Here is a 141685-nt window from a genome sequence, read left to right on the forward strand (position 1 = left end):
TTTCATCTGCAAAGTTCTTTTCTGCTACGTAGTATAAATAACATACAGGTTCCAAGGATTAGGATGTGGAGCAGGGGTGGCATCATCTGGCCTACCACAGTCTGCCCTCTGACCGCCACAGATTCACATTTGTCCCACAGGCAAAATACATTCACACCATCCTAAGATACTCATGAGTTGTATCCCATCACAGGGAGCATCCCAAGCTGGACTGGGGAGCTAGAAGTTAGTCTGGGAATGTTTAGGGAATGATGGTAGGGTTTGAGGACAGAGATGGAGAAAAGATGACAAAAAAAGGAATCCTCCTCCCCCTGACCTCTGCCCCTCCTATGTCCACAGCCTCTCAACTCAGCTGTTTGCTCTCCAGGTACCCCTGGGATGGCGTGAGCACTCCCCCAGCGATGGACCCATCTGTGACGCTGTGGCAGTTTCTGCTGCAGCTGCTGAGAGAGCAAGGCAATGGCCACATCATCTCCTGGACTTCACGGGATGGTGGTGAATTCAAGCTGGTGGATGCAGAGGAGGTGGCCCGGCTGTGGGGGCTACGCAAGAACAAGACCAACATGAATTACGACAAGCTCAGCCGGGCCTTGCGGTACTACTATGACAAGGTACAGTCTCTCAGACCAGGGCTGGGACCCCCCCTAACATTTATATCAGAGATTTTATTTTGTTTTGATTGCCATAGCTATGACTTTGAAAACAATGTTAAAATTTATCAGTTTTTAACCCATCCATTGGTACCGTCAGGCCAGTATTGGGCCCCTAAGCACTATCTCACCTACTTTCTTGTCTTACTGCTTTGGCAAAAACCATCATTGCATTATTAATACTGACTCCTACTCCCACTCTGAGATCCCCAAAGTGATGCTGCCCTGCCATGCGCATTTCATTTTCGTGTCATATTCCTATAGCCAACATTTTGAAAACATGGTTAATAATGGTTGGTCCTCATTCTGTCCTCTGGAAGCCCTAGACCAGTGCTGGGCTTCCCTAGTTATTTCATAGTCTTCTCTTATTCCAGAATATTTCATATTCCTAGAATCAAAACCTCCCTGACAGTATTATACCAGCTTTTGCTTACTTTGTCCTCTGGGACCCCAACATTTTTAACCAATTATTTTCTTCTCTTATTCCTTAAGCTAAAACCTCTGCAACAACATGTTTAGTACCAGCTTCCACACCCTATCTTCTTAAATTCCCAGAGCAGCACTGGTCTACCCCAATATTTATATCAATTGTTTTCATTATCTTATTCCTACAGCTAAAATTTAAAATTTCCCCCATTCTGCCCTCTCAGACCCCCAGGCCACTGCTGGGTTTCCCCTCCCCCCAATATTTATACAAGTTATTTCATCTTCTTATTCCTCCTGCTGAAACTTCCAAACAATATTCATGAATATCCCTTTTTGTTCCTCTTTTGAGAAACACGGGCCCACCCTGTGACATATCTGACCAGCACTAAGACTTCCGCAGAATGCCCTAGTGCTCCCACACTCCTCTTGCCCGTGCCCCCCAGAACAGCCCTGGACCTATGCTGCATACCCTTCATAGTTTATGGCATTTATTCCATTTTCATATTTTATTCCTTGAGCTCAACCCTCCAGAACAATATTAGTAATGAGGCTCCCTCACTGTGCCCTCTGGGAACACTAGGTCATCTCTGAGACCCACCAGACCTGAAAAACCCCAAACATGCTCTGTGACCCACCCAAGCCAGCCTTGTTATAGGCCCTCTCCCAATATTTATACCAGTATTTTTCATATTCTTGTCTAATTGCTGTTAGTTACTTCATTTTCTTACTGCTTTAGCTTCAACCTCCATAGTGGTATTAATAATGAGGCCTCCTCGCCCTCTCCTCTGCAGTGACCTTGCCCTATTCCACTTCTGTGTCATTAGCTTCAAATAATCCTCTGTATTAATAATTCATGGCCCCATCCATCTATATTAATTTACTTTCTTCCAACATTTATATCAGTTACTTCATTTTCTTGTCTTACTGCATTTGCTAGTCTCCAAAACTGTGTCCTGACAGTCACCCACAAGGCCTGGCCTGTGAACCCCTGGTTCTTGGAGCCAAGAAGACTTGCTCCCACACCTACTACCTTCCCTTCACGGGCCCCATTGTGAAGAGGAGCCACAGTGTGGAGGGGGTGGGAAAATCAGATAGATAGACCTGGAGAGTGACAGAGGGAGGCTTGGAAAGGGGTGGATGGGAAGGGGCTTAAAGAAAGAATTGTTGTGGAGAGAAGAGAGAAAGGGGAGGAACTAGGGAGGGGTATAGATAAGGGGAATCTAGGGGGAGAGGAAAGAGGTAGAAACCAACGGGAGAGGAAATGGGCTGATAGGCTGAGAGGGGAACTTACAGAGGAGGGACAGGAAAGCCAGAGAGGGGCAAGTGGGAAGAGAGCCACTAGGAGAAGAGAAACACCACTCCACCCCGACATACACACACCCTGCCTCCAGCCTGCCCCTTTCCTCTCAGGCCCTCTGTTCCTCTCCTCCCTTTCTAGAACATCATCCGCAAGGTGAGCGGCCAGAAGTTCGTCTACAAGTTTGTGTCCTATCCTGAGGTCGCAGGGTGCTCCACTGAGGACTGCCCGCCCCAGCCAGAGGTGTCTGTTACCTCCGCCATGCCAAATGTGGCCCCTGCTGCTGTACATGCCACCCCAGGGGACACTGCCTCTGGAAAGCCAGGCACACCCAAGGGTGCAGGAATGGCAGGCCCGGGTGGTTTGGCACGCAGCAGCCGGAACGAGTACATGCGTTCGGGCCTCTATTCCACCTTCACCATCCAGTCTCTGCAGCCACAGCCACCCCCTCATCCTCGGCCTGCTGTGGTGCTCCCCAATGCAGCTCCTGCAGGAGCAGCAGCGCCCCCCTCGGGGAGCAGGAGCACCAGTCCAAGCCCCTTGGAGGCCTGCCTGGAGGCTGAGGAGGCCGGCTTGCCTCTGCAGGTAAGGACTGGAATATAGAAATCCAGTAAGAGGAGGCAGTAAAGAGGACGGATGTGTAATCCCCGAATGATGAGGGAGGCTGGTAGAAGAGACATAGTGCTCCTGTTAAAGGAGATAATGGTGGAAGGAAGAACACAGACATCCTCTTAGAAGGAGGGATGGGGCAGAGAGCTACACAAATCCTGAGACAGAAAGGGGAGAATACTGTGCTACAGTTAGTAGCTGCCGAACATGTAGGTGCCTGAAATATATTTGTTTAATGCACTAGTTCTCACACTCTAGCGCTCATCAGAATCACCTGTAGGGCTTGTTAAACCACAGATTGCCAGGCACACCCCCAGAGTTTCTGAATATGTGGGGCTGGGGAGGGGCCCAATAATTTGTATTTTTAACTTGTTACCAAATGAGGCAGATGTTGCTGGTTCAGAGGAAGGTAAATTTTTGAGAACCACTGTTTTAATGAATGAGGATGGTATCCCTCAGATTCCTACCTGCTTCAGGTTGTCTTACCCCAAGTCCCCTGTCCCATAGGAGGACTTGCCCCAGAGGAAGCCCTACTTCCTTGATGAAGTCCTATGTCCTGTTGGAGAACCTGCTCTGATGCCCCCAGTACCAAGTGCCACTTTCCCGGGGAAATCACTGGGTAGCCCACAGGAGAATCCTGTGGCCCCAACAATCCTTACCCTCTTTGTACCTGCTCCTCTCCCAGGTCATCCTGACTCCGCCCGAGGCTCCAAACCTGAAATCGGAAGAGCTGAATGTGGAGCCAGGTTTGGGCCGGGCTTTGCCCCCAGAAGTGAAAGTGGAAGGGCCCAAGGAAGAGTTGGAAGTTGCCAGGGAGAGAGGGTTTGTGCCGGAAACTACCAAGGCCGAGCCAGAAGTCCCTCCACAGGAGGGCGTGCCAGCCCGGCTGCCCGCGGTTGTTATGGACACCGCAGGGCAGGCGGGCGGCCACGTGGCTTCCAGCCCTGAGATCTCCCAGCCACAAAAGGGCCGGAAGCCCCGGGACCTAGAGCTTCCACTCAGCCCGAGCCTGCTAGGTGGGCCAGGACCCGAACGGACCCCAGGATCGGGAACTGGCTCCGGCCTCCAGGCGCCTGGGCCGGCGCTAACTCCGTCCCTACTTCCTACACATACATTGGTGAGTGCCTGCGGAGGTGTGGGATGGGTGGGTGCCAACCCCAATGGGACTGGCATGTGGCAGGTGACTAACAGGAATCAGAGGAGGGCGAATGTGGTTGTCCCTGAAGAGGGTGGAGCCTTCGAGTGTGATTGACTGGGCTGACGCTGGACTGGAGGGATGGGGTTTGATTAGTGAAGGGCAGGGCTGGGGACTTTTGTGGGTGGGACCAAGGGGCTTTCTGTGGGACTGTTTCTGGGTTGGGGTGTGGCTTAAGGAACCTGAGCAGGGCTTTTTGGTCTGGGAGTTGCATATGGGATTTCACGGGTGGGACATGAGTTAGAAGTTGACCCTGAGCTGTTTGGATGGTGACTTGAGAGGTTTGAGAGCAGCATTTGGATAGGGTCTTGTGGGTGGTCTTGACCAATGAGGTCTCTAACTGAGGGTGGGCTCTCGGGAATAGGGAGTGGGGGGTGTCTACGGAGTTTGAGAGATCGTAGGCATGGCCTCCGTAGTTACCATCTAGGTGTGTGCACTTTGGGGAGTGACCCTGGGAGTGTGAGTGGGAAATCTGTGGTGGGGCTAGGCCCAAGTCCCTTCCAGCATCCCACATCTACTCTCTACTCACTTGAGCTCCGACCACCCTCTCCCCACAGACCCCGGTGCTGCTGACACCCAGCTCGCTGCCTCCCAGCATTCACTTCTGGAGCACCCTGAGTCCCATTGCGCCCCGTAGCCCGGCCAAGCTCTCCTTCCAGGTAGGATCCTCTTTCCCCATTTTGGACAGGGTGACAGACCCAAGAATGGCCCCCATCTGTGACCTCTCGCTCTTTTTACCCCCAGTTTCCATCCAGTGGCAGCGCCCAGGTGCACATCCCTTCCATCAGCGTGGATGGCCTCTCGACCCCCGTGGTGCTCTCCCCAGGGCCCCAGAAGCCATGACTACTACCACCACCACCGCCACCACCACCACCTCCCCTTCTGGGGTCACTCCATCCATGCTCTCTCCAGCCAGCCATCTCAAGGAGAAACATAGTTCAACTGAAAGACTCATGCTCTGATTGTGGTGGGGTGGGGATCCTTGGGAAGAATTACTCCCAAGAGTAATTCTCATTATCTCCTCCACAGAAAACACACAGCTTCCACAACGTCTCTGTTTTCTGTCAGTCCCCCAGTGGCCGCCCTTACACGTCTCCTACATCAATGGTAGGGGCGGTTTATTTATTTATTTTTTGAAGGCCACTGGGAGGAGCCTGACCTAACCTTTTAGGGTGGTTAGGACATCTCCCCCACCTCCCCACTTTTTTCCCCAACACAAGACAATCGGGGTCTGGCTTGAGAACGACCTTTCTTTCTTTATTTCTCAGCCTGCCCTTGGGGAGATGAGGGAGCCCTGTCTCTATTTTCAGATGTGAGTAGAAGAGTTAGTTTGTTTTGTTTTATTATTCCTGGCCATACTCAGGGGTCCAGGAAGAATTTGTACCATTTAATGGGTTGGGAGTCTTGGCCAAGGAAGAATCACACCCTTGGAATAGAAATTTCCACCTCCCCAGCCTTTCTCTCAGACAGCTTATCCTTTTTCAACCAACTTTGGCCAGGGAGGAATGTCCCTTTTGTTCTTCTTCCCCCTGAAAAGCCATTCCTTTGTCTGCCAACCTCCCTGGGGTCCTGCCTGTTTCCTCCCAATGGAGGGTTTTTTTGGGGGGTGGTCCCCGTCTGGGGGGCCCCTCCAGCCAGTTCTCCAGGTCTCCCTGTCTCTCCCCCGCTGCCATTTTGATAGTATAATCTATTTTTAAATGGGGCTTTTCAATAGGGGAGAGGGAGTCATCTCTTCCTATATTTAGTGGGGTGGGTGGGAAGGAAGGGATTTGGGGGGGAATCTTCCTGCCGCCTCCCCCCTCCAAGTGTTTATTTTTGATACCAAACGTGTATTTTCAGTTCCCTCCCTCCCAGCCCCCCAATTTCCTGCGGGCGGGTACAAAGGACCCTTTCAATGTCCCTGGAGTTGGGAGGGAGGAATGGGGGACATAAAGCCTGTCCTGTCTCTATTCTAGGCAAGAGAGAGTGGGTTCAAAAGACTCCTGGGCTCACCTGTTAGTGCTGGCCCAGCCCAGGCCTCGGGACCTGGGGGTTGGTGATTTGGGGGACGGTGCTACACTCGTCTCCACTGTTTGTTTTACTTCCCCAAAATGGACCTTTTTTTTTTCTAAAGAGTCCCAGAGAATGGGGAATTGTTCCTGTAAATATATATTTTTCAAAGTGATGCTGGAGGCTGCTGGCACTTTTTCTCTGATGTTGTAAGGACTAGCTGAGTGTGACAAGCATGACTGTGGAGGGTGTGAGGCAGAGGTTGATCGTGAGAGAAATGGTGTGATGGCGTGTGTAAGAAACAGTAGTAGGGACTGCATATTGGTAACCATGTGTGTGTCAGAGATGTGGAAAGCTGTGATTGTGTGTGAGAGAGTACAGAAGTTGTGACCACAGACTTTTGATGGTGTGTCTATGTGGGAAATTGCGGCCGTGTTTCAGAAAATAACTGAGCCTGGACGAGTAGTCAAGGTACTGTACAAGAACCTGTGATGGTATGCACAAAATAATATCTATGAGAAGAGAGTAGGGACTGCAGCCCCATCAGTGTTTGATGGTGAGCAAGACAGACTGAGTGACCCAAACCGCATGTGAGAGACTACGTGGGCATGAAACTACAGTAGAGGTTGTCAGGGATTGTGGCAAAGATTGTATAGGTGACAAACCTCATTATAGGCGACTCAACGTTTGAGAAATAGACAATGTACAAAACTACTTGAGCCTGTAGTGTCAGCTAAAGCTGTAAGACTGTATGGGTGCGAACTTGATTGTACGAGAGAGAATGGCTATGAGACCAAACCAGCAACTGGGACCAAAGACACAAGAAGGTGCAACTGTGTGTACGAAAGCAGGCGTGAGAGACTGTAGCAAAGACTGAGAAACAAAACGAATGGCTGTGACTGGGAGAGTGTGACAGGCCGTGTGTGTGTGTGTGTGTGTATGTGTACACCTGAAACTAGTGGCAAATCGATTTACCGTTACTGCCACATTCTGTCCCACAGGTTCAGGAACTGTGAGGAAGTGGGAGAGAAAATGACAGTGAGCCGGACGGAGCCACTGACATGGTGTTCTCGAGAGACCGCGTCACTGAGCATGCGAGGGAAAGGGGCAAGGAACTATTGATAGACTTGCAGTAGTGGTAACTGGGAGTCAGCAACTGTGGGAGAGGAACTTGACAACTGAGTGATGTCAGAGCGTCAGGGGGTTTGTGAAAGAGTTCATAAGCAACCATAAATCCGGGGCCACGCAAAAGAGCTGAGCAAATGAGACACGGCAAGTGACCACGTGGCGGTGTGTGAGAAACTTGTAAAGCTGTGCACGTGTGTCCATGCTGAGCTTCCCATATGAAGAAAATGACGGTGTGCATGACCGAGACAGGGCCTGGGTGACTGTAGGTGACTTATCAAGGGCCTAATGGTGATTGTGAAATAGTGACCGAGTATATCAGAAGCTGACTGAGGGACAGTGATGACTCAGACAGTGGCTGAGAAACTGATTATACCATTGGTAAAACCCTTTGCAAGAGACTTTATGAAAGGCTGTAAATCAAGGACTGAGGGTGCTGGAAGCTGACTGAGAAGAAACGTGAGACTAGGTGACGACGGTGTCTGAGATGCTGTGTGATTGTGTATGCGTGTGAATGTCTTCGTGGGAGAGGCTGTAATCGGGGATCGTGGGTGTGTGAAAAAGTGGCTTGAGTGAGAAAAGGGTAGGAGAGGTGGTGATTTTTGTGCATGTGTGGGAAACTTCATGAGAGACTAGTTAGTGGTGACTATAAATCAGTGACTATTTGTGTATGTGAGAAAGTAACAGGCCAAATGAGTGGCTCAACATTTCATGAGATTGTGTGAGTGTGCATGCATATGTAAGGAACTGACTGGTGAGAGAAAATATTGGCAATATTGACTGAATGAGACAGGCTGTTAAACATGATTGTGTGTGTGAAACTGTTAGAAGGAGACTGTAGTAAGGCTGGAATCCATGACACAGAAAATGACTGTATGAGTGACAGAATGTCTGAGAGGCTGTGTGATTAAGAGAATATAGTAGAGGTTGTAAATCCAGGCTGGGTGCGGCGGCTCATGCTTGTAATCCCAGCACTTTGGGAGGCCGAGGTGGGAGGATCACTTGAGACCAGGAGCTTGAGACCAGCCTGGGCCACATGGTGAGACCCCATCTCTACTAAAACTTAGAAAAATTAGCATAAGTAGTATTGTGCACCTGTAATCCCAGCTACATGGGAGGCTGACGTGGGAGGACCACTTGAGGCTAGGAGTTTGAGTTTGAGACCAACCTGCAACATAGCAGGACCCTGCCGCTACTAAAACGAAAACGAAAAACAAAAATTACCCAGGTATAGTGGTGCACACCTGTAGTCCCAGCTACTGAGGACACAGGTGGGAGGATCGCTTGAGCCCAGGACTTTGAATTCAAGACCAACCTGGACAATGTGGCAAAACTCTGTCTCTCCAAATAATTTTAAAAATTAGCCAGGTGTGGCGTGTGCCTGTAGTCCCAGCTACTCGGGAGGCTGAGGTGGGAGGATGGCTTGAGCCCAGGAGGTTGAGGCTGCAGTCTGCGATGACGCCACTGCACTCCAGCCTGGGTAACAGAACCAGACCTTGTCTCAAAAAGAAAAGAAAAGAAAAAAACAGAACTGTGTAGATAGGTTTAAAAAAAAGAGAGAGAAAATAACAGACCAAATGAGACTGTATGAGAGGCCACAGGTCAAATGTTCCAGGCCCTGGAGAAAAACCCTCTCTGTTTTTCCTCTTCCTCCACAGGCCCCTCCTGCTCAGTTCCCTGGGCCGGCTTCTCCTACTTCTCAAAAACTTGAAATACTGGGGTTCCCCAGGGCAAAGCCCTGGGACTCCTTTCTCTCTTCTCATGCATCCCCTCTAGGTCATCTTATCCCGGTCTTCGCACTTGAAATACAACTTACCCTCCATGGGATGCCCACATTTTTACCTCCAAGTCAGACTGTCCTTCTGGCACTTACCAGAATCTCTAAAGTTTTATTTCATTGATTGATTCATTTAGCAGATGTTTATTGAGCATCTACTGTTTGCTGGTGCCTATCTAATGTCCTGCAGACCCAGCAGTTAACAAGCCAGACAAAAATCCCTGCCCTTGTGGAACTGATATTTAGGGAGTGAGAATAACAAGAAGCAGGCAAATACATAGTAGCAGGTAGGGATGTAATAATTAAATAAGACAAGACTCTCACTCCTTGTTTAAGAAATCTGCAGTCATTTTATTGCTAAACGTGTGGGAGAAGATAGAGTGCCGACAGTCCTCTTCCACAGGGAATCCTATGAGTATACAGTTTAAAAACAAAGGAAATATTGATAATATTATTACCAGGGCAACAGGTGGTTAAATAAAGCAGCCAGCCAGAATTTCAGATATCTTTTCTTTTTTTTCTTTTTTTTCTTTTTTTTTTTTTTTTTTTTTTTTGAGACAGAGTCCCACTCTGTCACCCAGGCTGGAGTGCTGTGGCACAATCTCAGCTCACTGCAGCCTCCGCCTCCCGAGTTCAAGTGATTCTCCTGCCTCAGTCTCCCAAGCAGCTGGGATTACAGGCTTCCGCCACCACACCTGGCTAATTTTTGTATTTTTAGTAGAGACGGGGTTTTACCATGTTGGCCAGGCTGGTCTCGAACTCCTGACATCAGGTGATCCACCTGCCTTGATCTCCCAAAGTGTTGGGATTACAGGCATGAGCCACCGCGCCCAGCCAATTTCAGCTTTCTTGGAGAGTTTGTTTTCACAGGATAACACAGCAATGATTGTCTTGAAGTCTTAGAATCTTAACAAGACTCCTTTGTTCAAAGCACATTTTCAAGGATAGGCTTATGTTATGAGAGAACAGAGTACATCTGTAATGGATACAGATATTAACGCATACCTTACTGCCCATAAAACAAGTGTTCCTGAAGAACTTCTGTTTTAACAGCTGACCAAATTATTACATTTGAATTTGCAGAATGGTATCTCTCCCTGCCTCCCTGAGAGCAGAGGAAATTAGGCATTGCCCTCCTATCTTTCTTACGCTTCTTTTTGTTAATTAAAAGCAAAATAAAATTTTAAAGCAAGCCCTGGAGTTTCATTAGGGTTTATAAAAAAAAAAAAAAAAAAAAAAAAAAAAGAAGGGCTGGTGTGATGGCTCATGCCTGTAATCCCAGCACTTTGGGAGGCTGAGGGTTGGGAGAAAATCTTGAAGCCAGGCATTTGAGACCAGCCTGGGCAACACAACGAGATCCCATCTATACAGAAAATAAAAACATTAGTTGTGTAGTGGTGTGTGCCTGTAGTCCCCGCTACTTGGGGACACTAAGGTAGGAAAATCAATTGAGCCCAGGAGTTTGAGGCTGCAGTGAGCCATGATCAGACCACTGTACTCCAGCCCAGGTGACAGCAAGACTCTGTCTCTTTAAAAAAAAAAAAAAAGTTCGAAAGCTACTGGGCTAGAGAGTGACAGGGATGCCAGACAAGGGTATGGGGAAGACCTCTGTGAGGAGGGGGAACATTTATTATCCATCTTCTCGGGGGCCAGGATTTTTGTCCTATTCTGTGCTCTAATGCTGAGAACCGTATCTGGCATCCAGTAGGTGCTCAATAAATGTTGAATAAATTTATCAAACACAGAGCACCTACTATATGCCAGGCACTGTTCTAAGGACTTTCCAAAAGCTTAACTCCTTACCGGGCACTGTGACTCACGCCTGTAATCCTAGCACTTTGGGAGGCTGAGGCAGGTGGATAACCTGAGGTCAGGAGTTCGAGACCAGCCTGGCCAACATGGTGAAACCCTGTCTCCACTAAAAATACAAAAATCAGTTGGACATGGTGGTGCACGCCTGTAATCTCAGCTATTTAGGAGGCTGAGGCAGGAGAATTGGTTGAAATTGGGAGGCAGAGGTTGCAGTGAGCCGAGATCATGACACTGCACACCAGCCTGGGCGACAGAGTGAGACTCCATCTTGAAAAAACAAACAAAAGCTTAACTCACAATCTCTGCGACACACCCTACCTATGTTGTAGGTGCTGTCTGTGAGCACATTTTACAGAGGGGAAACAGGCTCCAGAAGGGGGGTGTTATCTGCCCGAGGGTTCTCTGATGGAACATGGCCCCGCTTGTTCCCTCCTAATCACCCCAGACCCTGGTGTTGTCCCCAGTTGGGCCCATGGGGCAATGGATAGCCCCTATTCCTCTCCTGAATCCCTCCCCAGGCTCCTGCCACTTCCCTTTCTCACTTCCTTTGTGCTGACTACCCCCACCACAAGCTGACCACAGGGAACTTCTCAGGAAACGAGGGCCGAGGTTAAGGCTGGAGGTTAAGGCAGGGTGGAAGATGGAGCAATTGCCTCGATGCCTCCTCCACCCCCATGAGCAGGGACACACTGAGCATGGCACACTCACTTCACCCTGGTTCAACACCCCCACGAGGTTGACCCTGTTATTACATTAGAGATTATGCATTTTCCACATAGGGAAACTGAGGCTCAGGGATGTTAAGTGACTCACCCAAGGTCACACGGCTAGGAAGTTGCTGCACGCTCTGTGTCCTAGGAGCTTCAATTGAACACTGAGAGGTTGCTGGGAGGAGCATGAGGTGCTGGGGATACAGCAACAAGCAAAACAAGACCAAGAGTAAGACAGGAAATGGGGAGGGGAGAGTAGAAGAGGAGGCAGAGGGGACAGGGTGGGGTCAAAGCAGGATGCCCTCCCAGTTCCTCCTGCCTCTAGGTTCCTCTTTCCCTGCTGACTCCAGGAGCAGATCAACCCGGATAAAGCGTGATCTCCTCTCTGGTAGAGGTGCAGGGGGCAGTACTCAACATGATCACAGAGGGAGCGCAGGCCCCTTGCTTGCTGCTGCCGCCGCTGCTGCTGCTGCTCACCCTGCCAGCCACAGGTGAGGGGGTGAGGGCCCAGCTGGCCCCAGGGGTGTCCAGGTCCACCACATCCCTGACTGAGCCCCACCCACCCATCCCCTGGCCCTGTTACAGGCTCAGACCCCGTGGTCTGCTTCACCCAGTATGAAGAATCCTCCGGCAAGTGCAAGGGCCTCCTGGGGGGTGGTGTCAGCGTGGAAGACTGCTGTCTCAACACTGCCTATGCCTACCAGGAACGTAATGGCGGGCTCTGTCAGCCTTGCAGGTTAGGGGGCGTTTGGGGCGGGGGATGCGGGGAGGGAAGGACTGTCTGCGGGGGTCACCCAAAACTGGGTACTTTCTTTCTCTAGGACTTCCAAGGGTGGCCCTGAGGCCCTGATCGTGACCATACCTCAGGGTTTCTCAACCTTGTTACTATTGACATTTGGGGCTGGAAATTCTTGGTTGGGGGAGGGGATTGCTTACCTGCGTATTGTGGGATGTTTTGTAACATCCCTAGCCTTCCACTAGATGCCAGTAGCAATTCTCCCCACCAGCTGTGACAACCAAACATGTCAGCAGACATTGCCAAATGTCCCCTGGGGCTCAAAATCACCCCTGATTGAGAACCACTGATATCGCTCACACATACTGAGCACCTCCTGCACACTGGAAGCATTGCAGCGGGGGTGCAGCTTGGTATTTTCCTAATTTTGATGACAGCTCATGTTTATTGAGTGCTTACTGTATACCGACACACTGTGGGGGCAGGAGAGTTTGGGAAATTCTGAGGGCAGCTCTAGGCCCCTAATTATGATGACAGATCACATTCATTGAGCACTTCCTGTATACCAGCTGCATGGCAGGGTTGGGAGATGAGCTTGAGGATTTCTGAGGGTAGCTCTAGTCTCCTGATCATGATTTCCAGCTTGCATGGATTGAGCCCTTACTGTATGCCAGACCTGTTTTCTACTTGCTTACTATATATCCCAGATACACCATGGGAATGGGAGCTTGGGGATTTTTGAGGGCAGTTCTGGGCCCCAAGTCATGTCAACAGTTCACATCTATTTGGCATGAACAGCATACCTAGGGCTACGCAGTGGGTTGGGGATAGATCTAGGGTATTTCTGAGGAGGCCTCTGAGGCCATAGGGATGATGGCTCAGGTTTATTAAGCACTTTCTATTTATCTGCTACTGTGTAGTGTGGTGACCTGGTGGGTTTCTGACATCTGCCCTTGGTTCCTAGTCCTTACCTTTGCTTACTGCAGGCCTAGTGTTGGCCTTGCCAGCCTTCCAATGGTAACTCCAGATGCCTGATTTTGAAGGTAAATGACATTATCAAGCACTTACTGTATGTCCACTGCTTCCCATTCAGTATTCCAAAATCCCTAAAAGGTAGAGACTTATCGATCCATCGCACACACACTTGCCTAGCAACCCCTCGTGCCTGCCCACACTCTGGAGTCCCACATGCCATCCTTGTCAGCTCATGCCAGGATGGGATATGTGTGCTCTTCTCCACAGGTCCCCACAATGGTCCCTGTGGTCCACATGGGCCCCCTGTTCGGTGACATGCTCTGAGGGCTCCCAGCTGCGGTACCGGCGCTGTGTGGGCTGGAACGGGCAGTGCTCTGAGAAGGTGGCACTTGGGACCCTGGAGTGGCAGCTTCAGGCCTGTGAGGACAAGCAGTGCTGTCCTGGTGAGGAGGATGCGCAAGGCGGGCACTCCCTGTCACCCAGCACTGGTGGGAACGATCGGTACAGAGGTCCTCAGAGTGGGCCCATCCCGTGTTTGTAAGGACCTAAGGAGGAGAGTGGCAGGAGGTGAAGTCAGAGAGGTGAGGAGGGCCCGTTGCCTGGGGGCCATGGAGAGGACGTTGGCTTTTCGTCTCAGTGATTCAGACTGTGGGCAACGGAGGAACGTGATCTGACTGGGCTTGGGAGGAGAACAGACTGTGCACAGTGGGGGTGAGAGGGGAAGCAGAGGGACCCACATAAAGGCTTCTGCGGCAGGCCTAGTGAGCGGGGACGGTGGGCCCCGTGTGGTGGCAGAGGATATAAGGACAGGATTAGCTCATGTGGGGCACTCGAGGAAGCAAAGAGCCCTGAATGACACCCCACCTCCATCCCATTACCCTCTCTTCTCTCCCACAGAGATAGGCGGCTGGTCTGACTGGGGGCCCTGGGAGCCTTGCTCCGTCACCTGCTCCAAAGGGATGCGGACCCGCAGACGAGCCTGTGATCACCCTGCCCCCAAGTGTGGAGGCCACTGCCCGGGAGAGGCACAGGAATCAGAGGCCTGTGACACCCAGCAGGTCTGCCCCAGTGAGTGAGGGAAGCCACAGGATGCTGATGGGTGCACCCAGCGTGGGTCTGCAGGGTTACAGCAGGGAACTGCCAGGGTGAGAGGACTTTAGCACGCATGACCACACCCGCATCCCTCCACCTCCCACCCCACCACAGCACACGGGGCCTGGGCCGCCTGGGGTCCCTGGACCCCCTGCTCAGGATCCTGCCACGGTGGACCCCACGAACCTAAGGAGACACGAAGCCGCACGTGTTCCGCACCTGAGCCTTCCAAGAAGCCTCCTGGGAAGCCCTGCCCAGAGCTAGCCTATGAGCATCGGAAGTGCACCGGCCTGCCGCCTTGCCCAGGTACACCAGGATGAGGCCGCTGATGTGGTTGGCGGGGCTCTTGATTGAGGGCATAGATGCTCTGCCATTTCTAGAGTTCCTAGACCATGTGACCATGCAGCTCTTCATTTGGGGATAGTCTGCTTCAAGGGTCTAGGAGCTAAGTGGAAGGATTGAGGAGGCCTTTCTCCTCACTCCCTTTCCTCCTCCAACAGTGGCTGGGGGCTGGGGGCCTTGGGGCCCTGTGAGCCCCTGCCCTGTGACCTGTGGCCTGGGCCAGACCATAGAACGACGGACGTGCAATCGCCCTGTGCCCCAGCATGGAGGCCCCTCCTGTGCTGGTGATGCCACCCGGACCCACATCTGCAACACAGCCGTGCCCTGCCCTGGTCAGCATCTCAGAGTTCACAATTTGCATGCCTAAGCCCCCCATGCCCTTCTCTGCTGCCCAGTTCCTGCTGCTGAGGCCTTGCTCCTGTCTCTGATTCCTCCTTTCCTGGCCCTGATACCTTGTTTCCACCCCGATCCCCCATTCGCACATCTGATCACCTCTACTCCCTCCTACCGCCCTCATTTCTTCCTCTGAACCTCTTGCTGATTCCCTGCTTTGTTCCAATCTCCTCTTGCCCTGTCTCTGCAGTGGATGGAGAGTGGGACTTGTGGGGACAGTGGAGCACCTGTGTCCGCCGGAACATGAAGTCCATCAGCTGTGAAGAAATCCCGGGCCAGCAGTCACGCCGGAGGACCTGCAAGGGCCGCAAGTTTGACGGACATCGATGTACCGGGCAACAACAGGATATTCGGCACTGCTACAGCATCCAGCACTGCCCCTGTGAGTGTCCCCCAGACTGTGCTCTGAGGGTGGGGTGGCCCATGCAGGATAAGGGGTTTCCAACTCTCTGCTGTGCACCCCACGTCTCTGCAGCCTCCCTCTCACCTTCCCACCAAGACCTCCAGTTCTGACTCTGTGACCCCTACCCCTCATTGCAGTGACAGGATCATGGTCAGAGTGGAGTACCTGGGGGCTGTGCATGCCCCCCTGTGGACCTAATCCTACCCGTGCCCGCCAGCGCCTCTGCACACCCTTGCTCCCCAAGTACCCGTGAGTGAGAGGGCAAAGTATGCCTGGGAGGGGGTCATGATATTACAGGCGGGAGAGTCAGCTACCCCTGGAAACCAGGGCTTCCACTGCTGAATCTAAGGTATCTGCCTTGCCGAGTGCCACCTCCCAGCTGCAGGAAGTGGGGAGAAACGAAAGAAGATGAGAAAGAAGCTCTTGGGGGAGAATTCATAGCCTCTGTGCCCCTCAGTCACTCGTTCAGTCACTCATCCACTCTCCCATTCACTTAGTCCTTCATGTGTCATTGACTCCAACCTTTAGTTACTCATGCTTTTAGCTGCCGCCACTCAGGCCTCCATTCACTGCCTGGCTCCCACAGTCACTCATGCCTCCATCCACTTTGTCAGCATCTCACTGCCCTAAGGCACTCCAAGGCTTTTTCAGCAACAGTTGCAGATACACACAGCCCAGATCCTGTGGATCCTCCAAGGGACCCAGCTGAGCAGGCCCCTGACAGGAGGCATATGAGGAACAGCTGGTGCATGCAACAGGTGCTGCCACCTCAACCTAGGTCCAGGAAGCTGATTGGGCCTCCCAGGGAAGGTAGGGGTTGGGAAAGGCGTTCCTGGCATCAAGACTGTGAACAAAGACTTGGAGCTAGGTGATTAGCTGCCATAAGTGTTTCCAGGTGCCAGAAGGGCCCAGGTGTTAAATGTTCATCCATTTAACATCCAGGTGCCAGAGGGTTAAAACGGTCATCCCTTTTCTTCCTTCCACATACATCAAGCTACTAGATTAAGTGGACTATTCTCAGCTCGTGGAAGGGCTGCCATCTGGGAAGAGATCTCCCAGCTGGGGGGGTTAGAGTGGGGCCTGAAGATGAATTAGAGGTGTTGAATGGAGGCACAAAGGACTTGAGTGAGTGAGAGACTGAGCGGAGGAAGAAGCAATGGAGAAAACTGGGATGGGAGTGAATGGAGGGCTTGCCTAGTGGGAGAAACAACCCAGGTAAAGACCTTTCTGGACATGGACTGAGCTTGAATAAAGTGGAGGAGAAAGACAGAGAGAGATTGGCTTGGGGCAGGGATTTGGGCCCAATGATAAGGCCTTGAATGTCAGGACAAGACATTGGGTTTTTTCCTAGAGGCAGTGGAAAGAGATATAAAGGATATATATTTTGGAGGTAAGAGAAAGTAGCTCATGCCAACAAGTAACATTCACCAGCATTTATTGAGCACTTGCTGTGTGTAAGGCACTGCTCTGAGCACTTTACCTGAATTAACTCATTTATCCTCACTCGGCCCCGTGAGGTGAGTATTAATATTACTATTCCTACCATTCTCATTTGCAGATGAGGGAAACTGAGGCACAGGGAAGCTAAAGAAATTGCCCAATATCCCATAGCTAAAAAGTAATGTTGGGAGGCCAGGCACAGTGGCTCACGCCTGTAATCCCAGCGACACTTTGGGAGGCTGAGGCAAAAGCATCACTTGAGCCCAGGAGATTGAGGCTGCAGTGAGCTATGATTGTGCCACTGCACAGCCTGGGCAACAGAATGAGACCCTGTCTCAAAAAAAAGAAAACAGACAAAACAAACAAAAGGTAGCATTTGGCACATAGCAGGCGCTCAATACGATTTGAATGCATTCTTGCCTTCCCTGAGCTTCTCCCTTCCGTTCCTTCCCACCCCTAATGCCTCAGGCCCACCGTTTCCATGGTCGAAGGTCAGGGCGAGAAGAACGTGACCTTCTGGGGGAGACCGCTGCCACGGTGTGAGGAGCTACAGGGGCAGAAGCTGGTGGTGGAGGAGAAACGACCATGTCTACACGTGCCTGCTTGCAAAGACCCTGAGGAAGAGAAACTCTAACACCTCTCTCCTCCACTCTGAGCACCCTGACCTTCCAAACCTCAATAAACTAACCTCTTCGAGCTCGTCTACGATTCCTTAAAGGAGGAAAAACAACCCATCCCCTTCCCCAAAAGTAGGGTGATAGCATCCCACAGGGCAAAGGGCACAGCACGGGCCAAGACACAGCAGTCTGTTGCGGACAACAGTATCTTCCACTGTGGTCGCAGGTTGGCAGGAGTGAAAGCGAGTGTGCAGCCCCAGCCTCTCCCCGCCGCTGCCATAACCCCAGTGTCTGGGCCCTGCGCAGCCCCCCTTACTGCTCCAGGGCCGCCCGGCACGTTCCTCTGCAGAGCTCCGCGTTACGAGTTCCCTGATTGGCTACTTGTCTTGGCAGGCACTTCTTGATTGGCCGGCGTGCTTGTTCGTTGTCTCCCCGCCTCCTGGACCTCCCTAGATTCCCACCAGCTGGAGCCTCAGAGGAGCCTCTGCTGGCCGACTCCGACTCCGCGTCTGTGGAGGAGGAACGGCAGAGGCGTGGCCGAGGCTGGCACTCTGCCGCCCGAGCACCTGCACCCACCCACTCCCGACAGCCTAGCTCCAATGCCGCAATTACCAGCGACAAATAGCTCGGCGAGGCGGGGGGCGGGCGGAGGAAGTGCCTGTGTTGCGCTCTGAGCTGAGGCGGGGGCAAAGAAGTTAAGAGTCAGTGTCTGCCCACAGGAGCCCCCAGGACAAATCCAGACACTTTCCCCTGGTATTTGTTCATTCATTCAACACTTATTAGCGCCTACTGTATACTAAAGCTAAGTCTGAGCAGCTAGGGTGGAGGAGGGCTGGTAGAAAGAGGACATCTGAGCGAGGGAACGGACTCAGAAGGTATTCCTTTCGTGTGAACATCTATTCAACACTTAACGCCTACTGTATACTAACAATAGTGCTGGACATCACGGGGAATAGAGAAGAAGACGAATCAGAGCGTTACGTGTCTCCGCAGTAAAGGGAACAAAGCCAGACACCAGTGCTCTTAGCATTTGCTCATTCATTTACCACTTACTGAATGCCAGGCCCCTTGTGAAGAGACGCATCATAAGAATCATAATAATCATGGTAATAGCTGCTACTTAGAAAGTACTTACTGTGTGCTTAGTAGTGTCTTAAGGCTTTCCATAGCATGAACTTATTTCGTCCAGAGCAGACCCATGTGAGTCAGTATTATTATCCCCATTTTACAAAGGAAACACGCACAGAAAGGTAGTAGGCTGGACATTTTTGAAGCATCATGAATTGTGGTGAGGTCTTAAATATCAAGAGTGCTGTGGGTGGAGGGGACCCCTCTGTGTGGGGAGGTTTTGGGTGGGAGGTTTGTGACATGCACACTCAGAGTATATCGGTACACTTACTTGACTTCTCTGGGTCGTTTCCCCCTTATTCAAATGGACCAGTCAATGAGTTGAAGTGAAGTGGAAGCTGATGAGTACTTACTGGTCATCTTGGGAAGACTGAGCCAAAGTGAGGGGTTCTGGTTGCTACTACAGGGTACAAGAGAGGTATATGTTTACAATAAAGTGGGAATTCAGCTGTGTGTGTGTGAGAGAGAGAGAGATGCAGACCTTTGGGGCTGTGCAAGAATTAAGGATGTATTGATATGTGGCATGTGTGTAAGGTTACAACTGTGTGTATGCCATAACAATGCAGGAGTCATGCGTGTATGCACATACACATGAAGGTACCATGGATATCTATGTGTGAGTTACAAACATGGGTACAATACTGAATGTGAACATATGTCAGGGGTGTGTGTTTGAGAGTCATTGCTCACCAGTGTACAGCAAAATCATTCTTGGGGCCCCTTTTGTACGCCTATTCCTGCTGAAGAAGATGGAGACAGTTTGGGGGAGCCTTACCTTTGCCTTAGTGAATTGAGGCACTCCTGAGGTGAATCCTCATTCCTTTACAAAACAATCTACAAAAAATTAATTTCTGGAAATTGAGCCAACTGGAAAAAGGAAATGGTGCTAGGGCCACAAGTACTAGGAACCTAGGAATGGGGACCCTAGGAAGAGGCGCAGCCTGGAGATAGTTTCCTGAGGAACCTGAATTCAGACCTAAAGGAGCCAGAAGGATCTGTAGACCTGCAGCTGTTCCTGTCTCCAAAGAGGGCACCGCACCCTGCACAGCTTGTTTGCTTCCGTTACTGGGCAAAAAACCAGGGAGCACATACTTCAAGACATTGGAAAATATCTGATTTGCGGGGAGATCCCCATCTGGGGAACACTGGGATTTGGAATGCCAGAGAAGGAATCCTGAAGGGAGGAGGAAAGAGTGGCCAAATCAAAGGCGTAGAGGTGGGACTGAAGCTGGCTGGGTTGGAGGAGGGAGTAGCGGATGGTTTGGGAAATGTTTGACTTGGGTACTGTGGAAGCCTAGAGGAGGAGGGGATGGAATCTGAGACCTGGAAGTGAGGAGTTCCTGCAGACAGTGGCCAAAGGCAGCCCTCGAGAAAGGGAAGGAGAGGGCATTCCTGGCAGAAGTTACAGCACATGCAAAGGTACGGAGGTTGCCCCCTTCCTATCCCTCTCCTTAGAGGTGGGTTAGAGATGTACCCTTTTTACAGATGAGGAAACCAAATCTCAGAAAGATTAAGTCACTTTCCCAAGTGTATGGTGGAGACCCCACTTGAACCCAGGCACTGTGTCTCCAGACCCCACACTATTACTGCCTTGTTTAAACCAGCCAATGATTTAATGAATAAAGGATGAACAAATGAATAAGTGGATGATTCACCTGAAAATTCTGCAGGCAAAAGAGACTCCATATCTACTTACTTCTTGCCTATCTTCTGCCACCTCTCCTAGTCCACCATCACTGCTCACTATGGTCAAGGTCCTACCCAATCTGGCCCCTGCTACCACAACCCCCTTCAGCTTGTTCCAGCCACATTGGCACTGGATGTTTTCTCCTCCTGGCACATTCTTAAAAGAAAAAAATGTATTGATCATAAAGTGAACATGACCCTTTGGGAATTAATTGGAGTTCTTATATTCCTTCATCTATAAAATAGAAATTATATTATCCACCCCATTGGATTGTTGTGAGGGTTGGATGAAATGATGCATGTAAACAGCTTAGTTAACAGTTGGGTACAAACAGTGAACAAATGATTATGAATTAGTGATTTTATTGTAGTCAGAATCATAAAGATTTGACAGGTTCCCATATCCCACCTCTGCTTGGACTACCTCATTTGCTTATATGCAAACATTATTTGGTACCTACTGTGTGTGCACCATGGGATGGGCCTGCCTCTGTGGAAAGTTCTTGGGTGCAGGGGGAGACAGCCATGGGCACTGATGACATCAGGTGGTTATCATGGGTTTTGGCTGTGTCCAGAGCAAAGGGATGGTGGCGTATATACCAAGTGTGTTCTGGTGTGGGGGTGGACATGCACCAGGGCTGGGGCTGCAGAGAATGTCTGTGTTGCAGATCTAGGTTTCTCCATGATCATCGGTGGGAATGTGTTTTGTTTGCGAGCGTATTCTCATATGAGTTTCCCTGGGTCTCTGTGTGTCAGTGTGTTGCCTGTGTATGTGTGCGTATGGGTGTATGCATGCGTGTATGTAATATGCCCATATGTGTTACCCTGGACTTGTATGTCTGTATGTATACCTAGACTGGCGTGTGTTCTCTGTCTGTACATGCCCTTGTATGTTTCCTCACTTTTGTGTGTGTTTATATGTGTGTCATTTCTTGTGTGCCTCCAGGCCCCCCTTGCCACCTTGGGCAAGGGTGTGTACACCGCCCAAGTGTCCACCTCCGCTTGTCTGATGCTGTCTACGACGCCCCCGCTCTCTGCCTAGCTGAGCCTGTGTGGACGTGGGAGACTAATCTCCCCGCGGGCACTGCGTGTGACCTCACCCCCCTCTGTGAGGGGGTTATTTCTCTACTTTCGTGTCTCTGAGTGTGCTTCCATTGCCCCCCTCCCCCCAAAAAATGCCTTCTGAGTTGAATATCAACACTACAAACCGAGTATTTGCGGAGGGCCCTGTGTATGAGTGCGAGTGGGTGTTAGGACCAGGATGAGGCGGAGTGGGGGTGCCTACCTGATGACCGACCCCGACCCTCTGGACAAGCACCCAACCCCCATTCCCCAAATTGCGCATCCCCTATCAGAAAGGGGGAGGGGGAACAGGATGCGGCGAGGCGCGTGCGCATTGCCAGCTTCAGCACCGCGGACAGCGCCTTCGCCCCCGCCTGGCGGCGAGCGCCACCGCCGCCTCAGCACTAAAGGCGCGCTGACGTCACTCGCCGATCCCCCGCAAACTCCCCTTCCCGGCCACCTTGGTCGCGTCCGCGCCGCCGCCGGCCCAGCCGGACCGCACCACGCGAGGCGCGAGATAGGGGGGCACGGGCGCGACCATCCGCGCTGCGGCGCCGGCGACTCAGCGCTGCCTCAGTCTGCGGTGGGCAGCGGAGGAGTCGTGTCGTGCCTGAGAGCGCAGCTGTGCTCCTGGGCACCGCGCAGTCCGCCCCCGCGGCTCCTGGCCAGACCACCCCTAGGACCCCCTGCCCCAAGCCGCAGCCATGAACTACCTGCGGCGCCGCCTGTCGGACAGCAACTTTATGGCCAATCTGCCGAATGGGTACATGACAGACCTGCAGCGTCCGCAGCCACCCCCGCCGCCGCCCGGTGCCCACAGCCCCGGAGCCACGCCCGGTCCCGGGACCGCCACTGCTGAGAGGTCCTCCGGGGTCGCCCCCGCGGCCTCTCCGGCCGCGCCTAGCCCCGGGTCCTCGGGGGGCGGTGGCTTCTTCTCGTCGCTGTCCAACGCGGTCAAGCAGACCACGGCGGCAGCAGCTGCCACCTTCAGCGAGCAGGTGGGCGGCGGCTCTGGGGGCGCAGGCCGCGGGGGCGCCGCCTCCAGGGTGCTGCTGGTCATCGACGAGCCGCACACCGACTGGTAAGCCACTGCCGTGGACGTCTCCCGTGGGCCTGGGTCCCCCAGATCGTTCCTCTGCAAATGAGCAATTATCGAGCGCCGCTTGTGTGCCTGGCACCTGCCCTCTCACCTAAATCTTTTTCCTTCAAGTTATTAAGCTGGATGCTTCCTCTGTGCCCCGCCCTTGTCGCCCCTCCTTCGCCCCTTAAACCTTGATGGATCCAGGGAGCAATTATCGGGCGCCTGCTGTGTACCTGTTCCCTACTCCGCCTCCCCCAAAAGTCTTTGGCTTCAGTGTATCCTATGAGCCTTCAAAAACCGAACGTGTCCTGCCTACCCTTCCTAACCCTTGCCCCATAGGCCTTGTCCTCTAATGGATCTTGTGAGCACTTATCTAGTACCTGCAGTATGCCTCATCCAAGAGCCCTTCCCCAAGGCCTTTGATTTCAATGAACTTTGTGAGCATTTTTTGAGAGCCTGATACTGTCCTGTTGTCCTCAACCCTTGCCCTAAGGCCTTCTTTAATGGGTCTTGTGAGCATGTGTCCAGTCTATGCTATGTGTCCCACCCCAGCTCCGTCCTTAAAGCCCTTCTAAACTCTTTAGTAAACATTGAGTACCTGCTGTGTATCCCACCCCAGCTTTTCTCCAAAAGCTTTGCCTTTCATGGATCCTGTGAGTTTTGATTGGATGCCTTCTCTGTGCCCCAACTCCAAGCTCTCTCCCTGAGGACCTTTTCTCCAAAGGATCTAGGAAGCATTTGTTAAGTGCCTGACACGTGCCCCACCTCCAAACCCCTTCGCAAACAAATCATTTTCCTCCAGTGAGTTCCATGAGCGGTTTTGTGTGTGACTCATCTTCAGACTGTCTCCTCGAAGACCTTTCCCTACAGTGTGTCTAGAAAACATTTATTGAGTGCCTCTTGTATCCCCCGTTCTCCAGCTACTTCTTCAAAGACCTTTCCTTTGGTGGATCCATCTAGCATTTATCAACTGCCTGCAGTGTGAGCCTTCTCTAAAATTTCTTTCCTCCAGTGTATTCAGCAAGCATGCATTGAGTGGTGCCTGCTGTATACCCCACCCTCAAACCCTTTCTCCAATACCCTTTCCTCCGGTGGCTTCAGTCTGCATGTATTGAGCACTTTCTGCATGACACAACCTGAGACCCCTCCATAAAGGCCTGTGCCTCCAGTTAATACAGTGCTCAGATATCTTACACTTGCTGTGTGTACCATTCCAGTCACTCTTTCCAAAGACTTTTTCTTTTAATCACTCCTTGGAGTATTTATGGAGCACCTACTGTGTACCTGATTGTGTGCCTTCTTCACAAAAGCCTTTTCTCTTATGGATGAAGAACGAAGCTCCCATAGATCAACTTTCTGCACTCCTATTTCCCCTCCCCAGAGGGCTTTTCCTTCAAGGATGCAGTGAGCATTGATCAGGTGATTATATGTCCATCCCCAGCCCCACTCCCCAAAGGCCTTTTCTTCTAGTGGATCCAGTGAGTATTTATTCCTTGTCTGCCATGTGCTCCATTCTAATCATCCTCCCCCAAAGACCTTTTCCTTCAATGGCTCCCCTGAGCATTTATGGAGTGCCTTCTGTGTGTTCTGTATATTCACACCTCCTCCCCAGAATTGTTTTCTTAACAGTAGCTCCAGTGAGCACATATGCAGGACCTGTTGTTTTGGGGAGTACGTTCTTCTTCCTTACCCCTAGGAGAGCCTGCTCCAATCACAAGGCCTCTCCCAAGGTCCTTTCCTGTGATAAATCCAGAGTTGAGTTTATAATGATCACCCCTTTCCCACTCCCTTCAGTGCCCCTAGGATTCCCTCTACCAACTTTAATTCCATCCCCCCAAAGGGCTTTTAGTCTATTTAAATAACACTTATTTAAGTAAAAACTTTTACTTAATAGTTTTACTGTTTACTTAATTTACTACATTTACTAAATAAATTTAGTAAATTTACTAAGTTTACTGTTTACTTAATAGTTTTACTATTTAAGTAAACACTTACTGAGCACTTACCATGTAAGTCACTTTCAACTTCCTATTTCCAAGTCTCTAGAAATCTCTGCCCCTGCCTCAAGAGCTCTCTCTCCAGGGTTCTACTTCAGCCTAAATGTATTGAGTACCAGCTGTTTACTGGTCAGATTACCTCTCCCCCAGGAGCCTTTACCCAGTAGTAGCCTTTCTCTCTATTCAGAGCAATTTATTCATTCTACAGATATTTATTGAATCATTTCCATGAAAGTGTGGGAGGCATTTATTATTCACCATAATATACTAGGAATAACCCTTCTTCAGCTCCCCTTCCTTCTTTTTTTTCTAAATGCAGGCGTGCTTGAAATCCTCAATTGCCAGCTTGCCTTGCTATACCTTTTCCTCCACGCAACCCCACAATCTTTTAATGAGCATTTATCGTATACTACTAAGAACCTTGCATTAAATGCCTCTTATCCCCTTCTTGCAGTTCTAATTTCCCCTTCAACAATCTCCATCCTGCCTTTTACACAACACAATCCTGAAAGCTCTCAATGTGTGCTGTTTTCCATTTATTCTAGCTAGGCCTCTTCCTCCACTTAGTAGCCATCTCCCCAGCTGCCTTTTGCTTCCCGAATTAGTCCAGAAAACACTTATTAATCTCTTACTCTATTATTTTCAAACAGCCACATTATCATCCCTGCAGCAGGCTTCTCTGCTTTTTTCTCTATCAATCTGTAAAGCATTTATGGAGCACGTGCTGTAATTCCTTCACCAACGTCCACTCACCAACGTGTTATCTTCCTGGTTAAGTTTGCTCCATTGAAGTCAGCAAACATCAATGAGACCTCTGCTGGATGTAGGTAACCACCCTCCTTTAGACTTCCCGTCTCCACTCCAGCCCTCCACACAGGTCCTTTGCGGCTGCTTCCTTCTTTCCGTCAAGCATTTATTATCTATGGAATACTGACAAGTTCCTTCCCCTTTCCATAATCACAAATCCAATGTTTTCCATTTTTTCTTTGTCCAGAAAACATTTATTGAGCACCTGCTGAATTCAGTGAACGATCCATCCCTTCCCCTTCTGCATCTCAGAAGCCCCCCCTTTATCCCAGCATCCCTTCCAGTCTTTTCTTCCAGGCAATCTAACAAATATTTATTTAGTGTCTACTATATGTGGGGTGGGGTGGACAAAGGGAGAGAGCCTATGTATGTACGCCAGGCTCAGTATGGGGAACAGAGACTTGTTTCACCAACTTGCAGACACTCAGAACCACACAAGCTTCAGGGATTTCAGCCCCGAATAAAGGAGGAGTTGTACAAATGCTGTGATGGAATGTACACCCAAATACAGTCTGACGCCTTTCCCACCAAACTTCACCACCCTCATTCCTTCCTGGGTCTCAATTCCTCTGTGGTTTAAAGTTGAAAACTCTAAGTTGAGACTCATCTCCCCCATTTTGTGGATAATTTTGTCCTGTGTTTTTCTCCCTCTTTTTTTTTTTTTTTTTTTTGAAACGGAGTCTTGCTCTGTCACCCAGGCTGGAGTGTACTGGCGTGATCTCAGCTCACTGCAACCTCCGCCTCCCGAGTTCAAGCGAGCCTCCTGAGTAGCTGGGACTACAGGTGCGTGCCATCATGCCTGGCTAATTTTTGTATTTTTAGTAGAGATGGGGTTTCACCATGTTGGTCAGGCTGGTCTCGAACTCCTGACCTCGTGATCCACCTGCCTCGGCCTCCCAGAGTGCTGGGATTACAGGCGTGAGCCACCGGGCCCGGCTGTCCAGTGTTTCTCAAACTATGGGTCACGTATTGGCTTATGACCAACATTTCATTTTCTCCATGAAGTAGGATAAATAAAAATAGAGAATAACAGAGCATATTGCTCATAGTAAATGAAGTTGTTGTTTAGCAAAACATATAATGTTATTCCATTAAGATATACAATCTATAATGTATATTATATATGACACACAGTATATAATACGGCTTTACAGTACATAATACATCTACATGTATATGTTCTTCTTCATGAAATGAAATAAAATAGCGTAGAAAAATCAGAATACATTACCCATAGTAAAGATAATTATCTATTGAAACCTAAATTCCAATTATGCATATGTATTTATATACATTCTAAATACATATACACATAATATATAATATACAACATTTTATATGTTACATAATATATAAGACATTCTATATCCTCATATTTGCTGTACAACATATGTGTCTTATGTAATATATATTACATATATAGGATGGGTTATTATGCAAATACATATATAGTGGGTTATATAAGCTTTATTTCTTACTGTGGCTTCTTTTCTCAGATAGATTTCCCTGGAAGCAGACCCCGAGACTCTGAGATTTGCGTGCAGGAGATTTACTGGGGAGAGTGCTTGGGAATAACACCTGTGGGGGAGGTGGCGAGGGAAGCAGGATTGTGCAGAGGGAAAAGTTGAGCTGTGATGCAACCACAACAGAGGACTCAGCCAATCCTCTGGGGAGCTCTGGCACTGGAAGGACCCTTCAGAGTTGTCCCAGTTGAAGCGGGGTGGCCAGGCTTTGAATTCCTACGTCAGTCATTGGCTGTAGCCTGCCCCCTGGGAGGAGGCATAATCTTGGGTGAGGCAAATCCCTGTTGCAGAGGCCAGTGCCCAGTGAGGGACGCCTGTGAGCCATCAGCAGTAGATAATTCCAGAAGCTGGGGATAGATGCAAAGGCCTGGAGCAAGGAGGTAAGGATCTGAGGAGAGCATATAGTCCACACCTTGCACTGCTCTGATCCACTTCCTTCTTATAGTAAGTTCACCCCATTGGGGAATGGCATTTCCACAATTCTAATCGGTCTTGTTTTCTCAGGGACACTTGAAAGAGCACAGTAGTGAGATGAGCCATAGTCTCTGCTGCTGCACTTGATTTCAATGTCATAAATGATATTCATCCTCTCCTTCCTCTATTGCACATTCTAGATTCCCCCCCCCCCCCCCCCGCCACCCTCAGCTAGCACCTCTCTTGGTCTGGGTGGCTCCCATCCTGCAGAGATCCCTGAGCCTTTAGTCCCCATGCCCTTCTCAGGCTGTAGCTGCTGTACAAACAACCACATTGCCCATTTACTATCAAAGTTGAGCAAGGAGTACCAACAGATGCCCAAGCAGATCCCCTGGGTGCCAAACATACTCCTCCCTGCCTCCACTGCATACCAGCAGCTCTACCTCCTCCTGAGGAGCAAGGTCGGTCATGTCCCCTGCCAAGACAATAACTCCTCTTTATGTCCCTCGGCATGAGAAACCCGAAGTGCCCTGAGGGCAATCATAGCTTACAGTTTAATGGGATTCTTGCTGTGTCCCCTGGTAGCAGTGTTCCCCCTTGGAGAACCAGGACCTCTAACCTTGCAGAGCCCTGAGGGAACAGGAAGCACAATTTCAAAAGTGGATCACTGGGATTGCTGGTAAGCTGGGTCACTCCTTCCTGACCTCTGTGTCCCCACACCCGTGTATTCTACCTGTTAGGAAACACAGCACCTACAATGGCCATTGATTTAGGGTTGACACTGTTTTGGAGGATAGTGCCCATTCTTGCATAGTCTCACCTCCAACCTGGTGTCTTAGCTGTGGCTGCACCAAATTGGTCCATCATTTCGTCAGGCCAGCAGCTCCTGGGTGGCGTGGTGTGTAATACCATCAGTTAATTCCATGGTCATGGGTCCACTTTTGCACCTCCTTTGCTTTGCATTCCTTTACTTTGCTATAAAGTGTGTCCTTTGGTTTGATACAGTGTTATGCGGGGTCTCATGCTGGTGGATCAAATGTTATGTAAGCCCTTAGACAGTGAGCTGGCTGAGGTCCTGCAGTAAGAAAAGGCAAACTCAAATATGGAATATTGCAGTCAAAATCGATTACTGCTCTTTGCAGGATGGAAGGGGCCCAATGTAATCAGCTTGCCACAAAGTGGTTGGTTGGCCTTCTGGAGGGATGGTGGCATGTCAGGGATTCAGTATTAGTCTCTGTTGCTGGCAGGTTGGACATTCAGCAGTAACACTGCTGCCCCCACACATAGCTTCTTTCTCTGCTGCTATTGCCACTTATTCATGTGCCCATCTGCTAGCACTGAGGTGGCTGATTAGAGCCTGGCTGACATCATCGGGCTGACTCATGCTGTCTACCTGGTTGCCTAGTGTCACTTCCATGGCGCCATGGCAGATGCTGTCTGATGGCAGATGCTGTCTGGTGGGTGTTAACACACGATCCAAAGATCCTCACTCCTCTTTTTTTTTTTTTTTTTTTTTAGAGACGGAGTCTCACTCTGTCGCCCAGGCTGGTGCAGTGGCGCAATCTCGGCTCAGTGCAACCTCCACCTCCCGGGTTGAAGCGATTCCCCTACCTCAGCCTCCCGAGTAGCTGGGATTATAGGCGTGCGTCACCATGCCTGGCTAATTTTTGTATTTTTAGTAGAGATGGGATTTCACCATGTTGGCTAAGCTGGTCTTGAACTCCTGACCTCAGGTGATCTGCCCACCTCGGCCTCCCAAAGTGCTGGGATTACAGGCGTGAGCCACCACACCCAGTCTCACTCCTCACTTCTTACCCACTCCTAGGTGTCTGCCCACATTTCTGTATCCCAGACCTCTTTGTCTGGATCTTCCAATCTTTTTCTTTCCAGGCCCCTGACCAACCAGCCAAACCATTTACCACTGCCCATAAGTGGATATATGTATTCTAATCTTGAGGCACTTCTCTTTCTGCACAAAGGAGATGAGCAGGTGCACAGCCTGAAGCTCTGCGCACTGGGAGCTCTGCCACTGTCTTTCAAGCCCATTCCAGTTGGGTTACAGTGCAACCACTGCCCATTTTTGGCTTCCACCCACATACTAAGACAACCCATTTGTGAACCAAGCTTAGACCTTTCCCTCTTTCATCAGCTAGTTTTAAGGAGTCCCCTTAGTGAGACAGGCACTAGCACAACAGTTGTGGAAGACATGGGGATCAGGGTTATTTACCTGCTTATGCACCTTGCTTGGTCCTGCTTGGGCTCAATCCTGACTGCCGGGCCTACCTGACTTTATTATTTGGCAGGCCTAGCAGGACCCAGCTCATAATGGGAACTTCTGGATGCACAATCATTTGGTGCCTGGTCAAGCATTCTGTCTCTATCAGGGCCCAGCACCTCAATGGGATATCTTTCTCAAAAGGCGTAAAATTCTCTGCTGCAGATGGCATGGCTTTGCTCCAGAACCCCAAGGGCCTCCCACTCAGGCTTCCCATAAGCTCCTCACTGCATCTTTCCCCACTACTGACACCTCCAGCATCATAAGATCTGCCAGATCATCTGGCCTAAATGGCAGGACTGCTTGTACCACAGCCTGGACCTGCTGCAGAGCCCTTTTCTGCTCTGGCCCTCACACAAAGCTGGTAGCTTTACATGTTGTCTGGAATATGGGTCAGAGCAGCATTTGTGCGTGGGGGATATGCTGCCTCCAGAACGGGAAGAGGCCTGCTAGGTATTGTGCTTTCCTCTTCATGGTGGAAGGTGCATGATTCAATGCTTTGCCCTATTCTTTGGAGGGGCCGTCCTGATTTACTGACCTGGACCACTGGATTCCTAAAAATTTTACTAATGCAGCAGTCCCCTGAGTCTTTGTGGGGTTTATCCCCCACCCCCGGAGTGAATGTGTCTTACCAGGGCAATATGCTAACCCTCTCTTGTTCATCTCACACAATCAGTATGATGCAATCGATGTGGTGGTCCAGTGTGCTATTCCATGGGATGTCCAGATAGTCCAGGTTTCTTTGAACTATATTATGACACCAGGTGAGAGAGATAGCATAGCCCTATGAAAGACCATTTACGAATATTATCATCAGACTCGTGAGTGTGAACTGTTTCTGATCCTTTTTCCTAATCAGAATAGAAAAGAATTCATTTGCCAAGTCAGTGGCTACCTGCTGTACCTGAGGTCTTATTAATCTGCTCTGACAATGACAGCATGTCCAGTATGGCAGGTACAAGCAAGGGTACTACTTGATTGTGCTTGCAGTAGTCTGCAAGCATTCTCCAGGACCCATCTGACCTCTCCAGGGACCAGACCACTCAATTCGATGGAGATAAGATGAGACCAACACCCCTGCATCCTTTAGATCTTTCAATGTGGCATTGATTTCCATAATCACCCATAGGATGCATACAATATTGTTTGTGGTTTACTGTTTTGTTCAGGGCATGGGGGTGTGCACCTTTTTAGAAGCTTCTATCTGGACTTCCCTACTGAAATAGCTCTTACGCCACAGGCTGAGGAGCCCATGTAGGGGTTCTGACAACTACAAAGTATGCCATTGCAATTACACATTTGTGAACTGAGGAAGTGACCACTGGATGGGTCTCTGGACCCCCCAGACCCACTGTAAGCAGGACCTGGGCCAGGACTCATTTATCACCTTACCACTACTGTGCTTCTCAGCGTGACTGGTACCACCCTCACCAGCATATTTCTTATTGATTTCATAAGTTGAGTGTATCCTCCAGGCCTTAATCAGCTGGTGGGTTTTCCAGACTTCAGTAGTATATCTACTCCAACATGTCTGCTTCTTTGAACCCTTTAATCCTTCCCTGTGCAATCTGCCATGGAAGTTTTGCTTCACTTAGTGTGGGCCATTGTTTACTCCAGGTTTCCAAATACCAGTGTGTTAGTAACACTTCCTAGAGTCCTCGCCAGGGTTTTAAGTTCCATATCCTGGGAGAGCGCGCCAACTTCCTGTTCTACCTCCTTCGCCCATTGTCCTCAGGATCTAGTCTCATTCATACCTTCTCAGCCCCTGCCAATACATACTAGCCAGATTCTTTAGGTTCTTCTACAGATCATTTATCTCCTTCCTTTGCAAGCCTAGAACCTGTCCAGTCAGGTTTCACTAGGATTTCACCCTAATTTTTGGTGTGGTTAACAGGAGGAGAGGTGGGAGGTAAACTCTGAGGGGGCAGGCATTATCTTACAAAGCGCCTGCGTCATCTGAGGCCTCTGCATTATCTTTAAGCAGAAGGTCTATATTCTAACTCAGGGGAGTAGTCTACTTCAGCAGGCCCAGTGGATGCAGGTGAGTCTGTAAGTTCAAGGTGTTTAACTGCATCTGCCCAAATATCCCCATCTCAGAGTCCTACTCCTGTCCTATTAGGGACATGAGCATGGCCTAGGAGATGTGCTGGGCCTGAGAAGTCAACTTTCTCTGAAGCTCCGCCACCATGTAGAATTGAATTCTGAGCGTGGCCCTCCCTTCTGTCTGCCCTCTGACTGCAGGAGATGAGGGTTTCCTTAAATGGAGTCACGGAGGTCCTCTGGCTTTCACATTTTGCCTTGAATTCACCCTGAGCACGTCAGGTCTTTCTTCAGCTACTCAATGGCATTTAGGGAATAGTCACCAAAGTCTGGTTACCATTTCCCTGACATCACTCATGTTCCAGGAGTATTTCACCAGCCAGTACATTCCCTTCCACCAGAATCCCATTACAGCCCACCATCAGGAAAAGTCACTGCTGCTCCAAAACCCTGGGGGCCTGCACTGTATTCTCCCACCTGGGAGAAGAAATTCCACACAGCGTCTTTTCCTACTACTGACACCTCCAGTGTCATAGGATCTGCCAGATCATATGGCCTAAGTCACATCCTGCTTACACCACAGCCCGGACCTGCTGCAGAGCACTTTGCATTGCTACAGCATATCGGAGGCTATCTATGCCCCACCTCCCACTACTGACAGATCCTCACTGCCATCTGGCTGCTGGGTAACCCAGTGCCAGAACTGCATTAGACCACCCTTGTGGTTTGACTTCCATGGCCCACTGTCTTAGATTGGGTTCCCTGGAAAAAGACTTTGAGGTGGAGATTTGCATGCAGGAGGCTTACTGGAGTGTGCCATTGGGATCAACGCTTGTGAGGAGAGTTGGGTTGAGCAGAGGGAGAGGCTGGCTCAAGATGTAGTTGCCTCAGGGGACTCCACTGATCTTAGGGGGAGCCCTTGGGGCTGGGAGGGTCCTTCAGAGTCAGCCCAGGTTGAGGCAAGGAGGCTGGCCTTTCTTTCCCCTCATAGACCAGACCATGGGGATGCCCTCATGAAGTAGGTATAACATTGGCCAAGGCAGTTCACTGTGACAAGACAATTCCCAGTGGGGACACAGCCATGAGCTGTCAGCAGCTGCCATTCAAGGTGCATTGTCCCTGAAGAAGAGGCCTGAGCAGACCACCACAGTATCCAACTACACTTATGGTGGGAAAAGTTTTAGAAACAGTGATACACCCTCATCATTCCCACTCATCAGTTTATAGATGAAAAATGTGCAGGGCTGAGAGAGATTCTCTCCTAACACTTCTGAGGGGATAGTGTCAGCGATGGGGTGTGTGTGTGTGTGTGTGTGTCAGAGAGAGAGCGAGGAAAAAGAAGTAGCTGTACCTGGGGTCTCTTGCATATGTCACTCAAGTCACCAGGGTCCATTTGTGCTGTGTGTGTGTGTGTGTGTGTGTGTGTGTATGTGTGTCCAAGACCCTGATTGTATGCGTGTCAGTGACCAATAGCCCTGAAAGTCTCTCCCCCTCATCCCCCTTCCATGAGAAACCTGATTGGGGATGAGCTTCCATCCCTGGAGCAGGCTGTTGGCTAGAAATCCTGAGCCTGGGGGAGGAGGCCACCGGAAACCAAGCCCAGCTGGGGACAGGCCCGGGGAAAATGACATAGCAGTTCGTGATGTTCCTACTGCTGCTCCCACTCCCCCTCCCTCCTGTTGCTCCCTCTCCTCCTCAGCTGCATTCCTCCCTGCCCCCCATCATTGCCAGCTACACTGGCTTCTCCTAGAGCCACCCAGCCCGCACCACTCAATCCACTCCTCCTTGTCGGATGCAGCTGCCCACCCATGGCCATTGTGTTTCTCACAGCACACAACCACACATGGTGATTGTGCTCCTCCTTGTGAAAGGGCCAGAGAGTGGAGAGATGCTTCAGGCCACACAGCCAGACACCAGCACTGAGATATACACAGGGACTAAAAAATACACAAAAACAGGCAAGCTTCAGAGAAATGTAGTTCCTTCCTTTCTCTTTCTTTCTTTCTTTCTTTCTTTCTTTCTTTCTTTCTTTCTTTCTTTCTTTCTTTCTTTCTTTCTTTCTTTCCTTCTTTCTTTCCTTCCTTCCTTCCTTCTTTCCTTCCTTCCTCCCTCCCTCTCTCTCTCTTTCTCTCTCTTTCTCTCTTTCTCTCTTTCTTTCTTTCTTTCTTTTTTGCCTAGGTCTTGCTCTGTTGCCCAGGCTGGAGTGCAGTGATGCAATCACAGCACACTGTCGCCTCGACCTCCTGGGCTCAAGCCATTCTCCTGCCTCAGCCTCCCCAGTAGCTGGGACTATAGGCGTGCACCGCTATGCCTGGCTAGTTTTTGTTTTTCGTTTTTTGGGGTTTTTTTGAGATGGAGTCTTGTTCTTGTTGCCCAGGCTGGAGTGTAGTAGTGCCATTTTGGCTCACTGCAACTTCCGCCTCCCAGGTTCAAGTGACTCTCCTGCCTCAGCCTCCCAAGTAGCTGGGACTACAGGCATGCACCACTACACCCGGCTAATTTTGTATTTTTAGTAGAGAAGAGGTTTCACCATGTCGGCCAGGCTGGTCTCGAACTCCTGACCTCAGGTAATCCACCCGCCTCGGCCTATCAAAGTTCTGGGATTACAGGTGTGAGCCACAGTCGTTGACTTTTATTTTTTTCCCTCAATTTTTTTTTATAGAGATGGGGGGTCTCTCTATGTTGTCCAAGGTGGTCTCCAACCCCTGGCCTGAAGCAATCCTCCTACCTCCAGCCTCCCAAAGTGCTGGGATTACAGGCCTAAGCCACCGTACCTGGCCAGATATGTGTTTTCTAAGGTTCTTTGCCGTTTACTGGTCTCCATGCAATTTCAAAGTATGTTCTAATTTACGTAGTACTGCTAATTTTATGAAGTTTTTTAAAAAAACATGTACAATGGTAATGTGATGAGCAGACTATATTTTGGGAAATACCTGCTTTCTGCAGTTAAAGGCCACATTTTACAGTTTGCAATGTCCTTTAACATTTTTGCAGTTGTGTGAGGATTACAACATACTTTATTCACAAAGCACTCTTTGATTTTTTCAAAATATTTCAATAATTATAAGGCACTTTGTGGTTTCTTTAGTAGCATTGAAGGGGCAAAAGGGTAAAGGGCCTGTGTTTTGTCTTCCCTTCTGAGATTTTGTCATTGACAGTTGTGTTCTGTTTTTCCTCTCCAGGGCAAAATACTTCAAAGGGAAAAAGATCCATGGAGAAATTGACATTAAAGTAGAACAGGTAAGTTGGGACATTTGGACCTGGGGGTCAGTTGTCCATACTGCAAACTGAGTGGCCATTTTTGTGTGATGTAGGTGAATCACCAATTTTTTTCTCCTTCCCAGGCCGAATTCTCTGATCTCAACCTTGTGGCCCATGCCAATGGTGGATTCTCTGTGGACATGGAAGTTCTTCGGAATGGGGTGAAGGTCATGCGGTGAGTATAAAAAGGGTACCTTGGTGTTACGAGCGAGGCATAAGAACTCTCCCCCTTAGAGCTGGGGGAAAGTTCCTACCTCCCCACCCATCCTTCTGTGGGCAAGAACTTAGGCATGGAATGTGGGGAGCCAACTTTTCTTCAGAAAAAGAGCCAGGGACCCCAGCATGCCACAAGCCAGGCTTTAAAAAAAAAATATATATATATATATATATATATGTTTTATATATATATATAAAATATAAATATATTTATAAATTTTATATATAATATAAATATATACACACACACACACATATATATATGTATATATTTCAGACAGGGTCTTGCTCTGTCTCCCAGGCTGGAGTGCACTGACACAATCATGGCTCACTGCAGCTACAACTTCTCAGGCTCAAGTGATCTTCTCACCTCAGCCTCCCAAGTAGCTGAGACTACAGGTGCACACCACCATGCCTGGCTAATTTTTATGTTTTTTTGTAGAGATGGGGATCTCACTATGTTGCCTAGGTTTGTCTCAAACTTCTGGGCTCAAACAATCCACCTGCTTTGGCCTCTCAAAGTGCTGGGATTATAGGCATAAGCCGTCACACTCAGCCTTCAATTATTAATTAAATAAACATTTGCTAGATATCTGCTACATGCCAGGTGCTGCTCTCAGGACTTCATATTCAACAAATATTTATTGTACACCTACTGTGTGCCAGGAGCTATTCTACATGCTGAAAGACCAAAAAAAAAAAAAAAAAAGAACCCGGGCCTTATGAGACTTATATTCTACTGTGAGATACACACAATACACAAATAAATAAGAAAATGTAAAAGTGCTAGGAAAAAAATATAGCAGTGACCAGATGTGGTGGCTCACGCCTATAATCCCAGCACTTTGGGAGGCCAAGGTGGGTGGATCACTTGAGCCCAGGAGTTCAAGACTAGCCAGGCCAACATGGTGAAACCCGTTTCTACTAAAAATACAAAAATTAGCCAGGCGTGGTGGCAGGTGCCTGTAATCCCAGCTACTTGGGAGACTGAGGCAGGGAAATCGCTTGAACCTGAGAGGCAGAGGTTGCAGTGAGCCATGATTGCTCCAGCCTGAACAACAGAGCAACACTCCGTCTCAAAAAAATTAATTAATTAATTAAAAAGAAAGAAAGAAAAAAGAAAAAAAATATTTAGCACTAAAGCAGATGTAGCAATTGTTGGATGATGGTGGGGTCTGCAGTTGGGATAGGGCGGTCTGGTTGCAGGAGAGACCTTTGAGGAAAAACCTGATGGAGGTGAAGGAGTGATCCATGCAGGTATCTAGGGGCAAGTGCTTTAGACAGACAGAACATCCTTGGTAAAGGTCCTGAGGTTAGAATTTATTCCGGGCAGAACACTGAAGACAGCTTGCAGTCCGAGAGATGGTGACCAGGAAGTTGTCAGAGCTGTGTGGGTAAGCTGCAAGCTGACCTTGCTGAGAAGGGAACAGGTAGGAGAGGCTTAAAGGGGATCACCAGGTGGGCAGAGGGTAGAAAGGGTGCACTAGGCAGAGGGAACAGCTTGCACATGTGTGCAGAGGTGAGAAACCACTTTGCAATTTCTGGGAGCTATGGAGATGTAGAAACTTGGTCTTTGTTTCGAGAGTGATAGGGAGCTACTGGGGGAACTCTCAACACTCCAACCCCTGCCACGCTAGGTCTCTGAAGCCGGATTTTGTGCTGATCCGCCAGCACGCCTTCAGCATGGCACGCAACGGAGACTACCGAAGTTTGGTCATTGGGCTGCAATATGCTGGAATCCCCAGTGTTAACTCCTTGCATTCTGTCTACAACTTCTGTGACAAGCCCTGGGTGGTAAGTAACAGGAAGGGTGCCACTGGCAGAGGGAATAGCTCATGCATGCATGTGGGAACTTGAAACCACTCTGCGATTTGGGGGAAGTGAGGGTGTTCAGAAGCTTACAGATTCCCGGTGAAGGACTCACTGACCCAGCTCTCCTGGTTCTCATAGTTTGCCCAGATGGTTCGACTGCATAAGAAACTGGGGACAGAAGAATTCCCTCTAATTGATCAGACCTTCTACCCCAATCACAAAGAAATGGTGAGTTTGGGGAAAATAGAGTGGGCAGGAGGGAAGAGTCATAACTACTGCAATAATATTAAATATTGGTATATTATCAGCTGTGTGATATCAAGAGTGTGGCTGCTGTGTGCACGTGGGGTCATGAAGTTGCTTTGCGATAGGGTCTACCATGAGTTTCCTTATGCTTACAAGGAAAACTAAATCATAATACATTCCAATATTTATCAGATCCTGTTACTCATGTTATCTATTTTTGCCAGTATTAAAAACCGATTTCTAATGTGAATTGATAGAATTAATGTAATGAATCAGAATATATTACATATAGAAATCAGGTCATTATTACTAACATTATCAAATATTCCTTCTGATAGAAATTTTACCTATATTCAAATTAGGATTGCCAATAACATTTATCAATAAGTAATGTTATAAATTAAATTGTTGGCAAGGCACGGTGGCTTATGCCTGTAATCCCAGCACTTTGAGAGGCTAAGGTGAGCAGATCACAAGGTCAGGAATTCAAGACCAGCCTGGTTAACATAGTGAAACCCCGTCTCTACTAAAAATACAAAAATTAGCCGGGCATGATGGTGCATGCCTGTAGTCCCAACTACTCGGGAGGCTGAGGCAGGAGAATCACTTGAACCCAGGAGTTGGAGGTTGCAGTGAGCCGAGATCACACCACTGTACTCCAGTTTGGGCAACAGAGTGACACTTCGTCTCAATAAATAAATTAATTAATTAATAGAAATTGAACTTTTGGTTACTATTATAAAATATAATCACTGGCCTGGCACGGTGGCTCACGCCTGTAATCCCAACACTTTGGGAGGCCGAAGCGGGCGGATCGCCTGAGGTCGGGAGTTTGAGACCAGCCTGGCCAACATGGAGAAACCCTGTCTCTACTAAAAAAATACAAAATTAGCCGAGCGTGGTGGTGCATGCCTGTAATCCCAGCTACTTGGGAAGTTGAGGCAGGGGAATCGCTGGAACCCGGGAGGCAGAGGTTGTGGTGAGCCAATATCGCACCATTACACTCCAGCTTGGGCAACAAGAGCAAAACTCCATCTCAAAAAAAAAAAATATATATATATATAAAATCACTAATATTACAAATTATCACTAATACTATAAATTATTTTTACTGTTGTAAATTACGAGTACCTATGTTATGAATTAAATTGTAGTTTCTAGTAGAAATTGGATAATCATTATTAATAGCATCAAAGATTATTGCTGTTATTACAAATGATTATTGCTATTACAAATTGTGCTCTAATATAAATTATAAGCACCTGTTTTGAATTATATACGCATGGCACACGCAATGGAGACTACCACAGTTGGGTCATTGGGCTACAATATGCCAGAATAAAATATGCTGAACATTTGAATAATAGAAATTGAATTATCGTTGCTAATATCATCAAATATAACAATTAATATTATAGTGCATTATGGTGTTACAAATTAAGTTTATTAGTATAAATGATTAGTACCTATGTTGTAAACTATTATAATTATTTTTTAAAAATGTAAACCCAAAGTGGGAGGATCTCTTGAGCCCAGGAGTTTGAGACCAGCCTGAGCAATGTAGTGAGACCCCATTTCCACAAAAAAATTTAAAAATCAAGGGCCGGGCGCGGTGGCTCAAGCCTGTAATCCCAGCACTTTGGGAGGCCGAGGCGGGCGGATCACGAGGTCAGGAGATCGAGACCATCCTGGCTAACACGGTGAAACCCCGTCTCTACTAAAAAATACAAAAAATTAGCCAGGCGACGTGGCGGGCGCCTGTAGTCCCAGCTATTCGGGAGGCTGAGGCAGGAGAATGGCGTAAACCCGGGAGGCGGAGCTTGCAGTGAGCTGAGATCTGGCCACTGCACTCCAGCCTGGGCGGCAGAGCGAGACTCCATCTCAAAAAAAAAAAAAAAAAAATCAGCCTGGCGTGGTGATATGCACCTGTAGTCCCAGCTACTTGGGAGGCTGAGATGGGAAGATCGCTTGAGCCCTGGAGGTTGAGGCTGCAGTGAGCCATGAGAGCACCACTGCACCCCAGCCTGGGCAACAGAGTGAGACCCTGTCTCAAAACATTAAATAAATAAGTAAATAAAATTAAACGATTAGTACAAACAGTGTAAAAGTTGTTACAGATATAACTATTACCAGTGTTACAAATTAAGATTACTAATATAACCCATGAGTACCTATGTTTTGAATTATCTTGTAGTTCCTAATAGAAATCATTACTAATATGGTTAACATTCTAACTGCTATTATAAAAAAACACTAATATTAAAATTTTGATTACTAATATAAATTGAGTACCACAGTTATGAATCAAATTTTAGTTACAAATAGAAATTAAATAATTGTTACTAATGCAATCAAATTGTATAAGTAATTTTGTCAATTTTTACCAATATTACAAATTATGTTTACTCATATAAATGATCACCAATTTTATGACTAAAATTACAATTAAATATCAATATTGACCCAACATTATCAACTTGATCAAATAAACATTGCTACTAATATTAGCAATTCTTACCAGTATTACAAATTATGGTTACTGATATATGTCAACAGTGTTATAAGTTAAGTTTACTTACAGATAAAGATTGAATCATTAGGGTTTTTTTTGTTTTTTTTTTTTTTTGAGGAGGAGTCTCACTCCGTCGCCAGGCTGGAGTGCAGTGGCATGATCTCGGCTCACTGCAGCCTCCGCCTCCTAGGTTCAGGCGATTCTCCTGCCTCAGCCTCCCGAGTAGCCAGGACTACAGGTGTGCGCCACCACGCCCAGTTAATTTTTGTATTTTTAGTAGAAACGGGGTTTCACCATGTTGGCCAGCATGGTCTCGATCTGCCCGCCTCGGCCTCCCAAAGTGCTGGGATTACAGGCGTAAGCCACCATGCCCGGCCTAAATCATTAGTTTTAAGGAAACCCAATTTGTTTATCATTATTATTATTCTACATTCTTTGAGAGACATTACAGCAGAATGTGATTAAGAGCATGGACTCTGTAGCCAGAATTTCTGTGTGAGAATCTTACCTCCACAACTTATTAGCTGCTTAACACAGGAAAAGTTACTTAAACACCCTGTACCTCAGTTTATTCATCTCCAAAATGTAGGTAATAATAGTTCCCACCTCATATAGTTGGTGTGAGAATGAAATTACTTAGTAAATGTAAGGTGTCTAGAACAATGCATCTGGCATATATTAACTGCTACCTAAGTGTTGACAAATTTCTCCTTCTATTCTTAGTTGGTTGAGTATTTTTGTCATGAAAGGATGTTGGACATTGTCAAATGCTTCTTCTGTGTTTATTGACATGATTGTGTGAATTTTGTCCTTTATTCTATGAAGATGGTATATAGTACATTAATTGATTTTCATGCAAGTTGATAGGTTCATAAGTTTGTTTATGATGTGTCTAGGTGTAGACATTTGCATTCCTAGGCTAAATCTCACTTGGCCTTGGTATAAATCCTTTTTGTATGTTGTGGGATTCAGTTTGTGATTATTTTGTTAGGGATTATTGTATCTATATTCATAAGAGACATTGCTCTGTAGTTTTCTTATGATGTCTTTGTCTGGTTTTGGTATCAGGATAACACTGGCCTCATAGAATGAGTTGGACAGTGTTCCTTCTTCTTCTATTTTTGGGAAGATTTTGTAAAGATTGGCATTAATTTTTTTTTTTTTTTTTTTTTTTTTTTTTTTTTTTTTTGAGACAGGGTCTTGCTGTGTTGCTCAGGCTGGTCTTGAACTCCTGGGCTCAAGCGATCCTCCTGCCTTGGCCTGCCAAAGTGCTAGGATTACAGGCGTGAACCACCATGCCTGGTCGGCATTAATTCTTTTTAAATGTTTAGTAGAATCCACCAGTGAAGACATCTAGTCCTAGGTATGTCTTTGTAGGAAGTTTTACTTATTCCTAAATCAATCTCTTCACTTGTTATAGGTCTATTCAGATTTTCCATTTCTTACCAAGTCAGTTTTTGTGTTTTGTGTCTTTCTAGGAATTTGTCCATTTCATCTAGGTTTTCTAACTTATTGGCACATAGTTGTTCACAGTACTCTCTTATAATACTTTTTATTTCTGTAAGGTCAGTAGTATGTCCACTCTTTCATTTCTGATTTTAGTAATTAGAGTTTTCTGCCCTTTTTTTTTCTCTTAGTCTAAAGGTTTATCAATTTTATTGATGTTTTCAAAGAACCAAATTTTTGTTTTATTAGTTTCTCTATTTTTAAAATTCTTTATGTTATTTATTTCCACTCTTATTTTATTATTTTTTTCCTTGTGCTTGCTTTGGACTTAGTTTGCTCTTTTCTTTCTAATTTCCTAGAAAAAAAAAATGGAAGATTAGGTTATTGATTTTGATACCTTTCTTCTTTTTAGATATAGGCAGTTAAAACTATGAATTCTCCTTTAAGTACCACTTTAACTGCATCCCTTACATTTTGATATGTTGTGTGTTCATTTTCATTCATCTCAAAGTATGTTCTAATTTCCCTTGTGATTTTTTCTTTGACCTATTGGTTATTTAGGAGTGTGTTACTTTCCACATATTTGTAAATTTTTCTAATTTTTTCTGTTTTTGATGTCTAGTTTCATTCTGTTGTGGTTAAAGAACATATTTTGTATAATTTCAGTCCTTTTCAATTTGCTGAGATTTGTTTTCTGACTTAACATATAGTCTGTCCTGAAGAATGTTCCATGTGCACTGAAGAAGAATGTGTATTCTGCCATTGTAGGGTGAAATGTTCTATAGATGTCTATGAGGTCTAATTGGTTTATAGCATTTTTCAAATCTTCCTTATTGGCTGGGCACAGTAGCTCACGCCTGTAATTCCAGCACCTTGGGAGTCTGAGGCGGGTGGATTGCTTGAGTGCAAGAGTTCAAGACCATCCTGGGCTACATGGCAAAACCCCATCTCTGCAAAAAATACACACGCACACACAAAAAGCCACATGGTGGCACACGCCTGTAGTCCCAGCTACTCAGGAGGCTGAGGTGGGAGGATCACTTGAGCCCAGAAAGTGGAGGTTGCAGTGAGCTGAGATTGCACCGCTGCACTCCAGCCTGGGTAACAGAGTGAGACCACATCTCCAAAAATAAATAAATAAATAAAATAAACTTCTTTGTTGGATCCCTGTCTAGTTGTTTTATCCATTTGTTTAAGTGGGGTATTGAAGTCTCCAGCTATAATTGTTGAATTGTCTATTTCTGTCTCCAATTTTGCCTGTTTTTATTTCATATATTTTATGCTGTGTTGTTAGGTGCATATATGTTTATTACTGTTAAATCTTCTTGATGGATTGACCCTTTTATGATTATAAAATGTTTTTATCTCAAGTAACAATTGCTGTTTTAAATTCTATTTTACCTCATATTAGTATAGCTATTCCAGCTCTCTTTTGGCTACTGCTTGTGTGGTAAATCTTTTTCCATCCATTTACTTTCAACTTATTTGGGTCTTTGAATCTAAAATGTACCTCTTATAGACAGCATATAATTAAGTCATGTTTTTCATCCACTGTGCCTATTAACCCTTTACCATTTGCCCTGAGAATACTCTCTGATGGCACTTGTGGCTGCAGTGTTTACCCCGAGATAACTTTGCCACAAACTATCTTGTTTTTATTATTATTTTCACATCACTCTAGTATATTGACTTTGGAAACAAAAGGCATCATTCTATTTATAGCATTCTGTTTGTAGGAATGGTATTTCCATTTACAAAATATAATAATTCTCAATCGCTGAAAATGCTGAAATTCCTGCAAATGATGTTAACATCATTCTTGAACAGTTGTTGGCTGAAGATTCATTTGATGAATCTGATTTTTCCAAAATAGATGATTCTGATGATTCAGATGATTCTGATGTTAGTTCTGCTTAGAAATAACTCCAAGAAGAGTTTTCATATTTTGTTTTGACACTGAAAATCAGTCAGCTTTGCTTCAGCCTCAAAGAGCATGTTTATATAAAATCAAGTGAGCACAGGCATCAAGCTGCACGTTTTTTTTTTTTTTTTTTTTTCCTAAACGGGAAAAGGGTTAATTGCAGTGTTTAATTAACTTATGTTATTGTAATTACTGATAAGGTAGAGTTTATGTTTGCAATTTTGCTGTTTGTTTTCTATATCTTATTTTTTGTTCCTGTATTCCTCTGGTAATGCTTCTTTTATGTTAAACAAATATTTTCTAGTGTACTATTTTTAATTTTTCTGTTGTTTCTTCCCTATGTCTTTTATTTATTTTTTTTAATTTAAAAAATTTTTATATATTTTTTTGAGACAGGGTCTGCTCTGTCACCCAGGCCAGAGTGCCATGGTAGGAACATGGCTCATTACAGCCTTAGCCTCCTGGGCTCAAGCTACCCTCCTCCCTCAGCCTCCTGAATAGCTGGGACCACAGGCACATGCCACCGTGCCCAGCTAATTTTTAATCAATTAATTTATGTATTTATTTTTATTTTATTTTATTTTATTTTATTTATTTATTTATTTATTTATTTTGAGACAGAGTCTCACTCTGTCACCCAGGCTGGATTGCAGTGGTGCAATCTCGGCTCACTGCAACCGCCACCTCCCAAGTTCAAGCAGTTCTCCTGCCTCAGCCTCCTGAGTAGCTGGAACTATATGCGCCTGCCACCACGCCCAGCTAATTTTTTTGTATTTTTAGTAGAGGCGGGGTTTCACCATGTTGGCCAGGCTGGTCTCAAACTCTTGACCTTGTGATCCGCCTGCCTTGGCCTCCCAAAGTGCTGGGATTACAGGCGTGTGCCACCGTGCCTGGTCAATTTTTAAACTTTTTGTAGAGACAGGATCTTGCCATGTTGCCCGTGCTGGTCTCAAACTCCTGAGCTTACGTTATCCACCCACCTTGGCCTCCCAAAGTGTTGTGACTATAGGCATGAGCCACTACACTTAGCCTGTTTTTTTTTTTTTTCTTAGTCGTTTCCCTGGGAATTACAATTAACATCATTATTTATATTACTCCAGTTAGAATTAATACCAAATTAAGCTCAGTAATACAAAGAAATTGCCTCTAACTTTATTCCTTCATCCCTCCTTTGTGCTATCATTGTCAAACAAATTACATTTTACACATTGTGTGCCCATGAACATAGTTATAGTTATTGCTTTATGCAGTTGTCTTTTAAATCAGATAGGAGGAAAAAAAGTGTTACATGCAAAAAAATGCATTTATACTGTCTTTTATATTTACCTATGTAGTTAACTTTACAGGTGCTATTTATTTCTATATGTAGATTTACATTACTAGCTAGTATAATTTTATTTCACCCTGAAGAACTCCCTTTAGCATTTCTTGTAGAAGCGTGCTAGTGACGAATTATCTCAGTTTTTGTTTATCTGTGAATGTCTTAATTTCTCCTTCATTTTTGAAAGATAATTTTGCTGGATATAGAATTCTTGTTTGGCAGTCTTTTTCTTTCAGTACTTTGAATACGTTGTCCTACTGCCTTCTGACTTGAAGATTTCCAATGAGAAATTAGCTGCTAATCCTATTGAGGATTCCTTGTATATGATGAGTTACTTCTCTCTTACTTTCAAGATTCTCTCTGTCTTTAGCTTTTATAAGTTTATGATGTGTCTCAGTGCCCATATCTTTGAATTTCTTAGTTGGAGTTCGTTGCACTTCTTGAATGCATAGATTAATGCTTTAAATCAAACTGGGGGGATTTTTAGCTACATTATTCCTTTGAATAGTCTTTCTTGAACCTTTTTTTCTCTCTTTCCCCTCTCCTTTTGGGACTCCCATTATGTGGGTGTTTATATGCTTGATGGTGTTCCACAGACCTCTAGGACTATGTTCATTTCATTTACTTTTCTTCTTTCTCTTCCTCAGATCAGATCATCTCACTTGACCTGTCTTCAAATTCACTGATTCTTTACTCTGCCAGCTCAAAGCTACTGTTGATCCCCTCTAGTGAATTTTTCATTTCCGTTATTATGCTTTTTATCTCCAGAATTTCTTTTTTTTTTTTTTTTTGAGCTGGAGTTTCGCTTTTGTCACCCAGGCTAGAGTGCAATGGCGTGATCTCGGCTCACTGCAACCTCCACCTCCCAGGTTCAAGCAATTCTTGTGCCTCAGCCTCCCGAGTAGCTGGGATTACAGGCACACACCACCACGCCTGGATAATTTTTGTATTTTTAGTACAGAGGGAGTTTCACCATATTGGCCAGGCTGGTCTCGAACTCCTGACCTCAGGTGATCCACCTGCCTCGGTCTCCCAAAGTGCTGGGATTACAGGCGTGAGCCACCACACCCAGCCCAGAATTTCTTTTTTGTGTAATTTCTCTTTATTGATACTCTCTACGTATTAGGATATCATTTTATCCTTTCCTTTAGTCCTTTAAACATAGTTTCCTTTAGTTCTTTGAAAATATTAAAAATCACTGATTTACAGTTTTTGCCTATTAAGTCTAACATCTGGGTTTCCTCAGGGACAGTGTTTGACTGCTTTTTTCCCTGTGTTTGGGTCACACTTAATTTTGTCTCTTTGCATCTCTCATAAGTTTTTGTTGAAAACTGGACATTTAAATAATATAATGTGACAACTCTGGGAATCAGATTATCTCTCCTCCTCAGGATTTGTTTTTATTGCCTTGTTTTGTTTTGCTTTTAGTGACTTTCGTGAACTAATTCTGTAAAGCCTGTGTTCTTTGTCATGTGTGGCTACCCAAGTCTCTGCTCCATTAGCTTAGTGGTCAGCTAACGATTGGACAGATATTTCTTTAAATCACCTGAAACCAGTAAGTCTCCCAGACTTTGCTGACGGGCTCTGTGTGCATGTTGGGGTGTGCCTTTAATGCAAAGGCAGGCTGTTTACAACTTTGCCTTATCCTTCATTTCCTGCTTGTGCAGAGTTTTGAGGTCAGCCAGAGATCCTAGGCATACATACAGCCTTATGCGTATTTGTGGTTTTCTACATTCCCAGGCATATGTCAGAGCTTTTTAAAGCCTAATAATGGACTGATAATGGACATATCATTACCTAGATTTTCCTTTTACGTTTTCTTGATAAGCTTGTTGTTTTTTCCTAATTGTTATCACTGCCGTGTTAAACAGTTGCTGCTAATTGTTTCTGAAAAGCACCCCCAGAGAAAGCTGTTTATACCAGATGAGCCCCATGAGTAGAGTATTCAGGATAGTGCCAGACAGATCAAATAAAGACAGTTCTCTGGAAATGAGGTTTTGGAGGAACTCCAACCCTGTTCTGCCTCCTCCAATGGTTGCTGGTCTGCTGGTTTTCACCGGAATTGCAGGGCTGTTGGTTTTCAAGGCTTTTGTGGAGGTGAGGAGAAGGGATGCGTACAGGAGAAGTTCAAATGCCACAAAGTTTCCTGTTGTTACCAAGATTCAGTCATTTTCTTGAAAAAACGCTTTCTGAATTATAAACCTTGGTCAATTTCCAGAGTTCTGATAAGTTTGTTTTGACAATTTTTGCCAGTGTTCTCATTGCTTTTAAGGAGGAGAGGATTTTAAATGTCTGCTGACATCACCTCCAGGCATATCTTGTTCTTTCCCAGACCCAGCCCTAAGATAATAGTATTTCAAAGCCAAGATCTGGGAACTAGATTTACTCATTGCCACTGGAATGTTCTTGCTTCAAGGCCTTCTCATTGTGCAAAGCTAGGACATGTCACTTCTTAATTTCACATATATGGGTATATATAAAATTTTTATATGTGTGTGAGTAGAAGAATCAAACTGTTTTTTTCTTCTGCTCTCACAATACAATGTGTGGAGGTTTTTACACGCACACACACCAAGCAAGCAATTAATTCTGCAGCAAATTAATATACCAGCTGGATGTCCTGCAATTCAATTCTGACACTGTCTACCTGGAGGATAGCATCAGATCACACAGGTTAAGGATGCAGTCCCACAAAACTAAGCCCTACTTCTAATGCTGATGGCAAGCCCCAGGTTATTTTACCTTTGCTTCTGACCAACTAGCTATAAATCGGGGTCCACAACCCCTTCCTCAGGTTCAGTTAGGTTGCTAGTGTGACTCATGGAACTCAGGGAAACACTTATTTACGTGATCGGTTTACTGTAAAGAGTATTACATTACAAAGGATACAGATGAAGAGATGCGGAGGACAAAGCATGTTGGAAAGAGCACAGAGCTTCCATGCCCCACTCTTCAGGAACCCCACATGTTCGGCTATCCAGAAGGTCTCCAACTCTATCCTCTTCAGCCCTTAATGGAGACTTCATTGCATAGGCACGATTTATAACTGTATAGAAATGTGATGGGACGGCCGGGCGGGCTCACGCCTGTAATCCCAGCACTTTGGGAGGCCGAGGCAGGCGGATCACCTGAGGTCGGGAGTTCTAGACCAACCTGACCAACATGGAGAAACCCTGTCTCTACTAAAAATACAAAATTAGCCGGGTGCGGTGGCGCATGCCTGTAATCCCAGCTACTCAAGAGGCTGAGGCAGGAGAATTGCTTGAAGCCGGGAGGCAGAGGTTGCGGTGAGTCGAGATCGCACCATTGAACTCCAGCCTGGGCAACAAGAGAGAAACTCCATCTCAAAAAAAAAAAAAGGAAAGAAAGGAAGGAAGGAGGGAGGGAGGGAGGGAGGGAGGGAGGGAAGGAAGGAAGGAAGGAAGGAAGGAAGGAAGGAAGGAAGGAAGGAAGGAAGGAAGGAAGGAAGGAAGGAAGGAAGGAAGGTAGGTGATGGGGCAAAATGTGTGTGATCTTGTACTAACAGACTGAGTGGGGAAACCCAGCAAGGCCTGTCTGTTCAGAGCCTTAGACTCTCTCTGAAACATCCCTTTCTTCTGGGTATTGGGCAGGACCCCTTCTGAAAGGGAGGTCTTTTTTTTTTTTTTTTTTTTTTTTTTTTTTTTGAGACAGAGTCTTACTCTGTCGCCCAGCTGGAGTGTGGTGGTGTGATCTCGGCTCACTGCAGCCCCCACCTCCCAGGTTTAAGCAATTCTCTTGCCTCAACCTCCCAAGTAGCTGGGACTACAGGTGTGCGCCACCATACCCGGCTAATTTTTTTTTTTGTATTTTTAGTAGAGACGGGGTTTCATCATGTTAGCCAGGCTGGTCTCGAACTTCTGGCCTCAGGTGATCCACTTGCCTTGGCCTCCCAAAGTGCTGGGATTACAGACGTGAGCCACTACACCCAGCCTTTTTTTTTTTTTTTTTTTTTTTTTTGACTCTGTCACCCAGGCTGGAGTGCAGTGGCGTGATCTTGGCTCACTGCAGCCTCCGCCTCCTGGGCTCAAGTAACCTTCCCACCTCTGCCTCCTGAGTAGCTGGGGCCACAGGTGCGTGCCACCACACCTAGTTAATTCTTTTGTATTTTTTATAGAGATGGGGTTTCACCATGTTGCTCAGGCTATTCTCAAACTCCTGAGCTGAAGCAATCTAACTGCCTTGGCCTCCTAAAGTGCTGGGATTACAGGCATGAGCCACCATGCCTGGTAATGCTGATTTAATTGTATATTTTTAAATGTAAGACATTAGCATGGTTCTAAAAGTCAAAATATAAAAAAGCATCCACAGATAAAATAGAAAACCTAAATGAAAATAAATAATTTCCTGGGGAAACACAGTTTACCAAAATCGACCCCAGTAGAGGTTAACAAACCAATTTCCATAAAAGAAATAGAGAAAGTTATTAAGGAACTGCCCCATAAAAAAGCATCAGGCCCAGATGATTTCACAGGGGAATTCCACTGAAATGCTAGAGACCAGTTAATCCCAATGGCCACATAAATTGTTCCACAGAATGGAAAATGAAGACAAACTTCCATATTACCTTTCTAAAGCAATTATAACATTAATAGCACAAACAAAAGCATAGACCGGGTGCAGTGGCTCACGGCTATAATCACAGCATGTTGGGAGGCCAAGGCAGGTGGATCACTTGAGATCAGGAGTTTGAGACCAGCCTGACCAACATGGTGAAACCCCCTCTCTACTAAAAATATAAAAATTAGCTGGGCGTAGTAGTCCCAGCTACTCTGGAGGCTGAGGCAGGAGAATAACTTGAGCCCAGGAGGCAGAGGTTGAGTGAGCTGAGATTGTGCCACTGCACTCCAGCCTGGGTGATAGAGTGAGACTTTGTCTCAAAAAAAAAAAAAAAAAAAAAAAAAAAAAAGCATAGACCATTTTAACTATAAATATCAATGCAAAAATCCTAAATAAAATATCAGCAAACAAATTCAAAACCACATTAAGGGTGAGCACGGTGGCTTACATCGTAATCCCAACACTTTGGGAGGCCAAGGCAGGAGGATTACTTGAGCCCAGGAGTTCAAGACCAGCCTGGTCAACATGGTGAAACTCCATCTCTACTAAATACACACACATACACACACACACAAAATTAGCCAGACATGGTGGTGCACCCTTGTAGTCCCAGCTACTCGGGAGGCTGAGGTAGGAGGATCACTTTGTCCAGGAGTTTGAGGCTGCAGTGAGCTATGATCCCACCACTGTACTCCAGCCTAGGTGACAGAGCCAGACCTTATCTCAAAAAATAAAAATAAAAAAGAATGCGGTAACAGCAGCCTGTGAAATCAACATGCGGAAATCAGTAGTTTTTATATACACAAATAACCAGATAGAAGATATAATAGAAGAGAAAACATATACAATAACACCAAAAAAGAAACCATAAAATATTTTGGGATAAGATCAACAAGGGATGTGCAAAGTGATATGAGGAAAAGTTTAAAACACTCCTGAAAGGCACAAAGGTAAATTTAGGCAGATGGAAAGGCATTTCTTGTTCTTGGATAGAATGAATCAACATCATGAAAATGGCAGTTCACCTTCTCAGGTCCTTATTTAATTTATACATTTAATGTGATTCCCAAAAATATACCTACAAACTTATATCTAGAGCTAGATGAGTTGATGGTAAAGTTCATATGGAAACGCAAACATGCAAGAAAAACTAGGAAAACCCTGAAAAAGAAAAGTAATAATAAGGACTCATACTCGCAGCCCACAGGGAGTCTGATGCCTCTGCCACCAGACATTTTATGAAGATTTTATTTATTTATTTATTTATTTATTTATTTATTTATTTGAGACAAAATCTTGCTCTGTTGCCCAGGCCGGAGTGCAGTGGCATGATTGTAGCTCACTGCAGCACCAACCTCCTGGGTTCCAGCAATCCTTCCACCTCAGCCTCCTGAGTAGCTATAATTACAGGTGCATGTATAGCTAATTTTTTGTTTGTTTGTTTATTTTGTAGAGGCACAGTCTTGCTATGTTGCCTCGGTTGGTCTCAAACTCCTGGCCTCAAGCAATCCTCCTGCCTTGGCCTCCCAAAACTCTGGGATTACAGGCGTGAGCCACCATGCCCAGCCTGAAGTTTTTATAATTTAAATAGTATGATGCTAACCCGTGAATAGACAGGCTGACAGATTAAAGGAAGAAAAACAAAAGTCCAGGCCGGGCGCGGTGGCTCAAGCCTGTAATCCCAGCACTTTGGGAGGCCGAGGCGGGTGGATCACGAGGTCAGGAGATCGAGACCATCCTGGCTAACATGGTGAAACCCCGTCTCTACTAAAAATACAAAAAACTAGCCGGGCGTGGTGGCGGGCGCCTGTAGTCCCAGCTACTCGGAGGCTGAGGCGGGAGAATGGCGTGAACCCGGGAGGTGGAGCTTGCAGTGAGCCGAGATCGCGCCACCGCACTCCAGCCTGGGCGACAGAGCGAGACTCCGTCTCAAAAAAAAAAAAAAAAAAAGAAAAACAAAAGTCCAGTTATAGATCCACATACATATGGAACTTTAGTGTATGATCAAAGTAGTGACTCGAGTCACTAGAGCAAAGAGAGACTTTTTAGTAAAGTTTCGTTTTTGCCATCTAAATTCTTCATTCATCTAAAATTCATTTTCATATACAGTGTGAAGGAGATAGGGATTGAGTTCATCTTTTTCCTTATAGGTAAGACTTTGTCCCCCACTGAGCTTGTATGCCACCTCTGTCACATATATACTAACTTTTTTTTTTTTTTTTTTTGAGACAGGGTCTCTGTCTGTTGCCCAAGCTGGAGTGCAGTGACGCGATCTGGGCTCACTGCAGCCTCCGCCTCCTGGGTTCAAGCAATTCTCCCACCTCAGCCTCCCGAGTAGCTGGGATTACAGAGGCATCCCACTACGCCCAGCTAATTTTTGCATTTTTAGTAGAGACGGAGTTTCACCATGTTGGCCAGGCTGGTCTCGAACTCCTGACTTCAGGTGATCCACCCGCCTCAGCCTCCCAAAGTACTGGGATTACAGGCGTGAGCCACTGCGCCCGACCTATACTAACATTTCATATCTTTGCCCTGCATGTTCAGAACTGTCTTCTGTTCCATTGGCCACTTTCTGTAAACCTTTACCAAAACCATACTACCTTAACAGCAACTTTTCTCATTAATTCCTGGTGCCTGGTAGGACAGCAGCACCTCCTGACTGTTTTGTGACTATGTAGTAGAACTATGTTCTACTCTTGTCAGGGACAGAGAGAACAGGACTTCAGATGCCAGGAAGAAGACAGAGTCAAGGGTGGATAACAGAGGGCAGGCGGCAGAGGCATTCGACTCCCTGCAGGCCAGCTTGCCACTGGGTTTTCCCCTTTTGTTCCCCAGCTAACTGTATAGCATGGAGGGAATTTGTAGGAATTTGTACTTGGAAGCCTCGGTGGGAAGATTGCCCAGCCTCCATCATGTGGTGGGAGACACGTGCTGGGAACTCTGGGACCAATGCCCTATCTATTCCCGTGCAGGTCGCAGACTGCCAGGAACCCTCTGAAGGCTGCTCAGCTCAACTGTGTCTAAGTAGTCACCACTGGGGTTGGGGAGACATAAGAAGACCCGTTAAGCAGTTTAACTTCCCTTCACCCCACCTTCCCTCTCCTGGTCACGTCTACCTGATCACGCAGACCTGGGGAAGGGCTGCTGTCCCAATGGGGAATGGCCCTCCCTTGCCACCGCCACTCAAGTGATATATGGTGCAGCAAGTGTTTGTGGAGGGCTCACTATGTGACAGGTGGAGTCCAACCCCAAGGCCTTCTCTGGGCCCAGGAGTCACAGTCCCTGTGGAGTAAAGAAAGAAAAAGGGGCTCTGAGGTGTGAATGACCAGGGTCAGGTATGCGAGAGTTGTGTGAAGGAGAGAGGGCAGGAGTGAGTGAGGAATTGAAGGAGGGTGCAGGGGGGATATGTCACTGGGATGGGGAGTTTCTTTTGGGAGCCAATTTTATTGAGATATAGCAAATTCAGCAAAGGGTACATATCCTAAGTGTACAGCCCTTTGAGTGTTCACAAAGTGAACATACTCTTGTCACCTGCACCCAGATCAAGAAACAGAATGTGACCAGAACTCCAGCATGGCTAGAAGTTGGTGGCTGTTGGTGGGGCAGAGTGGCTCATGCCTGTAACTCCAGCCTTTTGGGAGGCCAAGGCCGGAGGATCGCTTGAGCCCAGGAGTTTGAGACCAGCCTGGGCAACATGGCAAAACCTCGTCTCTACTAAAAATAGAAAAATTAGCCAGGCGTGGTGGCACGTGCCTGGAGTTCCAGCTACTTGAGAGGCTAGGCTGGGAGGATCACTTGAGCCAGGGAGGTTGAGGCTGCAGTGAGCCATGATCACCCTACTGCACTCAGCCTGGGCAACAGAGGGAGACCCTGTCTTGAAAAAATTAAAAAGTTGGTGGTCTTCAAGGGGCTTGGGGCAGTGGTTGGGGGAGGTTGATGGGCTTAGGGAGGTTTATAAGTTTAAGGAAGGTGGAGAGTCCTGACTTCCATGGCTACTCACCAGGGCTGAGTAAAAGTGTGGGTCCAAGGCAGGAAGCTATCACATGTGAAGATTCAATAGTAGACCTCGGATCACCAGGGAAGGCACCCAAGTTTGTGGGTTCATGTTCTTCTTGCCAGTGCTTAGAGAAGCACGTGTCCCCACAGAGACTGTGCAAGGTTGGGGTTCAGGTATGCAGCTCTGCCCAGGGAAAGGGAGACAGGGAAGCCCCTGGAGGTGGCTGAGTCACTGCACTGCTTCACATGCTTCTCATAGCTTCTACTCCTGGAAGAGTAGGGCAGTGCGGGCCAGGGAACAATAAAAGAGAATCACAAACAGAAAGGGAACCACGAGGAATGGGAACAGGAGCTGGAGCAGGGCTTGATAGTAGGGAACACGCAGGCGGAGTGTGAGGGCCCACACCTGTAATCCCAGCACTTTGGGAGGCTGCAGTGGGAGGATCGCTTGAGCCTAGAAGTTCCAGACCAGCCTGGGCAACATGGTGAAACGCTGTCTCTACAAAAAATTAGCTGGGCATGGTGGCATGTGCCTGTAGTCCCAGGTACTTGGGTGGCTGAGGTGGGAGGATCGCTTGAGCCCAGGAGGTTGAGGTTGTAGTGAACTATGATTGCACCACTGCACTCCAGCCGGGGCAACAGAGTGAGACTCTGTCTCAAAATAAATAAATAAATAAAACAAAATAAAATAAAATAAAACTTTTTTACAAAAGAGTAGGGATTATGTAGAAGGAGCAAAGGATAGGAAGTAGGTAATGGGGACAAGGAGCAGGGAATAGGAAGAAGTAGGGGAGCAAGAAGCAGGAAGAACAGGGGCGAGCCAGAACACAAAGGGGACGCCTGTGGCTGCGGGAGTCCCTGAGGGACTGACTCAAGGCCCTATCGCATCCTTTCCTATAGAAAGTCAGGAAGCCCTTTCTGGGCTCCTCCCTGAGCCCCTTCCAAGGATGCACCCCTCTATCTCGCAGAGTGCAGATTTCTATCCCTCAAAGGGCCTGGAGGGACAGAGGCCATGCCCCGAGGACCAGTGTAGCACGACCATATGTCCCTTGGCTAGGACATGCTATGATCCCCAAGTCTCAAAGACTCAGAACACTATGGACTGGGGACAGAATTTGCTGTAGCGGGCTGAAGTTGGGAACATAGTATTGTGGGGCAGGGGTTCTTCGTGGGGAGAATGCCCCAGGGATGGGGACTTTTTGTTCCAGGGTGGTGCAGAGGGAGACCTGAGGGTGAGGACTCCACACAGGGTGGGGACAGGTTGGCTGGCCTGCCATTAGGAATCCCTAAAAGGGAACCTGTCCTCATGGTGTCGCCGCAGTTGTTGTGGGTGGGCGTGTAGATGGATCTAACCACAGTGCTCTTTATTATCAGGCGCTTCTATGAGCCACAGGTTCGGGACTCCACTAGGAACCTGGATTGTCTGTGAGGGGGAAAAGAGAGAGGGACACTGGGACTGAGGAGCGTTTATGGCGTAAAGAGCTGGGATCTCTGGGATCTTAGTATCGCATCAGTAGCTAGCTTTTGGGTCTCAGAGACCTACCCCATTCCTTCAGGCAGAGCAGGGTCAGGAGCTTGCATTTTGTGGAGGAGGCTGGTGTCGGGGAGAGATAGACATTAAATTATTGGTACTAATCATACACATTATTTCCAATATTGTATATTATTGTGCCTAATATCAAACATTGCAATATTATAAGTAATCACTAGGAAAGTTAAAAGTTATAGTTATCATAACTACTCCTAGTAACTAATGCTTGTAAGTGCTATATACCTAGCACTGTTCCAAGTACTTCACATATACAACCTCGTTTAATATGGACGTTGTCTCTATGAGTTCAGCCTTCTTTTTATCCCTGTCTTACAGATGCAGGAACTGAGGCTCAGAGAGGTAATATGATTGATTCAAGGACACAGAGCTAAGACATGGCAGGGGCAGGATTTGAATGCAGACATCTGGTTCCAAGGTTCCTGCTTTTTTTTTTTTTTTTTTTTTTTTTTTGAGATGGAGTCGAGCTCTGTTGCCCAGGCTGGAGTGCAGTGCCGCGATCTCAGCTCACTGCAAGCTCCACCTCCTGAGTTCACGCCATTCTCCTGCCTCAGCCTCCTGAGTAGCTGGGACTACAGGTCCCGCCACCACACCCCGCTAATTTTTTTTTTTTTTTTTTTTGTATTTTTAGTAGAGATGGGGTTTCACCTTGTTAGCCAGGATGGTCTCGATCTCCTGACCTTGTGATCCACCCGTCTTGGCCTCCCAAAGTGCTGGGATTACAGGCGTGAGCCACCGTGCCAGGCCTTTTTTCTTTCTTTCTTTCTTTCTTTTTTTTTTGAGACAGAGTCTTGCTCTATTCACCAGACTGGAGTGCAGTAGCATGATCTCAGCTCACTGCAGCTTCCGCCTCCTGGGTTCAAGCAATTCTTGTGCCTCAGCCTCCCAAGTAACTGGGACCACAGGCATGCACCACCACAGCCGGCTAATTTTTATATATTTAGGAGAGATGGAAACCATGTTGGCCAGGCTGGGCTTGAACTCCTGACCTCGCAATCTGCCCGCCTCGGCCTCCCAAAGTACTGGTATTACAGGCATCAGCCACTGTGCCAAGCCCATTTCCTGTGTTTTGACCCCCCCAAAAAATATCCAAGGGGCAAAGACACCCCGTAAACATCCTCCAACCCCACCACAAGCCTCTGAAAGATTCTGGGCCAGGACTGTGACGCGCATGTTTAAGGGAGAAGGACTGAGGCTCAGGTGAGAGAAGGACTGGCCCCCAGGCTCCCCACTGAGCTGGGTCCCATGCTGCATACCACACATGGCTGTGACCCCTACAAGCTTCCTCTCAGCTGTCACAGAGTCTCTCCCAAACAGAGATCCACCCACAGACACCCCGAATGCTGGGGATGGAGGATGCTCATTTGACCCATTTTAATAGATGTTCTACAAGAGCAATGGGGAATGTAATGAGCCCAGGGCTACGGATCCTGCCAGGAGCTCATGCCAGGTCTCTGGGGGAGGTCACCTCGTCTGCTCTTCTAGACTCTGTGTCCCCTGAGGCACCAGTCCTCCCTGTCCGTGCTGCATTGCACTTGACGAAGGGCTGACCTGCAAGGCAGACAGGTCGGCAGAACGACCTCCACACTGGGTTCCATCCTTCCCCTGCTACTTCACCTTCCCCTCAGGGCTTGGAAGAGGTGAGGACTTAGGAAATGGGCCCTGAGGCTAGGGAGCAGCTTAAGAGTGCAGGTAGCTGACACTAAGTTTTGGTGAATTGCCAGGAGCTGTCAGACTCTTGCAGGCAGCTGAGGGAACATTGACAAGGTCACCAGGGATGAACCAGGGCCCGGGCCCTTCCCTTACAGTTGTGCCCATCAGCAAACGCTGCGGTTGGCCCCCTTCGGTAGACAAGGTTCAGACCCTCCAAGGGCGTAACCAAGGTGTAGATGTTGATACAGAAATTGTTGCTGCGTGCGCATTCCCTGCTCAAGTGGCTAAGTACTGTGTGTTCAAAATCTGCCCATTCCCATCTGGGACATAATTTGGGCCGTCGGGTAACCTCCCAGGAGTGTAAAAGGTTCTGGGACAGGACCACAGAAGATCCAGGGGGCTGTGCTTGGTAACCTAGGATGCCCTGGAGGAGACCTGGGTTCTTATTGGTAAGAGCAGTGGGTACTGTGATGAGAGGGAATTTGGGGGTCCTTTTCTTTACCGAAGGAGATATATTGGGGCCCTTTTCAAGCAGGTTCAGGTCAGGAGGACACAGGTGCTCCATTGAATGTTTGCACCAGTCTGGAATTCTAGTTCCCAAGGGCCTCACTTGAGTCAAGACCTTTGGAGTATGAGAGGCAGGGGCCAGAGACTGGACCCCGCTGTGGGAGTAGGAAGGCCTCGGAGAGGAGTATTTGGAGGGTCTCTCACTCAGTTTTTCTAGAGGAAGGATGATCCAGAAAGGTGAGGGTCGAGTCTAGAGACCCTAGTTTGGGTGAGGGGACAGTTGGGTTGAGGGAGGTGTGTGCAGGGTATGGGCCAGCATATCTGGCTGGTCTTGATTTTGAACCCTACCTGCATTTCATTGCTGTCAGTATTTCCTTCCAAGTTGGTTAGAGGAGTGAGGGGAGAAGTAGGGGAGGGAGGAGGGCAGAGCTTGGGGATTTTTAGCTCATACCTTCTCTCCATCCCACCTCTCCTCTGCCCCAAACAGCCCCTTCCAAGGAATGTCCTGCAGCTGTGGCTGGGGAGCCAGGGTCACCCCTTCTTCCCAAGTCCCCAGCTGGGTTGCTGTGGGACTCTGGGTGCCCTGGGTCCCCTTTCAGGCTCATGGTACAGAACCTGAGGGTGGGGACAGTAACACCCACATGTTTGGATGGGGCATCCTCACTGGACAACATCAGGACTGTGCTTGAGGCAATGAGAGCCATTTGCCAATTGGTAGGGCATTTGTCAATGACTTTGTCAGCTGGCAAGATGTGTGAATGGGGAATTCCCAATAAGGCAGTGATGTGTCAGCTGTGGGAGAATTTATAACTAGAAAGCCCTGGGCAAATAGCAATTGGAAATCAGTATAGGAAAATGTTTTAAAGTATTGACTGGAGAAATTATTCAAAGGTTACGGTTGATAATGCAGATTCAGTGACCATTACTGCTGTTGCAGATCATCAGTGCTAATGCCAATGTCGAGAATTACTACCAGTACGTCAGAATTTAAGTAAAATATAAAAACCCAACATTTGGCATCCCTCATCCCCACTGGTCCCAGGGTGCTCACACCAGGTCATCAGCAACATGGGTTTGTTCCCAGGCACTACACGAAAACAGTGTCTGCTGGGTGGTAACTCTTTATTTCATTGTCTAGAAGAAAGATGGGAGTGGGAACAGGGTGGACACTGCGCAGGCTTCAGCTTCCACTCCGGCAGGATTCAGGCTATCCGGGTCCGCAGGGACTGCCAGGTGCACAGCCCTGGCTCCCGAGGCAGGCAGGCAAGGTGACGGGACTGGAAGCCCTTTTCAGAGCCTTGGAGGAGCTGGTCCGTCCACAAGCAATGAGTGCCACTCTGCAGTTTGCAGGGGATGGATAAACAGGGAAACACCTGGAAGGGAGGAGGGAGACATCTCTGAGGGTTTCTCCCTGCCTCCCCCATGGAGCAGAACTTCCTCTCCTCAGCTTTCAACACTGAGCCGCTGGGGAGACTTGCTCTCACCCCACCTAAGTACATACCCCAGGACAGCCCCTCCCATTGAGGGAAATGTCACTGGGTCCTGCAAGGTAACAGTAAGCCAGTAAATCAGTGTCCTGGAATGGTGGCTGGGGAATAGGCCCTGGGGGTCAGTCAGGTAGGTCCCCTGAGGAATTGTCCCAAAGGACAGGGAAAAACTGACAGTAGTAAGGGGCCCCACCCAATTGGCGGCTAAGGAGTTTAAGCACAGGAATAGCCAGTGGGGCTCCAAGATAGTCATTGGGCTCAGAGGCCATCAGGAGCCATCAGGGAACAGGCTTGGACTAGCCAGGAGGTCAATGTAACACCCTCTGGTGTCTGGAATAGTCAGAGCTGCAGAGCAACAAGCAGATGTGCTGAGGAAGGGTCAGTGGGATTAGGGAACAGCACTTTGGGTTCTTGGAGAACATTCTGGGGAACGAAGAAACAATCCCAGGGGCTCAGGAACGGCGAGTGGGATTACAGAATAGTAACAAGGGAGAGTTAGAGGGACCAGGGACAGGCGATCACACGGTATTGGACACAGGGCAAGGGAGCAGCCAGAATTTGTAAGGGAGCAGTCTCGGGCTTGGGGAAATAGCAAGAGAGATCAGGGACAGCCCTTAGGGTTTGGGAGCAGCCACAGGGACACAGAATAGCCAGAGGGAGCAAGAAACAAGCCCACGATTTAGGGAAGGGCCCCGGAAGGATCTCCCGTTGGAGGTCAGGGTCCAGGTACTCACTGTGCATTCCTCACAGCCAACAGTGTAGGTCTTGGTGAAGCCCCGGCGCTGAGCTAAGCTCAGACTGTTCCAGGGAGCCACGAAACTGCAGGTGGTGATGTGCAAGAGTCCGTCCTGCAGTTTTCCTAAGGAGAAAGCGGGGGGTAACCGACAAGCAGCTTTTGATTGGCTGAGCCGCCAGGCTGGCAAAGGCCCGGCCTTCTGATAGGCTGAAATTGGGATGGTACCCATTTCCAGTGGAACCATTCCCATCAGAGCCTCGCCCCCTCGCGGTTGCTAGGCCGCGCCCCGGGGACTGGTTGGCGTGGCACAGGGCGCGGGGACGGTGCCTCACCAGCAATGAGAAACTCCTCGCTGCGGTTGTGGGACCTGTGGAAGTATCCGCAGACACTCTCCATGGCGGGGGTGTAGACGAACCGGATGTCAGCGGCATCCCCTAAGGCCTGGAACCCTTTATACATCTGTTGATGGATGAGGGGAAGTGTCTCTTTTACTGACATAATCCTCCCACTCCAGGTTCTTCCCTGAAGTCACATAGCATCCCAAGATCACAGCCAACTTTCTGGCACCAACCAGTGGCCAGAAGTTTCTGTTTTGACCAGGAGGAACATGTTAGAAAATGCTGGGAAAGGGGCGGGAGCAGGGGATACCTTGGTCATCTTGATCTCATAACGCTGGTATAAGGTGGTCTGGTTGACTTCTGGTGTCCCCACGAACTTGGCCCTGATGACTGCAGGAGAGGAGGGAAATATGAGTCAAATGGACTGCATGAGCCAATAAAAATAAGATCATCATCATCATAATACCAGCAACGTGCATACATAAATAGGGGTTATTGGATGCCAGACAGCACACTAAGTGATTTACACATTTGTTTATTGATTCATCTGTATGTTGAGTGTCTCTCTTCACCAGGCACTGCTTAAGCCATTTTCATATATTCATTTGTTCATTTACTCCTCAAATATTTGGGAGTGCCCAGACATTCCCACTGGCCCATGCTATATTCAGTGTTGAGCCCAATCTCTCTCCCAGACTGCAAGATCCCATTGCAGTGGTTCCTGTACCCATCACCATTGTCCTGAATATGGTCTTCCTTACTGTGCTATAACAACTATCACCGAATATTTTTCTCTTTAACAGGAAATCAGGAGTACTAAGGGGCAGGGGTTAAAATTTTAAACAAGATGGCCAGGGAAGGCCATCCTGAGAAGGTGACATTTGAGGCAGCCACCCATGTGGATACCTGGGGGGAAAGTGTACCAGGCAGAGGGAGCAGCCAGCACACAGGTCCTGTGGTGGGCTTGGGCACGGAGTACTCAAGAAAGTGTGAGGATGCCAGTGTGGCTAAAGCAGAGGAAGAGCAGGGGCGAGTGGAATCATTCTAGAGGTAAGTGCCATCGTGAGCCCCACCGGACTGAGAGGGCAACCAAGGCAGAGTGTGTGGGCTGAGTGGGGTGAGGACTCACCGAGGTCGGAATTGCAGAAGGCCGTCTGTGGGTGGGGTGGGACACAGGTGCAGGCCCTGCTGGGGGCTATCAGCCACAGCAACAACAGGATGCCGGAAGCCAGGGGCTCAAAGGGGGCCATGGTGGGTTCTGTGGGGAAGAGGGATGTCAGGCAGGCCCCAGCCCAGATGATCTGCTGACCTGGGCAGGTCATCCACCCCATCCTGCCCCGGGGCAGCCTATGGGGGGGATTAGGGGACTGGATTTGGGCTTCAGGGGTTGGGAAGCTTGGGGATTTTAAGGGGATTGGGGAGCCCAGAGGAATTTAGGGTTTAGAGAGTTGGGAAAGTTTAAATTATTGAGGGACTGAGTTGCGGGGTTATGGAGCTGTGGCACTTGGGGGAGAAGGGAGCTAAGGAAGTTTGAGGAATTAGGGGATTGGGGAATTCTGGAGGTTGAGGAGTTTGGGGGTGAGGAATTTGGGACTGGGGGCTGGAGGGGTTTGGAGGAGGCAGAGTTTAGGAGTTGTGTATATTAAGAGACATAGGGGGCTGGGGGAATTTAGGGAGGTTGAGGAATTTGGAGGAGGTTGGGGATTTTGGGAGCTAGGGGAGTTTGGAGGTTGAAGGGGTTGGGGGAATTTGGGGGCTTAAGGCAATGGTGATACTTGAGGAATCTGAGGGCAAAAGAAGTTTGGGAGCTGGGGAGCTAGGAAACTGGGGATTGGGGAGACGGGGGAGTTTAGGGAGCTGCAGGGGTTAGCGGTGGGGATTTAGGAGGCGATGAGGGAAAGTGCTGGATAAAGGGATTTGCGGGGGATTTGGAAAGCATTTGTGATATTAGGGGGTCATGGGTTTGGGAGAGTTGGGGACGGATGTCAGGGGTTCTAGGAAGTTTGGAGCCTCGGGGTTGGGAAAGCGGTTCCAGCCTCCGACCCTCTTCCCCCTAGACTAGCCCAGGGTCCTGGTACCCGCAGGCCAAGCTGAGTAGACAGGCATCTAGCACGGGAGTGCACGGGCCTGGTGGCCAGCACCCAAGCTGCGGCCCAGCCCCAGTCCCTGCTGGGCCATCCCGGGCCCTGCTTACCTCTCGTGTCTCTCTGGGCACTGGATCTGCGGCGATGGCGGCAGGGCCTGAGCGCTAGAGGATAAATGTCCACGCTAGGGGCGGGGGTGGCAGCGGGTGCGGAAACCACAGGCCTCCAGGCTTCCTGGATGCATTACTCATCCACCCACCATCAGTGCAGAAGCCAAGGGGCGGGCCGACGAAAGGAGATACACCCTCCTCCTCTCCCACCCCCCTCCTCTCCCTCTCCCTGGGCCTCGCCCGGGCCAGCCCCCTCCCCCACCTCCACGTCAGTCACTATTCCTTCCAAGGCGCCTCAGCGGAGAGCTTAGAGGCCGCATTCCCCCCAGCCCAGTCCCCTAAAGTCTCCAGAATCTATCCAATCACCCACATCTCCCAAGCTCCCTATGGCTCAAACCCAAATGAGTTCAGCCCTTCAACATTTATTGTGCATCTACTGTGTGCCAAGCACACAAAAATCCCTTGTTTTGTATGTCTGACATGCTGGTGAGGGGTGGCAGAGAGGAAACAAATTAAATAGCAGCAGTGGAGGGAGATAAGGCAGGTGAATGGGGAGGAACACAAAATGGGGAAACTGAGGCATGGAGTGGTTAAGTGACTTATCCAGGATCATAGAGTCAGTACATGGCAGAACTGAGACTGGAACTCAGGTGGCCAGGAACCAAAGCCGGGGTCTCAAAAAACACAGGCAAATAGCCGGCATTTATATAGCACCGACTGTATACCAGGCACTCAGCATAGTTTATCTCACTCAGAGCTCACAACAAATCTCTGAGATGGGTACCAGTTATTATTCCCATTTTACAGATGAGGAAATATGGGGTATAGAGGAACTGAAGAATTTTCCCAAGATCACAGGACATGGCCAGGATTCGAACTGAGGCTACCTGGCACCAGGATCGTAACTCAGGAGTGGCACCATCCTAGCAAGCAGGGAATGGTGCGGGTGAATGAAGGAGCATTGGGAAGGGGGTGGCCATGAATGAAGATGAAAGAAACAAGTGAGTGGGTCAGTAGAAAACTAATCCCCACCCCATCCTGCCCTGCCCCTTCCCCAGGGACCTATACCCCTGGTGGGGGGTGGGGTGGGGCAATCCTTGCCCACCAGCTTTTTGACAGTGCAGGAATCTTCCCTGGGGTTCTGATTAACACCCTTAATTCGAGGAGGATAGATCAATAATAATAATTGTAGTGATGATGGCAGCCGCTTATTGAGCACTTTCTGTATACTATGTGCTAAAGTGTTTGTATAAATTATCTCATTCACTCGCCATACTCCCTTGCTAATTAAGTTTGATTAACTCAGGGATGTTAGCCTAATAACAAGAACACAACAAAAACTACCAGCAGCCCTTACGGAGTGCTTACTGCGTATCCAGCACTGTTCTGGGTGGGAGGAAGGTGAGGAATAAGAAATTGCCTAATGGGTACAATGTACACTATTTGGTTGATGGGGACACTAAAAGCCCAGACTTCACCACTATGTAATATATACATATCACAAAACTGCAGCTGTACCCTCTAAATCTAATTTTTTTTTTTTTTTTTTTTTTGACGAAGTCTCGCTCTGTCACCCAGGCTGGAGTGCAGTGGCGCGATCTCAGCTCACTGCAACCTCCGCCTCCAGGGTTCAAGAGATTCTCCTGTCTCAGCCTCCTAAGTAGCTGGGATTACAGCCACACCACCACCACCCCCAGCTAATTTTTGTAGTTTTAGTAGAGATGGGGGTTTCACCATATTGGTCAGGCTGATCTTGAACTCCTGACCTCAGGTGATCCACCCGCCTCAGCCTCCCAAAGTGTTGGGATTACAGGCATGAGCCACCGCACCCAGCCTTCTAAATCTTTTTTTTTTTTTTTTTTTTTTTTTTTGAGACAGAGTTTTGATCTTGTTGCCCAGGCTGGAGTGCAATGGCAAGATCTCGGCTCACTGCAACCTCCATCTCCTGGGTTCAAGCAATTTCAAACAATTCTCCTGCCTTAGCGTCCTCAGTAGCTGGGATTACAGGCATACGCCACCACGCCTGGCTAATTTTTGTATTTTTAGTAGAGACAGGGTTTCACCATGTTGGCCAGGCTGGTCTCAAACTCCTGACCTCGGGTGATCCGCCCACCTCAGCCTCCCAAAGTGCTGGGATTACAGGCGTGAGCCACCGCATCCAGCCTAAATCTATTTTTTAAGAAAGCACTTGGCCGGGCATGGTGGCTCACACCTGTAATCCCAGCACTTTGGGAGGCTGAGGCAGGCAGATCGCTTGAGCTCAGGAATTCAAGACCAGTCTGGGCAATGTGTTGAAATCCTGTATCTATTTAAAAAAAAAAAAAAAAAAAAAAAAAAAGCACTGTTCTACAGTCTTTTTACAGACATTATCTCATGTAGTCAATCCCGATTGCCTCTTTGTTCATTAATGTTAGTTAAGGAAGAGATGTTAAGTCAATAATAACAACAGTACCCAACACTTCTTGAGGATCGAGGCTTACTATGTGCTCGATACCATGTAGAGCATTTTTCCCAAAATAACTAACTTATTTCTCACAATATCCCTGTGAGTTAGATATAGCTCATGTTCTCATTATACAGATGAGGAAACTTAGACACAAAAGGGCTGAGTGACCTACCCAGGAATGAGAATGAAGAAATGGCTCTGTTGTGGGGAGTTGGGGGGGGACAAAAAGAGGGAGGAAGGGAAGTAAACCAAACAAATCTGTAGGAGCTGATTGTGAAAGTGGGACAGTGAGAGTGAATGAGACGGGGCTGAGTAACCTGGTGCCTCCGAGGGAGAAGTGAGGGCAGGGAAAGTCCTGCCTTGGCCCCTCACTGACTCTGGTTCTGACGCCAACTCTTTGAAACCTGAGTCAGCACAGAGTTTTGCCGACTGTTTACATGAGGAATCGTGTGGATCTGGTTGTTGTGCGGTTTTGAAATGCAGAGTGGGAGGGGTGTTCATGGAGGGGTGTGTGACCATGTGGGAAGCTGGATGGGTGTGGAGGACCATGGGGGTTCAGGGGGCATGTGCAAACTGGACACCTGACAATGCCCACAGCATACCAGGTGCTTGGGTCTCATTGTGCTCTTTGTGCAGATGGGGAAACTGAGGCTCAGAGAGGGGTGTCCTTCATGGCCTTAGGAAGAGGAAAGGCCAAGATTCAGACCTAGGGCTTTCCAGGAGCTCCCAGAGCCAGAGTTCAAAGCACTCTGCACGCACACATGTATGGGCACACACACATACACAGAGCGTTGTGCTCAGGTTCAAGTCCAGAGGAAACAAAGACAGTCAAGGAAAAGAGGCACCTAGAAACCTCAGGGTTGTTGGGGGAGGTATGGGTGTGTACGCACAGCTCTCTGGTGTGTTGTGTGTCCATTGCTAAGAGTCGAGCGTGTGCCTGTGGGTTTTGTGTGTTGCTTCTGGGAGTTATCTACCAGCCTCGGCAAAGCAGGTCTGGGTTGCATATGTAACTATGAGTGCATTATGCACTTCTGTGTGCTGTGCGCACGCCTGGGTGGTACTGTATACATCCGCCTCGGCATCATTTCCCTGGCCTGCTGCCCAGAGATGCCCCAAACCCCCATCCCAACAACGTGCCTCTCAGCCCACCTCATAATGACGCCAGTCATTTGGGAAATGAGGAAGGGGGGCGTTGCAGAGGGAGGCCTGAAATTCAATCGGTCACCCTGAGTCTGCGGGCTTCCTGTGCCTGTCGGGAACTGGGAACCACCACCGCCCCAGCAGCCCCTCCGGGAATGCCATCTCTCTACCTTGTCAGCGAGAGGGAGGGTCACCAGAGGGGCACTGTGCAGCTGCGCTGTGGGGGGGAGGGGGGGAGCAGGGAGCCTGGGGCCGTCCAACCTGGTTTCCTCTACCTCATCCGGGAGCGGGGGAGACTTGAGGTATCCCTCTCGCCTGAATGTGTGACTGTGTGTGTGTTGAGGTGGGGATGCCCAGGAATGTTTTCTGCAAACTGAGTTGTGGGTGTCTCTGGTTGTGTGTAGCCTCTCTGTATTGTATATGTGGCAAGGCATGTTGTGTGTGTGTGTCTAGATATACTTTTTGTGTGCCCAGGAATGTGGCGTGGGTTGTTACGGGTCCCAGTGGTGATGTGAGTACCTAGAAGTGCATACACCTCTGTGTGTTGTGTAGGACCTTATTTGCTGTGCATTTGCCTAGGGGTGTTGTATGTGCGCCTGTGTGTTGAGTACGTGCCTGGTTTTGTGGAGTGTGCCTGTGGAGTTGTGTGTGTCTCTTGATTGCACGGGTAATCTTTTGTGTTGTGTGTGTTCCCCTGACAGTGATGCGGGTTTGCGTGAGGGGAGGGAATCTGGGTGTGTGCCCAAAAGTATTGATAGTGTGCTTAAGGGTGTCGAGTGTGTGCTGCCCAGGAGTGCTGGCTGCTGACCCACGCTATGGGCACCTGGCTGGCTGAATGACTGTGTGGGTGTCTGTGCTGCCCCAGAGCTCCATGTGCTTTGAGCCTGTGTTGGCCGTCAGTCTCGATGTGCACTGGCATCTCTGGGTTTGGCGATGTACATCTGAGTTCCAAGGGCTCATGCCTCTCAGTAGTTTATGTGTGCAGGTGAGGCTTACATACAAGGTTGGGCTGAGGGGTTCAGTCACTACGTGCTCATCCCGCCACCCCACACACGCTTGCCTCACTATCATCCATCCACTGTAAAAACAAACTTTCTTTTTACCGGAACAGTCCCCCACGCTCATGCCATGCCTCTGGCCGGGAAAGCAGGGGCGGGACGTCTGGAACTTGGTGGTGGGGTGGAGGGAGGGACAGACAGACAGGGCTCTGGGTTCAATTCTGGGCCCGGAGGTGGAGACACTGTGTGACCCCCAGCTGCTGCCTGCCTGTCTCTGACCCATGTGTCCTGGGAAGTGGCTCATAATGCAGTTCCCACTGGCCGGGATCCCCTCAGTACCACCCCACCCCTGGAGGTCACCCTTTCTGCCCTGACCATGTGTCCTCTGCCTTTTTCCCACCAGCTCAGCAGCACAACATACCCTGTGGTTGTGAAGATGGGGCACGCACACTCTGGGATGGGCAAGGTGAGTCTCTGGCTGGGCTGCGCATAGGTAGATGTGTATTTGTGCAGTGCACACCAGTCATTCTGTGTGATCGTGTGTCCTGGGGTGTCATTATCTATCAAGTTGGTGCAAAAGTAATTGCAGGTTTTGCCAGTTCTTATGGTAAAAACCACAATTACTTTTGCACCAACCTAATAGATTTTTGTTTTCTCACATTCAGCTGACCCCATCGACCCCTTTTTCCTCCTGCATTCAGCCAATTTTGTGTGTATTTTGCTTCTGTCTCCAGCATTGTGTCTGTGTGTACATGTATGCCTGTGCTGAACACACATGATGTGGTATGATCTTTTGTGTTCCAAAGACTCGGGGTCCTGTGTGCTTTACATCCATCTGATTTTGTCTGTGTGTATGTGGAAAGTAGACCTGTAATTTGTTTGTGTCCAAGTTTCTGTATCTTTGCATGTTGTGTGTACAACTGATTTTGTGTCTGGATGCCTATATTAGTATATTGTATATACACAGTTTTTTCACAGCTTTAGTGAGGGATAATTCACACACCCTACAACTCAGCCATTTAAAGTAGACAATTCAATACTTTTTGGTATGATCAGTGTTCTACACACCCAACTTTGTGTCTGTGTGTACACGTACAAAACAGGAGACACACGATCATGCCTGCTTGAGCGCCTTGGCATGTCCACCTAATTTTTGTGTACTCACCTCACCTGTGTGTCATGTGTACATGCTCCCCCAGGCACCCCCACTCCCCACAGCTGCCCTATCCTGACCAGGCCCTGATCCTTGCCCTCACGTCCACAGGTCAAGGTTGACAACCAACATGACTTCCAGGACATCGCAAGTGTTGTGGCACTGACCAAGACGTATGCCACTGCCGAGCCCTTCATCGATGCCAAATATGACGTGCGTGTCCAGAAGATTGGGCAGAACTACAAGGCCTACATGTGAGTGGAGAAACTGAGGCCCCGGGAGGGGTCCCCTGCCTTGCCCCATGCAGCCGAGGTGCCTCTGAGCCTCTGTCCCCTTGTTCCCCAGGAGGACGTCAGTGTCAGGGAACTGGAAGACCAACACTGGCTCTGCGATGCTGGAGCAGATCGCCATGTCTGACAGGTGGGCAGCCCAAACTCAGGGTGTGAGGGGAAGGGTGGGTGGGAGCGCAGCAGGTCAGAGACTGACAGGCTTCCCCGCCCTTTGTCTTGGCAGATACAAGCTGTGGGTGGACACATGCTCAGAGATTTTTGGGGGACTAGACATCTGTGCAGTGGAAGCACTACATGGCAAGGATGGAAGGGATCACATCATTGAGGTGGGAGCACCCAGGGGTAGGTGGGGCAGAGGGAGGAACAGCTGCCAGGCAGCAGCAGTGCGAACGGAAGCACTCCATGGCACAGAGGTCCTCAGCCAACAGCAATGTGCTTGGTACACTGTAAGGTGCCTGGCAAACTTTCGAAGGGGCCATCCCTTGCAATGGCAGAACACTCAGTAAACTCTAGACTGAACTTGCACATCCCTGGTGAATAGCAAAACCCTTATTAGATTGTTAAGTGCTCTGGGAATTGAGACATCTTGGTGAATGACAATGCACTTAGTAACCTTTATTCTGTGAACTGGACCAACAGCAAAGCATTTTGGAAAGGACAAAGTGCCTAGAAAACCATGAAGCAGGGATCGGCAAACATTTTTGGTAAAGGAGCAGACGGTACATATTTTAGGCTTTGTGGGCCATGCAGCCTCTGCCGTAACTACTCAACTCTGCAAAAGCAGCCATAGATGATACGTTAAACAAAATAGGTGCGGCTGTGTTCCAAAAAACTTTGTTTATGGACATTGAAATTTAAATTTCATGCCATTTTCGCATGTTATAAAATCTTTCGAATTTTTTCGACTGTTACAAAATGTAAAAACCCATCCTTAGCTCATGGGTCACACAGAAGCAGGTGGTGGACCAGGTTGGGCTCGCAGGCCCTAATTTGCCCAGCCCTGCTCTGAAGCACCTTCTAAGCTGTAAGGTACCTTGGAACAGACAAACCTTCCTCACTGTGCATAATCAGTGCCTCAGACACTGGGGCTCAGTGGTGGCCATGCCCTCGGCCGACTGAAAGCACAGTGTTACTGCTGCCTCAGGTGCGAGGCCTGCCTCTCCCCTCAGGGATCCTTTCCTTCCCCCAGGTGGTGGGCTCCTCCATGCCGCTCATTGGTGACCACCAGGATGAAGACAAACAGCTCATCGTAGAGCTCGTGGTCAACAAGATGGCTCAGGCCCTGCCCCGGCAGCGACAGCGGGATGCCTCCCCTGGCAGGGGCTCCCACAGCCAGGTCAGGCCCCTGGCGCTGAGCTAGTGGCTTGAGCTAGTGTGGGGAGGCCGGCCCTGGGTCATACTGTGCCATGAAGCTGACAATCTGTAGGCTCACAGCATCACCTTTGCACACATGTGGCTGCGATTGCCAATTGTTTAAAACATTGATAAGCAGCTGCTGCCCTGACTTCCCTGAGCACCTCCCTGCCCTGCCCCTGGGAACAGGTCCCCCACCCCACAACCCAGCGTACCCTCAGCTCAGCCACAAGTGGGGCAACACCCAGCGCACAGGGAACCTGTGTCATCATTGGCTGATGCTCCACTGGCTGGTAACTATTTTTAACCTCTCCTGCTCCATTCCTCTGCCACAGACTCCCTCCCCAGGGGCCCTGCCCTTGGGCCGCCAGACCTCCCAGCAGCCCGCAGGGCCCCCGGCTCAGCAGCGACCCCCACCACAGGGTAAGTGAGAGGCTGGCGGTCTCAGTCCCCTCCCTCAGCCCGCCATCTCTCACGTGCGCTCACTCTCACGTGTGCTCACTCTCTCTCTCTCTCTCTCTGTCCCCCAGGCGGCCCTCCACAGCCGGGCCCAGGCCCCCAGCGCCAGGGACCCCCATTGCAGCAGCGCCCGCCCCCGCAGGGCCAGCAGCACCTTTCAGGCCTTGGACCCCCAGCTGGCAGCCCCCTGCCCCAGCGCCTTCCAAGTCCCACCTCAGCGCCCCAGCAGCCCGCGTCCCAGGCAGCGCCGCTGACCCAGGGTCAAGGCCGCCAATCCCGGCCAGTGGCAGGAGGCCCCGGGGCGCCTCCAGCAGCCCGCCCGCCCGCCTCTCCCTCTCCCCAGCGTCAGGCGGGCCCCCCACAGGCTACCCGTCAGACATCCGTCTCCGGCCCGGCTCCGCCAAAGGCCTCTGGGGCCCCACCGGGCGGGCAGCAGCGCCAGGGCCCGCCTCAGAAACCCCCAGGCCCAGCCGGCCCCACACGCCAGGCCAGCCAGGCGGGTCCCGTGCCCCGCACTGGGCCACCCACCACGCAGCAGCCTCGGCCCAGCGGCCCGGGCCCCGCTGGACGTCCCAAGCCACAGCTGGCCCAGAAACCCAGCCAGGACGTGCCGTCACCCGCCACCGCCGCTGCAGGGGGACCTCCGCACCCCCAGCTCAAGTAAGGGGACCCCTACAGCAGCCCCCGCCTTGCTGCTCACAAAGCGGGCCCCTGCCCCAGTAGAGTAGCCCTAGCTCCCTTGCTCCTCAGACCCAGGTCCTATGCAGGGGTCCCACGAACTCTCTCCAGCCTGAGCCAAGCCCTTCCCCCAAGCTTTCGCTCCTCCCGGCCCACCAGAGGCTCCACACCCCCACCCCAGGAATTTGGTGCTAGAATCCCATAGAAACTGCCCTCTGTTCGAATTCCTCCTCATAGGCCCTGGGAAAGTTTCCTCCTCCAAGGCCTCCCAGGCACCTGGCTGACCCACCGTCTGCAACTTCCTGCCCAGCCCAGAGCCTTCCCTGCCAAACTGGCCCTCCCCCTCCCAACCCATCCCTAAAACTCCTGGCCTGAGTCCTAGTCCTCCTATCATCTCGCTCTTCCACTCCACCCTCATACTTTTCCTCCTTCTCCACATCCTTCTGGCCCATCTCAGTCTCCCTGAGAATCATCAACCATCTGCTTCTTCTGGTCCATTCCAACTCCCACTCCAGCTCAGACGTCCTCCCTGCCCCACCCAGTTGCTCTGCCTTAGGCTGACTTGCCCAACAGCCTGTCCTTGGTCCAAGCCCTTCCTAGGCCCTCCTGGACACCTCACCCTTAGACTGGAAACCTCCCTGCTCATCTTCCCCTTTGTATCAAACTAGCCAAGAATTCAGAGAAGCTTCTGCCCAGGACTCTTCCCATGAATCCCACACTTCACCCTGGATCCAAGTCCTCCCAGCCTGTCCCAGATCTCGCCTCCCTGGCCCAGGACTCCACCCACTCCACCTGAGTCCTCCCAGCCTTGAGAACCTGTTAGGGTCCAGGCCCATGGTGGCGGGTGGGGAGGTCACAGGCACAGCCCCAGAATCAGAGGGGCAGGGCTGGGGCCGGGCCTGGGGTAACGTTGTGTTTCTCTCCCCTTCCTCCCCTTCCTCTTCCCCCTTCCTCCCACGCCTCCACCTTGTCTCTCTCTAGCAAATCCCAGTCTCTGACCAATGCCTTCAACCTTCCAGAGCCAGCCCCGCCCAGGCCCAGCCTTAGCCAGGACGAGGTGAAAGCTGAGACCATCCGCAGCCTGAGGAAGTCTTTCGCCAGCCTCTTCTCCGACTGATACCCCACACTGAGAACCCCAAAATCCCTGGGCAACCCTTCTCTGGGCCCTGAATCCATTTCTCACTTTTGGAGTCTCCACATCCCTTGAGAACCCATCTCCCGGTTCTCCAAGATTCCACCTCTCATTCCTCAAGATCCCTGAGTACCTTGAGAAACCTGACTCCTCCTGGCCCTAAATCCAGTTCTCACATGTGGAATCCCCAAGTCCTTTTAGAACCCCACTCCTGGTCACTTCAAGATCTACTTCTGTTTTAGGACCTCCAGATTCCTGAAGACCTCTGACCCTGGTTTCCCCAGAGGGCCTTTTCCTTCCTGGAAGTGCCCAAATACCAGGCAACCCATTGCAAAATCCCTTCCTGGAGCCCTGAAGTTCCTGGAAAACCCTATTTTTGGTCCCAAATCTCTCCAGCACACCTATTTCCCATCAGAATTTTCCAAATCCTCAAGAAACCCCTACTGTTGAGCCTCTTCCCATGGATCTTCCATCCCTCTGAAGATCCACATCTTCAAATGCCACCCAACACCAGCCCCCTCAACCTCATTCAATACCTTGGGAGCTCCTCCCACTTCCAGGACCCCTCGGTTCCCCCAGGGACTCCCTCCCCAGTTTCCTGCCTCTGACAGCTGTCTTTAAATATGCAAATTCCACTCATCTTCCCAGAATCCTTTGCACACGGAAGGCCAGTGGTCTCCGCTTCCCCACCTTTGCCGTGATGTCTGTGTCTGTGACTGACGTGGCCTCCTCTTGTGCCGTGCTTGGCATATGTGGTCCTCGTTCATCGTGCCGCCTGTGGTGATGCGTGCAGTGACGCTGTTTATGTGGTCCGCACCTCCCCCTGACCTCCACTCCTTGCCTGGACTCATCCCACCCCTCAGCGGCTCTGAACCCCAAGAGAAGAGTCGGGAAACAAAATAAACAAGCAAAGGCCCAGCAGAATTCTGTGCTTCTTGGTGAAGAAAGAGGGGAGTCCTTGAATGGCGGGGGAGACACAAAAGGGACCCCCCAAAATCCACATGGGGTGCTGGGAACCCCAAAATCCAGTGGAAGGCACATCGGGCACAAATTCCAGAGAGGTTCTGAGTGGAATCCCTGCCACAAATCCCAGCCATTGGAGATGGAGGAGCTCCCAAAATTTAGAAGTATCCCCAAAGCCAAGAGGAAACCAAATGATGGAGGCAGGGGGCTCAGTCTTTGGGGGGACCCCAATTCCAGAAGAACTGGAAAAGCACATGGGGACCCCCCTCATCTCCCAGGGTGGGGAATGGGGGATCCTGAGGCAGCATCAGGGCAGAGACGAACATTGATTGGCTGGTGGGCTAGGCTCCTTGGCGTGGAGGGCTGAGACTGGCTCCCCGGTGGCTTGGGCGGGGCCTAAGGCACAAGGCGGGCTGCGCTGAGTAGGCAGGCAGGCAACTCATCAGCCTGGGTGCGGTGCAAGGAGGGCTCCGAGGCACTCCGCTCAATCTTGGGGAGTGACCGTTGCAGCAGCTCAATTGTGGCCAGGATCTGAGGGCAGGTGGGGGTGAGGAGGGGTGTCCAGAGCCCTATGGGCATCCCAACAGCCCCAGGCCCCAGCCTCATGGGGAAACACACACACATACACACACACACACACACACACAACCTCTGAGCTTTCACATTCACATCGGCCTCCATCTCAGTCTTCCTCCATCCCAGAGTCACCCACCCAAAGTGTCCAGCCCTCCTACCCAGCCCACCTGGGGGAAGAGGGGCCGTTCCTCCCGCTGGAACTTGAGGCAGTCAGACAGCAGGCGCCGCATGGCCTTGGGGCAGTTGCTAGAGATTTTGCTGAGGTCCGGGGACAGATAGCCACGGCCCACCATAAAGATAATCTGGGGGCAGAGGGGGGCAGGAAAGGGGTGATCTGGGGTCAGGGGCTGGGAGGCCCAAGGAATTTTGTATTGAGGGGCTTGGGAGGTTTATTTTTAGCAAACTGGGGTACTGTCAGTATCGGGGCCCAGAGGATTCTCCATCGCTGAGGACTTGGGAGGATTCTCTGCTTTCAGAACAGAGGGATTCAAATTTGGGGTTCAGGATTGTAGGTATCTGGGGCTCAGAGGATTATAGGCCCACGAGTTTCTAGGAGGCTTAGGGACCTGGAAAGTACTGAGTCTCAGGGAAACATGGAGTTCTGGGTCTGGGGGAGCTTGTACTTCTGTGCGGGTCTGAGGCCTAGAGGGTTCTAGGTACCCCGGCCCTGAGGCCTGCTAGATACCTGAAGGCCTAGGTGACTGTGGGTGCCTGTGACTATTCCAGAAGCACAAAGGGGCTCTGTTTCTGGGGAGAAATGGGATACTGGGAGAAATGAGATCTGGGGGATTTTGAGTACCCAGAGCAGAGGACTATAGGCGTCTAGGGATACAGAGGGCTTTGGGGTATGTGGGGGCCTTGGGGGATTCTAGGTATAGAGATTCGGGGTATTCTGGACTTCGAGGATTTTTGTCCCAGAGGGCTGTGGATGTGAGAAGAGGGAAGTTGGGGTAGGGGAGACCCAGAGAATTTATTGTAGGTGTCTGGAGCCCAAGAGATTCTGGGAGTCTTTATCCCACAAAATTTTAGGTTTCTGGGGAAAGGGTGGCATTCATCAGTGCAAAAAGGAGGGGATGTGGGGTATGGATGCCTGAGGGGATCCCTCAGCCCAGGGAACTGTGGGTAAGGTGTGGGGCTCACCTGGTCACGGCAGCCAATGTGGCTGTAAGGCAGTGAGCCAGTCATGAGCTCGTAGAGCACAACCCCGTAGGCATAGACATCTGACTGGAAGCTGTAGGGGTTCGGGTCCTGCATACGGATCACCTCAGCTGCCTACAACAGGCCAGACCAGGCAGGGGGACCACAGAGGTCAGCAAATGGCTGGTCCACAGTCTCAGATCCCACTGGCCACACAGCGTACAACTCAGAGCCACCCACATGAGGTGGGACGTGAGGAGTCCAGACACCCACACCTGGCACAGGCATCCCCGTTCCCACTCAGCCCCACACACCCCAATCCTGGAGCCTACATCCCCACGTACCCCCCATCCAGCCTGGCCCAACTCACCATCCACAGCACAGAGCCTGAGGGCTGCTCCAAGGGCTGGGCCCCGCTCCATCGAGTCTTCACTGTGGCCAAGCCAAAGTCACCAATCTTCACCGTGAGCCCCTCATGTAGGAAGATGTCCGCCAGGGTCAAGGACCACTACAGGGACTCCTAATAGCCATGCCTCTCACCCTGCCTGGGAGGTTCCTATTGGTGCCCTTATACCACTCATCCCTCTGATCCTGACCAGGAGCCCCTTAATATCACACCAACTATCTACAACCTTGACATGGGCAGGGAATGCCTGCTAGTGCCCCCCACACTCAGCCCCGCTGTTGACTTCTGAACAGGAAGCCCCTCGGAGGGCACCCGAACTCACTATGCCTCTGATGCTGACCATAATGCCCTCCACAACTGTCACACATCAGACTCTAACCAGAGTTCCCAAGAACAGTACCTGAACCAGCCACACCTCTGACTTCAGACTAACAGGCTGCCATTAAAGCCCCCTGGCTGGCCACAGTTCTGCCACCTGGCAAGGAGCTCTGGGACACATGCCCCTCTTTTGTAATTCCCAGAACCCCCACAAGAGGCATCCTTCTAAGCCCTTGCGCCCCCACCTCAACCCCAGTCCAGGGACAGATACTGTTAGACTTGAGATCTCGGTGGATGATGTTCTTGGCATGGAGGTAGCTGTGGGGGTGGAGGCAGGTGGTGGATTGGCTGGGGGTTACCTCATTTCCCCCACCCTTTCCCCCCACCCCTCCCCAGGCTGGGAGGCTCACTCCATGCCCTGGGCAGTCTGCCGGGCCACATCAATGAGCTGGACCATGTCGAAGCGCGTGTCGGCCACATGCAGGTGATGGTAGAGGCTGGAGCCTTCACACCACTGTGTGATGATGGCGAATCCCGGCCGGGTCATGAAGCCCATAAACAGCAAGATGTTGACATGTCGCGTCTTCCTGCAGGCAGGGAGGGCAATGTCAGAGGTGGGGAGGAAAAATAGTGACTGTCACTTACTGTGACTGTCACAACAGGAGTGGCACTGTTCTTTACCTTCTTCGGTCATTCATTTTCACCCTGTCTTTTGGGGCACTCACGACCACAGCATTGCCAGATTTCATGAATCTGTGAGATGTGTTTACTGGGCTATGATTCTCTGCTGTGGGCTTATATGCGGAGTTTCCCCATCCGGAGCTTCCCCATCCGAGTCTCCCAACAAAAGCAGGAGGGAGGAATTGCTGCCCCTCCCCCTCCCTGCCTACAGCAGCATTTCTAATCATTAACATCCCCCACCCCTCTGACTCTGACCATTACCTGGGTCTGTGACCATCTCACGGATGAGAAGGTAGAATGCCAACCTTCCTCATTGATGTATCAATATAATATGGATAGATGCAGGATTAAAATATCGGTGATATGTGATGATTAGAGCCTGTTCAGCACCATGAGAAGCTTAGAGGTAAAGAGCTTGGAGTCTGGACTCATCTTCAAATCTAGGCCTCACCAGGTACTCACTGTACAACCTTGGGAAGGACATTTAACCTCTCTGGGCCTCAGGTTCCTCAACTGTAAAACTGATCATTGTATTAGCTACCTTATTCTCTGTAACATAATTGTGCCCATTTGACAGAGAGGAAAAGCCCATGCCGGCATCCCCCGGGTTGGTAGAAGCTATCCAGTACTACCTGTAGTATATAGGTATACAGTACTATACTACATAGTAACTATAGCAGCAAAAAGGAGACACCTGGCTTTCTTAGCATGACTAGATGAATACTGTATTGATTACATATTATAGCAATTATAAAAATTAAGCAATGATTAGATTATGGTGATGATAATATTGTTTAAATCAAGGCATTAGAATTAATGAATAACAAGAACCAACACTATAAATAGAACATTACCGTTGTAGTCCAAGCAGAGGGGAAGGAAAGATGCAAGCCTTCCTGGCAATGTGGTAACGAGAATGGTGGCCCACACCCAGACCCAGTTCGCAGCGGCAAATAAGAAGACCCACATTTTGGAGGCAGAGCCATTCATTAATAACCCAAACAACTGCATGATCACAGGTCCTCTAAACATACCCATTTCCCAGAGGGGAAAGGGACGCCCTTCAGAAAGAAACAACTTCTGATGATGGTTTAACAACACAAACACAGGTGATGTCCAGGAAGCACTCCAAGCATGGCCTCTTCCCAGAGAGGTGCCAAGGCCGGGCCTGCCACTCCCATCCACGCAAATGTGCCACCTCACCTGAGCACCTGCATCTCATTCTTGAAAGCTTGGGCCTGCTCAGCTGTGGGCTGGGACACCTTGAGCACCTTCACAGCCACATCGCCATGCCACCGCCCTCGAAACACGGTGCCAAACGAGCCCGTCCCGATCCTCTTCAGCAGCTGCACCTCACTGGGTGGTACTTCCCAGTAATAGCCTGAGTCCCGGTACCCCAGGTTCTTCTGTGGGCCAGATGGGTGGCATCTAAGAGGCCTGCCCACATCCCTCATCCCACATCACTCAGCCTTGGTGCTCCCAAAAGGATCTCCCTCAAGCATACCACTTTCTTCTTGTCATCGGCCAAGGACTTCCGCTCACGCTGCTCTGCTGGTGACTTGGAATGTGGGGACTTCCTCCCCGAGGACACGCTGGCTGGGCTGGGGCTCCCCCGGGGGGTTCCATCACCACCTCCTCTACTACTGGCAGCTGCAGTTGCAGAAAGGATATGAGTGGAGGCAAGTGGGGCAGCGGGGGTCAGGGTGCAGGCACGGGGGACTCACCATCAGTGCTGAAACTCTGGCCAGTGAGCTAGAAGAAGAGGGACAGGAGTCAAAAAGAGGGCATGGAGGCCAACAGGAATGGCTCTCCCCTCTGCCCAGTGGTCCCTGGCATTGTTCCCCACAGCACCAACCTGGATGAGGTTGGAGTCCATGGGGGCCGTGGTGCTGACCATATGGACGTTGGGAGTGGATGTGGAGCGGATGCGCTGCAGGGGGGCGTTGGCCGGGGCAGGGAAGGGGAAGTGCTCCGGGTCACAGTGCTGAGTGTGGGGCCTGCCAGGTGAAAGGCTGTGAAGTCACTGCCAGGAATCAGAGAACCAAGAAAGCCCCCACTCCACCCCCAGCCATAAACATGCATTTAGCTCACACAGAGCGAATGTCCACTGGCAGTACTATTATTCATTGCTTCAAGAAACATTTATTGAGTGCCTGCTGTGTGCCAGATACCATTCTAGGTGGTGGAGATAAAACTGTAAAACAAAATAACAGTTCTTGCCCTCGTGGGGCTGAAATAAAAAACAAATATATAATATGCCTGATGGTGATAGGTGCAATAAAGAAAAATAGTAAAGCAAAATAAGGAGACACAAAGTGTTCCTAGAAAGTGTCAGGAAAGGATTCTCTGAGAAGGAGGTGACATTGGAGTAAACTCCTACAGGCAGGATAGCAAGCCACACAGATAGTGGGGAAAGGGGAATGTACCATATTTTATAATTATATATTATAATTACATGTACTCTTCAAATGTTATATAATACATATCATCTATATTAAAATAGCAATGTTTTAAAGTATACATATTACCATATTCTATGTTATATATACATTATACACGATATATGCTAAACATATTGTAGTTACAAAAATATGTTAATGTTCCCTTCACTATCCTGAAATGAAACTCAAAGGTAATTAATGCATATACACTCATAATTTAAAATAATATAATACCCTAACTTTATTTTATGTATCATATAAACATGTATGATGTTCTACATTATATAACATTATGTAATACAACATGATACAATAACATAAATATACCATAAAATATGCACATTATAAAATATATATTAGAGCAATAATATATTTTAATATAGCTATAGTTTTGTATAATATTTAACATAAAGAAGCAATAAAAGGGAAGTAATTTATGATAAAATAATGCATATTTCAAAATGGAAAGGCTTGAGTATGGTTATACTAGAAGAATTAGCAAAGTAGTTAGATGCTTATAAATATATTTATAATTAATAATAAAAAGAACTGATTATTTACACTATACCAGATCCTGTTCTAGGCACTGAACATGTCTTAACTCATTTAATCCTCAGCAGAACCTTATATGGTAGAAAGTATCATTATCCCCTCTTTACAGATGAGAAAACTGAGGCCCAGAGAAATCAGGTGACTTGCCCAAGGTCCCAGTTTCATGCCCTTACTCACACTTGTAGGTGCTCAATAAATGTTTGTCAAGTAAACAAATGAATAAAGTATGGCTTGTGGTCTACAAGAGTCCCCAGATCTTTTTCTCCCCCAGTAGCCCTTCACCTAAGGCACCCCTACCTGGGACCCTGGGGGGTTAGCAACTCATTCAGGGGGCGGTTCGAGGGAGCCTCATGTTGTCTGGAGCCTCCGGACAAATCCTGGACACTGTGGTAGAACCTTGAGGGCATCAAGGGTATAAAGTAAGGGGACACAGGTCAGCTGTCTGTAAGGGCCTTGTGGCTGGGTCTCTGTGCTCCCCATCCCCCCACCCACCCCAGGCTGGGCTCACTGTTGGCGGTTGGTACTCATGTCAACACAGACTGTGGGGACCTTGGAGGAACAATGCTGGTGGAACTTGTAGCCACAGGTTTGGCAACGGAAGCCATGGAACAGAAACTTAAGGCAGAAGTCACAGAATGCCAGGCTGAAGAAGGTCTTCCGTACCTGATGCCGCAGAGCAGGGAAGTTTGAGACCTGGTCAAGGATACTCCCCACCATGATCCGCCCCCACCGTCCACCCTGCACTCACAAAATTGTGCATGGTCAGCGGGACATCTTCAAGGACCTCGACAATGAGCTCCTCGCCATCCAGGGGAGCAATGGCTGTGTCCCAGGCAGTGACTGTCTTTCGTCTGCAGGGGGCATGGAAAGGAATGAGTGGGAGGGTGGGCAGGGGCCATGGTGAGGCAGGGAACCCCCACAAGTCCCTCCAAGCCTGCTACCCATAGGGTCATGTCTGGCAAGTTTAATTCTCATCATAGCAACTCTAGGAATTAGTCATTATCCTTGCCCCCACTTTACAGATGGGAAACAGGCTCAGAGGGATAAAATGACTGGCCCTGGGCCACAAGGGTAATGAGAGGCAGGACGGTGTGAAGAGTCCATGCTCTGAAACGGAAGGGGAGAAGCAAATGAAACTAAACAACTACATCTTAGAAGCGCTAAGCCAGCCCCCGAAAAGGGGGCTGAGGAGGCACTGAAACAACAAATAAAGTGCACTGTGTGAACTGCATAAAAAATTAAGGAACCCCACGAGAGAGGAATCAATAAGGTCAGCAAGACCCAACTCAGCAGACAAAGAATGGGGAAAATGAGGAAGAAGACAGCTGATGAAGTCATGACATCGTGAAAGGACAAAATAGATGAAATCTGGGAAGTGATGGACCAGGGTGAGGACTTGGGGGCCAGGGGAGAATGAGTTGGTTGACCTTACAGGCCAATGAACCAATGAAGTAACAAAACAAAAGATGGATGAACTCATAGATTACTTGAACTACAGTAGTCCTCCCTTATCTGTGGTTTCACTCTCCATGGTTTCAGTTACCTGTGGTCAACCGGGTGGGAAAGTATTAAATTGAAAATTGCAGAAATAAACAATTCATAAGTTTTAAATTGCGTGCATTCTGAGTAGCATGATGAAATCCTGCACCATCCCACCCAGGATGTGAATCATCCCTTTATCTAGAAGATTCACACTGTTTATGCTACCACCCATCACTTAGTAGCCTGCTCAGTTATCAAACAACTGACTCAATATCATAGTGGCTGTCTTCAAGTGATCGCCATTTTACTTAATGGCCCCAAAGCACAGGAGTAGTGTTGGTGGCAATTCGGACATGCCAAAGAGAAGCTGTAAAGTGCTTCCTTTAGGCAAAAAGGTAAAAGTTCTTGACTTGAAAGCAAAGAAAATCGTATGCTGAGGTTGTTGAGATCTACTGTAAGAAAGAATCTTCCATCTTTTTTTTTTTTTTTTTGAGACAGAGTCTCGCTCAGTCGCCCAGGCTGGAGTGCAGTGGCGCGATCTCGGCTCACTGCAAGCTCCGCCTCCTGAGTTCTCGCCATTCTTCTGCCTCAGCCTCCCGAGTAGCTGGGACTACAGGCGCCCGCCACTACGCCCGGCTAATTTTTTTTTTGTATTTTTAGTAGAGACGGGGTTTCACCGTGTCGGCCTGGATGGTCTCGATCTCCTGACCTTGTGATCCACCCGTCTCGGCCTCCCAAAGTGCTGGGATTACAGGCGTGAGCCACCATGCCCAGCCGAATCTTCCATCTTTGGAACCGTGAAGAAGGAAAAATAAATTCATGCTGGTTTTGACGTCATACCTCATATTGCAAAAGCGATGGCCGGAGTGCATGATACATGCTTAGTTAAGACGGAAAAGGCATTACATTTATGGGTAGAAGACAAGAATAGAAACATGTTCCGGCTGATAGCAATTGGGTTCGGTGCTATCTGTGGTTTCAAGCATCCACTGGGTGTCTTGGAACACGTACCCTGCAGATAAGGAGGGACTAAAGACTAAGGGAAGACTAATGGAAGACTCTGTGATAAAGAACAGAAGGAATCAAATGACTGAGGAGGGGATGGGAGGTGGGACACCCAGTGGGTGGGCGTGGGGCTGCCACACTCACCCCTTGATGAGTCGGTAGACCACACAGCAGTCCTGATTTAGACCCCGCACCTTCAGGGCCTTGTCTAGAGAGTCGTAGACACTCATGCCATCCCGGACAGTCACCTGTGTGTATGTGCAGATGTAGGGGTCCTCATTGCCCAACAAAGGCCACAGTTGATGTTCCCATCCTTTTGCAAAGGCCTCCCCCAACCGTTGTCACCCTTTTGATCCCAGAGTTACAACTGGGTCCATCCACAGCCCCTGCCATTTCGCTTCCATGACTCACCACCGTGCGTTGCTTGTTGGGCAGGTACACTTTGACGGTGCCCACTGCCCGGGACGGCTCGGCCCCATTGGCAGGGGGGCCCCGTGGTGGCTCCATGGAGCCTTAGACTTTGTCAAGATGGGCTGAGGTGGGGCTGGGCAGGTGCCATGGGGCTCCTACAAGAAGGCAGACAGAATTCAGAGGTCCAATAATGATAGACTGGAAGCAAAGTGGCAGGGGACAAAATAAAATTCAAAGTCCAGGCTCCTGTCGCCCCCTGCAGCCTAATTTTCACATGACAGCCCAAGAGATCCTGCTCACATCTGAAGTCCTTCTAGTTCCTCCTCTGCTCAGACCCTCCTGTTGCTTTTCTCACTCATGAGTGCCAAGGTCTCAGCTTCACTGCACAGGGTTGGGGGTGGAGAGAACAAGGAAGGGGGACAGAGCATACTGTCCTGGAGGGTACAGGAGCACAGAAGACTCTGTGCTGGGGACCAATGGGGAAGTCAATACACACTGCACTGAGCTGTCAGGTACATAAGAAGCACGAACAGAATGTCCTGGTTGTTTGTTTGTTTTTTTCTTTGACAGAGTTTCACTCTTGTTGCCCAGGTTGGAGTGCAATGGCACGGTCTCAGCTCACTGCAACCTCCACCTCCCAGGTTCAAACCATTCTCCCGCCTCAGCCTCCTTAGTAGCTGGAACTACAGGCGTGTGCCACCACGCCTGGCTAATTTTTTGTATTTTTAGTTGAGATGGGGTTTCACCATGTTGGCCAGGCTGGTCTCGAACTCCTGACCTCAGGTGATCCACCGCCTCAGCCTCCCAAAGTGTCCTGCCTTTTTAACAGAGAACGGGGGAAGTGCCAGATACTCTGGTGAGGGAGGAGTCGCAGGCAGGGTGATGGGAAAGAGAGGATCATGAGATATTGCCCTTAGTGTGGGGAAGATGGAGGTTGCACCAAACATATCCTTAAAGGGCACTGTGGACATCCCTAAGCCCTGGGGTGTAATGTTGATGTTAGGACCACAGACACCGTGTTAGGTGGCTAATGGAAGTCCCAAGACTTTATGATGAGGAGTTCATGGGTGGGGGTCACTACATACTATGCGGAAGGGAGATGTAACAGGTGTCACTAGGGACTGTAATGGGGAGAAGGGTGGAAATGGAAATGACCAGACATCGAGCCAAACTGGGGAGGTAATGGTGGATCACCAGACACTGTCATAGCAAAAGGAGAAGGTATGGTGTTGCGGGGAGAAAAATGGAGGTAAAGAGGGAGCTCCAAAATTCTCCTTGACAACCAGTGAGGGGGTCACAGGCACATTACTGGTGTAAACTGAATGGGGGATCATGGAAGGCGGTTACAGAGGCGAGAATCCTGACATTCTCCCCCCCCCCAGGGGGTCAGACACTGATCCAGAATAAGGAAACCGGGGAGTGAACCCCGTTTCCACACACTCCCCGCAGTTGGTAAGGAAAGGTCATTGGACACCTTAGGGGGTTTAAGACGGAATCCCGGCACCAGTTGGTAGGGTCCCGCCTACCAAAGGGCTTCCGGCTCTGCGCAGGCGTACCACCACTAGCAGCGGGCGAAACCATCACCCGCAGCCTTGCCCGCCTATTCCTGTTACCCACCCCACCCCCGCTGTCGACGATGGTCTCGCCCCGGGTCAAACCACTCCTCCGGTTCCGGGCGGGGGACGCCGGGGCCCGGGCGCAGCCATCCTGGAGCTGAGCTTTCGGTCCGGGCGCCCTGCCCGTGCCCGGCAGCCGCTCCAGAAACCGAGCCCTCCCGGGTCCGCCCTCACCTGTCACGCCGCTACAGCCACCGCCGCCTCCATCTTGGGCCTGTCTTCTTGTTTCCTCACAGAGTCCGCCTTCGCCGTCTCTCGGACTCTCGTTATTGGCTCTGCGGGACTCATCCTTCCACTCTTATTGGATCAAGGTCACGTCTGTCAAGGCAAGACCAACGGAATGTGAGTCGTGTTCCGGATTAGGAGGGGCAGCCTGAAACGTCAAGATCGGGGGCAAGCGCAAGTCCTGACTCGCGCAGGCGCAGTTGGGGCAAGACCTGCGTGCCTAGGGCTTTAACCTCAATAGTGGCATAGACGAATAAAGCAGGACTTTTTAAGGTCATTTGGGGCTGACCTTAGGGCTCTGGCATCTGGACGGAGAAATCCTTAAGTACCCTTTTTGGGCCAGTGCCCTAAGCACCCTTTTATTATTTTCCTGTGTCTCAGTTTTACCATCTTTGAAATGGGTTGGAATCAGAACAAATGATCGGCGATGTTCACCGGCTCTAGGAGACTGTAGTTCATAGCCTTTGAGGACAGCGGGTCTCTGGTGTGGTGGGGGTTGGGGGGCTGGCCCTAGGAGGGGCGGCCTTCTGTCTGGGAGGCTTCCTTTAGGAATGGGGTTGATTAGGATTTTGAAAAACTAGTCACAGGTGGCCAGGTGAAGAGGGAAGTGCGGTGAATGGAGCACGATGCCAGTCAATGTGTGGAGGTACTGTGGGGTAAACACAAATTTTTAAAAATCGAATTTTCCCTGGTGTCAAAAGAGAGAGACGTCTCTCTTAGAGCATTTCCTTTAGAAAACTTGTAACTGTAAAATTTTCTCTGTCCCTTTGAGATGTATGTAAAACTGGCAAGATCTCTTGCCAGTTTTACAACCCCGGAATGTTTTTCTTAAGAGCCTCGTAGCCATCTCTTTGATGAAATGTAAACATCAATGAAAATAGCACCCCTGTCTTCCCCTGTCTTCCCCTGTCTTCATGGGAATTTGATCTGCGTGCCTGGCTTCAAGTTATTACCTGCTTGTCATAAAGATACGAGTTTTCGTTTTCCTTTGGATAAAGGCAATTAACTAACACAGATAGCCACACCAATTACTAGGTGAATTTGGGATGAAGTATGTGTACCAAATGGTGCTGTCAAGTTTCTTACTTGAGCACAAGTTACTGTTTGAGAATATGTTTGTAATGGGCTGTATCTGCCTGTTACATAAACGGATGAGATTTCTTTTGTCTTTGAAACCTCTTTAGCCGATTGTTTGTGATGTGCATCACAGTCTGGTGTAGTGCTTATTCAGTAATAAAACTTTCCATTCTTGCCGGGTGTGGTGACTGATGCCTGTAATCCCAGAACTTTGAGGGGCCAAGGCAGGCGGATCACTTGAGGCCAGGAATTCGAGACCAGCCTGGCCAACATGGCGAAACCCCACCTCTAGTAAAAATGCAAAAAAAAAAAAAAAAAAAATCAGTTGGGTAACTCAGCCTCTTGAGTAGCTGGGACCACAGGCGCCCACCACCATGCCCGGCTAATTTTTATAGTTTTAGTAGAGACAGGATTTCACTATGTTGGCCAGGCTGGTCTCAAACTCCTGACCTTAAGTGATCTGCCCACCTCGGCCTCCCAAAGTGCTGGGATTACAGGCTTGAGCCACCACACCTGGCCCCAACTCCACTTTTCTATTTGAATCTTCACCATTTAATGGCTAAATAAAATTTTTAGAGAGACAGAATCTCACTATGTTGCCCAGGCTGGTGTCAAGCTCCTGGTCTCGTTCTCCCAACACTCTAGGATTATAAGCGTGAGCCACCATGCCCAACTCCAATGGCTAAAATTAAAAAGACTGACAATACTACGTATTGATGAGAATGTAGAGCAATTGGAACTTTCATACATTGCTATTGGGAGTGTAAAGTGGCACAAGCACTTTCAAAACAGTTTGGCAGTTTCATATAAAATTAAACATAGACCTGCCATGCAATTCAGCAATCTCACTCCTAGGTATTTACTCTAGAGAAATGAAAACACGTGTCCAATGGTGTGCTGGTAAATGTTTAACAACCAACTCTCCAGGAAGAAAATAGCTCTAATTTGTACTGTCCCCGTGGCTTATTTCAGGCTACTGATGTGACAGTCGCTGAACAGATTTAAAAGAGATGCACAAAATCTGCTCTGGTGAGCCAGCTACAACATGCTACTATTGCAGTATATCTGCACAAAAACTTGTATGCAAATGTTCAGATTAGCTTTTTCATAATATCAAAAAACTGGAAACAGCCCAGGTGTCCAGAAACAGAACTGACAAAGAAATACAACAACGGGGTTATGGAATACTACTCAGCAATGAAAGGGAACAAAGTACTGACATATAGGAAGAGCATAGATGAATCTCATAGACATGGGGCCAAATGAAAAAAGCCAGACACAAAGGAGAAATACTGTAGTCCACCTGTATGAAATCTAAACCAGGCAAAACTAATCTATAGTGAAGGAAATCACATTAGATGTTGTTTTGAGGGAGAATGACTGGGAAGTACATTAAAGAACTTTTGCAGGTGATTGGAATGTTCTGTATGCATTTGTCAGAACTCATTGAACTCTATTTTTATTATTATCTTTTTTTATTTTTGAGACAGAGTCTGGCTTTGTCACCCAGACTGGAGTGCGGTGGCACAATCATGGCTCACTGCAGCCTTGACTTCCTGGGCTTAAGTAATTCTCCCACCTCGGCCTCCCAAGTAGCTGGGATTACAGGCACACACCACCACACTCAGCTAATTTTTTAAAATTTTCTGTAGAGATGGAGTCTCACTATGTTGCCCAGGCTGGTCTTGAATTCCTGGGCTCAAGTGATCCTCCCACCTCGGCCTCCCAAAGTGCTGGGATTACAGGCATGAGCCACCTTGCCTGGCCTCATTGAACTCTATACTGAAAATGGATATATTTTGCTTTATGTGTAATATACCAGAATAAGAACTGTGTGGCAAAAGAAAAAAAAAAGAAGGCCTCAAACATAATTCTAAACGTTTGTGTTTGTACAAATTCTTATTGGTTGGGGAAATTATTTTGAAAAAATTCTTTTTTTCTGAAATTAAATCCCTAGGCCCTGAATCTCCATCTCCCACTGCAGGAGTCCTGGCAACCACCTCAGTGCCAGTGGGGTCGGGAACAACTCCTGTTTGGAGCTCAGTGAGGGGCTTTGGGGAGGGGAATAGGGGAGTGCATTTTATATTTCAATTCACTTAAATTGTTTAAAAACTTTAATTCCTAGGCATTATTTGAAGACAGACTTCTGGCTCCATCGTTCAACGTTTATAAAAAGATGAGAAAAATGCCAGCAAAAGCTCGTTGCTTTCGCAGGATAGGGGGAAGGAGGGGAAGGGTAGGGGACACAGCCCACTCAAAGGCAATGCTTTCTCCCCCAAGAACTCATAGACTCACTTCACACCCATCTCAACTGGCACTTCAGCCAAGTACCTTACAGGTACCTGACACTTTAAAGCATGAAGGCCTTTAAAGTGATTTAGGTTTGGTTTGGTTTTGCGACAGGGTCTCGCTCTGTCACCCAGGCTGGAGTGCAGTGGTGCAATCACAGCTCACTGCAGCCTCGACCTCCTGGGCTCAAGCGATCCTCCCAGAAAGCTGGGACCACAGACGCATGTCACAGCGCCTGACCTTCTTGATTTTTTATCATTATCATCACCACCATATTTAAACCATTAGAAGTACCATGTATTAAAACAAAAATTAAAACCCAAACTAGCTGGTTATAGTTCTCTGACATCCCCCTTGTAATTATCCATCTGGAAAAAAATGTAAAGCTATCAAAGTACTTGTTGATTTTTATTGTTGTTCATTTTAAAGTCTCAGAAACATGCCTGAAAAATTTTTTAAATCTCAAGTGTTCGCCGACTGCCGTTGTAGTGCTACTTTTATAGCTGAAGACATTAAGGTTCAGGCTGCCCTCACCGTAGGGGAAAAGGAGAGAGTGCTTCGTTAGATAAAAAGTGTTTAACAAGGGTGCGGCCATGGACACCTCCTTAAGGAATCCCAGATCCACCCAGCAGTCCTGCCTGCCTGGAGACCTCCTCTAAAACGTGCCACTCTCATTTCCCAAAGCCGCCCACCTCGCCGGCCCCTGCTGCGGCCTGGAGAGCGCCATCTCTGGGACCCCATCCCACCGCCGCCCTCTCAGCTGTTCATTTCCGGGGAGATGACCGTGCATGCACATTTCTCTGAGGCCGGGAACACAGGTTTGACTCAGGGCCCTCAACCACCAGCTCCTCTCTGCCAACCCAGGGAGCCTCGATTCGCTCCAGGTCCCCCAACAGGCAGCGAGATCTGCCAATGGCAGTGCAGTGGAAGGCGGGCCTTGGGATACCCCAGGCATTGATAGGCTCTACTTCACCACGGAGCCACTGACAGACCAATAGCTATGAACAGGGGGTGGCCAATGGGAGGTGTGTGGGCCTGAGACCGGCTACAAACCAGGAACTTAATGTTGCTTTTAAATTAGTGATGAGGCAACAGTAATTGTTCTATCGAAATCCTTAATAAAAGTAGAATGTGGAAGTTTCCACTTCTGTACATTCCTGGAAGGGATTTTTAATATACAACCCTGGAGGGGAGAGGTGTAGGAAATTTACAACTAAGTGAATTTAACCATGACTTTTTAACTGTTCTTATTAAAAAGTCTTTCTTAGCAAAATTCATTGAGTAGTAATTTCAATGTGCTATCCCTATGAAAAACACACCATTTAACCGACAGAGTTCTTTTTTTGGAGACAGAGTCTCGCTCCGTTGCCCAGGCTGGAGTGCGGTGGCGAGATCTCTGCTCACTGCAACTTCCACCTCCCCGGTTCAAGCGATTCTCCTGTGCCAGCCTCCTGAGTAGCTGGGACTACAGGCGCCCCCCGCCACGTCCGGTTAATATTTTGTATTTTAGTAGAGACGGGGTTTCACCGTGTTGCCCAGGCTGGTCTTGAACTCCTGAGCTCAAGCAATACGCCTGCCTCGGCCTCACCAAGTGCTAGGATTACAGGCGTGAGCCACCACGCCTGGCTTGTTTAATTATTTTTTTTTAAGTTCATTATATGTTATATAGGGTACCTCCATATTTTCATAAAATTAAACAAAAGTGCAGGCTGACTTTGGGAGGCCGAGGCGGGTGGATCACGAGGTCAGGAGATCAAGACTATCCTGGCTAACACAAGTGAAACCCCGTCTCTATTAAAAATACAAAAAAAATTAGCCGGGTGTGGTGGTGGACGCCTGTAGTCCCAGCTACTCGGGAGGCTGAGGCAGGAGAATGGCGTGAACTCGGGAGGTGGAGTTTGCAGTGAGCCAAGATAGCGCCATTGCACTCCAGCCTGGGCGACAGAGCGAGACTCCGTCAAAAAAAAAAAAAAGTGCCGGCTGATATATTTTCCATTTCCAAACCCAAGGATCAGATGAGTGGAAAAACATGATTAAATCAAATAATAGTCGTATAATTTTATTATTAAAGATTTACTCTGATGAGGACATTCTGCGCTAAGTATGATTATTTCTCAAATAGGAAAATAGTTAAGCAAAGAGATCAGTATGAACCCATAAACAAACACTGAGCAGTGCAGGCCACCTTTAAGATGCCATAGACAGTGACAGACACCTCTCTTCCTCCCTGGTAGCTCCCTTGGTAGGGATTGCAATTCAGTATGGTCAGCAATTATTTTTAAAGTGTAATTAATTAAACAAATAAAAAGCAATTTCCACCAAGCAAGTAATTCTGAAATGTCTACTTTTGGTTTCAATCAGAAATGCACTTTGTAAAAATTTTCTCAAGGTTTACACATTTATTCTAAGCACATATACACTGACCCACCATGGGTTTCACCACCCATCGTAGGTGAAAAAAAAAAAGTGTAATATCTGTTGGTTTACATCATCCATATTTAATAAATTTTGATTCAATTTATAAAATGATTGTAAATGAAATTTCGAATATACTCCAAATAATTTTCATTTTTTCTGGACAAGTGAACCACATGTTGTCTTTGCTGTGTCATTATTGATATAATATACATATGTAGTCCTCTCTGTATATAGTATAAAATAACTTGCAATAGTTTTTGTCACCCATGTAAATGTTGCCTACTATCATGTGGTATGAGAAAATCAATTCTGAAGTTACCCAGAATGCCTTAATACTTGACCACTTACCTAGTTAGAGTGTATGAATATCCTCAGGTCCTGCTATGTATTAATAACTGTGCGACCTTGGACAAGCTGTTTCTCCTCTTGGTGTCTCAGTTTCATCTTTAGTATTTTTTTTAACTTTAAGTCAACTGATTATATGCTTTAACATCTTTAGTATTTTCTAAAAGTATTTTCATCATAGGGTTCTTGTAAGATTCTGTGAACTAATCTGCATCAAACTTTACAGAATGCCTGATGCGTAGTGACTGTAGTACTTATTAGCTGTTCCTGTTATCACTGTCATCACCATTGAAACTATTAAAGTATCAAAGCAAATATCTATGTCCCTTGGCAGTACTTGTTGAATGACCCAAGTTCAAGGACACTGATAAGATTACACAAGAATAAACACTCCAAGAATCCAAAATGAAGGCTAGTTTCATTTCAGAAGGTTCAGTCACAACATTGACAGATGTTTTAGCAATCCTGGTGGCCTGCAGGTACCCAGGTCAGCCAGTGCTGGTCAGTAGTGTTTGTTATGGACTAAATTGTGTTTCCCCAAAAATTATATGTTGAAGCCTTAACCCCAGTGTGACTGTATTTTGAGATAGGGCCTTTAAAAGAGGAAATTAAGGTTAAATGAGTTCATAATAGTGGGGTCCTAATCCAATAGGATTGGTGTTCTTATAAGAAGAGGAAGGCTGGGTGTGGTGGCTCACACCTGTAATCCCAGCACTATGGGAGGCCAAGACAGGAGAATCACTTGAACCTGGGAGGCAGAGGTTGCAGTGAGCCAAGATCGCGCTATTGCACTCCAGCCTGGTCGACAAGAGCAAAACTCAAAAAAAAAAAAAAAGAAGAGGAAGAGGTGGGGTGGAATGACTCATGCCTGTAATCCCAGCACCTTAGGCAGCGAGGTGGGAGAACCACTTGAGGCCAGGAGTTGAAGACCAACCTGGGCAACATAGTGAGGTCCCATCTCTACAAAAAAAATTTTTTTTTAATTAGCTGGGCATTGGGGTGTGCACCTCTGGTCCCTGCTTCCCAGGAGGCTGAGGTGGGAGGATCACTTGAGCCCAACACTTTAAGGTTACAGTGAGCTATGATCGCACTACTGCACTTCAGCCTGGGTGACAGAGTGAGAACTTGAACCCCCGCCCCCCCCCCAAAAAAAAAGAAGAGAAAGACACAGCAGGGGCACAAGTGCACAGAAAAAAAGGCCATGTGAGGACACAGCAAGAAGGTGGCCATCTGTAAGCCAAGGAGCAAGGGCTCAGGAGGAACAAAAACTGCTGACACCTTGATCTTGAACTTCCAGCTTTAGAATTAGAAAAAAATAAATTTCTGTTGTTTAAGCCATTCAGTCTGTGGTATTTAGTTATGGTAGCCCTAGCAAACTAATACAATGTTGTTTACATCAACTAAATCCTTGTCGACTTTTTTTTAGCTTACTTGCTCTATCAGCTTTTGAAAGAGGGGAATTGAAACCTATTTCTCCCTGCAATTCTGTTTGCTTTGCTTCATGTAATTTGAAGCTCTGTTTTAGGTACATAAGTGTCTTATTTTTTATTTTTATTTTTTTGAGACTGAGTCTCACTCTGTCACCCAGGCTGGAGTGCAGTGGTGTGATATTGGCTCACTGCAACCTCTGCCTCCTGGATTCAAGCGATTCTCCTGCCTCAGCCTCCCAAGTAGCTGGGACTACAGGTATGCGCCACCACACCTGGCTAATTTTTGTATTTTTAGCACAGACGGGGTTTCACCATGTTGGCCAGGCTGGTCTCGAACTCCTGACCTCAGGTGATCCACCTATCTTGGCCTCCCAAAGTGCTGGGATTACAGGTGTGAGCCACCACGCCTGGCCAGGTACGTAAGTGTTTGGCATTGTTATGTTCTCTTGATTAATTGACTCTTTTATCATTATGGAATGGCCTTCTTTTCCATATTTTTTTGCTCTGGAATCTAAATTGATATTTATATAGCTACCCCAGCTTTCTTCCCACTGGTGTTGATACAGTGTATTTTTCCCAATGGCACACACCTGTAGTCCCAGCTACTCAGAAGGCTGAGGTGGGAAGATCGATTGAGCCCAGGAGGTCAAGGCGGCAGTGGGTGTGATCATACCACTGTACTCCAGTCTGGGCAACAGAGCAAGACCCTGTCCCCACCCCCACGTTCCCATTGAGAAAAAAAAAAGAACACAGAGAAATTAGTGTATCCTTTTGCCAAGTTTCCCCCATAATAACATATTGCAAAACTATAGTACAATATTATGACAAAAAAATTTCTTCGATTCAAGAAGTCTACCAGATTTTACCTCAATTCCTCCTCCCTGTGCTATGGCCTGGAAACTCTATCCCTTATCACAGCAGTGAGCTGGGACAGTCATAGGGCTCACCTTGTTTATTTCCCATTTCTCAGGGGCCACTGTCCTTCATTGCCTGATATCCAGTGTCTTTAAAACCTTTGTTTCACTTATATAGTCTGGGATTTTTTGGCTGTTTCAGATGAGAAGTTACATTTGGTCCCTGTTACTTGATTTTGGCTAAAAGCAGAAGTGCCTGTTCCTTTTCTTAATGACTCTGCACAATCCGCAAAACCAATACCTTGGGTGCTTTTCTCAAAGTCATGATATAATTCTGGCCAAAGTTTCTTTCTTTCTTTCTTTTTTGAGACAGGGTCTCACTCTGGTCACCCAGACTGGAGGGCAGTGGCACGATCATGGCTTGCTGCAGCCTCAAACTTCTGGGCTCAAGTGACCCTCCCACCTCAGCCTCCTGAGTAGCTGGGATTACAAGGCACGTGCCACCCCCCACCACGATTACTTTTTTTTTTTTGGTAGAGACAGGGTCTCCCTATGTTGCCCAGGCTGATCTCAAACTCCTGGGCTCAAGCGATCCTCCTACCTCAGCCTCCCAAAAAGTGTTGGGATTATAGGCGTGAGCCATTGCATCTGGCCCCAAAGCCTCTTTTTTTTTTTTTTTGACACGGAGTCTTGCTCTGTCGGCCAGGCTGGAGTGCAGTGGTGCGATCTTGGCTCACTGCGACCTCTATCTCCTGCGCAGCTGGGACTATAGGTGCGTGCCACCAGGCCCGGATAATTTTTGTATTTTTAGTAAAGATGAGACGGAGTCTTGCTGTGTCACCCAGGCTAGAGTGCAGTGGCATGATCTCAGCTCACTGCAACCTCTGCCTCCTGGGTTCAAGCGATTCTCCTGCCTCAGCCTCCCAAGTAGCTGAGATTACAGGCTCTCAACACTACACATGGCTAATTTTGTATTTTTAGTAGAGATGGGGTTTCACCCTGTTGGCCAGGCTGGTCTCGAACTCCTGACCACAAGTGATCCACCCGCCTTGGCCTTCCAAAGTGCTGGGAGTTTGGTTTCTCTAACCAGCCGGCTCTGCGATGGAGTTGAGCGCACAGACTGTTTACTAGCGAGCATTCTTGCTATCAATGCATGTGAAAGAAAGCGGAAGAGGTAGGATTGGACAGAGGGACCATACAGCTATGATACAGTCCCTAGCACAGCCTTGGATGATCCTTCAGGAAAACTCTGGAGCTAGGTCCATCAGAGATTTCTTGAGCTGGCTGAAGGTGACCAGGCCTTCATATCCCCTCATTGATCAGTTATGGATGTAGGCTGCCCTGGGAAGTGTATGCCCTTGCACAAGGAGGCTTTCTGCAGCTAAGGCCACTCCTGAAGGGGCTGGCAACTGAGAGCTATCTGCTCACAGCACTGCCAGTGCTGGGAAAACAAGCCCCTGCTTGAAGTGGGATCCAGGAGGCACATCAGAGTGTCTACCTCAGGTAGGTTGGTCTTAATTGACACCTGAGGACAAGTCATTCTAGTTGGGAGTTCCTAACCTTGGACAGTGAGCTAACATTTGATCAGAAAGGTCTCACTGTAGGCTGGGCGCAGTGGCTCATGCCTGTAATCCCAGCACTTTGGGAGGCCCAGGCGAGTGGATCACTTGAGGCCAGGAGTTCGAGACCAGCCTGGCCAACATGGTAAAACCCCGTCTCTACTAAAAATACAAAAATTAGCCAGGCATGGTGGCTCATGCTTGTAATCCTGGCTACTCGGGAGGCTGAGGCAGGAGAATCACTCGAACCCGGGAGGCGGAGGTTGTTGCAGTGACTCGAGATCATGCCACTGCACTCCAGCCTATGTGACAGAGTGAGACTCAGTCTCAAAAAAAAAGAAAGGTCTCACTGTGGAAGGCTACTAATGGTTGTTGATCTACCATGCAACACTGGAGGCTTTGATAATTTGTAAAATGAGCATTTTAAATGTCTTTTCATTTGCAACATTAGTGCTTGTTATTAGCTTGTGGATGTTAGAAATGGGCTCCCACAGGTCAAATGACTGAGGTTTAAGATCTGTGCACCAACTAAAATATTTAGAGAAATCCTGCACGGGCATGACCCACCTAGTAAAGAGATGCCTCCTTAGGCTTGGTTGGACATGTGTTTGCATCTCTGGCTGACCGAGAGTGTGTATCTTTAAAGTTAATAGATATCGCCAAGCTGTTTCCAATGACAATACACCTATTGACAGTTCCATCAGACTTTTACATGTTTGGCAACCTTTTTTTTTTTTTTTGAGATGGAGTCTGGCTCTGTTGCCAAGCTGGAGTGCAGTGGTGCGATCTTGGCTCACTGCAACCTCTGACTCCCTGGTTCACCTGCCTCAGCCTCCTGAGTAGCTGGGATTACAGGCACATGCCACCACGCCCAGCTAATTTTTGTATTTTTGGTAGAGATGGGGTTTTACTATGTTGGCCGGGATGGTCTCAATCTCCTGACCTCTTGATCCACCCGCCTCGGCCTCCCAAAGTGCTAGGATTACAGGCGTGAGCCACCTGCTCCCAGTCATGTTTGACAATCTTATTGTGGTTTTAATGTGCAATTTCCTTGTTTCTAATGAGACAGAGCCCTTTTTCACATGTTTAGATGTCATCTGAACTTCCTTCATTGTGAGTTGCCGATAGTTATTCTTTTCCATTGCGTTTCTTCTTTTTATATTCATTTACAAAAACTCCATTATTTACTAAAGGCTTTATAGTTAGTTCTGCCTTTCTTTCTTTATTTCTTTCTCTTTCTTTCTTTCCTTCTTTCTTTCTCTCTCTCTCTCTTTTTTTTTTTTTCTGAGATACTGTTTCACTCTGTCACCCAGGCTAGAGTGCAGTGGTGCAGTCATGGTTCACTGCAACCTCTGCCTTACAGGTTCAAGCGATTCTGGTGCCTCAGCCTCCTGAGTAGCTGGGACTACAGGTGTGTGCCACTAGGCCCAGCTAATTTTTTAATTTTCAGTAGAGATGAGGTCTCACTATGTTGCCCAGGCTGGTCTTGAACTCCTGAGCTCAAGTGATTCCCCCATCTCAGCCTCCCTAAGTGCTGGGATTACAGGCATGAGCCACCATGCTGGGCCTAGTTCTGCCTTTCACGTTCAGATCTATAATATCCTGTGAGGTGATGTTTGGTGAATAGTGTGCAATAGGGAACGAATTTTAGTGGGTTTTTTCCCCCTATAGATATGCAATTGGGCTCAGAATCTTTTTTTCTTTTTTTTTTTTTTTTTGAGACGGAGTCTCGCTCTGTCGCCCAGGCTGGAGTGCAGTGGCGCGATCTCGGCTCACTGAAAGCTCCGCCTCCTGGGTTCATGGCACTCTCCTGCCTCAGCCTCCCGAGTAGCTGGGACTACAGGCGCCCGCCACCACGCCCGGCTAATTTTGTTTTGTATTTTTTAGTAAAGACGGGGTTTCACAGTGTTAACCAGGATGGCCTCGATCTCCTGACCTCGTGATCCGCCCACCTCTGCCTCCCAAAGTGCTGGTATTACAGGCGTGAGCCACCGCGCTCGGCCTTTCTTTTTTTTTTTTTCTTTTTAGACAGGATCTCACTCTGTCACCCAGGCTGGAGTGCAGTAGTGCAATCATAGCTCACTATAACCTTGAACAACTGGGCTCAAGTGACCCTCCCACCTCAGGATCCTGAGTAGCTGGGACTACAGGTACACGCCACCACACCCAGGTAATTTTCTTATTGTTTGTAGAGACAGGGTTTTGCCATGTTGCCAAGGCTGGTCTTGAGCTCCTGGCCTCAAACAATCCTCCTGCACCAGCCTCCCAAAGCACTGGGATTCCAGGCATGAGCCACCTCACCCAGCTGAGAACCATTGTTTTGAAAGGTCTGCCCTTCCCCATTGCTCTGTAATAACACCTTGATCACAGACCAAGGGTCCATGCTGGGCGTGCTGCTGTGCCTTCCATCCAGCTTCATTTATCTGCTTGTCTATCCCTGCAGCAGTACCACGCTGTGCTAAGTTGTATATGCTCTGACATCTGGTGGAACAAGTTCCTTCAAATTTGCTTTTCTTTAAGAAGAACATCTATGCAATGTTCTTTTTTTTTTTTTTTTGACAGTCTCGCTCTATCGCCCAGGCCGGAGTGCAGTAGCGTGATCTTGGCTCGCTGCAACCTCCACCTCCCAGGTTCAAGCAATTCTCCTGCCTCAGCCTCCCAAGTAGCTGGGACTATAAGCGCCCGCCACCATGCCCAGCTAATTTTTTTTTGTATTTTTGTATTTGTATTATTTTGTATTTGTAGAGATGGGGTTTCACTATGTTGGCCAGGCTGGTCTTGAACTCCTGACCTCGTGATCCGCCCACCTCAGCCTCCCAAAGTGCTGGAATTACAGGCGTGAACCACAGCGCCCGGCCCATCTATGCAATATTCCAAGCCCACCCCTAGCAGGTCCTGAAGTAAGAATCCAAATAGAAGCCACATACCACATATATTAATATTTACAAGTTATTAATAAAACTAAAAATTTCCATCCCTTCCCTGGAACCCCAAGCAACCACCAATTATTTATTTATTTTTTATAGAGATGGAGTCTCACTATGTTGCCCAGGCTAGTCTTGAAGTCTTGGCCTCAAGTGATCCTCCCACCTCAGCCTCCCAAAATGCTGGGATTACAGGCATGAGCCATTGTGCCCAGCCTTCCACTGATCTTTTATTCCCTCATTAGTTTCACCTTTTCCAAAAATGTCATATACTTGGAATCACAGTATTTAACCTTTTAAACTGGCTTCTTTCACTTAACAATATTCATTTAAATATCATCTGAGTCTTTTCATGGCTTAATAGCTAATTTCTTCTTTCTGTTTTAGAACATCTAAATTTTTAATCCTTTATTTACAGGTTACCTACATCACTTTTAATTAAGAAAACTAGCAGCTGAGTGCAATGGCTCACACCTGTAATCCCAGCAATTTGGGAGGCCAAGGTGGAAGGATTGCTTGAGCCCAGGAGTTCAAGACCAGCCTGGGCAACAGAGCAAGATCCTGTCTCTACAAAAAAATTAAAAATTAGCTGGGTGTGGTGATTGCCTGCCTGTGGTCCCAGCTACTTGGGAAGCTGAGGTGAGAAGATCTCTTGAGCCCCGGAGGTTGAGGCTGCGATGAGCTGTGATCACACCCCTGCACCCCAGTCTAGACGACACAGGGAGACTATCTCTAAACAAAAGCATACAGGGTAAAATTTTAGCAAGTGAGGAATCTGGATAGAAGATATACAGTTCTTTGTTCTATTCTTACAAGTTTTCTGTTTGAAATTATTTCAAAATAAGCGGATTTTATTTATTTATTTATTTATTTATTTATTTAGAGGCAGAGTCTCGCTTTGTCACCCAGGCTAGAGTGCAATGGCATGATCTTGGCTCACTGCAACCTCCACCTCCCACGTTCAAGGAATTCTCCTGTCTCAGCCTCCAAAGTAGCTGGGATTATAGGCACACACCACCACGCCCGGCTAATTTTTGTATTTTTAATAGAGATGGGGTTTCACCATATTAGCCAGGGTGGTCTCGATCTCCTGACCTCATGATCCACCCACCTCAGCCTCCCAGAGTGCTGGGATTACAGGTGTGAGCCACCACGCCCAGCCTTATTTTATTTTATTTTAATTTATTTTATTTGAGACAAAGTCTCGCTCTGTTGCTCAGGCTGGAGTGCAGTGGTGCGATCTTGGCTCACTGCAACCTGCGCCATCTGGGTTCAAGAGATTGTGCCTCAGCCTCCCGAGTAGCGGGACTACAGGAGCTTGCCACCACACCTGGCTAATTTTTGTATTTTTAGTAGAGATGGGGTTTCACCATGTTGGCCAGCCTGGTTTCAAACTCCTGACCTCAAGTGATCTGCCCGCCTTGGCCTCCCAAAGTGCTGGGATTACAAGCATGAGCCACCGCGCCTGGCACAATAAGCATTTTAAAATGCAAAATAAAATATGGTGGAAAAGACAAGAAATCCCCTGTCTTGGAGCTAAAGAATGCCTACAAACATACTTATTCTGTATGTCCACATATATGTACATAGGCCTTCCATGTCAGCAGGTTTGACTCAAGGGTTTCCTGGCCCTTCTTTGTACTCGCAGTTTAGGGAAGCCCTCCGTGTCTGCAATGGGTTTGATGACTGGGCCCATCCACGGGTACTGAGGAAGGCAATGCCCAGAGGGCAGAGGCCAGTTAAGGTCCAGGGAGATGAGATCTCCCTGAAGAATAGTTGGAGGACCAAAGAATGAGTGGAGCTTAGCCAAGTGACAGCTGGGGTTGGAGTGATAGTAACAGTTCCAGTTTCCTAAGAAGAAGGACTTGTGATCTAGATGAGGTCCCTTTTTCTTCAGAGGGTTGGGGAGTTCATGATATGAAAAGTACCCGAATCTCTAAATATTTGTGGAATAAATGGGTAAATGATCCTTTCATTCAAAATATACTTTAATGACAGAAAGTCATCAGACAGGGTCTTCTCCTCCTCCTTGAAATCAAGATAAAAATAATGGCACTTCATGGTGCACTTTTTTTCATTTCTTTCTGGAAAAGATATCTGTACCCTCTGCACATAAGTGGGTGCTTCTACTTTTTGGCTACAAGGGTTAAAATGATCAGTTGTATATAGGCTAAATAAATCACTGTCTTATATATTATTTTACACATAAGCACCCACTTATGTTCTAAAAATTCTTTTAATACAGATTTTTAAAAATTGCTCCAAGTGTTTTTTAGACATATATTTACTTCCTGTCTCTTCCTTTTTCTTTTTTTTTTTTTTTTTTTTTTGAGACAGAGTCTCGCTCTGTCGCCCAGGCTGGAGTGCAGTGGCACGATCTCAGCTCGCTGCAACCACCGCCTCCCAGGTTCAAGCAATTTTCGTTCCTCAGCCTCCCGAGTAGCTCGGATTACAGGCGCCCGACACCATGCCCAGCTAAGTTTTGTATTTTTGTAGAGAGAGGGTTTCACCATGTTGGCCAGGCTGGTCTTGAACTCCTGATCTCAAATAATCCACCCACCTCGGCCTCCCAAAGTGCTGGGATTCAAGGCATGAGCCACCGCACTCAGCTGCTTTTTCAAACTATATTTTCTCTTTTTGAAAAGAGAATATTCAAAACAAAGGAAACACAATAATGGTGTAAAATCTGGGAAATTAAAGAATGGAGCGAAATAAGCCATAATCTCTTTAGTAATTTACCATTGCGATATATTCCTTTTTAATGCATTTCTTTTCTGAAGCCTTTATATGTCTCTGTATCTTTTAAATACATTTTAAAATGAGAATAGGAATCTGAGGGGAGTAAAAGCTGTAATATAAAATACGTGCAGGCTCATTCACATGATGGAAATCTTTTCCAGAGCCACTGGGTATTCTTAGAAACTGTTTGTACCGCCGCCTAGACCAAAAGGAAGCGCAGACACCGTCAGTCGTTAGCTGACCGGCTGCAACTGGAACCTGAGAGCCCTTTGGCTGGAGTGTGGGAGGAGAGAAATTCTCATTCCTGATTTGCTGACTGGTGTCTGCAGTGTCTTCTGTGTATGCCTGACTGTCACTCAGAATACAGGGCCCTCTGCTGGGCTATGTGGAAAATTCCATCCAGGGAATTTTCTGGAAAGAACCAAGCCATGGAGAATGTAGGGGAAATATTCCAAGAACCAAAGAAAACAACTAAGTACTCATTTGACTTGATACAAGTTGGAAACTGCTTGGCAGATACAATATTGAGGTGGTCAAATCAGAAAGCTCACCCCCCTACACACACGTCCACCCTCCTTTTTGTTATAAACATCTGAGATGTACTGATGTGTGAAGTTTATTTTTAAAAGTTGATGACTAAAATGGGCCGGGCATAGTGGCTCACGCCTGTAATCCCAGCACTTTGAGAGGCTGAGGTGGGTGGTGGTGCACACTTGTCATACCAGCTACTCCGGAGGTTGAGGTAAGAGAATTGCTTGAACTCTGGAGGCGGATGTTTCAGTGAGTTGAGATCGTGCCACTGCACTCCATCCTGCTCGACAGAGACTCTCTTAAAAAAAAAAAAAAGAGTTAATGACTCAAATAGTACACTTTTATCATCACTCTGGAAAGAAAACTGTAATTTTTAACATTCGTAAGTTTATTATCTTCAAAATCTAAATGAACTTTTGTTTTTTGTTTTTTGTTTTATTATTATTATTATTATTATTATTATTATTATTATTATTTTGGGACAAGGTCTCGCTCTGTCACCTAGACTGGAGTGCAGTGGCGCTGTCATAGCTGACTGCAGCCTTGAACTCATGGGCTCAAGCCATCCTCTCACCTCAACATCCCCCCCCACCAACTGGAGCCCCACCACCACCTCAGCTCCCCCACCAGTAGCTGGGACTACAGGTGTGCACCACCACACTTCGCTAATATTTTTTATTATCTTTGTAAAGACGAGGATCTCTCTATGTTGCCCAGGCTGGTCCCAAACTCCTGGGCTCAAGTGATCTTCCATCCTCGGTCTCCCAAAGTGCTGGGATACAGGCATGAGCCATCGCACCCAGCCTGTTGTTTTTAAATATTAAACTTTCTATCCACCTGGAGTAGTGTAAAATTGTTCTGTGATTCGGCAGTTTTCTTCTCAGAATCACTTGTCTCTAGCTACATGTTGAAGCAGAGAATGTCGTGAAACCATTGGTTTAGGTGCTGGGAACCCTTCGATTAGAACCTTTAGACGTTACTGGTTGGTGTTGGTGTTGGTGTGGGCTCATTCTTTGCTCCTCATATAACCCAGTTAGTTAAGATATTAACAAAAGAGAAGAGGGTAATATCTAAATATAGACTTTTATATAATGAGATACTAATACATCCATTAAAACAAATGAACTCACTTGGAAAGATGCCATTATTTTATTGCCAAGTGAATAAAAATAGCTTGCAGAGCAAGTACTCACTGATCTCATTTTCCTTAAAAAAATTATCTTGGTATAAGATTAGCAAAATGTACCAAAGCACATGCAAAGAATTAAAATTTTAGGGGGCCTAATTCATCAATTTTTTTTCATGACTTCCAATTTGTCAATTATAAAAATATTTTCCCTGGCTGGGCGTAGTGGCTCACACCTGTAATCCTAGCACTTTGGGAGGCCGAGGCAGGTGGATTGTCTGAGCTCAGGAGTTTGAGACCAGCCTGGGCAACATGGTGAAACCCCGTCTCTACTAAAAATACAAAAAAAAAAAAAAAAATTAGCTGGGCGCAGTGGTGGGCACTTGTAGTCCCAGTTACTTGGGAGGCTGAGGCAGGAGAATTGCTTGAACTCGAGAGGCGGAAGTTGCAGTGAGCTGAGCTTAAGCCACTGCACTCCAGCCTGGGCAATAGAGCAAGACTCTGTTTCCAAAAAAAAAAAAAAAAATCGCTTGTTTTAATGTAATACTCCCAAGTTTGTTGATTGGTTTTATTTTGATTTTTTATTTTACATTTAAAGCTTCTATCCAGATGGAATTTACTTTGGCATGAGGAGTAAGATAGATATTGAATTTTCTTTTTTATTTCCCCACGTAACTACTAGGGGACCCTAGAAATAATTGAAAGTTATTTGACTTTCTCAGGAAAATAGCACTTTGAAGTTCTCAGTTAATGAAAGCTTTCAAAGGAAGAAAAATTTCAGAACCCTTTAAATATTGCACTTAACTGGGCATGGTGGCTAGCACCTGTAATCTCAGCTACTCGAGAGGCTGAGGCAGGAGAATGGCGTGAACCCGCGAGGCGGAGCTTGCAGTGAGCTGAGATCCGGCCACTGCACTCCAGCCTGGGCGACAGAGCGAGACTCCGTCTCAAAAAAAAAAAAAAAATAAGATCAGTGGCTCTAGACAGGTCTATTTCTGGGTACTCCCCTTTTTCCTTCCTTGGGATGTTTGTGTTTCCTTTCAACAATATCATACTGCTTGGTTACTACATCTTTATAATAAATCTGAAATCTTATGAGCAGTTTCCTCCATCTCACTTGTTTTAAGAACTGTCTTAGGCCTTTACGCTTCTTGATTAATTTTAAAGTCCACTTGTGGGCCGGGCACGGTGGCTCACGCCTGTAATTCCAGCACTTTGGGAGGCCGAGGCAGGTGGATCACCTGAGGTTGGGAGTTCCAGACCAGCCTGACCAACATAGAGAAACCCCTTCTCTATTAAAAATACAAAATTAGCTGGGCGTGGTGGCGCATGCCTGTAATCCCAGGTACTCAGGAGGCTGAGGCAAGAGAATCGGGAGGCGGAGGTTGTGGTGAGCCGAGATCACACCATTGCACTCCAGCCTGGGCAACAAGAGTGAAACTCCGTCTCAAAAAAATAAATAAATAAAGTCCACTTGTGAAGTTCCTCAGGAAATCTTTTGAAAACTTTGCCTGAAATGGCACTGAATCTAAGATTCATCCAGTGAGACTCGATATCTTACTGATATTGACTCTTCACATGGAGGAATGTGGTGTAACTCTCCATTTGCTTAGTTCTCCTTCTCTATCTTTCCACAGAATGCTATAATTTGGCCATAAAAGTTGATTCTGGGCTGGGCATGGTGGCTCACACCTGTAATCCCAGCACTTTGGGAGGCCAATGCGGGCAGATCACCTGAGGTCGGGAGTTTGAGACCAGCCTGCCCAACATGGAGAAACTTCATTTCCACTAAAAATACAAAATTAGCCTGGCCTGGTGGCAGATGACTGTAATCCCAGGTACTCAGGAGGCTGAGGCAGGAGAATAGCTAGAACCTGGGAGGTGGAGGTTGTGGTGAGCCGAGATCCCGCCATTGCACTTCAGCCTGGGCAACAAGAGCGAAACTCCGTCTCAAAAAAAAAAAGAAAAGAAAAGTTGATTCTGGAGACAAGTGCATGCATCCAAGGCCTGGCTCTGTTTAGGAGTTTGACTGTGGGAAAATGGCACTTGTCTCCAGAATCAACTTTTATGGCCAAATGATAGCATTGGGAATAATGGTATTGATTTCATGGGACTGCTTTGAGGATTAGACATGTACATAACATACTTGGAGTGGTGCAGGCCACAGTAATCACTATAATTATTGCCATCATTCTTCCCAGATTTATTTCTAGGTCCTTATGTTTTTGGCTGCTGTTGTAGATGCTATGGTATTTTTTACTTTTTAGTGCAGTTTTAGGTTCACAGCAAAATTGAGCAGAAGGTATAGAGAGTTCCCGTATATCCCTTTCCCCAACGCATGCACAATCTCTGCCAGTATCACCCTCTCTCACCAGAGTGGTACATTTGTTCCAATCAATGAACCAACATTGACACATCACTATCACCTAAAGTCCATAGTGTGCTTTAGGGTTTACTCTTGGTGTTTTACATTCTGTGGTTTGGGTTTGGTTTGGACAAATGTATAATGCATGTTTCCACCATTATAGTATCATACAGAAGAGTTCCACTGCCCTAGAAATCCTCCATGCTCTGTTTATTCATCCCTCCCTCCCTCCAGCCCCTGACAACCACTGATCTTTTTTTTCTTTTCTTTTTTTTTTCTTTTTGAGGCAGGGTCTGACTCTGTCGCCCAGGCTGGAGCACAGTGGCGTGATCACAGCTCACTGCAGCCTCCAACTCCTGGGTGCAGGCAATTCTCCTGCCTCGGCCTCCAAAGCTGGGACCACAGGTGTGTGCCACCATGCCCAGCTAATTTTTTTATTTTTTGTAGCGATGGGGTTTCACCATGTTGCCCAGGCTGGTCTGGAACTCCTGGGCTCAAGCAATCCTCCTGCCCTGGCCTCCCAAACTGCTAGGATTACAGGCGTGTGCCACTGTTTCAGCCTCAACTATATTTTCTAAATGTTTATTTCTAGTGTATAGGAATGCAAGCGATTTTGAGATATCGAGCCTATATTACAGCAACTTTGCTGAAGTCTCTCATTTCTAAAACTTTCTCTGTAGAGTCTTCAGTTTTCTGTATAGACAATCATAACTTCTGAAAATCACAGTATTTTTTCCTTTTTTCCTATCCTTACACCTATTATATCCCCCTTTTTTCTTCCTGCCCTAGTTAAGACCTTCAGTAAAATATTGGACAGAATGGGTGATAACGGTTACCCACATGCTTGTCTATTTCTTGGTCTTCATCTTCCTTTCATCTCCAACCTTTCCTGTGGTATTACTGTCACTCTACCTCAAGTACACCATTTATAAGTTAGTTTAGTGATAGTCTGTTGGTAATAAACTTGCTTTGACCATATTTTCTGAAATGTATTTTGCCTGCATCTTTTGTTGGGTACACGCATTTTAAAAATCATCTTTATTGGGGTATACTTGACATGTGATAAACTATATATATTTAAAGGTTACTCTTTGATAAGTTTGATGTACATATCAGTGAAACCATCACCATAGTGAAGATAGTGAACATGGCCGGGCGCAGTGGCTCACACCTGTAATCCTAGCACTTGGGGAGGCCAAAGAGGGCGGATCACCTGAGGTCGGGAGTTCAAGACCAGCCTGGCCAACATGGTGAAACCCCATCTCTACTAAAAATACAAAATTAGCCGGGTGTGGTGGCACACGCTTGTAATCCCAGCTACTTGGGAGGCTGAGGCATTAGAATTGCTTGAACCTGGGAGGCGGAGGTTGCAGTGAACCGAGATCGCGCCATTGCACTCCAGCCTGAGTAACAAGAGCAAAACTCCATCTCGAAAGAGGAAGGAAGGAAGGAAGGAAGGAAGGAAGGAAGGAAGGAAGGAAGGAAGGAAGGAAGGGAGGGAGGGAGGGAGGGAGGGAGGGAGGGAGGGAGGGAGGGAGGGAAAGGAAAGAAAGAAAAGATACCGAGCATATCCTTCACCTCTAAAAGTTTCCTTGCTTCTGTGTAATCCATTCTGCCCCTTTCTGTTCCCGCCGTCTGCCAGGCAGCCACCAATCTGCTTTCTGTAACCATAGATTCACTGGCACTTTCTAGAATTCTATATAAATGGAATCATACAGTATATGCACTTTCTTGTGTGGCTTCTTTCATGCAGCATTACTATTTTGAGATTCATCAGTGTCATTGTGTGTGTCAATATTCATTCTTTTTTATTGCTGAGTAGTATTTCGTTGTATGGCTGTTCCACAGTTTATCCACTTGTTGATGGACATTTGGATCATTTCTCATTTTTATCTATTACAAATAAAGCTGCTATGAACATTCATGTAAAGCAGTATATAGTAATTTTATTTATCTGATCATTTTTGTGGATTAACATGTAAGACTGCATTTGAAGAATAATATCTAATATATTAATAACATCTATTCCAACACCACGCACAAATACTTTTTGTTGAATTTTTTTGATCTTTTTTTGAAACAGGGTCTCTCTCTATTGCCTAGGCTGGAGTGCAGTGGTGGGATCATTGCTCACTGCAGCCTCCAACTCCTGGGTTCAAGCAATCCTCCTGCCTCAGCCTCCTGAGTAGCTGGGACTACAGGAACATGCCACCATGTCTGGCTTTTATTTTATTTTATTTTTATTTTTATTTTTTTTATTTTTTTTTTTTTGAGATGGAGTCTCGCTCTGTAGCCCAGGCTGGAGTGCAGTGGCCGGATCTCAGCTCACTGCAAGCTCCGCCTCCCGGGTTTAGGCCATTCTCCTGCCTCAGCCTTCCCGAGTAGCTGGGACTACAAGCGCCCGCCACCGCGCCCGGCTAGTTTTTTTGTATTTTTTAGTAGAGACGGGGTTTCACCATGTTAGCCAGGATGGTCTCGATCTCCTGACCTCGTGATCCGCCCGTCTCGGCCTCCCAAAGTGCTGGGATTACAGGCTTGAGCCACCGCGCCCGGCCTATTTTATTTTTTCTTTAGTAGAGACAGAGTCCAATTCTGTCATCCTGGCTGGAGTGCAATGGTGCAATCATAGCTCACTGCAGCCTCAAACTCCTGGGTTCAAGTGATCCTCCCACCTTGGCCTCCCAAGTAGCTGGGACTATAGGTGCACACCACCATGCCCAGCTAATTTTTCAAAACTTTTTGTGGAGACAGGGTTTAACTTTGTTGCCCGGGCTTTTTGCTGAAGTGCTGAAGTTTTTATGATGATGTTACAAAGCAAGTTTTAAAAAAAACCTTTTAGGAGTAGCTAATTTTAAAGTCACTACAATCAGTAACATAAAATGATATTTTTGAAGTGAGACATGGTAGAGGTGATATCACTTCCATGGCTCCTGGGACAATGAACTCCTGATTTTTCATACACCTCCCTTTGAGTAGTTCATTCAACATTTTATTCATCAAATAATTATGGAATTGGTCAGGCGCAGTGGCTCAGGCCTGTAATCCCAGCACTTTGGGAGGCCAAGGTGGGAGGATCACTTGAACTCAAGAGTTCGAGACCAGCCTGGGCAACATGGTGGAACCGCATTTCTACAAAAAATTTAAAAATTAGCCCGGCGTGGTGGTGCATACCTGTAATCCTAGCTACTTGGGAGACTGAGGCTGGAGGATTGCTTGAACCTAGGAGTTGGAGGCTGCAGTGAGCCGTGATTGCATCACTGCATTCCAGTCTGGGTGACAGTCAGACCCTCATCTTAAATAATAAAAATAATAATTACAATTATTATTATCATAGAACTGTTACTCTGTGTCAGGCACTGTTCTAGGTAGTTGAGTACTTAGCAGTGAACAAATCAGACAGCATTCATGTTCTCACAGATCGAACATTCCTATGGAAAGTTGGCTCCTCTTTGGAATTTTTTTTTTTTTCAAGACAGAGTCTCACTCTGTTGCCCAGGTTGGAATGCAGTGGCATCATCTTGGCTCACTGCAACCTCTGCCACCTGGGTTCAAGTGACTCTCCTGCCTCAGCCTCCCAAGTAGCTGGGATTACAGGCACTTGCCACTGTGCCTTTCTTATTGTTGTAGTTTTAGTAGAGACGGGTTTCACCATCTTGGCCAGGCTGGTCTTGAACTTCTGACCTCGTGATCCACCCCTCCCCCCTTGGCTTCTCAAAGTGCTGGGATTACAGGTGTGAGCCACCGCTGTGCCTGGCTCTTTTTTTTTGAGATGGAGTTTCACTCTTGTTGCCCAGGTGGAAGTGCAATGGTGAGATCTCGGCTCACTGCAACCTCCGCCTCCTGGGTTCAAGTGATTTTCCCACCTCAGCCTCCCGAGTAGCTGGGATTACAGGCAAGTCCCACCACATCCGACTAATTTTTGTATTTCTAGCAGAGACAGGGTTTCTTTTTTTTTTTTTTTTTTTTTTTGAGACGGAGTCTCGCTCTGTCGCCCAGGCTGGAGTGCAGTGGCCAGATCTCAGTTCACTGCAAGCTCCGCCTCCCGGGTTTACGCCATTCTCCTGCCTCAGCCTCCCGAGTAGCTGGGACCACAGGCGCCCGCCACCTCGCCCGGCTAGTTTTTTGTATTTTTTAGTAGAGACGGGGTTTCACCGTGTGAGCCAGGATGGTCTCGATCTCCTGACCTCATGATCCGCCCGTCTCGGCCTCCCAAAGTGCTGGGATTACAGGCTTGAGCCACCGCGCCCGGCCCCCAGAGACAGGGTTTCACCATGTTGGCCAAGCTAGTCTTGAACTCCTGATCTCAAATGATCCGCCCGCCTCAGCCTCTCAAAGTGCTGGGATTATAGGCATGAGCCACTGTGCCCAGCTTGGAATTTTTAAATAAACTTCTGATACTAAGCACAGCCCTGATACCTGAGGGTTCCCTAGCCTTTGGTTCTTGACCCTCTGTCTTCTCTCTACTCGCTTTCCTTGGGCAATTACCTCCTTGCTCATTATTTTATTTTATTTGAGACAGGGTCTCACTCTGTCATCCAGGCTGAAGTGCAGTGGCACGATCTTGGCTCACTGTAGCCTCGACCTCCCAGGCTCAGGTGATCCTCTCACCTCAGCCTTCCAAGTAGCTGGGACCACATGCATGCACCGCCATGCCCAGCTAAATGTTTGTTCTTTTTGTAGAGACAGGGTTTTACCATGTTGCCCAGGCTGGTCTCAAACTCCTAGGCTCAAGCGATCCACCTTCCTTGGCCTCCCAAAGTGCTGGGATTAGAGGCGTGAGCCACTGTGTCCTGTGCTTGCTCATTATTTTAAACTTCTATCTACACATTTCTCACTACCGAACATGTCTTAGGATTCTGATCTCTCTCCTGTTTCACCTATAGGAATGTCCCACAGATATTTCAAGCTCGATATATCTAGAATGATCTGTCACCTTACAGTCCAATCCTCTCTACCTTCCTCTCTCATTCTCCTCCTCTGGTCCTAACACTTAAATAACTCTGAAATGCAAGTACTTCAAACCTAGAATTTGAACTCTCCTTCCCCCACATTTCATGAAATAACAAGACTTGTGGATTTTACATCCTCAAATAATTCTGTTCTAGTCTCTCTCTTTTTTTTTTTTTTTTTTGGATGGAGTCTCACTGTGTCACCTAGGCTGGAGTGCAGTGGCGAGATCTTGGCTCACTGCAACCTCCGCCTCCCGGGTTCAAGTGATTCTCCCACCTCAGCCTCCCGAGTAGCTGGGATTACAGGCACGTGCCACTAGGCCTGACTAATTTTTGTATTTTAAGTAGAGATGGGGCTTCACCATGTTGGCTTAGCTGGTCTGGAACTCCTGGGCTCAAGTGATCCGCCCGCCTCGGCCTCTCAAAGTGCTGGGAGTACAGGTGGAAGCCACCGCGCCTGGCCTAGGCCCTCTATTTTGTCTGTCTTTTGTGACTGTAGTTCAAGTCCTACTTTCCTAATCTATTCTCCCCCTTTGTTGTGGGTTGAATTGTGTCCCTCCCCCTGCCAAATTCACATGCTGAAATCCTAATACCCAGTGCCTCAGAATGTGACCTTATTTGGAGATAAGGTCTTTACAGAGGTAATCAAGTTAAAATGAGGTCAGTGGTGTGTGGGCCCTAAACCAGTCTGAGTGGTGTCCTTGTAAAAAGGGGAACTTTGTTTTTCCCGGTTTTTTTGCTTTTTTTTTTTTTTTTTTTTTTTTTTTTGGTGGTGGTGGTGGAGCTGACAGTCTGGCTCTGTCTTCCAGGCTGGAGCGCAGTGGCATGATCTCAGCTCACTGCAACCTCTGCCCCCCGGGTTCAAGTGATTCTCCTGCCTCAGCCTCCTGAGTAGCTGGGACTACAAGCGCGTGCTACCATGCCCGGCTAATTTTTGTATTTTTAGTAGAGACGGGGTTTCACCATATTGGCCAGGCTGGTCTCGAACTCCTGACCTCAAGTGATCTGCCCACCTCAGCCTCCCAAAGTGCTGGGATTACAGGTGTGAGCCACCGTGCCTGGCCTTAAAAAGGGGAACTTTGGACTCAGAGACACGGACACAGGGAGAATGCCATGCGAAGATGAAGGCAGAGATGGGGTGATGCTTTTATAGGCCACAGAAGGCCAAAGATCACCAGCAACCACCAGCAGCTGGAGGAGAGGCCTGGAACAGCTTCTCCCTCACAATCCCCAGAAGGAACCAGCCCTGCCAACACCTTGATCTCAGACTTGTAGCCTCTAGAACTGTGAGACAGGACATTTTTGTCATGGAAGCCCCAGTTTGTGGTAGGTTGTTATGGCAGCCTGAGCAGATTAATCCATCCTTCTCTGCTGGCTTGTCTCCCAGTCATTCAAAACTGCAGCCAGGGAAATCAGATCCAAAGAGAAATATTCCCCTGTTCTCCTGCTGAAACCCACTCGGTGGCTCTTCCTCACCTCCAAAAAGTGGCCCATGCACCTTCAAGTGGAGTCAAAGTTGTTCCTATCCTGGTCCGTCCTAACTGTCCCATCTTTGAAGCCCCCTCCCATTTCAGCCTTTTCACTGATCTGCTTATGGTCTCTTCACCACCTGGTGCTGGTTCATGTCCCTGCTTGATTCCTGCTGGTCTCTCTGTTTGTAAAATTCCTCTGTGTTTCCTTCAATTGGTTCATTCTTATTCGTTCGATGCAACTTTTTAAAAATGTATTCGTAGTAGAGACAGGTTGCTCTGTAGCCCAGGCTGGAGTGCAGTGGTGCAATCATAGCTCACTGAAGCCTCAAACTCCTGGGCTAAAGCGATCCTCCCACCTCAGCCTCCCCAGTAGCTGGGCCCATAGGCATGCACCATCATGCCCAGCTAAGTTTATATATATATAAATTTTTTTTTTCTAGATATGAAGTCTCCCTATGTTGCCCAGGCCGGTCTTGAATGCCTGGGTTCAAGGAATTCTCCACCTCAGCCTCCCAAAGTGATGGGATTACAGGTGTGAGCCACTTAATCTGGCCTCTATGCTAGTTTCTTTTAGAAATAATGATACTCGGCCAGGTGCCATGGCTCATGCCTATAATCCCAACACTTTGGGAGGCCAAGGTGGGAGGATTACTTGAGCCCAGGAGTTTGAGACCAGTCTGAGCAATATGGTGAAACGCCATCTCTACCAAAAAACAAACAAACAAAAAACAAAAAATTAGCCAGGCATGGTGGTGCTTGTATTCCCAGCTACTCAGGAGGCTGAGGTAGGAGGATCACTTGAACTGGGGGAGGCTGAGGCTGCAGTGAGCCAAGATTGCGCCACTGTGCTCTAGCCTGGGTGACAGGCTGAGACCCTGTCTCAATAAAAAGAAAGGAAATAATGACACCCAGTGCTAAAATGGAGTATAATGTAGGATTTTTAGAATAAAACAACTCACTTGGTAAGCAATTTGGCCGCTGAATTAAAAAAACCTCAAGGAGGGTTATGCCCTTATGCCCAGGAATCCTGCTGTGGCCATATAGTTAAAGGGGAAAATGAAGAAACAGGTCAATGTTTCCAGACGAAATGATGAGCCCTTACTCTTAGCTGCAGCATGAGTGGTCATGTCCTGGCCTGGCCCTGGGCCACTGTGACACGGGGCCCTCCAGCACAGAGAAGCCCGCTTCTTCTTCCCTGTAATTCCAGAGCCTCACAAGACAGGCACGGGACTGAGCCCCAGAACAGGGAAACCCCAGGCCTGGTGGCAAAGGAGCAGCAGGAGCTGAAAGTGCCCGCTGCAGAGCTGATGTGGCACCAACTCAGGGTGTGGAGGGACTGTCTTTGCACAGGGGTCACACTGAGTGTTACCACCTCCTTCCCTATCAAACAGTGGGACAGGCAATATATGTGGGGTGGGACCTTTCTCTTCCTTTCTTGTTGGTTGGGGTGGTGGTGAGTAGGGAAGAACCAAGGAGAGAAGACAAGGATGGAGCGCTTATGTGGCCACACAGGCCCAACTTTGGACTGACTCTCCACAAGCGAGAGGAGGGGAAGGGCCCCAAGTACCAGCCTGCCACGGGGCTATGGTTGCTCACACTGTGGTCAGGAAGGCCCAAGGCAGTTAAAATGGAGGCACTTCTGCCAGGCGTGTGGGGTCAGACCCACAGGTCTCCGAGGAGCTGGAACAAAGCCTTCATCCTGGCTTCTCTCTGCTGAGAACACCCCTGGGCCTGCTTTCTGACAGAACTTTCCTCAAGGAGGGGGTGGGTGGCAACCCAGCACTTATTTGATGCCTACTGTATGCTAGGCACCATGCCAGCTGCTTTTCCGCAGTTTATCCAATTCGATGTTCACAAGAAGCTTGCAAAAGAGTATGTGGCATCTGCCTCCCCACACCTCCTGCCTTAATTCAAGTCTTCTTCCCCTCTCACCTGGATTATGATTTTCATTTCCTAACTATTTTCCTTGCTTCCAGATGTTGGTTTTGTCTATTTGTCTTTATAGAAAAAGCTACTGCATTTTAAACTGTATTCAAACACAGAAATGGTAGCAAACTGTACTGGTAAGCATGGCACCTGACGGTTGGACCAAAGGCCATGAGGGAAGCTTCGAGGGCCTTTGGCGCTGCTAGTCCTTCCTCCTCTGCCCCTTGTTGCCACCTTCAAGATCAGTTAAACATGTGTGGGAACAATGTCACTTTTAAGGAGGTTGGGCTCTACCTCATTTCCAAGAAGTACCTCAGATTCTGAGGAAAAGCAGAAACTCTCGAAGTGCCAACCTGCTCCATGGGCCTGACCTGCTCCAGCCTCAGTCCCACAGTTACCCGGATGCTGCCCGGGCCCGGGGCAGGGGAAAAGACAGGAAGACACTTTCCACTCAGCGGTGCTGGGAAGCTGGAGAGCTTGTGAGTCACTGACCAGATGAGACCTCGAAACTGACAGGCAGAACTCTGGGTAGCTATCAGCCTCTCCTGGGGGCAAAAAAAATCTATAAAGAAAGAGCACCAACTTAGCCTGGCATACGGGCTCACGCCTGCAATCCCGAGGCAGGAGGATCACTTGAAGTCAGGAGTTCAAGACCCGTCTGGTGGCCAAGCATGGTGGCTCATGCCTGCAATCCCAACACTTTGGGAAGCTGAGGCAGGAGGATTTCTTGAGCCCAGGAGTTCGAGAGTAGCCTGGGCAACATGGCGAGACCCCATCTAATTTTTTATTTTACAAAAAATAAAAAATTAGCCGGGCATTTGGTGAACGCCTGTAGTCGCAGCTACTCAAGAGGCTGAGATGGGAGGATCACTTAAGCCTAGGAAGTTCAGGCTGCCATGAACCACTGGTTGTGCCACTGCACTCCAGCCTGGTCAACAGAGCAAGACTCTGTCTCAAAAAAAAAAAAGAAAAGACCATCCTGGGCAGCATAGCAAGATCCCATCTCTACAAAAAATAAAAAAATTAGTCGGGCATGGTGGCACACACCTGTAATCCTAGCTATTCAGGAGGCTGAGCTAGGAGGATTGCTTGAGTCCAGGAGTTCCGGGCTGCAGTGAGCTCTGATTGCATCACTGCACTCCAGCCTGAGCAACAAAGCAAGACAGAAGGAAGGAGGGCAGGCAGGCAGGCAGGCAGGAAGGAAGGAAGGAAGGAAGGAAGGAAGGAAGGAAGGAAGGAAGGAAGGANCAGGAAGGAAGGAAGGAAGGAAGGAAGGAAGGAAGGAAGGAAGGAAGGAAGGAAGGACTGACCAACTTGATTCACAAATGGATCGAATCAAATACTTTTGCAGAAATCCTAACAAATGACTCACCCAGAATATTTAAACATTGTCATTGGGTTGCAGTGAGAGTGGAAACTTGGTGAAAACCAGCCCTCTAAAGGCAGAAAGATCATAGATGTCCATGTTAGGGCTCCACACCAGTCTGAGCTCCCCCTTAACCCACCTTCGCTCCCTGAGGTCCCCGCTCGCATACACACTGCCAGTGGCCAACCTTCCCAAACACCAGTCTGACCAAACATTTCCTCCACTCCTCCTGTTGTCCTCTGTGCTCCAGATACTGCCCCCCACCCACCTCTCCTGCTCCCAGCCAGCCTTCTTCGTCTACTTGGCAAATCGCTTCTCACATCCCACAGCTTAATTGTTTTTTTTTTTTTTAAATTTTTAATTTTTTTTTTTTTTTTTTTGAGATAGAGTATGTCTGTCACCCAGGCTGGAGTGCAGTGGCATGATCTGGGCTCACTGCAACCTCCACCTTCCGGGTTCAAGCAATTCTCCTGCCTCAGTCTCCCGAGTAGCTGGGATTACAGGTGCCCACCACCACGCCTGGCTAATTTTGTATTTTTAGTGGACACGGGGTTTCACCATGTTGGCCAGGCTGGGCTCGAACTCCTGAGCTCTAGTGATCTGCCTGCCTCGGCCTCCCAAAGTGCTGGGATTACAGGCGTGAGGCACAGCGCCCAGCCCCACAGCCTAATTCTAAGGTGACTTCTTGGCAGCAGCGTTGCTGGCCGCCCCCTTCTGCCCTTCAGGTAGAGGTGAGCAACTTGCCCCAGCGCTCCCAGCTTTTCTGCATGTGCTGTTGGCAGGCCTCCCAAGGTCCCTGACTGCACTCCGTTGTAATGCCAGCTTCTTTCTTTCTTCTTTTCTTTCTTTTCTTTTCTTTCTTTCTTCCTTTCTTTCTTTTCTTTCCTGCCCTGAATGCCCTGTCACTCGCCTTTCATCCCAAATACCAAGACCAACATCCCATCCACCCTCTGAGGTTTGGACCCTCTGAGGATGCCTGGTTTTGCATCCTCAGATTCAACCAACCAAAGATAGAAAATATTCAGAAAATAACCAATAAAATAAAAATAATACAAATAAAATAATACAGTACAACAACTATTTACACAGCATTTACATTGTATGAGGTATTACAAGTTATCTAGAGATGGTTTAAAGTATACCAGAGGATTTGTGTAGTAAATTACATGCAACCACTACACTATTTAATATCTGGGGTGTGAGTATCCGTGGGTTTTGGTATCTGTGCAGGTCCTGGAACCAATTCCTCCTGGATACTGAGGGATGACTGTAATTGGTGAATGTGTGGATAGAAGAATAAATGGAGGCCAGGCGCAGTGGCTCACGCCTGTAATCCTAGCACTTTGGGAGGCCGAGACGGGTGGATTGCCTGAGCTCAGGAGTTTGAGACCAGCCTGGACAACACGGTGAAACTCCGTCTCTACTAAAATACAAAAAATTAGCCGGCTGAGGCGGCAGGCGCTTGTAATTCCAGCTACTCAGGAGGCTGATGCAGGAGAATTGCTGGAACCCGGGAGGCGGAGGTTGCAGTGAGCAGAAATCGCACCACTGCACTCCAGCCTGGATGACAGAGCGAGACTCCGTCTCAAAAAAAAAAAAAAAAAAAAAAAAAAAAAAAAAAAAAAGAAAGAAAGAAGAGGAGGAAGAAATGGAAAATGTGTGTGGATCCTGAGACTTTGTCAAGTTCAGTCATGTGTCCAAGATCTGAGATCTAAGCTTTGTGAATGAATCAGTGTCCTGGCTGAAACCCCTGGGCTTCAGTGTTTGCAGGTCTTGTCCTCCTCCATGCAGCCCTCCCAGAGAACTGGCTCTGCTTGGGAAGTCTGTGGGGTCCCTGGGGCAGCAGCTGTGTGAGTCCTGGAATCAATCCTCATGTCTTGCTGCTGGAGGGCATCTCCTTCCTTGAAATCATTCGTGGGAGGCTTGGGTCGGGCCATCCAGTCCTTAGTCTGGGACTACAGGAGAGATGGCCGGGTCCAAGCAAACAGAGGCAGACAGAGGTGTGGTAAGTGGCGATTCCGGGTGAGACAGGATGCTAATTGGATCCCACTTGGAGTGACTTGATATCGGGTTTGCGGATGGTCACTGAGGACCCTCCTGGCCCCACGAGGATTCACTCAGCCTGGTGGTTGGACTAAGAGAAGGCCTTGTGGCCAGGAGCCCGGTTGGGTTTTGAGGTTATTCTGAAGAGAGGGGGCTGGATGAGTTGGGGTATTGATGCCCGGCAGCCCAAGCAAAGGGTTCGAAGGACGCGGGGAGGGTGGCTGCCTCCCGTCCCCCACAGGCCCTTCTGCCGCCTCCTGAACAGTTTTCCTGCCGCATCGAGGTGCCATCCTCGGGTATTCCCGGGGTCCTGGGCCAGGGAATGGCAGGTCCCTGGATCAGGAGGCCGAGAGACCTCTGGCCCTCGAGTCCCACTTCCTCCGCCAGCAGGAGGGGACTGGGGGGGCGCGGTTGTGCGCCACCCCGATTGCACCCAGATTCGGTAGTTTTCGGCATCTCCTCCCAGGAGCACGGGGAGCGGGAGACCGGGAACCCCAAAGAGGACCTCTGGGTCCGGCGAGTCCGGGTGGCAACTCGAGCTGAACCCCCTCTCCCGCCGCAGCGCCGGGAGGGGCTCCGTCGCCAGCCGTGCCCTCTCGTCCTGCTCACTCACCCAGGCCTAACGACAGCAGCTGGCTCTGCGAGAGGTTCCCCGGGTTGGGGCCCCTAAATTAACACGCGGAGGGCCAGGAGGAGGCAGGGGAAGGGGGCGGGGCAAAAGCTGCGGGGAAGCAAAACGGAGGAAGAGGCGCAGAGAGGAGCGAGGAGCGAAGACCGGGGGCAGCCGGCTCGGCCCAGGTTCACGATGCGAACAGCAGGGGGCGCCAGAGACCGCTGGAGGCCAAGGCCCAGCGCCACTGCGGCACTGGCACAGCCGCGTAGTCCGCAGTCAGAGGGCGGGGCCCGCCTTTGCAGCCGCGGTCACAGTGGTGTTCGCCCAGGCTCCGCAACCACCCGCAGCGCTCACGACGTGAAGGAGCAGCCCTCCTCCTTTCCTCTTCCCTCACCTCCTCCATCTTCTCCATCCTCCTCTTCTCTTGACAGATTGATGGATGAGAGATGGATGTGTGTGTGCGCGTGCGTGTGTAAAGATACCCAAGCATTATCCTTAAAAAAGGAAACATCTGAAGCCACAAGGAATATGAAATTAAAGAAACCCAGGTAGACAGTCTCCTTAAAAATATTATGGAACCATTTGAAAAATTGTTTATCAAGACTATGTAATGTCATGGGAAATTATTTTCATATACTATTTTTTGTATACTTTATGTTCTAGGGTACATGTGCACAACGTGCAGGTTTGTTACATATGTATACATGTGCCATGTTGGTGTGCTGCACCCATTAACTCGTCATTTACATTAGGTATGCATCCTAATGCTATCCCTCCCCCCTCTCCCCACCCCACGACAGGCCCCGATGTGTGATGTTCCCCTTCCTGTGTCCAAGTGTTCTCATTGTTTCATATACTATTAAAGCGAAAAATGCGGGATACACACACAGAAATCTCCATGTAAAAATGTGAACTATACACAGAGTAGGAATGATCATCAAAACTACCTCCAAGTATGAACAATGGTTTTCTGCAGGTGTGGTAATGCCTTTGTAGAATGTGCATAAATTCATATTAGAATAAATTGAAGCCTTTCCTTTTTATAGATAAAGGGAAGCCAGGTACATCCCAGGCTGTGGCCAGGCAGGAAAAGGAACTGGGCAGGGCTTGAGGAGGGCACGGGGGCTCCTTGGTAAGGTGGTGTCCAGATGTCACCCAGGCCTGTGGGTCTATCCTGCACGTCTGTGCTCCCCTTCCCCTAATACCCAGATATCCCTTTTCCTTAACCATCTCCACCCTGATATACACCACAGACCTAAAATCTTACTCAATATGCCTCTGGAAATAAACTCCTGTCAATATTTCTCTGTCCAAAACAGTTAAGAATCTCTCAATTGATCTAATGAATTGAAGAAATCTATCCCCATATTAGAAAAATGCACGCGTTGGCCCTGATTTAATTTCCCAGTAACGACAATTCCCCAGTAACTACATATGCATATGTACCAGACAAACAAGGCAGCTTTCCATTCCCAACTTCTCCTCCCTGGCTGATGGTTCTCAGGAGAATCTAGGCACCTGAGCCCTGGCCCCAGCACCTTGATGGAGAGTGCAGGGGACCTGGATAGTAGAGGTAGGCCTAGAAGCTTTTAGTGTAAAATATGGAATTGAAATAAAAAGACACGCAGGTAACCATGTGTCAGGCACACATCTGGTACCCAATACATCTTATGGAATAAAATAGACATTAAAATGCCACAACTATAAGTTAAAATATTGGCAAACTGACTAGCAAGGTTTAGAAATCCACATTTAAGGCTGGTCTAGTGGTGATAAATTCTGTCATCTTCTTGTCAGGGAAAAACTTTATTTCTCCTTCATTTTTGAAGGATAGCTTTGCTAGAGACACAGGCAGAAAAATATTTCATGACTTCACTTATATGTAGAATATTTTTAAAAGAGCTCAGGCCGGGTACAGTGGCTCACACCTGTAATCCCCACATCTTGGGAGGCCAAGGCAAGAAGATCACTTGAGCCTGGGAGTTTGAGGCTGCAGTGAGCTATGATCACACCATTGCACTCCAGCTTGAGAAAAAAGTAATGCTGCTCTGAACATGGGTGTGCAAATATCACTTCAAGGCCCTGCTTTCAATTCTTTTTTTATACATACGCAGAAGTAAAATGGCTGAATTATATGGTAGTTCTATTTTTAATTTTTTGAGGAAACTCCAAACTATTTCCTGTTGGTTGCACATTTTATTTTATTTTATTTTATCTTATCTTATCTTATCTTATTTTATTTTATTTTATTTTATTTTATTTTGAGATGGAGTCCGGCTCTGTCACCCAGGCTGGAGTGCAGTAGCACAGTCTTCGCTCACTGCAACCTCTGCCTCCCAGGTTTAAGCGATTCTCCTGTCTCAGCCTCCTGAGTAGTTAGGATTACAGGCACCCACCACCATGCTCAGCTAGTTTTTTGTATTTTTACTAGAGACAGGGTTTCACCATGTTCATCAGGCTGGTCTCGAGCCCCTGACCTCAAATGATCCACCCATCTCGGCCTCCCAAAGTGCTGAGATTACAGGGATGACCCACTGCGCCAGCCTGGTTGCACCATTTTGCAATCCCACCAACAGTGCACCAGAGTTCCAATTTCTCCATATTCTCGTCAACACTTTATTTTGGGAAAGTTGTTTTCTGTGACTTGTCTCCTGCCCCTCTGCCAGTAACAGGAAGTACTAGAGACAGAGGCCCAGCCCTCTCTTCTAGCTCCTTGATCAGTGCCAGGCCCTGACTCATCCCTCCGTTTATTCCAGTCACAGTGACAAGATGAAAGAGAAAGAACACATCAGGTGCAGAAAATACAGGAAAAGAGGTCCTAACTGGGGAGGAGAGTGAGGGGAATCAAATGGGGGGAGCTTCCATTTCTCACCTCTATTCCCTCAGTCTCACTTTGAGACAGAATGAGACACTGTCTCGTAAAAATGTAGGGGAGGGCCAGGCACAGTGGCTCATACCAATAATCCCAACACTTTGGGAGGTCTAGGTGGGAGGATCACTTGAGCCCAGGAGTTCAAGACCATGCTGGGCAACATAGTAAGACTTTTTGTCTCTACAAACAATTTAAAAATTAGTCTGGTGTTGTGGTGTGTGGCTGTGGTCCCAGCTACTCAGGAGGCTGAGGTGGGAGGATCCCTTAAGCCTAGAAGGTCAAGGCAGCAGTGAGTCAAGATTGCACTACTGCACTGCAGGCTGGGCAATAGAACAAGACTCTGTCTCAAATAAAAATAACACTATGAGCATGGGTGTGCAAATATCTCTTCAAGACTCTGCTTTCAATTCTTCTTCTTTTTTTAGAAAGGGTTTTACTCTTGCCCAGGCTGGAGTGCAGTAGCAAAATCTTGGCTCACTGCAGCCTCAATCTCCTGAGCTCAAGAGATCCTCCCAAAGCGGGGTGCAGTGACTCACACCTAAAATCCTAGCACTTTGGGAGGCCAAGGTGGGCGGATCACCTCAGGTCAGGAGTTTGGGACCAGCCTGGCCAACATGGTGAAACCCTGTCTCTACTAAAAATATAAAAATTAGCCAGGCGTGTGGCGCACGCCTGTAATCCCAGCTACTAGGGAGGCTGAGGCACGAGAATCGCTTGAACTCAAGAGGTGAAGTTGCAGAGAGCCGAGAGTATGCCACTTCACTCCAGCCTGGGCAACAGAGCGAGACTCTGTCTCAAAAAAAAAAAAAAAAAGAGATCCTCCTGCCTCAGCCTCTCAAGTAGCTGGGACTACAGGCACATGCCACCACGCCTGCCAAGCTTTTTAATTTTTTTTTTTGGTAGAGACAGGCTTTCACCATGTTGCCCAGGCTGGTCTTGAATTCCTGGGCTCAAGCGATCCACCCACTGCCTCAGCCTCCCAGGGCACTGGGATTACAGGCATGAGCCACCCTGCCAGGCACAATTCTTTTGATGTATACTCAGAAATGAAATTGTTGGATTATATGGTGGTTCTAGTTTTAATTTTTTGAGGAACCTCTAAAGTATTTCATATCAGTTGCACCATTTTACTATCACACCAACAGTGCAGTGCACCAGGGTTCCGATTTCTCTACATTCTCACCAACACTTGTTATTTTCTTTTTTTTTTTTTTTTTTTAATTATAGCCATCCTAATGGGTAGACACCTTTTCATGTCAGATCTACCAGCTTGTTGGGTCAGATTGTAAAATATTTCATTAATATTTTTATATTGATTACATGCTGAAATGATACAATGTAGGATTTATTGAGTTAAATAAAATATATGATTAAAATTAATTTCACTTGTTTCTTTTTACTTTTTATAAAGTGGTTTCAAGAAAATTTAAAATTACATAGGTGGCTCACATTATATTTCTATTGGACACTGCTGGGCCTGGCAGTGAGAAATGAAGCAGGTTAAACATAATTATGAATCCAGGAGCAGTGGCTCAAGCCTGTAATCCCAGCACTTTGAGAAGCTGAAGTGGGAGGATCGCTTGAACCCAGGAATTCAAGACAAGCCTGAGCAACAGAGTGAGACCCCATCTCTAAAAAAACAAAACAAAACAAAACAGAAACATAATTATGGTTTAAAAAGTATGCATCCAGGCCAGGCGTAGTGGCTCATGCCTGTAATCCCAGCACTTCAGGAGGCCAAGGTGGGCAGATCACTTGAGGCCAGGAGTTCAAGACCAGCCTGGCCAACATGGGGAAACCTCATCTCTACTAAAAATACAAAAATTAGCTGGGCATGGTGGCGCAGGCCTGTAGTCCCAGCTACTCGGTAGGTTGAGGCAAGAGAATTGCTTGAACACGGGAGGCAGAGGTTGCAGTGAGCTGAGATCTCGCCACTGCACTCCAACCTGGGCCAAAGAGTGAGACTCTGTCTCAAAAAAATATATATCCATCCAGTTATAAAACTGTAAACTTTGGTCAACATGTTGTTGTTGTTGTCGTTTTTGCTTTTTTTTAGACAGAGTTTCTCCCTCTGTCACCCAGGCTAGGGTGCAGTGGTGTCATCTTGGCTCACCACAACCTCTACCTCCTGGGCTCAAGTGATCCTCCCACCTCAGCCTCTTGAGTAACTGGGACAACAGACACACACCACTGCACCCGGCTAATTTTTATATTTGTTTGTGGAGATGGAGTTTCACCATGTTGCCCAGACTGGATCAAAAGATTATTATATAAAACAGTGTATTGATAACTATATGAATCCCACATTCTACATTATCTTAACAATGATCAAGAAATGGAGATGGGGAAGGGCAGAGCCACAATCAGCTGCAGATTAGATTCTTTCTCTCAAATAGATGAGCCTCAAGAATGCCATTTCTATCTTAACCATGGCAATTAGAGATCGAAGATCAAGAACACATGGTGTTTCACATCCGAATATATTCTGGATCAGAATTTGCTGTACAGTGGATGGGTGGGGATAGAAGTCCTGGAGGGGACTAGGGCAGCAGGGCTGAATGTCAGGGCAGCCTAGGACATAGGGTGGAAATGTGAGCCAAAGAAAGCTGGTGGCAGGAGAGAAAATGACAAATGTCACCTCTTGGTCCCTTCAGTGACTTCCTCTCAGCCACCTGTCTAGCAGCTGAATGCAGGGGTCTGACTTATCTCCCGCCCTGTTGCCAATAACAAGAAGTACTAGAGATAGAGGCCCAGAACCTCCCTCCTAGCTCCTTGATCAATGTCAGGCCCTGACTCATCCCTCCATTTATTCTGTTCACAGTGACAAGCTGGAAGAGAAGGGACACATCAGGTGCAGAGAACACAGGAAGAGAGGTCCTGACTGGGAAGGAGAGTGAGGGGAATCAAATGGAGGAAGCTTCTATTTCTCACCTCTACTCCCTCCATTTATTTTACTGCCATTTCTGCCCTGTCCCCCAGGGAGCCCAGGTCCCCACAGTCCCCAGACCAGGCAGGCAAGTGGGTTCTAGGGGGAAAAGGCACCTTCCAGCACCTCTGTTAGGAGATATGTCTCAGGCCTATGGTAGCCAGAGCTGTCAATCACTCTTCCTAACCTAGTCAGTTAGAAGGATGACAGAGCTGTCTTCACGTTGGGCTGGAAGATGCCAAGTCTTCATCCAGTGGTGCTGCCTGCCTGACAAATCTGTCCTCCTGCATCCATGTGGGGAGCACGTGGTCAGGGCTGAATGCAAATTCCTCACCATCCTGGGTCCAATATAACCAAGTGGAAGTGACTTTTAGCCTAGACAGTGCCCGGAAGTGACTACAAAGTATATTACACACTTTGAAATTAAGTGTATATTTTATTTTTATTTTTATTTATTTATTTTTGAAACACAGTCTCACTTTGTCACCCAGGCTGGAGTGCAGTGGCGCCATCTTGGTTCACTGCAACCTCTGCCTCCCGAGTTCAAGCGATTCTCCTGCCTCAGCCTCCCGAGTAGCTGGGATTACAGGTGCTTGCTGCCACACCCAGCTAATTTTTGTATTTTTAGTAGAATCGGGGTCTCACCATGTTGGCCAGGCTGATCTTGAACTCCTGGCCTCAAGTGATCTGCCCACCTCGGCCTCCCAAAGTGGTGGGATTACAGGCGTGAGCCACCGCACCCAGTCTATTTTTATTTTATTTTTAAATAAATGCTATTGTGTATATTTGAGGTTTGCAACATGATGTCATGGGATACATATATGACTAGATACATGTAGATACTACAATGATTACTGTAGCGAAGCAGATTAACATAGTATCTATCACCTCACAGTTACTTTCTGTGAGGAGAGCAGCTGAAATCCACTTAGTTAGCAAAAATCCCTAATACAATTGTATTAACTTTAGTCCTCATGTTGTACATTAGCTTCCGGACTTGTTAATCGTATGTATCTGCTATTTTGTATCCTCAGACCTTCATCTCCCCATTTTCTCTCCCCTCCACTCCCTACCCATTGTAACCATTGTTTCCACCTCTGTCTCAGTTTATTTGAGCTCTTTTTTTTTTTTAATTTTTATTTATTTATTTAATTTTTGAGACAAGGCCTTGCTCTGTTTCCCAGGATGAAGTGCAGTGGGGCAATCACAGCTCACTGCAGCCTCGACCTCCTGGGCTCAAGCGATCCTCCCATCTCAGCCTCCTGAGTAGCTGGGACCACAGGTGCATGCTACTACACTCGGATAATTTTTTAATTCTTTGTAGAGACAGGGTCTCACTATGTTGCCCAGGCTGGCTTTGAACTCCTAGGCTCAAGTGATCCTCCCAGCTAGGCCTGCCAAAGTTCTGGGATTACAGGCATAAGCCATCATGCCCGACCCCGCCTGTTCTTTGTTTGTTTGTTTTTGTTTGTTTTGTTTTGTTTTTAAGACAGGGTTTTACTCTGTCTCACAGTGAAACTGAGAGAGTAGAGGTGAGAAATGGAAGGTCCCCCCCCATTCAATTCCCCTCACTGTCCTCCCCAGTCGGATCGCTCTTCCTGTGTTCTCCACACCTGATGTGTCCTTTCTCTTTCATCTTGTCACTGTGACCGGAATAAATGGAGGGATGAGTCAGGGCCTGGCATTGACTAAGGTGCTAGTCAATGGCTGGGCCTCTGTCTCTAGTATTTCCTGTTACTTGCAGAGGGGCAGGAGACAAGGCACAGAAAATAACAAGTGTTGGTGAGAATGTGGAGAAATTGGAAGTCTGGTGCTCTTTTGATGGGACTGTAAAATTTTGCAACTGATAGGAAACAGTTTGGAGGTTCCTCAAAAAAATAAAAATAGAACTACCATATAATTCATCAATTTCACTTCTGAGCATATATCAAAAAGAATTGAAAGCCGAGTCTTGAAGAGATATTTGCACACCCATGTTCATAGCCGCAGTATTTTTTTCCCAGGCTGAAGTACAATAGTGTGATCATGGCTCATTGCAGCCTCAAACTCCCAGGCTCAAGCAGTCCTCCAACCTCAACTTCCCTAGTAGCTGGGACCACAGGCATGCACCACTGCACTTGATTAATTTTTTAATTTTTCATACAGACTGAGTCTCGCTATGTTGCCCAGGCGGGTCTCAAACTCCTGGCTTCAAGCAATCCTCCCGCCTTGGTCTCCCAAACTGCTAGGATTACAGGCATGAGCTACTGCGCCCAGCCTTATAGCAGCATTATCCACAAGAGCCATGAGATGGAAGCAACGTCCATCAATGGATGAACAGATAAATAAAAAATGGTTTATCCATACAATGGAATATTCTTCATCCTTAAAAAGGAAGCTACTCTGATGCATGCTACAACATGGATGAACCTTGAGGACATTATGCTAAGTGAAACAAATCAGTCACAGAAAGATAAACACTGGACCGGGTGCTGTGGCTCATGCCTATAATCCCAGCACTTTGGGAGGCTGAGGCGGGCAGATCACCTAAGGTCAGGAGTTCGAGACCAGCCTGGCCAACATGGTGAAGCCCCGTCTCTACCAAAAATACAAAAATTAGCCAGGGATGTTGGCCTGTGCCTGTAGTCCCTGCTACTTGGGAGGCTGAGGCAGGAGAATCATTTAAACCTGGGAGGCGGAGGTTGCAGTAAGCCGAGATCATGCCATTGCACTCCAGCCTGAGCAACAAGAGCAAAATTCCATCTCAAAAAAAAAAGATAAACACTGTATGATTATGATGATTTCACTTATATAAGGTATCTAAAGTAGTCAAACTCATAGAAGCAGAAAGTAGAATGGTGATTCCCAGGGGCTGAGAGGAGGGGAAAGGAGAGTTGTTTAATGGGTGCAGTTTTAGATTTGCAAGATGAAAAAATACAGATCTGTCACACAACAGTGTGAATATAATAAATACTACTGAACTGTACACTTAAAAATGGCTAAGATAGTAAATATTTATCTTATATAATTTTGAGCACAGTAAAAAAGAAAAAAAATGATATGGTATCTGGGTCTTACTTTTGAATATTTCATTGGGGGAATTGAAGTACAGATACAACTATTTTAGATATATATTGATAATTATTGAAGCTAAGTGATAAATACATGAGGGCCTATCTTACTAATATTTATTCTTTTATATAAGTTTGAAAATATTTATAATAAAAATAATAAACACTTTTTAAGGTAGGTTTCAAAATAATACCAGAGATTTTTAGAATAATGTTGGCGAGTCTAGGCATCACTGGAAAGATACACACAAAAACATTAACAATGATGAAGTCTGAGAGGTCGAATTATAAATTATCTTTTTGTATTCTAATTATTTGCAATGCCTGGATATTGCATTTTATCATTAGAAATATCGGAGAAAGTAAATGAAGATATATGTCCAAGGATATTTAGTGCAGCTCTTTGAAATAGTAAATGGGGGAAAATTCAATAGGGGAATGATTCAGTGAATCACGGTGCAGACTGCATGTGCCATGATGGGATAGTATGCAGCTATTTAAATGGGTGGGTCTTGGCTGGGTGCAGTGGCTCAGGCCTGTAATCCCAGCACTTTGGTAGGCTTGAGCCTGGGAGTTTGAGACCAGCCGCATTCCTGGAAAAAAAAAAAAAAAAAAAGGATGGAGGATGGCTCTTGATACATTTCCCTCCTAAATATTTTTACCAATCTCATTTCTTGCAAGAGTGAGAGCAACTACTTTCTGACACCCTTGTCAATGTCGTATATTATTGATCTGTCCTAATGGGGAAAAAATACACCTTTGTCTTCTCTATAGGATTTTTAAAGGAATTGTTACTGAGCGTGAGCATGATATTAGGTGGAGAAGATAGCCCTACAGCCGGTTGGGCAAAGAGACTGCTGGTGTTTGTGGGGCAGGGAATGGTGTGGTCTTAGGTCTGGGGAGCTCAGTACAGAGAAATTGCTCTGGTCCTGTCTTCAGGGCCACAGGAAATCAGACTCGTTGCAACTTAGGTAAGGATCTGGGGAAACTGAGTAACTCCTAGATGCACCCCCATTCCTGAGTGTATCATCCAACCTGAGGATGGGCTTAGAGGGGTCATGGTGTCTCTTTTCTCACTGCAGAACCAACCTCCACTGTGCCTCTACTGTGAGCATATGCCACGCTGCAAGTCTAACAGTCTCTCCACAGGGGAGGAATTTACTGTTGTCATCAAGCGAAAGTGACTTTATTGGGGTTGCCCTATAGGGTTGCACTATAGGGTGTTGAGCCCCTATGGAAGTCTTTAATGTACACTGCACACATTCAAACCAAATTTGTATTTTTTAAAGCCCTGCTTAGGTGTGGCAAAGAAGGACTTCTTAAAGAAAATTATAAATACACAATGTATAAGGCAAAAATATGATACATATCATTACATTACAGTAGGATTTCTGCTCAGTTAAGGAAATGATAAAGTTAATTGATACACAAAAAATTAGGAGAAGATCTTTTAAGTGTCTAACACCAACCAAGAACAATATCTAGCATATACAAGGAACTCCTACAAATCAGCTGCCACAGCAAAAAGCTAGGAACTTCAATAGAAAAATAGGCAAAGCATGTGACATGCAATTCACAGAGAAACGCTAAGAAACATCTTAGCAGCCGGGTGCGGTGGCTCATGCCTGTAATCCCAGCACTCTGGGAGGCTGAGGTGGGCAGATCACCTGAGGCCAGGAGTTTGAGACCAGCCTGGCCAACATGGTGAAACCCTGTCTCTACTAAAAATATAAAAATTAGCTGGGCATGGTGGTGGGTGCCTGTAATCCCAGCTACTCAGGAGGCTGAGGCAGAAGAATCCCTTGAACCTGGGAGGTGGAGATTGCAGTGAGCCAAGATCGTGCCACTGCACTGCAGCCTGGGCAACAGAGCAAGACTCCGTCTCAAAAAAAAAAAAAAAAAAAAAAAGGAAACATGATGTAATCAACTTATTTACACCTGCCAGATTACACATGCCATAAATTGGAGAGGTAGATCATGCCAAGTTCTGGCAGGGATGAGGGGAAAGAGGAACTTCATGTCCAGTAGTTGAGAGCAGCTCAGACTCCAACAGTTCATCTGTTGGTTTACCTTTTCCTACTCATGCCTGCTCCTGGTAAGCTGTGATTCTCTGTATTGCTGTCTTTCTGCTTTTTCAGAGTGTCAGTTTGCCCTGTGCCCTCAACTGTCTGACAAATCTGGGAAGAGATGTCGTGTTTCAGTTTGTTCAGCTCTTTTTCTTGTGAGGCTGGGAGTGACAACTTCCAAGCTACAAGATAGTGACTGGTGGGCTTCTGGGATGTGGGTGCTCTAGGGGTCAGTGGTTAGGGGCCACATGACTAGTGCCTGTGGGGTTGTTTTTGCTCTATGTGGTCTGGGTGGGGCCTTAGTCTTGTGAAATCTATGCCTCTTAGTGATTAAGTGTTCATAATTAAGGGGTTTGGGGATGAAGCAAGTGGGTTTCTGGGGGACAGTAGATGGAAGTGATTATGGATCAGTGTTCGTTAATCAATACCAGATCCTGGGGTCAGTGTTGCTGAGCATGTGAAGCAGTGATTAGGAGCCTTTGGAAGTCAGAAAATGGAGTGTTCTATGGAGGTGATTTGTAGCATGTGTAGTGGGCCAGTGATTCACAGCCCAGAAAGGTCAACGATTGCACCTCTAGGAGATAATTATTGAGAAATAGAATATATGACTCTTGAACATCTATAACAACTCCTTTGTGGTGGGCGGGGCAGACTGTGCATTGTAGGATGTTTAGCAGCATCTCTGGCCTCTACGAACCAGATGCTGGTAGCATCACCGCTCCCTCATTGTGAAAATCAAAACAAACGTCTGCAGATATTCCTGAATGTCCCTTTGGGGGCAAAACTGCCCCCTGTTAAGACTCACCGCTAGACTCACAGCTCGGCCTGGCATGGTGGCTCACACCTGTAATCCCAGCGCTTTGGGAGGCTGAGACAGGCAGATCACCTGAGGTCAGGAGTTCGAGACTAGCCTGGCCAACATGGTGAAACTCCGTCTCTACTAAAAATACAAAAATTAGCCAGGTGTGGTGGTGCATGCCTGTAATCCCAGCTACTTGGGAGGCTGATGCAGGAGAATCGCTTGAACCCAGGAGGTGGAGGTTGCAGTGAGCCAAGACTGCACCACTGCACTCCAGCCTCAGCAACAGAGTGAGACTTCATCCCATTAAAAAAAAAAAAAAAAAGACTCACTGCTGTAGAGAGAAGGCCAAAAGCTCACACTGAATATAAATGATTTAATTCACCTAATAATGAAAGAGGATCTCAGATTGGATATATGTATGAAATAAAGCTATATCCAAGCTTCAGGATGGGAATACTTGCAATGGAGAGGTTGAAAATGAAAAAGTGGGAGATGTTTTCGTAAGCATGTTAGGTCTGGTTATGCAGTTCACTGTTGCCCAACACGTTCCAATTTGGGGAAGTGACTGGAGGTTAATCGTCATGAGAATTCAGTTCTGGAATACAGAGGAAGATAATGATGGAGTGATGTATTCTGGGAGAGCATGTGGTTGATGGGAAAGTTTGGAGTCTTCATCATGCTGTTGGCAGGCAGCAGATGTTTCATTTTGAGGACATCTGTGAAGAGACAAGCATCCTTGGCCATGTGCACTGACTTGATTTTAAAGTGAGGTTTGGGGCTGGTGGCAGGTAAGCTGCTTTCTTCTATTCTTTTTGCTTGTATAAAATAGAAGGCATGACTGGGCGTGGTGGCTCACGCCTGTGATCCCAGCACTTTAGGAGGCTGAGGCAGGTGGATTGCTTCCAGTCCAGCCTGGGCAACATAGTGAGACCCCGCCTCTAAACAAATTTTTTTTTTAAATGAAAAGAAAAGAAAAAACATAAGGCAGATTGTGCTTCTGGCATGAGGGAGTAAGGAGGCTGGCAAGTCCTTTCCCTGGAAGGCAACTCTAAAAGCTGGGGAAAAGTGTCAAAAGCAACGCTTTCAGTATTCTGGAATTCAGCTGAATGCATAAGTACAATCTGAGAGGTGTTTTATTCATCAAAACGACTCAACTTTGGCTCAGAACAGTGCAGTCTATGGTGGGCTTTTTCCCAGTGTGGCTCCTATCCTTCCTCCAGCTTTGTCAGTGTCACGGTTCAACCAGGGCAAGGGAGGCCGCGAAAACAACAGGCTTCACTGCCGCTGCTGGAGACCATGCACATGGGTAGCAGGGATCAGAGCAGACTCAAACCACCTCCATATCCATGACCTACTGAGCCTGTAGATGCACAGAGACATGAGCAAGCCTGGCAGAAAGTAAAAGCCAGGTCGGGCTTGTAAAAGGCCTGAGGTTTGAATGTGCTCCCCAGGGGTAAAAGCAAGTCAAAGATGGCTTAACATGATTGAACACAACCTCTGATCAATCTTTGGTTGAACACCAAGCTGTACAGACAGGGGATGACCCCTAGAAAGCCAGCCTTAAGGATACAAAACAAGAAAAAATAACTGAGCAGAGACATCAGCGGCTATACCTTGCAGGGGAGACAGACTTCACAGATTTCATTCAGTTGCAGAATCTGGACAAAATACCAGAACCAGCTATTTCAGGGCTCAAAAAGTAAATAGCAGGAAGACTGAGGAAGAAGATCAACATTTGCAGTAGCACTGAAATGTAGTATTCACCTTTTTTTCCCCCTCCAGTATTCTCCAGCCTGAACTTAAGGCAGATTGAAGCCCAGAAGTGAGCACTATGGTGCAGACAGAGATCTAGGGAAGCCCTCTAGTTCTGGCTTGAGAAATAGGAAAGAGAACTTCTAGGGGTCAGAGAGAGTATGAAAATCCCCCAGTATTTTATTTTCTCTTGTCTCCTGTGTCCAGGCCCCTAAGCCATCTCATGGTAGCCGTGGCAGTGGCCAAATGGCACCTCATAGGCGCCACAACTCTGAGGGAGGGGAACCCTCCTCTGCCATCTGTGGAGCTGTGGTTCCAGCAAGGTGGGGCCTCTTTCCCTCCCAGAAGGGAAGAACTTGGTAAAGTGTCCCCATAAAATTGTGGCCAGGCATGGTGGCTTGTGCCTGTAATTCCAATGACTTGGGAGACTGAGGCAGGAGGATCACTTGAGGCCAGGAGTTGGAGACTAGCCTGGGAAACATAGTGAGACTATCTCTTTTTTTTTTTTTTTTTTTGAGACAGAGTCTCGCGCTGTGTCACCCAGGCTGGAGCGCAGTGGCGCGATCTCGGCTCACTGCAAGCTCCGCCTCCCAGGTTCAGGCCATTCTCCTGCCTCAGCCTCCGAGTAGCTGGGACTACAGGCGCCCGCCACCACGCCAGGCTAGTTTTTTGTATTTTTAGTAGAGACGGGGTTTCACCATGTTAGCCAGGATGGTCTCGATCTCCTGACCTCGTGATCCGCCCACCTCGGCCTCCCAAAGTGCTGGGATTACAGGCTTGAGCCACCGCGCCCGGCCGAGACTATCTCTTAAAAAAGAAAAGAAAATTGTGGCCAGGTAAGGTGGCTCACACCTGTAATCCCAGCACTTTGGGAGGTCAAGGCGAGTGGATCACTTGAGGTCAAGAGTTCTAGACCAGCCTGGCCAACATGATGAAACCCCATCTCTACTAAAAACACAAAAATTAGCCGGGCGTGGTGGCGGGTGCCTGTAATCCCAACTATTTGGGAGGCTGAGGCAGAATGGCTTGAACCGGGGAGGCGGAGGTTGCAGTGAGCCAAGATCCTGCCATTCCACTCCAGCCTGGGTGACAGAGTGAGACTGTGGCTCAAAAAAATAAAATAAATAAAATAAAAATTGTACTGGGATGAACCTTTAGGACATTATGCTAAAAGAAATAAGCCAGTCACAGAGAGACAACTACTGTATGATTCTGCTTATATGAAGTACCTAAAGTAGTCAAATTTATGGAGACAGAAAGTAGAATGGTGGTTACCAGGGGCTGGGGAGGGGAAATGAATAGTTGTTGTTTAAGGGGTACAGAGTTTCAGTTTTGCAAGATGAAAAAGTTCTGGAGATCGGTTGCACAACAATGTGAACATACTTAATACTACTTAACTATATACTTAAAAATGGTTAAGATGATAAATTTTATGTTGTGTATGTTTTACCACAATTAAAACGTTTAAAAGATATATTTGACTGGTACATTTGACATAGGCTACTATGCTACATACAATACAGTATACAAAGTTCAGTGAGAATTAACTCTAGATTTTAGTCATGATGGAATACTGGAAATACCAATGACATTCTGGGTAGAATTAATGACAGTTTCAATTCCAGCTCTTCCTCTTTTTAGGCATGAGACTATTAAAAAGTTGCTTCATTTTCACTTCATCTTAAAAATAAGTATGAACATTCTTATCAGTCAGTGCAAAGATATTTTTCAACAAAGAATACTGTATAGAGAATTTACCAGTCATGTTCTAGACTTAAGGCAAATAATCAACAAAGTTCTCTCACTTTAGAAGAGAAATCTCAAACTAGTAATAAAACAATATCAAGCAGTGACTCTTGCAACATATGCATACAATTGAATCTAAATGGATGATGACGGGGCATTTGGGTTTGTTGTTGCTTTTTTTTTTTTTTTTTTTTTGAGACAGAGTCTCGCTTTGTTGCCCAGGCTGGAGCGCAATGGTGCGATCTCTGCTCACTGCAACCTCCGCCTCCCGGGCTCAAGCAATTCTCCTGCCTCAGTCTCCTGAGTAGCTGGGATTACAGGCACCCACCACCATGCCCAGCTAATTTTTGTATTTTTAGTAGAGACAGGGTTTTACCATGTTGGCCAGGCTGGTCTCAGACTCCCGATCTCAAATGATCCTCCCGCCTCAGCCTCCCAAAGCGCTGGGATTACAGGCGTGAGCCACTGTGCCCGGCCATGACTGGGCATTTGAAATAAATATTTTCTACTATAAGGAAAAAAAACAATAATAGCTCAGGACTTTATTTTTATTAAAGTAAAATATAGCTACATAAAGCCATGTAACACCAAAGTATAGCTTAACTGGTTCTTACAAAGCAAACACCTTTGTAACAACCACCAAATTCAAGAAAGAACTTTGCCAGCCACCCCAGAAGCCCCATCCAATTTCAACCAACCTTGAGCTTGACTTTATAGTAATTACTTCCTTGCATTTCTTTGTAATTATATCACCCAAGTGTACATCCTCAAACATTATACATTAGTCTTGCTCATGAAAAAAAATGACTAATTTTTAAAGTCTCTTTTACTTTCAAGGTCCTCACTCAAATCTAGATTTTTCACAGCCTGGATCTGGGTGATTGCATGCGCATGGCAATATATTTCTCTTTACTCCATGTTTCCTGCAAATTGGCAGGTCAAGGAAGGGGCCAGATCTGGTTCAAGCTTAATTCCTTTATCAAGACTACAGGTGGTGGCATGTGCTCTCATCAGGGGGCACAGAATATCTGGTTGTCACTCTTGTGATATTAGCAGCTGAGATGCTTCAATGCCTAGAAGATCCATGAAATTCACTGGTGGTTGCAAAATGATGATAATACAAATTCCAACCAACAATTCTTTTTCATTTATTAATTGCAACACTTTTATAGAGATGCTTTTGTTCATTTATCATTTGGTTACTGATACTACAGTTTATTTAGGAAAGGCAACATAAATGCTTTATTCTTTGTCCCTTTATCAGTTTTCAAGAAAATGATTTGGTTCCCTATCATTCTCCAAAGGTAACTATTTTTAAAAAGATCATTGTGAACTCATGAATTTAAGCATATTAGGCAGGGTTCAGTCAAATTGCATTTATTAACTTCTTGAAGCTCAAATTGTCTCATCTACGGCCCATGAGAGACTCCTGGAGCTGGTCCCCACATCCTTTTGACTTGACCCTGATAGATATTAACAGCTTTCTCACTATCTGCTCTTATGACAAGATTCCAGGATTATCTTATATATTTCCAGCACCAGATCTGGTACTGATTCCTTTTCATGGGAAATGGAACGTCAAGGCCACAATTTGGGTGCCAGGTTGCTCATTACTGCTGTGTTGGTTGTTGTTTGTAGACCTTTTCAGCAGACAGCGCTATAAAGTGTGTATGTGTGTGTGTGTGTGTGTGTGTGTGTGTGCACATTCTTTTTAAAAATAAACTCTCGTGAGATCATATTGATATCTCCAAGTCAAATTCAGGAATATAGCTGTTTTCTTTTTTTTTCTTAAGCTCTTCCATATTGTATCTGTATTCTCTTTCTTTCTTTCTTTCTTTTTGAGACGAATTCTTGCTCTGTCACTCATGCTGGAGTGCAGTGGTGTGATCTCGGCTAACTGCAACCTCCGCCTCCGGGGCTCAAGCGATTCTCCTGCCTCAGCCTACCAAGTAGCTGGGATTAGAGGCAGCCGCCACCATGTCCAAATAATTTTTTGTATTTTTAGTAGAGATGGGATTTAATCATGTTGGCCAGGGTGGTCTCAAACTCCTGACCTCAGGTGATCCACCCACCTCAGACTCCTAAAGTACAGGGATTATAGGCATGAGCCACCGCACCCGACCTGTATTCCATTTCTTTCACAACAAAACTACAAGTTCTCAAAGATGCAGGGATGATAGATTTGGAATATCTCATAATTATTAATTTACTTTACCCCATTCTGTTGGGGGACCCAGGACCACCCCCCACGTTCAGTGACTTGCTGGAAGAACTCACAGCACTGAGCATAGCATACAATTATCCTCACAGCTAAGGTTTATGACAGCAAAAGGATATGTGACAGAATCGCCAAGGTAAAAAGACACAGGCAGTGTGTGAAGGATGCTGTACACAGGCCTCCTCATGCTGTCTCCCCCTCCCAGGAGGCTTGCACAGAGCCATCCTTCTAGCAACAAAAATCCAGGAACACATGTGTAATGCTTCTCCCCAGGGAAGCCCATTAGAGGTTTGGTGCTCAAGGGTTTCATTGGGGGCTGGTCACTAGGCACCCTCTACCTAGTGCTTACCAAAATTCCAGCTCCCAGAATGAAAGCCGGTGATCAGCAGAAACCACTGTTTGCACAAACAGGTTGGGAACAGTAAGCCATCCTTATCAGTTAAGGAATTCTGGGAATACTCCCAAAATCCAAGTTCCCAGTTGCCAGCCAAGGGCCAAGCTTGTAAGCAGGACTTTCAAAGGATAGTAGTTACAGGACTGCTATGTTAATCCCCTTCTGCTTAGTCCACCCCTTGGCCCTGGCATCTTCACAGCAAAATTATCAGTAGGACCCCATGCAGCCAGGTGAGACCACCCTGCAGATTTAACCTCACTTATACCCTCCAGGGGTCCTGGATTTAGCCCGTTAAAACAAATTCCAGGTGGGCCACAATGGCTCACACCTGTAATCCCAGCACTCAGGGAGGCCAAGGCAGCAGGATTGCTTGAGCCCAAGGGTTTGAGGCCAGCCTGGCCAACATAGTGAGACCCCCTGTGATGGTTAATACTAAGTGTCAACTTGATTGGATTGAGGGATACAAAATATTAATCCTGGGTGTGTCTGTGTGGGTGTTGCCCAAAACAGATTAACATTTGAGTCAGTGGGCTGGAAAAGGCAGATCCACCCTTAATCTGGTGGGCACAATCTAATCAGCTTCCATCGAATATGAAGCAGGCAGAAAAACCAGAAAAGAGCAACATGGGCCTAGCCTGCTAGCCTCCATCTTTCTCCTGTGCTGGATGCTTCTTTCCCTTGAACACTGGACTCCAAGTTCTTCAGTTTTGGGATTCAGACTGGCTTTCCTTGTTCCTCAGCTTGCAGACAGCCTATATATTTACATATATCCTATTAGTTTTGTCCCTCTAAAAGAATCTTAATACACCCCCCATCTCTACAAATTTTATTTTTTTTTTAAATTTAGCTGGGCATGGTGGCATGCGCCTGTAGTCCCAGCTACTTGGGAGGCTGAGGTGGGAGGATCACTTGAGCCCAGGAGTTTGAGGCTGCAGTGAGTTGATCACGCTACTACACTAACACTGTCTCAAAACACACACACACACACAAAAAGAAAAAAAACAATCCATTAACCACAAAAGTTCATCTTCGTGAGTCAGGAGGCTTCTTCCTTAAATTTCTGTATTAACCCCTTTTTGCCTAGCCTGTCACATCAATTCAGGCTCAGCACCGCTCTGGCCAGTAAACTGAAGCTGATGTCAGTGTCTTCTGGGCTGAGGCAGTGTCAGGATGGTTAGGTTGCACACGCAAGTACAATCCCAGAGGGAACACGTGATAGCCCTGGAAACCAAGAGTTTACAATTGTTCAGGTACCCTGAGCAGGGCATACATCAGTCAGCCGGGGCAGGTTAACAGGGTTCCCAGTGTGGCCTCCCATGGGGAAAACTCCCACCGAGTCTTTTCCAAATAATTCAGTTTGGTCCTTGGTTTCAGTGGGACTGCCCAGAGGTAGTCAGGTTCTCTCAGTTTTGCTTATCCATGACATCAGTTCATCCCTCTCATGCATGTGGATGGCACCTGCAGGTGTTCTGCTGGCAAAGCACAGGAGCAGGTGCCACCCCTGCTGTGTCATAGTCAGTGCTGTCAGGGGTGATCAGAGGCTCAGCAGCCAATTTACATTCAAAGCACTCACAGCAGCTTGGAAATGAAACATGGGGCATTCTTCTACAGAAAGAGGGGAAAGCTGCCAGGAGCCGTTCTGAAAAAACAAAGATCATTAATACTCTCTCTACACCCCGGCACCTCTCTGGGCTTTTCTTTTTTCTCCATTGTTACAAAATCAGTGAGTCTCATTCAGTAATCATGACTTCATATTTCCCAATCATTTTACTATCATCCAGACCATTTGTCTGGAAGGGTTATACGCTAGAGGGAAAGAAACACTTTTCCGGGGAAATATTTTTATGCAATTTAACCAGAAAGACACATCATGTCCAGGAATTGGTCAGGAAGAATCCTGAACTTTCCAATTTTTTCAAAATGGGTTTCCATTAACTTCCCATTCCTTTCCTCCTCATCATTTACCCAGTGAGCAGCCTAGGGGGAAAAAAAAATCAATCTCTTGCTGGGGACAGCTGCACTGAATAATCAAACTGTTTTACTAAGATGTGTGCACCAGGAGAAAGGTGAGGGTAGTAGGCTAGGCTCAGTGGCTCATGCCTGTAATCCCAGCACTTTGAGAGGCCAAGGTGGGTGGATTGCTTGAGCTCAGGAGTTTGAGACCAACCTGGAAAACATGGCGAAACCCCATCTCCAAAAAAAAAAAAAAAACATGAGCTGGGTGGCACGAGCCTGTAGTCCCAGCTACTCGGGAGGTTGAGGTAGGAGGATCACCTGAGCCCAGGAGGTCGAGGCTGCAGTGAGCCATGATCATGCCACTGCACTGCATCCTGGGTGACAGAGTGAGACCCTGTCGAAAGAAAGAAAGAGAGAGAGAGAGAGAGAGAGAGAGAAAGAAAAAAAAAGAAAGAAAGAAAGAGAGAGAAAAGAAAAGAAAGAAAGAAAAGAAAAGAAAGGGGAGGGAAACAGAGTCAGGCTATCAGTCCATTGGCACAAACTACATCTAATCCTGAAAGCTGAATGATGCAACAAGTCAACAGCAATGAGACATCTCAAAGAGGGGCACCAATCCAATCTGTGTGAAGTAGGTGAAGGGGTCACATTCCCTGTTATGTGTCCTTCCCCGACCTGAAGCTTTCAAGATAAATCACAAGTTAGGAATGCAATTAGTCTCTGTATCAGAAATCTAGAGCCATTCAGCCACCCAATTTTAGATGGTCTCATGAGAACACACCCTTTCCTGTTGGCATTTTTATGTGACCCAGACAGCTGGTCAGCGTCTGTATTTTCGTCATTTATAGCCTCACAGAGGCTGTCTTAAATGGGCAACAATTCAGAATCTGAGTCCTGTTCTTTGAGATGAGCCTTCAGTTCCGCACAGCTCACCACAAGGCTGAAACAGCTGCAGAAGACAGCATCAAGTTTCAGCTCAGAAGCAGGCACAGGCAATTAGGATCTATGAATCTGGGATTTTTAAAAAGCCCCTGGCTTTCCTTCAGTAGCAGCAAAGCTGACACAAGAGCCAGACAGCTGTGTTCCAAGCCCAAGTGACAAACAAGACTTTTCTAAATGTCCTTTTTATCTTGTTCATTTTAGAGGCAAAATAGACCTACTCAAATATATGCACAGCAGGCTGAAAACCATTAGCCTCTATGGGTCAGGCAGTTCATGGCAGCAAGAGCACACTGACAAACTAAAAGCTGTTTTTGAAAACTCCCAAAGCATGTTTCTACCTGGGGATTGCCTCTCTTTTTCTGTTCTCTCCCTTTTTCCAGAGGCTCCAGTGGGCAAAAGTCAGTGGCTATGGAGACTTGTTCTGTTTCCAGTCCTCAAAGAGTTTAAATTGCAATCCACCCACAAGCAGCAAAAAGCAAGGGAGCTCTGATCCACTAACACTGTTTTTTTTTTTTTTTTTTTCTTTGCAGCTTTCCCTATCAGGATGATCTGTCTAACATTGATGAAATAAAGCAGATAACATTTTACATCAGATTTTATCATACACCCAGATGCGACAGCCACAAAATACAAAGCCTTTGATAAAACATTCCCCTCTGTTTTCCCCAAACCCCTAACTGTAAAATCAGCATGTTCCACAGTGAACAAACCTATCCCCAAAGTCCAAGGAAGCTGAGAGGCCAAAGAAAGAGGCTGACATATCCAATTTTAATTTCTTAGAAGGAAACATTTAATAGGGACTTGCAAACAGAAGCCATGTCTGCGTCTCAGGCAGCGGTAAGAGGAGAAAGTGGATCCCTGTGCCATCATTCCCCAGACTCAGGGCTTATATACCATAGGGAAGGGGTGATTCAGAAGTGATGTGTAGAATTGAAGAACAATCACATTGAGGTTATTTTAACCTAAGGGCAGGATTTACGGTAAGTATGTGCTTTTACACAAGGAAAGATAGCTAGACTGGAAATCTGAGAGGCCTTCCTGCACTGGAGTTAATCTGAAGTCAACATGGTGGATTAGCATCCAAGATGGAGTTGCTTTAGTTTCCACACAGCATTTACAAGGTTAATATTACAGCTGCCAGAGATGAAGGTTGCAGTGTAAGTAGGGCTTTGAGTTGCAGAGGCAGCTACTAAGCTGTAGAAAAGACTGGAGTGGTTTTCTTGTTTGGGGGGAATGTTTTTTACTTGCTCCCCCTCTGGTTTATCTAAAGCCTCGCTCCAGCCCTGGGAACTGATTTAAATATTTTTCTTCCACTTGGAGGAGCGAGCAATGCAAACTTCAAACATTCTTGATCCACCCAAAGCCTGCCTTCAGAAATTTTCTGACCCTTCCCCCTCCCACCTAGAAGAGAGAGCAACTCCAATGAACTGTTATTGTCTTTTTGTCGGTTGTGTTTTGTTTTTTTTTTTTGAGACAGAGTCTCGCTCTGTCACCCAGGCTGGAGTGCAGTGGCACGATCTCGGCTCACTGCAACCTCCGCCTCCCGGGTTCAAGCCATTCTCCTGCCTCAGCCTCCCGAGTAGCTGAGACTACAGGTGTGTGCCACCACACCCAGCTAATTTTTGTATTTTTAGTAGAGACGGGGTTTCACCATGTTGGCCAGGCTGTTCTCAAACTCGTGACCTCAAGCAATCTGCCCACCTCAGCCTCCCAAAGTGCTGGGATTACAGGCATGAGCCATTGTGCCTGGCCTGTCTTTAGTGCATAGGAAGGTCATTGAGGGGAATGTTTGGGCCCTTTTTCCTCCCAGTTGGAGGAGAGAACAAAAACCAAAGTCATCCTTTGAGCTGCACTTCTTCCTATATTTAGCCAGCATGGCCAAAAGCAGCCAGAAGATCCAAAAATCCAACTGTCTATGGCTGGATTTATCATTTTCAAATGCCAAGGGTAACTTTTACCTCTCATAAGAGATAGCAAGCAGCTCAGCTGCTGTTTTATACCATAGGTAACTCCATAGCGACCCAGGCATGATTTTCTCATCCCTCTTCCCTCTTCTTCCCTCCCAGGAAGCCTCCCACATAGTGCACCCTCCCCCAGCATGAAAAATGCAGCAACAAGCATGTCATGTTTCTGCCCAGAAAAGCCCATTAGAGACTCAGTGTCAAAGGTTTTTATTGGGAGTTAGGCACTAGGTGCCCTCTGCCTAGTGTGCACTAATATTCCAGACTCCCAGAAGGGAGGCAGATGGCCAGCATAAACCAGACTGTCAGCACAACGTAGACACAGTGAGACACCCTTATCAGTTAGGGAAAAGTGGAAACCCTCCAGAAATCCAAGTTCCCAGACACCAGCCAAGGGCAAACCTTGAGAACAAGCTTTTCTCAGCATAACAGTCTCAGGCCTGCTCTGTTAATCCCTTTCTAGGCACCCACATTATCCAGTCTCTGAATAACAATACTGAAATGCCCTTGCAAAAATTATAACTGAAAAAAACATATGACAGTGAAAGAGATCTGACCTAACCGACCCTATCTTGCCCTTAACCTCCAAACCTCCAAACTGCCCTTGTTCATTCCTGGGCATAGGCTAGGCCAAGCTAACTATTGGAAAAATTTAGTTTATAAGTGTTTTTTTTTTTTTTTTTTTGAGACAGGGTCTCATTCTGTCACCCAGGCTGGAATGCAATGGTGTGATCTTAGCTCACTGCAACTTCTGCCTCCCAAGTTCAAGCGATTCTCCTGCCTCAGCCTCCCGAGTAGTTGGGATTACAGGCGCGTGCCAACATGCCTGGCTAATTTTTTTATTTTTTGGTAGACATGGGGTTTCACCATGTTGGCCAGGCTGGTCTCAAACCCCTGACCTCAAGTGATCCACCTGCCTCGATCCCCTAAAGTGCTGGGATTACAGATATGAGCCACTGTGCCCAGCTTTAGTTTATAGTTCAACTTTGAAACAAAGATGATAACAGGCCTTTCCCAAAACAAACACCGTTTTTGCCTGGGGACCAAACGGCCTTTGTAAAACTAACAAATTAGCCACAAGATTAGAAATTCCTGTTTAGAAGTCATGCTGCCGGAGGTCACAAGATTCCTAACCACTCCAGTTGCTCCTTTTGATAACATCACTATTGCAAAACCTGATTGGTGCTTGAGATATTTTTCAGAACTGCATTCTTTTTTTTCCTTTTTTTCTTTTTTTTTAAATTCTTTTTTTCAAGACAGGCTCTCATTCTCCCCCAGGCTGGAATGCAGTGGCGCAATCTCGGTTCACTGCCACCTCCACCTCTTGGGTTCAGGGAGTTCTCATGCCTCAGGCTCCCGAATAGCTGGGACTACAGGTGTGTACAACCTTGCCCGGCTATTTTTTGTATTTTTAGTAGAGATGGGGTTTTGCCATGTGCCAGGCTGGTCTCAAACTCCTGGCCTCAAGCGATCTGCCCACCTTGGCCTCCCAAACTTCTGGGATTACAGGCATGCGCCACCACGGCCAGCCCCATTGTTTCATATATTTTATCATTTTTGTAATTGTTTCAAGTGAAAGAGTAAATCTGGTTCCTGTAACTCCATCTTGACCAGAAGCAAAAGGAAGTCTGATGTGCTCTTTCAATATGTAGTTTCAATTCTTTTTTAATTCCAGGAAGTTTTCTTGAATTATAGTTTTTAGTATTTGTTTTCATCCTTTTGTCTTTGTTTTCTTCAAGGACTCCTAGGGTATATGAATTGGATCTTCTTTTTCTAACTTTGATATTTGTCATTTGTCCTCAAATACTATTCTTTCACTTTTTAAAAAATATGTTCCTCCTTTCCACCTTCTATTTCTTTTAAGCCATCATGTGTTATGTTTATTTGCTCTGTGTTCTTTGCAGTTTAATTTTCTATTCTGAAAGATTTTTTCTTTTATTTCCAAATATTTTCTGAGATCTATCATAACTTGAGTTTTTCTAGTTCTTATTTATGTTATTCTTTCATTGTCTTACATCATTTTCTTAAAGTTGTTTAGGTTGTTCAAAATAGTTGGCTATAATTTTGATCCATTCTGTGAGCATGTGTTTTTGGCATTCCTTCATTGTGTCCAAGAATGGTATTCTACCCCTTATTCTTTTATTCTTACAGCAATATTGTATGGGATTTGTCCTCTGTATGTTTCCATTGCTTTTCTTTATATCAAATTAGTTTTCCTGAACTTTCAAAAGGAGGCGGGGTTCAGGGTAGCTTTTCAAATGTCAGAGCTCCCTCTTCTGTTGTTTTTGCATAGTGCTAAAAATTACGGAAGCTTGTTCTTGGCTCTGTTCCCCCACTTTTATTTAGACAGTCTCTTCCCTTATTGAGGTAGGCCAAATAATGACTCCCCAAGAGAAATTCCTGGAACCTGTGTATGTTACCATATGATAAAAGGACTTTTGGGGTGTGATTAAGTTGAAGATTTTGAGATGGAGAGATTATTCTAGATTATTAACATAGGCCCTAAATGCAATCACAAGTGTTGTTATAAGAAGGAGGTAGAGGAAGATGACACAAATAGAAGAAGAAAATATGAATACAGAGGCATAGATTTGAGTGTTGTGGTCACAAGCCAAGGAATGCCAGTGGCCACCAGCAGCTGGAAGAGCCAAGGAATGAAGAGAGTACGGCCTTGCCAACACCTCGATCTTGGCCCAGCCATACTGATTTTAGATTTCTGGTCTCTGGAATTGTGAACAAATAAACTTCTGTTGTTTTAAGTCACCAAGTTTGTGGTAATTTGTTACACTAACAATAGGAAACTGGTTTGGTAGCAAAAGTGGGGTGTTGCTGTAAAAAATACCCAAAAATGTGGAAGTGGCTTTGGAATAGAGTAATTAGATAATAAGTGGAGGCTGGAAAATGTTGAGAAACGTTATAGAAAACTCCTAGATTACCCAAAACACCCTGTTGGTAGAAATATGGATGTTGAAAGCACTGCTGGTGAGGACTCAGAAGAAGTAAAGAAGATGGTAGAGAAAGTCTATATCATCTTAGAGAAGACATGTATCATCATAAGCATGTTAGTATAAATATGACCATTAAAAGTGCTGCTGGTGAGGGCTAAGAAGGAAAATCTTATTGGAAACTATAGGAAACGTGATCATTATAAAGTGACAGAAAACTTGGCAATTAAGTTAATTGTGTCCTACAGTTATATTAAAAGCAGACTTATAAGCAGTGAACTTGCATATTTAGCTAAGGGGATTTCCAGGCAAAGTGTTGAAGTGCAGCCTGGTTTTTCTTGCTGCTTATGGTAAAATGTGAGAGGAAAGTGACAAACTGAGGAAGAACTGCTAAGCAAAAATGAATCAGGGCCAGGCACGGTGGCTCCCGCCTGTAATCCCAACACTTCGGGTGGCCGAGGAGGGAGAATCACTTGAGGTCAGGAGTTCAAGACCAGCCTGGCCAACATGGCAAAACCCCATCTCTACTAAAGATATAAAAAATTAGCTGGGTGTGGTGGCACATACCTGTAATTCCAGTTATTCGGGAGGCTAAAAATTACGTGAACCCGGGAGGCGGAGATTACAGTGAGCCAAGATTGCACCACTGCACTCCGGCCTGGGTAACAGAGTGAGCCTCCATCAAAAAAAAAAAAAAAAAAAAAACCCAGAAAGAAAAAGAAAAAGAAAGAATCAGGACTTGATAATTTGGGAAATTCTTAGCCTATCCAGGTTGCCAAAGCTACTAAAATTAGGACATTTGGGTTTAGGAAAGCATGCTCTGGAGAGAAGAACAAAGGTATGGCTGGGCAACCTTTTGCTACTACCGAAGAGATTAGGCATGTAATTCATGGATCCCCTCAATCTTCACAGCAGAAGCCAGGAGTAGAGATGGGATTAACAAGGAAAAGCCTGTGGAAGGCCCTCTTGCCTGATGGTGTGAATCCCTGTGATATATACAGGAGATCCACAAGGTTTTCAAAGAATGTTATGCCAGCAGAAACATTGCCAGCTTATACTGAGAGACAGAGATGGAATGAAATGAAGGAAGGCTTCCAGATTCCAAGGATTCTTCAGGCAATAAAACTACTAAGCTTCAAACCTGAACTACCCTTCAATAAAAAGGAAGAATGACTCCAAGGATGGAGTTTTGGGCC

At 47.4% G+C, this 141685-nt stretch overlaps 5 protein-coding genes across 12 annotated transcripts in view; 3 read left to right on the forward strand and 2 right to left on the reverse strand.

The window, feature by feature from the left end:
- Window positions 1-6341, forward strand: part of ELK1 (ELK1, ETS transcription factor) — a 15783-nt gene extending 9442 nt beyond the window's left edge. For 2 of the 4 annotated variants that reach the window (XM_025373490.1, XM_025373489.1), the window contains 5 exons: window positions 368-611; window positions 2515-2958; window positions 3668-4099; window positions 4735-4836; window positions 4922-6341. In XM_025373490.1, coding sequence (XP_025229275.1) covers window positions 402-611; window positions 2515-2958; window positions 3668-4099; window positions 4735-4836; window positions 4922-5020 — 1287 coding nt within the window. In that variant the 5' untranslated portion in view covers window positions 368-401 and the 3' untranslated portion in view covers window positions 5021-6341. Of the gene's footprint in view, window positions 612-2514; window positions 2959-3667; window positions 4100-4734; window positions 4837-4921 lie in introns of all 4 variants that reach the window. The other 2 variants (XM_025373488.1, XM_025373491.1) reach the window with 2 other exon arrangements.
- A 5538-nt stretch (window positions 6342-11879) lies between these two features.
- On the forward strand, window positions 11880-17667 carry CFP (complement factor properdin). Its single transcript, XM_025372591.1, has 9 exons — window positions 11880-12081; window positions 12176-12326; window positions 13569-13744; window positions 14199-14369; window positions 14508-14699; window positions 14894-15067; window positions 15319-15510; window positions 15669-15780; window positions 17440-17667. Exons 1-9 carry the CDS (start codon window positions 12006-12008, stop codon window positions 17603-17605), a joined length of 1410 nt encoding a protein of 469 aa, XP_025228376.1. The 5' UTR covers window positions 11880-12005; the 3' UTR covers window positions 17606-17667.
- A 4272-nt stretch (window positions 17668-21939) lies between these two features.
- On the forward strand, window positions 21940-71944 carry SYN1 (synapsin I). 2 transcript variants are annotated; one of them, XM_025373099.1, is made up of 13 exons: window positions 21940-22545; window positions 34784-34841; window positions 34946-35037; window positions 36716-36872; window positions 37029-37118; window positions 66362-66424; window positions 67223-67365; window positions 67457-67531; window positions 67625-67727; window positions 68591-68737; window positions 69090-69177; window positions 69285-69873; window positions 70873-71944. In XM_025373099.1, the coding sequence occupies exons 1-13, from the start codon at window positions 22169-22171 to the stop codon at window positions 71006-71008; spliced, it is 2118 nt and encodes a 705-aa protein (XP_025228884.1). In that variant the 5' UTR covers window positions 21940-22168; the 3' UTR covers window positions 71009-71944. The 2 variants fall into 2 exon arrangements, with proteins under 2 accessions (XP_025228884.1, XP_025228885.1); XM_025373100.1 differs by having other exon boundaries at window positions 70911-71944.
- On the reverse strand, window positions 55054-61558 carry TIMP1 (TIMP metallopeptidase inhibitor 1). Of its 4 annotated transcripts, XR_003117572.1 has the most exons (7): window positions 61375-61558; window positions 60310-60438; window positions 59491-59570; window positions 59175-59301; window positions 58841-58965; window positions 57746-57992; window positions 55054-55089 (listed from the first exon to the last, which is right to left on the reverse strand). XR_003117572.1 is itself a non-coding variant. In XM_025373103.1 (6 exons), exons 2-6 carry the CDS (start codon window positions 60428-60430, stop codon window positions 57822-57824), a joined length of 624 nt encoding a protein of 207 aa, XP_025228888.1. In that variant the 5' UTR covers window positions 60431-60438; window positions 61375-61558; the 3' UTR covers window positions 57725-57821. The 4 variants fall into 4 exon arrangements, 3 of the variants coding, with proteins under 3 accessions (XP_025228888.1, XP_025228889.1, XP_025228887.1); XM_025373103.1 differs by lacking the exon at window positions 55054-55089 and having other exon boundaries at window positions 57725-57992; XM_025373104.1 differs by lacking the exon at window positions 55054-55089 and having other exon boundaries at window positions 57725-57992; window positions 58837-58965.
- On the reverse strand, window positions 71936-82823 carry ARAF (A-Raf proto-oncogene, serine/threonine kinase). The gene is made up of 16 exons (XM_025373101.1): window positions 82786-82823; window positions 80996-81376; window positions 80729-80832; window positions 78846-78948; window positions 78606-78760; window positions 78395-78493; window positions 76960-77101; window positions 76829-76856; window positions 76609-76754; window positions 76308-76510; window positions 74834-75010; window positions 74693-74741; window positions 74070-74186; window positions 73703-73834; window positions 72730-72864; window positions 71936-72517 (listed from the first exon to the last, which is right to left on the reverse strand). Exons 2-16 carry the CDS (start codon window positions 81089-81091, stop codon window positions 72383-72385), a joined length of 1821 nt encoding a protein of 606 aa, XP_025228886.1. The 5' UTR covers window positions 81092-81376; window positions 82786-82823; the 3' UTR covers window positions 71936-72382.
- Window positions 82824-141685: the final 58862 nt, after the last annotated feature.

This window comes from Theropithecus gelada, chromosome X (genome assembly GCF_003255815.1).
Source record: "Theropithecus gelada isolate Dixy chromosome X, Tgel_1.0, whole genome shotgun sequence".
NCBI classification, from domain to species: domain Eukaryota; kingdom Metazoa; phylum Chordata; class Mammalia; order Primates; family Cercopithecidae; genus Theropithecus; species Theropithecus gelada.

Coding starts and splice junctions, on each gene's coding strand:
- CFP (XM_025372591.1), top strand. CDS start 12,006: ATGATCACAGAGGGAGCGCAGGCCCCTTGCTTGCTGCTGCCGCCGCTG. Junction 12,082..12,175: donor GCTCACCCTGCCAGCCACAG/GTGAGGGGGTGA, acceptor GCCCTGTTACAG/GCTCAGACCCCGTGGTCTGC. Junction 15,781..17,439: donor CCCTTGCTCCCCAAGTACCC/GTGAGTGAGAGG, acceptor CTAATGCCTCAG/GCCCACCGTTTCCATGGTCG.
- SYN1 (XM_025373099.1), top strand. CDS start 22,169: ATGAACTACCTGCGGCGCCGCCTGTCGGACAGCAACTTTATGGCCAAT. Junction 67,366..67,456: donor CAGAACTACAAGGCCTACAT/GTGAGTGGAGAA, acceptor CTTGTTCCCCAG/GAGGACGTCAGTGTCAGGGA. Junction 69,874..70,872: donor CCTCCGCACCCCCAGCTCAA/GTAAGGGGACCC, acceptor GTCTCTCTCTAG/CAAATCCCAGTCTCTGACCA.
- TIMP1 (XM_025373102.1), bottom strand. CDS start 61,286: ATGCCTGTCTACTCAGCTTGGCCTGCGG. Junction 59,571..60,309: donor CTTCTGCAATTCCGACCTCG/GTGAGTCCTCAC, acceptor CCTCTCCTGCAG/TCATCAGGGCCAAGTTCGTG. Junction 59,302..59,490: donor ATGAGATCAAGATGACCAAG/GTATCCCCTGCT, acceptor ATCCATCAACAG/ATGTATAAAGGGTTCCAGGC.
- ARAF (XM_025373101.1), bottom strand. CDS start 81,091: ATGGAGCCACCACGGGGCCCCCCTGCCAATGGGGCCGAGCCGTCCCGG. Junction 78,494..78,605: donor ATGAGTACCAACCGCCAACA/GTGAGCCCAGCC, acceptor GATGCCCTCAAG/GTTCTACCACAGTGTCCAGG. Junction 76,511..76,608: donor CCGATGACAAGAAGAAAGTG/GTATGCTTGAGG, acceptor TCTGGCCCACAG/AAGAACCTGGGGTACCGGGA.